Source organism: Centruroides vittatus, unplaced genomic scaffold (genome assembly GCF_030686945.1).
Source record: "Centruroides vittatus isolate TY-2023 unplaced genomic scaffold, ASM3068694v2 contig_1758, whole genome shotgun sequence".
In the NCBI taxonomy this organism is placed as follows: Eukaryota; Metazoa; Arthropoda; class Arachnida; order Scorpiones; family Buthidae; genus Centruroides; species Centruroides vittatus.
Window position 1 is genome coordinate 448,145 of NW_027121073.1, and position 102,596 is coordinate 550,740.

Genomic DNA, 102,596 nt, shown 5'->3' on the forward strand with positions numbered 1-102,596 from the left:
ATTTCAGAATAGCTTTCTCGTGTATTTAAGAAGGACAAATTTAACGATAGTTTCACTTTGATTACAAACATTTATTCTTATCTATCATATATCAGTAACAATGTCAACTACATCACACAAGCTAGGACTGCAATAGTTTTTTATACAGTAATCGATTGCTTCTTGTTCTCTCTATTTAGATCTTGGGATGTAAGCCTAGATGTTCTATGAAGAACTTATCATACAGGAACGATTAGTTATGTAAATTTTTATGTAATGAAGCCTACATAACCAATCAGCTGTGTTCCTGTTTGGTAAGTTCTCCACAGCAGTTTCTTTTTTTTTTATAATTATGTTAAATGTTCCTGAGCTATCTAAAGTAGTTATGCGTCATGGAAGTTTCTATTATTTATAGCCTACATACAGTAATAGATTTGTGTCTTAGCAATCAAAGAATCTAACGCGCACTTAAACAAATATGTTTAATTTTTGCAGTTAATTTCAGCATTCTGTCAATCAATAAGTGAACGAGACCAAAACAGTTCTGTTTCCATAATAAAAATCATCACGAATTCACTTTTATCATCAATAAAATGCAAGCCAAAATGCCCATCATCAACAATTCTTCATTGAGGAGAAACTGATGTTAAAGGAGATTAAGAAAATGTTTCTAAAAAAAAAAAAACATTCAAAACAAATTGCATCCTCCTCTCAACCTGAGGCTGTTAGCGGGGTCGTCCGGAGGGGGGAGATAGGGATTTTTCCCAGATTACAGAGAAAACTTAGAGGCCCTACATCCTATTCCTGCAATTAAGTTAATTTTACTAGCAGAAAATAAAATCTTAAGACTGTTTTTTTTTATTAATACGAAAAAATTCAGATTTAATAAATAATGGCAGAAATCTGAAACGACACTGATTCAATTTAAAAGTATTAAGCTAATTCGTGCATCGGAATTTCAGAAATGAAACCTAGAAAATGTTAATATAAAGGAACTTATATATATAACTTCAAATATAAGCTTATACCTGCGTAAACCGGAATCGCCCCGGAACCGAATATGTTTTCCGGTTTTGCAGGTTTCCGCTTCGAACAGGTTGTTTTTAACATAGAAAATTGTTCTGTTCTGTTCCGAAGAATTTTTTCCGTTTTAAATAGGTTTTACTATATACACAGTATTTTTATATTATATTATACAGCACGACTATACTAAACTACAGGTTTAGTGGTTACTAACAACAGCGCATTATTTTAGTCTCGAATATAGGCCATTTCGTCAGAATTGTATTAATTCTTACGAACTTGTGTTAATTCCACGTTAAATTACACAATAATCTTGACGTTATAGGTGGTAAATCCAGAATTTATAAACTCATTTAACCTATTAAAAACACTTCCGGCAAAACAAAATCCTAATTACGTGCTGTTACAACAGAGCGCTTTCGAGAAAAATTATAATTTAATGACAATTTAGCTTCAATTACCTGCATCCTAATTTTAATAAATGTCTATATAAATCGACGAAAAAGCAGGAAAATAAGAATAAAATGCAGAAAGTTAAGGTCAAGGATTGGTTGTTCGAACTGGTTCACATTTCCTTTTACAAGTTGAAATTTCGAAGAACTTATTTACATGAAAAAAATGACGTCAATTATCTGCTAATCGAAAAGTTTATAGGAACCCGAAGATAAGGAATTTCACAAAGAATGACCCTCGGGGTCAAAACAAATGCTTTCGTTTCGCAGTTGGAAACGATGGGCGAAGTCAAAAGTAAAGCTATTTTCCTATCCATTGCGCTCTTTATTTTATTTGTGTCAACAACTTTCCTCCTCCTACTAACGACGCATAAGTCGAATGTCGACAGGTAAGGTGTAATTTTGACAAGAACTTACATAATAATTTCTATTTAAATTAATGAACAGGTATTTAAATATTGTTTTAAAAATTCTTCGCGTTGTATATACTGTACATAAGAATTTGAAAACAGAAGTTTTAATTCGAGTGTTGAACACAAGATCGTGTTATTACACACTTGGCTTTTTTCCCATCTTTATTCAGTTGAACTTCAGTCAACTGAATAAAGATGGGAAAAAAGCCAAGTGTTTAATTAATAACACAATCTTGTGTTCAGCACTCAATAAAACAGTAAAACACGGTTTCAAAAACAAACAAAGAAGTTTTAATTATTAAATATTCGTAAACAGTATTAAAAAAATGTATACAATATTCACACTGGCAAGTATATACAGTATGCCAGTGTTACTATTTATAATCAGAAATTATACTGATTTTTGCTAATGATAAGTATTAAATTCATAAACACGTTTCTTATTTAGAGAAAAATGCAATAAGTTTCAATAAGAAATTGAAGAAACCTGGAGGGGAAATTTACCTTTCAGAATAAATATTAACAGAGATTTGTGTAGTGGAACAGAATAATAAGACTGGGCAATTAAAATTTCTTAAAAATATCTTATTAATGCCACAAATATTGTATTGACTGTATTTTTCTTAGAATAAGAAAATTGTTTATATGAATTTAGATATTTATCATTTGTAAAATCATTAATTGGATAATAACTATAAACATTTTCTGAAACACAGTATAGCCTAGATTTATGAAAATATATGAATAGCTATTAATTTTTGAGTTTTTATATATATACAGTATATATAATTTTTTCATATTACATAAACAAAATGGCTTAATAAATAAAATATTTACTTTTTTTTTTAATAAGGAAACAAGATAAGGTAAATCAATCACCTACAATTCCTATCAATAGGAAAGAGAGATTCAAAAGACAAACAGGTATGATGTCATTTTAAGGTACTATTTAGTATTAAAAGTCACTTATATTTTTACTTAATCTAATCCTAATTATAAAAATCTGTTTTTATTTCTATTGAGATCAAGGCCAGAACAAGAGATTAAGTGTTATTTATTAAAAGCAACATTCTTAAAAATCTAAACTTATTAAACATCAAGGAGTCAGGAATTATAAATCAATTGATAATTTCAACTTCATTTTTTCTAATATTAATTTTTAATTATAAGAAAAAATTAAATAACATAATTATTTGTGGATTTAAATATTTTATCATCTTTACATGCCTAATAAAACTAAAACTTGAACTTCAATAAGTAGCCTATATTCTGACTTAAAACTGTATTCAGTGAAACTTTTTGCTTTTTGCAACATTTTATTATTTGTTTATGAAGTATCTAAGTTCCTCTAATTTCTACCTATGAGTTGAGAAAAGCTGTCATTCTTCCAACAGATGTAGCAGCTGTTATTTTCTGAAATAGTCTGTAAAATTATCTAAAATTGGATCTTAATAAGATGGGAATCATTTTACCACATTAATTTAGTAGTGCAATAGAGATAAAATTATTTATATAACTTCAGTATAATCTGAGTTCATTCAATCATTTTTTAATTGACACTCAAAAATATGACAGCGTACATAAGATGAGAGATTTTTTTATTTATTTAAATAATAGTACACTAGTGACTTTAGAGCACTCTGGGAAAGCCCATATATACAATGGGATTTCTACATTTGGGAACAAATACAGAAAAAAAAGGAATATGCTTCATTTGTGTCAACTTAATGGAATGCACAAGAACCTGCTGGTATTACAAAGAATTTTTATTAGAACAATAACAAACAAAAGAATGAAGAATTATTATAACATAACATTTGCTATAAAATAATTTATTATATCATAAACATTTGTTAAAGCAATACTTGTTGGTTCTCAGAGATATAAGGTGTGTGTGACATATAACATAATACTATGTACCGTACATACATAAGATGTTAAAAAAATTACATGCAATAGGATGATGAGTTTAACACATTGTGGTGCAGCACAGTCGGCATTGGCTATTTGTGTTCTGTTGATGTTCAAAACAAAAAATTTCTCATTTATAACTTTTGTTTATGACTCACAAGCCAATGTCTTGTCTTCCTTCCCATTTCCAATTACTCCAAACTTCTGAGTTTCCACAGGTTTCTCTCATCACTCTCTATGGGTCACTTTGAGCTCTTTCCACTTTCTCTTTTGATAAGATTCTCTGGTCCCTTCAACTGTAAGTCTCCTAAAACTCTTTCTAAGCATTCCCAAAAAGTCATTTTTTTTTTCTCACAGGCAACTGGGCCAGGATGCATTACTGACAAATAATAATTTGTTATTCAAATCACAGTGGTTTCCCAAACTATAGAAGCAACAAAGGAAATGGAATTGGATATGGGCACAACAAGAAAATATTAAAATAGTCAATAGACTGCAACACTCCAAAAAAAGAATCCCATTGTAATTGTCATATTTTAAACATCCCTACTCAAAGAAAAATTTACATCTGCAAGCTGGCAAACTGGAAACAATACCTTATTAAATGCTACAGCAAATTCTAAAGAATCAAATGAAATAACTCTGGTACTTATTTTTACACATTGTCTCTCTGTAAACATGTTAAAAGAAAGTTGATGCCAATTAGGAAAATAATATACGAAAAGTGTTAATTATTAAGAGCAAAGATAATATTCAAAATGATTTGATAATTTCGTGTATAATAATTAAAATGATAATTATTTTATTAAATTTAAGAAGATTACAATTCAGAATAGTTATTAATTATATCTTAATTTTGAATTATTAAGAATATGCTACAAAAATCATAATTTTGTATTGTATTTTATCACAAGTTAATAAAAATTCAACAAGTTAATTAGAAATTATTAGCATATTTAAAATTTATTAAAATGTAAACAATGTAGAAATAATTTCTCTAATTAATTAATACAGTAGACCCCCCATAACACGGTAGATACGTTCCGTGTTATATGAATCCGTGTTGTATGAGTCACTTAAATACATGAGCCAATCACAGTCCGGCACGTGTGCAGTTTAGGGGCTACGACTGTTTGAAAGGTTTTCTTCCATAAAATTGATCGATTCTAGACTAAGTTGACTTGACTAATTTCCAAAACACGTATAATTTTTTGGGAATAATCCATATAAACTATGCTATAAACAAAAATTGTAGGATTACTTACCGACTGTGCACCGTTTGAAGACGCCATTGCCTAAGCTTGTTTTTGTCACGAAGCGGCTCATTGAACAGCGGGCGCATGTTTCCTGATAAGTTATTCTTTCTGCGAAGAATTCACTGAACTTTGGAGACATCATTATTAGATTATTAGAAATATAATTTTTATGGCCGTTGAATAATATTGTAAATGTTTTTTTCACAAGAACTGTATAAAAATTTATCAATACTTTCCCGCCTAAACTCTCCATATATATATGCCTGGCGCTGGATGGCGGCAAGTAGTTTGGCTGCTCGTCCACTGTTAGTCCAGAATCGACCAATCCTGTCTCGACATGAGTTGGCCATGACGTTTTACCATGTTATACGAGTCTCTTTTAGCGTGTTATATGAACACGATCGCAATTTTTTTGCCGTGTTATACGAATCTGTGTTATATGAACCCGTGTTATAGGGGGGGTCTACTGTAGTCGTATCTGTATTATTCAAAATCATTTTCCAATAATATACAATATGGAATGATACAAATTGACGCCAGTTAGAGGAAATGATATTAAGGAATAAAGTCATCTGTAATCATTTATTTCAAATAAGTAAAATATATTAAGTGGTGTAAATGATATGAATTGTTGTCAAATAGTATTAAAATGTTTTCACATTCTTCTTTTACAATTCTGAATACATAATCCCAACTGGCATCAAATGATCTCATTTCATATCATTGGTCATTTTGAAACTGTCTAAAAAGAATTCCAGAAAAATTATCTGTTAATATCATTACAAACTGATAATATATTTTTACTTGAAAATTTGTTTTGTAAATTAATAAAGTAAAATAATTAATGAATATATAATAAATTAAATCTTCTCAATAAAAGCTCTTGTTAAAGCATCTTTGGGTATATTTCCCATTAGTACAGTAAGACTCCGCTTAATGTGAAGGATGCATTCCTAGACGACAGAGTGCTACACGAAACAGCGTTAAACAAGGTCACTTTAACATACAGTAAATAGGGACAGGGGAACATGCGACCAAAAATAAACAAATTTTATCTTAAGTGGTTTTAAGTTATTTTTATATTAATTCGTATAACAATATATGTTAAATAACACACAAACATATGCACTCAGAAATGTAAAGTTCATTTTTTGTGTTGAAAGTCCTGACTTTCCTGAAATTCTTGTTTTTTTTTGCAATAAAGTCGTGAAGATTAATTTGTCACTTTTTTAAAGCAAATGTTGGTAGCAGAAGATTGCATCCAAAATGCCTTGTTTTACTTTTGCACTCCTTTTGAAATCTGGATCATTCGCTACAATTTGATCAACGATTTCGGTTATCATTACCAAACTTTTACTAAGGGTATCTGTAGAGAAATGTTTTGGATTCTTTGTTTCCAGAATCTCTATTTTCCAGTTCTACACAAATTCCTTGTTCTGCCAGTTCTTGAAGGTTGTTGTTGGCAAGGCTCTCACCAGAAACCTGCAGTAAATCCTCAATATCCTGCTCGTCTACATCTCTTAGTCCTGTTGTATCGATTAAATTAATTAAATTTGGTCAACCTAATGATACAGTGATAGGCTCTTGTTGAGAATTCTTGGATACCTTCAGTCATAACTTCTTCCACACTTTGTGCATTTATCAGTTAATTCTTGCTGAGCAAAGTCGGCAAGAATTAACTGATCGACCTTTAAACTCCAGTAATACAAATTTTAGTGAAAGTGAACGTTTTCATTAAAATTTCGTTTTACTGGAGTTTAAAGATTCTTCATTGTGTGTGATTCATGCCAATAAAAATTTGCACACTTCATTTCAAAACATAATGATTTCCAAAATACACAATGATTTTTATTGAATTTGATATCAAATTTGAATATTTAATGTGATTTATTTTGTACTGAAGTAAATATAGTACACTCTTTTTGCTAATCTGGCATACTCCCCAGTGTGATCATCTATGTGCTTTTATTTCCATGAAAATGTTAGTCATATCACATACGCTAGTAAATTTCTGAATTTGTGGTCTGTCAGAAAGAACACCTTATGACTCCTTGAACTCAGATCCATTGACCAACCAATCAGGAGCTGAGTCGGTAGTTCTCCTGGGGTCTGCCTCAGTTGGCATACCTGTCTCAACTTGTCCTGGGTGACTCAGGCTAACCGACTTTTTCTGGAAAATGTGTTCTGATGAGTGGAACTTGAATTATCTTGTCCCTACTCGATAGGCTTCCTTGACAATCCTGTTTTCATGTTTACATGGATTTCATTTCCTTGTGCAGTCAACATGCCATACTTGCCTCCAAAAAGAATTGGTACCAAAGGGTGACAGGTCTTGTTATTCATTGCCTTTATGCCTGTACACACTAAGTAATCTGGCACTCCCCCTCTGTGTAGTGAATGGTCAGATTAACAAGAGTCTAGTATACATGCTTTATTTTGTTAATTTGAATAATTTAATAAAATTTCTTTTTCATAAAAAAATCTAACTGGATTCAATACATTTTTCTTTTTCTAGTCTACAATACTATCCAAATATAAATATCTTTTTAGATTAAAGCCAAATGATTGCCAGATTACATCGAAATATATAATTGCTACTAACTACTAATTAAATTTCAGGTAATTTGGCCTAGAGCAAGCATTGGATACCATCTCTTAATGAATTTAATAATTATAATTAAGTTAATGTTTTAATTAGTTTAGAAGGTCTGGAAAAAAAAGATCAGCCAAAGTGGACTCAAACAGCAACTGCTGACGTAATGTAGCCCAGTGTAATCTGGCAATCATTTGGCTTTATATCACTATCCATAAAAATTTGTTAATTTTTAAAAACCTTTTCTTGTTTCATAAAAGTGCTATAAAAATTAAACATGTATTGAATAACTATCATCCTATATTATTAATTAGTGATTACATGTTTATAATCGAGACAAAAAATATGCTAAATAAGTTTTAAAAGTCATATGTTTACGAGGTAAGACATTTGGATCTTAAAAAAGAATACTTTATCATCATATCTGAACTAATGAACACAAACCAAATTGAACATTTCATCTCAACAAACATACAATTTCAATAATTTATTTAGTGTAGTTGTTTTTTCATCCTGCTATTACTCACCATATTTACAGTAGAGTTCCATACAATGCGCAAATAAAGCAAGCAACAACCCTTGAATTTTGTCGTTCAGAGGTATACGTTTTTTTCTCTTCAACTTATAGGCCAAGGTTTAAACTTTCATAAATCATGTGATAATGCAGGTTTCGATAACACGATATCCTATAATGCATAACGAATCCCCTGCATTGTACGAGACTCTACTGTATTTATTTCAAACTTATATAATTTTATGAAATTATTTGATTTTTTTTTTATGTAACAAATTTTATTATTTGATAAAGAAATGTTTTTCTTCTTAAAAACATATCAACTTTTTAGGACCAAAATAAAATATTACTCAACTACTCAAAACTGGGTATACATAAATAAGCACTAAACATAGAACCAATACCCAGCAAGATATTGGTTTTACGTGTAGTGCTTAAATATATCATCACATAAAAATAAATTTTAAGTTATTGCTTCTCATCAATCTATGAAATCTAATAATAAATAATAATTTCTAATTTAAACAATAATTAAGTAAATCAGATTCATAAATAATGGTAATTCATAATTACACCTATAATGTAATTTTGTTTTACTTTTTATATTTATTTAATTTCGTATATACTTCAAATTTATATTTTTAATGTTGTTACATTAATTTTCAAAGATCAAGAATGTTCCGAAAACATTACAGTAAGTGGCACCGGAGGAAAACTCTTAAGTCCAGGTTATCCAAAGCATTATCCAGAAAATGTGGATTGCCAATGGCAACTAATTTCCACAGATCACAAAATTGTTTTAAAACTGATTGAAGTTGCTATCGAAGAAACAGAAAACTGCGAGTACGTTTATTATACATTTATAAAAATGAAATATTTCTTAATTCATTACTAATTCAAATATTTTAAATGCTAGATATGATTACATAGATATTTTTGATGATAAGCAAAATCTATTAGAACGAATCTGTGGCAATCATAAAGTTAAAATAATTAATACAAATACAACAAAAGTTACTATTTTTTTCCATACTGATGCCAGTTATACAGATAATGGGTTCTTATTGGAATATTTTCCAGAGATTTCATCAAGTAAGAAAGTATTTTATATTTAACCTTAATGGTTAAATCGGTATTTACAGTAGAAAATTAATTTTGTTTTATTTTCAGATTGTCGAGCAATATTAAAAGAAAACGAAGGAGTTTTAACTAGTCCACTCTATCCAGACAATTACCCCGATAAAACAGATTGTTGGACTCAAATTATGGTAAAACCTGAATTTTCGGTGCATTTAGAGTTTGATGTTCTTGAATTGGAATATGATACAAATTGTAGTTACGATTTTGTTGCTGTATATGATGGAATGACTGCAGGTTGATAAATATTTAGATTAAATATTCATTGGAATATTTTGTACTTTAATATATTTTAATATATTTTCTTTTATGCAGATGATCCTCTTATTGGTCACTTTTGTTCAAATCCAGAAAATAATACAGTAATATCAACAAATAATACAATGTTGATACATTTTCATTCTGATCATCTATTGAATTATCATGGATTCAGTGCTAAATATAAATCTATTTTAAAAGATAATGAGGAAATAGGAGGTAAGTTTTCCTCTGCATATAATTTTACACATAAATAAATAACGACTAACCCGTTACAAAGCTATACATCCACCAAAGCCGAATTATCGGGCTAGAGTCGGCTATAATAAATAAATAATTAATATGACAATTTGGCACTAGAGCTTGGCGTTAGGCGCCATCTCTTACTAAACTTAATAATTATAATTTAATTAAATAAATAATTTTAATAATTTGGAACTGGAGGAAAAGAAATCAGCCTGAAGCGGGACTCGAATGTGTCTGCACGGATAGCAGAAGTTGCGGGTTCGAGTCCCGCTTCGGGCCGATTTCTTTTCCTCCAGTTCCAAATTATTAAAATTATTTATTTAATTAAATTATAATTATTAAGTTTAGTAAGAGATGGCGCCTAACGCCAAGCTCTAGTGCCAAATTGTCATATTAATTATTTATTTATTATAGTCGACTCTAGCCCGATAATTCAGCTTTGGTGGATGTATAATTTTACACATGCATACAATAGAATACTTTTATAGATAGGGCAATATATTTTGCAAAGTACCTAAAAACTTGCTATTTTTAAAATTATATTTATAGTATTACATTAAAGCATTTTTTTACTTTAGCTTTTTATTTTTAATAATGATTACTATAGAGATGTCACTGAATAATTACTGTATCAGTACATCTAATGCAAGTTAAATCATTGGCACAGCAGTGTAGAAATCTTATAAGCCAAAATAAGTTAGCATGAGCATGCATGCTCTTGTAGGATAACTTGTATATGAGGTATGCTTTTATAAATGAAAGCAAACATGTTTCGAAAATGCAAAAGACAAGCAATTTTCACATACGAGAGCATGCTCTTATTTGTGAAGAAATATAATAAATACATTTATTAAGTCAAAAGTTCTTTTGAGTTTTTCCACAAATTTTAATATATATCATACAAAATACATTCAAATTAAATATAATTGCCATTATTATATAATTTTCTGAAAATTTATCAATAACCTTTTAATATTATTGATAGAAAACTTTAATGGTGAACAAGTGTCTTCTATATACTCTTTGACTGATGCTATTATTCAATTTTTTCATCTGTGTGATTTTGCAGAGATCAAACAGGAGTTATAACCCATTGGGGCAGAATTCAATAAATAGCAAGGTTGCAGCCAAAGTTTTCAATGCGAAAACGTGAACGTCGGACATTTAGCGCCACCTTCCTGCAAGCCTAGAAGTTTAACAATGAGATTTGGAACGTTGAGCGTGATTCCACTGACATTCCAAATGCCATTCTCAAACTTGTAGGTTTACAGGAAGGCGGTGCTAAACGTCTGACGTTCACGTTTTCGCATTGAAAACTTCGGCCGCAACCTCGCTAATATATTGGATGAGACAAGAGTCTTCTAATGCAATTTTTTTTTCATAACGCCATAAGGAGTTTACAAACTTTTTAAATTTCTATCCATAATTGTAACATTCTAATACATTCTAATTCCTTTTTATTAAATTTAAATGCCATGTTGATTTCTGTCTCTGTTATGGATATATATGATCATGACAGCTGGAAATATTATATTTTGCATAAGAAATCCTAAAGTATATCCAAAATTACTTCTGTAAACACCTTTATACTTTTTATGATCTTTAATTTGAAGTATATAGAATTTATATAAAACATCTTAAATTTTATATATGAGTTAATAACTTAAAACATTTTCAGTAATTAATAATTAAGGTTTTTAACTCTGGTTTGCAAAATTCTAAGGTTTATACCCTGATGATGGGCTAAAATGCCTGAAAGTACTTGGGACTTATAATAAGCTGCAAGACCTCCAATAAAGCAGAAAGTAATAAACTTTCAGTAATGTTTAAAGTATATTTTTAATAGCTTATAAATTAACATAGTTATAAAAGTTAAACTAATGGGCATTTAAAGTTATTTAAGAACAAAATGTAAATGTAAGGTGTATTTTGTACACAGAAAAAAAAAACTAAAGATATTTAATAAAATCAATGCAACATAACTTTTAAAAATACTGCTATTTTTAACCTATGAATAAATAATTGTGTTTTTCACCAGTTTTCAGCATATGTAATATTCAAAGTTAATTTTAAACATTTATATATTTATCAAAACTGCTATTCACTTCTAAAGAATGATATTTATGACACACTACAAGGTACTACAAAGGTCTTCATATAAAACAGACACCTGAAGAGATACAATTGTTATGTATGTGTGCACGCATCATTGGATATGTAAATATGTATTTGCAATGAGTGGGAGGAATGTATTTGAGTATTCACCTTTAAATTGTAAGGTAGCCAACCTGGTGGAGATAGGGGACTTGAAAACCCACTCCTCAGCACCAGTGTGAGAATGCTGTCTTTTAGGGGGAATCAGTTAATCCCGCATTAGGATGAACCTAAGGGAAGTTCACATGTTTGCTGTGGTGGAGAGGCAAATGATGACAAGTGTTTTACAAAAGAAAAAGCCATTTATTTGAACTTCGGCCTCAGTCGTAGCCCTGGGGTGGACAAGATGGGATCGATGGATGATGCAGATGATCAGAGATGCTGTGATGTCCTAAGTTGTCGGTGACAATCAACACAATATAGAGAGCACGACTTTGAGCTTAATCCAGAGGAAGACTGTCCTTTCACCTTGAATTTCCAAATTTTATAGTTTTTCTCCCACTATTCGTATTTCCAATTGGCCCCTTGTCCCAGTCTTCTCTTCCCGATTGGTCTCTCCTTTGTTTCCAGATGAAAACTGAGACCAACTCACATGAAAGGTCTGATTTGAGGTATCTATTCAACACCTTTTTGTCGACTATGCTCAGAGATTGTTGATAAAACCATAAGACTCGTGCTCATAATTTAGTCTGTTGTTTGTGATTTCTGTCATCTTGGAACTCTAACAATCATATGTGGTGTTTTTCTATCCATCAAATCTTTCTCCGTTTTCCTAGATTGACCATTTATGAGTGCTTGAGCCAGAGTACCTGTTGGTTTGACATTGACAGATCGTTTAACACATGTTGGAGTCATCTCAGAACTCGTTTACATTTTGTGCCACATTGTTTAGATAAAGGGTTTTTTCCTTTCTCTCTCATGTAATCTGTAGTTATGATTTAAACACAAAAATTCCACAATTCATGCAATTCGGACCACAAAATGCCACCCTCATAGTAAACAGCTACTGTTTATGACTGAATAATAAATGCATATTAATAATTTTATATTCAATTTTAGTTAATGAAAAATTATGATTTTATTCTTTCAGGTTGTAAATGGAAGAAGTCAAAAATGAATGGTACAATTTCAAGTCCTTATTATCCACATAATTATCCAAGAAATGCAAAATGCAAAATCAAAATTGCGGCACCTGAAAATTTTGTAGTAACAATAATAATTGATGATCTTACAATGGAAATAGATGAAAACTGTTCTTATGATAAATTAGAAATAAAAGATGGACTAACTCAAAGTATGTTCTTATATTTAATAAAATATAACTGATAATACTTTTTTCGAGAAAGCTTTGAACAAATACAAAATTTTTTATATTTAAGTATTACTATTAATATTTTAGATTCATCATCCTTAGGATTATTTTGTGGAAGATTAAATGAAAGTAATAACTTAACTTCTACCGAAAATAATGTTTTGATTGAGTTCACAACAGACAATTTTGCAGAATTTTCAGGATTCGAACTACAGTATTGGATTCACAGAAAAGGAGAAGATTTTAGTTAGTATGGAATATTCATAAATTTCCTGTCTGAATTAAAACAGATAAAATATATTTATTATTAATAAATATATATAATTTTTAATTATTTAATTATAACAAATTGATATTAGTTTAATATTAATTTAAATATGGGAATAAAACTTCATTAGGTACAAATTTTCAACAAAAATTTGGCCTTAAAAAGATCAGAGTAAATATTTATTAACGCTTGGAGATTCAAATCTGTCTCAGCATATAACAACAACTTAATATAACTTTACACATTTATATGGAGCTCAATAAGATCAAAGGATAATAAATAATTGACCTTATTTTGTATGTTAGTTTTCTGAAATGTCAGACTAAAATTTTAATTGTAATATGTTAAATCGATCAATTATAAGAATATTTTCAGAAGTCTCTATATACAATAAGTGTTATTGCATGCAAATGTGTAATAATTTACTTTTACTTAATGCATCCAGTTTTACTCGCATTCAAGATATAAACCTGAGAACATACAAAGTGGACACAGTTCTTATTCGTCAGATTCACCTGAGTCTTCTTGTTAGAGAATATTTCACAAATTCAATGGATATAGATATGTGACAGTTTGGGATATTATAAAAGAAAATTTCTCAATTATGTCATATAACAGTTAAAGATTGTTCTAATGATTTTCAATTGTCAAATTAGCAATGCGTAAGCACTTTGTGGCTATTCTGCATGGTGAAATTATCTAATTCTTTTATTTCTGTTCTTACATTCAATAATTCTCTTTTTGATCACAAATGATCATACTTAACCTTCCAGAATTCTTATTAAATAATCAATATTATCTGCTTGAAGTAAGTAATCTCAATTATCAATACTCTAATTTAACATATGTTGTTATACTTTACAATTATTTTTCCCAAAAATCTATTAGCAAGACACTTATACATTCTATATATATATATACACACTTAACTGAGTAATACAAAAAAGTGATGGGTTTAAATTTAAAAATTTATCTTTCTATTTTATATTTACTGAAATATTGTGTAGCAACACTATCAACAAAATAATAAAAACATTTTTAAATAACATTTTTAGAAATGACTGATGAAGATTTACATTTGGAAGATCATATTCCAACAAAACCACCAAAACTGAAAAATAATTTACAAGATAAACCTTCTCCGGAAGTATTTTCTGAAATTCCACAAAACACAACAATAATAATAGGACAATCCGGCACTTTATTCTGCAAGCCAAAAGATCAGACGGCAAAAATACGGTGGTAAGAACGAGAATTATAAATTTTTTAATAATTTAAGCAACAAAATTACTAAATTGTTAATTTAATATTTAAATCAAAATTATTATTTTAAAGTAGCTTTGAAAACATCCAAATTTACTTTTTTGTACCATAATTTATTTTTTATATAATGAAAAGCATTTAGACAATTAAGATTATAGGCATACCCTGCTTTATAATGCTTCATTTTGTGGCACTTTGCTGACATATTGTTTTTCAGTGCTTACCTTGCTCTGAAGGAGATTTTTGGGATTTATTTATTTACTTTTGGATTGTTTTAGGCCTGGTGCTCTTGCACATTTAATAAATGATAGCTGTCCATAAATTACATAACACAGATGTGTATGGGTGAATATGTAGTTAATCGTTATGATATGTTACAAGGGGATGAGGGTGTTTTACTAAAAATGTTATGTAATGCTAGGTCTTTAAATTGACTGTTGTCCTTAAATATGTAGGGATTAAGCTACTGGTAGTTTTTTCCAAATGGTGGCAACTTCTCAGACTTGGCTATTACTTACATTATCTGATATATCCAAAAAAGTTTTCCACAGCAAATTGTATTGTTTGTCACACTGCTTCGTACTTTACACATGTAATTAATAATAATTAATAATGTTTAGTACCCAATGCTGTATATTATTCCTTAGTACAATTAAGGAAGTTGATTGAGGATATTCATTACATAATTTTGGGGGTGGGTATGTCAACAGCATTACAGAGGATAACAGGGGTTTGGATAGTAGTTGGAAAGTATAAAAATAGCATTATGTAATTTATGGAAAATCCCATAGTGTAAATATGATTTTACACTTTCATGTACTGTAATTAGCTGTAAGACAATATTTTCTTTGTGCAATTTGGAACTCAACCTGTGTTAGTGAGGTAAAATCATATACTTTTTTAAAGATTTCTGTATATAGATTTTAGACAAAACATGGTTTTTACAAATATTGGTTACTTTTAAATTGCATTGCATCATGCAATTTAAATTTGTAAGCCATAATATACTAAAATAATGTTAACAAGTGAAACCATACTTTTTATAGCAAGGGATTTATTTATTTATTTATGAACTTTTAGTTGATAACTTAAGCTGAAGATAGCTAAATATTTATATGAGAAATATATGAAGTAAATATTTAAGTATTGTGATATTCTTATTTTAACAAAAAAATTATACCACTTCATTACAAAAATGCTTACAATTATGGTCTTCACTTTATGATTTATTAACAAAGAAATCTGTAAAAAAAGTTGTGATAATACATGAGTCAGTCAACAAATTTTCAACTTATTGTCACATGATTTGGTTATATGTTGAATCAATCATAAAGTGAGACGGACCCTCAATTGATATATATATATATACTGACTTTTACAGCTATATCAAAAATCTTTAAAATATAAGTCAAGATTATATTAAACTAGTATAAATACTAAATGTTAAATAATTTAGTCTTAATATTTAGACTAAAAAATATTATAAAATAATAATTTTTTATAATATTCATATAGGATGAAAGATGGTCAATTCTTAGGAGGAAGTACACCAATACCAAACGTTAGTATATTAAACAATGGAACAATACTCTGGATTCATTCAATGTCTACAAATTTAAAAGGCCTTTATACATGTGCAGCTGTTACTCCTGATGGTGTGATGTATTATGTAAATACATCAGTCGAAATGCAATTGCAAACCAACGACTGCAACATAAGTAATCCTGAATTATATTAAATTATTTATTTACAATTAATTAATTACAATATATATATTCTATTCAGAATAAATAATAATAGTTAATATTTGAACTAATAATTTATTATTTGATATGACTCAAGTTTAAGTGAGAGAATACAGCTAACATGAATATATAAGGTTATTCCATAATTATTAATAAAAAAATATAATTTTGTTTTCAGATTTTAAACATAAACCTAAAAATATAACAATACGAGAAGGCGATTTTGATTTTGTTCAATGTTCTCCGTCAAGACCAACAATGAAGGTTACTTGGAAAAGAAATGGAGAATTAATTATTCACTCTGAACATTATCAGCCAGTAAAAAATGGATTTCTTTTAATAAATAATGCAACTTCAAAACTAAGTGGTGTATATACATGTATTATTGAAGATAAAAATACTGGATGTCAAAATCAAGCATCAGCTTATGTTTATATTTCAAGAAAAATTAATATTGATAGTGGTAGGTTTATTAATTTTATATTAGATACAGTATTATAATATCAAAAAATCAAGTTTGTTTTAATACTTCTATTTCTTTATACTTTATTTATTTTTTACATATTTATCAAATAGAAGTGAAAAAACTTTCAAAATAATTCAAAATTTATTTTAAAATGTTCATTCTTTCAGCTTATAGGAGATATGAAAGTCAATTTTACAAGAAATACTAAATTTAAGATTCTCTACATTCTGTCTAAAAATATTTCAAATGCATATATATATAATTAAATACTGTATATATTATATATAATATATAATAATATATATATATATATATATATATGTGTGTGTGTGTATACATATGTGTAAATTTCTATTTCAGTTTGTGGAAGACCTAAAATTGGACAACCAGATAAAAGGAAACCTCAGGTTGATCTTGATAAAGTTGTAGGTGGTCATGAAGCAAAAAAAGGAGCTCATCCCTGGCAGGTATGAATTTACCATCATTTTAATATCATTATATAATAATAAATAATATATTTAGTTTAGTTTTATGTGAAATGCCACTTTTTACTGGCTTTAAAACATATTTCAAACAATAATTCAAATTAAAATCCAACAAATATCCATGACCAAAGTGGAATTCAAACTCACAATATGGCAGAGTAGAAACAGTGTCTTAATGCAGTAATGCCAAAACTTTCTGATTGGCAGGCCAAATTATGCATAAACCATAAGTAGGTAGGTCATAAATATTTTGTATATTCTAAATATATAAAAAAGTATATCTATTCCTATCATGTATAAGTGATATATCAAATATGTTTGTGGACTAGATTTGGTCCAGGAGCCATAGTTTGCACTCCATTGCCTTAACATATTTGCCAGTTCAGATTCTTCATGAAAGTTTACATTAATTATCAGTTAGAAATCTTTTATAATTGAAATATAGCTATATTCTGTTATCCAAACCTAATGTACTCCTTAAAATGATTCAAATATTGGAAAATTTTTCTTCTTTTCAATTATTTCTCACAGAGAGTATTATAACTTGTTCATAGTCCTTGCTAATAATACAAAAAGACATTTATCAACTTGTAATTTTAAGAAGATATTAAATACTAAAAACTGCATTACTTTACTAACAAATAGTTAATAAGATATATCTATAAGCAATAATGTGATGAATAAGTTTATATAGTACTTCCTATTGAGAATTGCATAGGTGCCTATTGTTTAATATGCAGTAGATAACAGTGATATTGTACAAAAACAGGACAATGAAAATAAAGAAAATAACAAACCTGTAATGAACTGTTAAGATAGAGCTTGTAAGATTAAACTGAAATTTTATGCAATATGAAAAATAAATTATGTTAAAAGTACTTCAGTAACATTTAAAAATATTTAAAGCCCAAGCATTTTCAAGTCCTTCTTGCTCATTTTGAAGAGCTTAATTACTTTTAAAAGAACAACATAAATAATTTAATGTAAGTTAGTATATTTATAATTTTGTTTTTTATCATCTACCAAAAAGTAATTGGACATCCCTACTGTACACTACAAAATTAATTCCTTTTATCAGAATATATTGTTGCTACTATTCCAGACACAACTCTCCTAGATAACTTTTGACAGTTCATGCAATATAAGAAATAGTATATTCTTCTACTCTCCCTAGAACATGTTCAACAGTTCAGGGAGTGACATAAGATATGTTTTGCCTGTCCTCACTTGCTGCTTCTGTTTATCTAACAAATGTTCAATAGAACTGAAAGAATTCTGGGCCGGTATTCATTGAATCTTTCTCTCCTACCAAGCCAGGATGGTGGCTGTGATGTATCATCATGCATTGTTATCCTGGACTTAATAATCCTTGTCCCTACAGAACAGCAATGTTATAGTGATCATTTCATTTTAGACAGGTATCCATGTTAAGGTTATCATGGATGATAACCAATAAAATTGCACCTATTGGTCATCATCCATGCAGCTATGTCTACTAATATTCAACCAATAGTTGCTACATAACCACATAAATAGAAGAGAGTAAATCTGGATTTTTCACTCTGCAGCAGCTGTTCTCAACCTTTTTAGAACTGTGTCATACGTTATTAATATTACAGGACCAGCAAAATAAACTAACAAGGGGAGGGCACGACCTGGGAAATTCACTTTGGGATGAGACTTGGTATATAGGTAGTACTCCTTTAGGATGTTCAAACCTCAAAACAAGAAAGCGCAATGGCCAGCCAATTTTAAGAAAAAGGCCTTTAAAAATTCGAGCTCAGCTTATGTACTAATAAGTTTCGCTAGGTCAGCAGCTGCTGAGTAGTTCAGTTGACATCGTTCTTGGCTACCGCCAAGTTGTTCAGGGTTCAAATCTCGGTTTCGATTAGTATTTTTTTTTTTTCTAAAAATTTTTTAAAATAAGTATTTTGAATATATATAAATATTAAAATTTTATTATAATAAATAATTTCATTTAAAAAAATGTTTAACATATATTACATGTCATTTTAATTATAATAATACAAAATAATTAATAAGTATATTAATAATCATCATCATCAACTGTTGGTAAACTGATAGTATCTTCATTCACAGACATTTTACTGTAAAATATTGAAACTATTTGTGTTATGGTGTGATATATTACGAAACACTATGATCTCTTCGAAATCCAAAAGTAAACTGACACTCCAAATATCAGGTCAGTCCATAAGTCCATGCACATTTTTATGACCTTGAGAAAAATCTTGTTTTGCTGTTGAAAATGTGATACTTTTCACACTGAAGTGTTAAATTGGATCTCATTTATATAATACTGTTGGAAATGGAAACATTTTAGTTGTTTATTTTTGTTAAAATGGAAGTAAAGGATTAATATAAAAGACATGTTTTATACTTTTTACTTTTAAGTGGTGAGAATTAATAAGAGTAGTAACCTTCGAAAAATTTGATACAATAGAATAATAAATGAAAATTGTTGTTCCATAACTAATTATTTATAACTATTATTATTAATTATTTTGTATTATTATTTTGTATTGTATTTAAAATGACGTAATATGTGTTAAACATTTTTTTAAATGAAATTATTTATTATAATAAAATTTTAATATTTATATATATTCAAAATACTTATTTTAAAAAATTTTTAGAAAAAAAAAAAAATACTAATTGAGACCGAGATTTGAACCCTGAACGACTTGGCAGTAGCCAAGAACGATGTCGACTGAACTACTCAGCAGCTGCTGACTGACCTAGCGAAACTTATTAGTACATAAGCTGAGCTTGAATTTTTAAAGGCCTTTTTCTTAAAATTGGCTGGCCATTGCACTTTCTTGTTTTGAGGATTGAACATCCTAAAGGAGTACTATCTATATACCAAGTCTCATCCCAAAGTGAATTTCCCAGGTCGTGCCCTCCCCTTGTAAGAGTAGTTGGTTCAGAAATGTGAGGGAAGGGCAGTCTTCGTCTAGAGTTGGCAGAATCTGAGTGAATCTCCTTTGCTCCTTTCCCGGAACAAGTTTATGACCCTCCCAACATTTGCTGAATTGCAGTCTTGACATATTACAAATTCAAATTGCCAAAGAAAGTAAACTAATGGTTGTAATGAACTATCAAAGCATGTGCATTCTAGTAATGGCCCCCTTTCCCTGTATCCCTTATGGATTGGCTTTTGCTCTCTTGCATTGTGCATCTGAGTGAACTTTTCAGCACACTCTCATATATAAGTATATAGTATGAAACAAAGAAGTCAATATGCTATAATAAAAACCTGATAAATAAGATATAATCATTTACACAATTTATAATTTTTAAAAACTACATACATGCACAAATCACTTTCAATCATAGACAGAGGTGGCAGTATCCTTAAATTAGCAATAATGGATTAAAATGAGACCATTTCCTCTGTCATCTTCATCTTTAATAGATGGAAATTGAAGGAATTAAACAAAATAAGACATCACACTTATTATTCACAAAAGCCCACAACTCCCACATGCAATCTTTCAAATCATTAAATGGCAATTATTAAATTGATTTTTATTTACTGAGAAATATTTGGCAGAGTTCATTATCATCACTTAATATACAGAAGGCAACAGACGGCAAAACTCAAAAACTTATTAAAGTCTTAAAATACTTGGTTACATTCACTCTCAAATTTTAAATATTAAGTTTATTAATTTATTAAGGATTAAATAATTCCGATTATTAAAAAAAAATACTTGATGTATACTTTTTAATATTTTATAGGTAATTTTATGGGATCCAGTTCGTAAGACATTTTGTGGTGGAAGTTTACTGAATGAAAGATGGGTAGTAACAGCTGCTCACTGTTTTTATATAAAAGGTATAAAACAGCCAATTGATAAAGACAAAATTCTCATAAAGTTGGGTAAACATGATCAGTATAATTCAGAAGAAGAAGAATTTATAACTGGAATTCAGAGTTATGTTATTCATCCAGGATATGATAGAAGAATTCATAATAATGATATTGCTCTTATTCAGCTGATACATACTATTCAGTTTACTGATTATATAAGTCCTATATGCTTAGGAGATCAACAATTTGTAAATGATGTGTTTTTTGAAAAATCTTTATACATGGGCACTGTAACAGGATGGGGCCAATTAAAAGAAGGTGGAGCTCAGCCAAGATTTCTGCAAGAACTTCGAATGCCAATTGTAAATTGGAATGTTTGTCGTCAATCCACAAAATATCGTGTAAGTTTTTTATAGTATTTTTTTAAACTAAATTCCATTGATTGACCTAATCATTGTAACTTCACTTAAATAACAATTAATAATATTTAGTTGCTATTGGCAAAGTGATAATTTAACAAAATTATGCAATACAGTTTATTACAATCATTTCTCTAAAGTAAAAATTAAAATTTAGAGATAGTATTAACAATTTAATATAACTTAGATACATAAGACTTGGAAAAGAGTTAAGATTTATTTAAAAATAAACTATTCATCTGATTACTTAAGTTATATTATTGAAATTTTTTAACAAACATAAATGTATTATTACTTTAAATATAAAAGGTTTTTAAAGAAACAGTAAAAAAATGAGTATAAGATAATCTATTGATACAGTTCTACCAAATGAGCTGAGCTCAGGATTTTAATTATCAGCTCTGGTCCATATTCAGAGTTCTTTTTAATTCAAGGTAGTCTCAGTCAAATCTTCCCATCTATTTCAAATTATCAGGACTCCACTATGTATGTTTTGCTAGAAATGATTCTCATTATTTGTATAATTTTAAAATATTATCCTTTATTACTTTTAATAATTATCTTATTAAAAATTGTTTATAGTTCAGTTGCTTAATGCTCGAGTAGTTTTTATTCGAATGCTCTCATTTTAATAGAATAAATATGTATCCATTATCATTAAAGATGTAATTTAATTTCAAAAATGAGTTTTGATGCAACACATCCCAAATCAGCTCAGCTTTGCCAAATTCTACCCATTAAAAATACATATTGTGTAATTTGTGTTAAGAATAAGCTGAATAATCAATGCTACTGGTAGCAGCATTTTATAAATTGTACAGTCTTTAACTCAATGTTGTATCAATCTGTATATTGTCTTTCTAGAATATCCTGCAAATATTCTATTGAATATTCCATTGAGTGTTTTCATTTTGAAGCTAATCTTCCATGTATTTTGATCAGTTCCTATATGCAGACAAAATAGACAAAGTCAAGGCTAAGCCAGGAAAAAGTCTTTTATCATTATCCTGTTATCCTAAACTTAATTTGGATTATATCTTCCGAACAATGAAGTAGTGTTTTTACAGATATTCACCATATCCACAAAGAAACCTACTCTATTGTTGAATGTTGATTTCTGACTTCAATAATCAGTCCAAATGTAATTGAGAATTTTATGTCTATCTTTGGAGAACTTGCTACTAAAATACAGTTCTTGGAACACACATTCACAACCAAGGATCAAGAGTTAGAAGTTAACCAATAAGCATTCACATACTAAAAGTAAAATGAATGGTAATTGGTTAACTTCTAACACTAACTCTTGGTCTTTGGTGGTTGTGAATATGGACATTACCACCTAACGTTTGAAACATTACTTAAAATTTGAAGTCTGAAGCCGACAACTTAAAAAAATTTTTTTCCTAGCATACCCTAATGAAACAAATTTACACAAAATTACTCTTAAAACTGTTTAATTGTGTCAAAAACACATACATATTTGTATAAATAAAATTTATAATTTAATGTTCTTTTATTTTTGCTTATGATATCAAAATTATATAAATCCAAAACTGTATTTCCTTTTTCTTTATCTACATTGCCTTAACACAAAGGTACAAAGACAAGCTCCTGAATCCTTGTTATGAATGTACAAGAAATATGATATTGTTATCTTTCCTGTATATTTCATATTCCTCACATCTCTAATCTCGTCCAGCTTTGCTTCAGTTCATTGTAACTTCTGTAATTATCTAAGAACCACAGACTAATCATTTTGTTTTTATTTTTACTTAACAGATTATATAAAATATTCAGCTTAAAATCATGACATTTTTTGTTGCCAAAAAATGAACTGTAGGACTGGGAATTGATGAACAAGTGAGCAAACCCATGTGGCAAGCAGGTGGCAAAGTCTCCTAGTAACATAAGAAATCTTTGTATAAAAGTTGTTAGAAATTCAATTCCATTCATAGACACTAACAGGAGAATTCATAAAGTTGGCTTCTTCAGACTATCAGTGTTTTTTAAATGTTATATTATATTCAATAATTTTGTGTTCTAAAAGCTGTTCTTTAGTAATACATTTCCTTAAACATGGCCTAAATGGGTTGAAAACACTTGAGAATAAATATGTTAACTCCAATAAAGTAGTTTTTCGAACTCTTCATATGGAGATTGATTAAAAATTGACAATGTTTGTTGGTTCTTTGTCTACAATGTGGATCTTCCTTATCTAAAACATTAGATACTGATGATCAAATTATTGATTAGTCTTTCAATTTCAGGTATTAATATCTGCAATTGCCAATTTAAAAAGTGTTGAGTCTTACTATTAATAAGGAATAATTTTGGGAACAAGAACTCAGGAGCTTGCCTTGAGTAATCACAGGAGTGAATACTGCTTATATATAGTACACTAGCAGAAACTTTTTCTGGAGATTATATGAATACTGATAACCTTAACTTTTTTTCCAAAGATGATCAGAAATGTAATGTTTTCTGCATATTCCACAATGATAGACAAAGCAATATATGTAAATAGAAACTACAAGGTGCCTGCTTTGAATGCAGAAAGATCTAAAATTTCTTTCTAAATCTTTGAAGTTTATATAGTCAAATTCATTGAAGCTGTAGTCCACTTAAATGTTATAAGATAAAATGTTATTTTAGATGTAGTTCATTTTATTTTCCTTGTTCCATTTATGGTTAATGATTTGAACACTTACTTCAAACTATTCTTTCCATTGCCCTAAAAATGATCTATATAAATGAGATGATAAAAAAATATTAAACTTAAACTATCAATATTCTTGATGTTTTTTTACTAAATACTATATGCAAAAATAGGATATTAATTTTGTTATTTTAAATTAATTAAATTTCTAATTTTTCTTTATTATTATTTAGACAACCAGGAATATGTTTTGTGCTGGATATGCTGAAGAAATAATTGGAGATGCTTGTAAAGGAGACAGTGGTGGACCATTTATTACAGAACATCAAGGAATGTGGTACCTAATTGGTATAGTCAGTTGGGGTGAAGGATGTGGAAGAAAGGGAAAATATGGTTTTTACACAAAAGTGGATAATTATCATCCTTGGATTAAAGGAATTATTAATTTATAATATGCAGTTCTTAATTAATTCTGTATTCATTCCACTGTAAAAACAAAATTTTATATCATTAGTGAACTTCAATTATTTCAAGTATTAATAGAATAATTTACTTGAAGGAACAAAAATTTACTAAAGTTTCATACATACTGTATATGTTCTTCACCTTAACTAATTGTGAGGAAAAACAATAATTCATAATTCTAATTTGTATGTATTAAATTTATATAAACTTACTTATAGATTTTCTTAGCCTGAAATGATTTGAATGCTAAACAGAAACAAAACTAAAATTCAAAATAATGCATAAACTGATTGTTTATATGAAAAAACGTTTTAAATAATTATCATCTCAAATAATTTATTTCATTTGACACTTTTACCATTTTTTTAAATACAAAAAGAATGTTATTTAAAATTGTAGATATTATAAATAAAACACTAAACAAAGTTATAGAAAAATCTATAATTTAATAATTCTATATAAAAGATATATAATACAATTTTATTACATTGTAATGTAATGTAATATTGATAAAAACATGTGTCAGTTCTTCATATTGTTGAAGATTCTTTTTTTATCAAATATGATAAATTGTTTTAAGCAGCTAATTAAAATAATTATATTTATTTATTCTGAAAAAAATTAGAATCTAGACATATTAATAGATGTAATCAATTATTTGTGTTAATAAAAAGTATTTATACTAAAATGTTGAAAATGTAAGTAGCAAAAGCCACCCAATGACTTGCAAAGTTCAAATTGGCCCACTTATACAATGTATGCTTCATATTATAACCCTGAAAATAATAGTTTATAATATAATAAAATATTGTTGGATTAATTTTAATTAAAAGAACCTGTTTAAGATTTTAAATTAACATATTAAAAATTTAAAATATTGATTCATTCATTAACAAGGAAAAATAAAACTAGTACAAATTTACATTAATATATTTATGTATTAACAGACAATTACTTATATATTAATTTAATAAAATTAAATTTCTTACATAAAGTACTTTGATATTTTATTGTCTTTTTAATTCTAATAATGTCACAGTTTATAGGATAAGATAACGTTTTTGTCAATGACTGTATAAAAAATCTCTGTATAAAGGAGGGATTAGAAATGAATGAAACTTTATTAGTGCAAACATACTGATAATGGTAATAAACAATTACAATATCATAGCAAAGGGAACTTGTGTTTTCCCATGAAATATTTTGTGACAGATTTACCCACAGATGTTGCAACTTGCAACTATGCTCCATATCCTTCAGTCTTGTATATGGTCAAAGCTGATGTCCCACCGGCCCTAAAAATCAAGAGTCCAGGCAAACCATGCTTGGTCTGCCTGGTCTCTTGATGTCTCCATCAAGTTGCCACACTTTGTGCTTGTCTCATGATCAGACAATCATCTCTCTTGGTCTGCCTGATTGTGAAGTGTTAGGGTCACACCCTAACACTTCACAATCAGGCAAGGTCAGAACAGCATTCTGCTTACTTTAGTCCAAAATGTCATCTTTACACACAGTTGGTGGCATTTGAGAATGTCTTTGCACCATACAGGCATGCCTGGCATTTGAATGCCTCCAAATTTTGAACCTTTAGAATACTGGAATAGCAATTGTAAGGTGCTCTAGTGACATGATCTGACATTTAATCAGTATACAGCTGTATGTCAGGTTCTGAACTAATCAGGTAATTCTATCTCAGTGCATAACTTTTTTGTCAATAAGTGTATTATCAAAAACAAAAATTCTTGTTGTTTTGAGTTTTTCAATGAATGGATTTGTTATTCTCATACTGAATATTTGCTTTATTGAAATATTCAGTAGGCAATGTCACCATCAACAACATATTAAATAGCTACATCAATTCCTTAAATAAATATCACTAATAAAAATAACAGCAAAGCCATATTTTATATGAAAAATGCTATTGTAGTTTTAGCAATTTTATACTTGCTTTCATAAAAAAAATACTTGACAGAATAATAGTTAATCCATAACCATTCAAATGATATATTATAAAATTAATTTACCTTCTGATTATTTTTTGTTATTGAATAAATGGTCAGATAATTTAATCTTTTCTGTTTTTTGGTCATATTGCAACAAACTCATGCATTCTTGACCTTACATTATTTTATGTATAACTAAATAATTAACCATGATAGTCATAAAAAATTATTATTATTTTGCTAAACTTACAATCAAAATTATTATTCCATTTGTTATATAACAAATTTTAACATATAGTAGTAATTGTTTTTTAGAAAATTCAAATGGAGTAAAGACTAATTCATAAATATATACACTTCTCACAAACATTAATAGTTCAAAACTATGAGAAAGAGATGTACATGCACTCAAGCGCATCATTATTTTCAATACAAGATTATTCAAGAACAACTTAATGGTTTAAAAAAATTACTGTTTATTGCAAACTAATACTAACGTACAATGAAAGGTCATTTCTAGAAAAATTCTGAAAGTTTTTTCGAGACAAATGCCGTAAGTTACTTCCTCATAAACTTAAACTAAATCTCTAAAACCATTTTCTTCCTTTTTTAAGGGCTCTCTACCCTTCAAACAATGAGATAAATTAATTACTTTGCTTCATATTTACTTCCAAGGAAGAATAAGCTACAGTATCAATGATCAAAAACAAAGTTCTGGTGAATTACAATTGCAATCACAAACCCATTCATATAATAGTTTCTTTTTCTAATAAGCTTCAATGAATCAAAAATTAGGTATCCAATTTTTTTGTTAAAAAATGTAGTAATCATTGCAAATCTATTTTCATGCATATTTAAAAGAAATTTATATAAAATATTTTGTATCATGTAAACATAGGAGAAAGAGATTAATTTACTTTATTTTTCTCAATGGAAAGATGAAATTTAAAGTAAAATTTAAAAAGTAAAAGAAAAGTAAAATTAAAAATTTTATACTTAGTTAACATTTGTAAGATATTCTTGGAAGTAAAAACTAATTTGAAAATGGATAATAATTGTAATCCAAACAACCTCTGTCATAATAAAACAACATGCTTGTCAAAATTTTAAAATATTTTTACAGATTATTACACACTTTCTTATTTATCAATTTCAAGAACCAATGTTTTAAAATAAAGTAATTTTAAAATATATCACTCATATGGGTACTTACTTCTTCTTGTACTGAAGAGGATGTATCAAACATTACTCCTAAGTATGCAAGATGAAACATAGCAAGAAGACCAAAACATATATTAATTATGGCCACATAAGGATGGGACTGAAATAATTAATAAAAATAATAATATATTTTATGTAAATATTTAAATATTATAAAACTGTTTTTAAGTATTTTTTAAAATTGATATATTAATAACTAATTGGATTGCTAACATTTATAGAAAAAACTTGTCATTAGCTTTAATTTCTAATATACATCAATGCTAAATATAAATATCTTTTATTTTGTAATAAAAAAATTATATTTATCTATTGACAGACATATTTCACTTTCAAGGTAAGTTACATTACAAGACCAATAAATTTTACTTATGACAAAATTTAAGGAAACTTGACTGAAACATAATAATAAAAAAAAAAGAATTTATGTCAATAATAAGCATTTGTTTTTTTTTTATAGAATGTACTGTACATATTGGTCATAAATTAGAAAAACATTTATGTTAACATATTATTGTGGAAAATAAATACTATTTAAAATATATTAAATATAGATTTTTGTTGATTATTTTGGTATGAAATTTTAATAATTTTACAAAATTAATACAAAAATGAAACCATATGCATTGCAAACAAATTTTTAATTTCATTTACAAGGTCTGTTACAAAATTAACCAAACCTTAAAAATACAGAAAACTAGCAGTGCCATTTTTAAAGAAAATTTTGATGCCAATAAGTAGATGCGTTAATGTTCTGTGATATTTGGATAATTAGAAGCTTAAGTTGTGCCTAAAGTGACAGTATTTTTTTGAACATTGGTCAAAAAATGAGCTTCAAAGAGCCAATATTAAGTTTAGTTTTAAATTCAGTAAAGCATTTACCATAACACATTGATGAAAATAGAGTATGGTGATAATTGTTCTATCTTGTACACATATTTACAACTGGTTTAAACAGTTTGTGATGAAGACATTTGTGAAAATGATTGGCCAGATCATCTGGAATCATTGAAGGAAACACTGGCTGACTGCTTTTTCAAATTCTTTGGTTATGTTAGAAAATGAGTTGAGATTATGTAAAGTCACAATTTATCACATTTTAACTGAGCATTTGAAACTTTGTAAGGTTTGCTCACAATTTGTTTCTCATGCATTGACTGATGACTAAAACTTATCTTTGCAATGATAAACTAAATCCATCATTAAAAACTTCTCATAAGAGTGCAAACTCATCAAATTGATTGTTACAAGTGATTACATAGGATGTTTCCAAAATTATCCCAAAACAAAGTATTAACACATAGAATTACAAAAATAAACTGAAAAAATAACTTTTGACTTCTGCAAATGGTAAGATAATGTTCATTCTTTCTATGATTCGATCAGAATTATTAACAAGAAATTTGTTCCAGTGAGTCATATAATCAATGGTAATTTCTATTTGGACATTATGAAGTGTTTTTAGAATGAATCTGTCCTGTTCGGCCTTAACATTGTGAACAAGGCAGTTGGGCTTTGTTGCACAACAATGTGCCATGTCACCATGCACCTATTGCAATTGCTTTTTTGGCAAAAATTTGCTGCATTTAGCACAGTCCAATTACTTTTTGTTTTTATGAAAGTATTATGACAATAATACAAAAAATCCAAAAAGTTATGAAGAGCATACTGAAGGTCATTGCACAAAAGCACTTAGAGAAGTCATTGAATGTATTAATTGGACATACAAGTCAATATCACCACAGAAAAAATATATTTTAAAATAAAACAAAACATTTGTCTCAAATAATTGCCTGTGGATATTTTTTAAAATATCAGTTATTTTTGTAACACACTTGTATTGTCATCTTTCACAGTAACTAAAATCCATTTACTATAAATGTATTAATTATTGTTAATTATAACATTTACAATAATGTCTATTATACTTGTAAACAAGTAAATTATAGAAAAATATTTTTCTAGTTACATAAATTCAACTAATTAGGCAATTTTTTAAAGAAATCAGAATAGTTTATTTATTAATTTTTTCAAGAAGACATAAAAGACATAAATGGTTTTAATTTTATATTTATTTTTAAGGCTGTTTAACTTTTTTTTTATTTTACAAAATATATTATTTGTAAAATCCATGTTCAAAGTTAATTTAGTGATTAAGTTTAATCATTTGAAATTAAATGATTAAGTTTAAAATTCAAAATCAAAAATATGCCTTCTACATATTTATATAATTAATGCTACTAATATATGATTACTTTTTATTCATATTATTTTTAGATTTTAATGAGATATAATTTGTTGTTTTTTTTTACAAACTTATTACAGAGGAACTTTTTATTATGTATATTACCAGGCATTTGTAAATGAGAACTGATGAGGGATCTAACACCTGAAAATGCATATTCTGTAATTAATAAAGCCTATATTTTTTACCAATTGCCTGAAAAATTCCTGTGATAAGTTTGTAAAAAAGCAAATTTATGCTTAATCAAAATTATCATTCTATACTTTTATAATCTGAAAATAATTATAAAAACCAAAACCATTTGATGTATAAAGTTTTTGATTTGCAATAATTGTTTATCTTGTATTCAAAATAACTGTGTCAGTTGACAAAAAATCAATTCAAAATATAGTAGTAAACAAGGTTTAATTCAGCTCCTACACTTAAATCTTTTGAATACTTGAAAAAAATTTTGTACATATAAAAATTGTTTTTAATATCTAATTATTAACTATTAGATTTTTATATAATTGATTTACTCACACTTTTATATGTATGATCACAATCCTTTTTACATTTTCGAGCTAAAATACAAGCATCAAAAATTGTGCCCAGTTTTTGTCGTAAACCTATAGAAAAATTACTTTACATTACTTTGAAAAGGTAATACCATAGCTCAAATATATATATATGTATATTTGAAAAGATAATATTTTTACATAATATTAATAAAAATTCATATTATATAAAAATTTTATCCTGAAATAATATCACGTATTCATTTTTTCAAGCAGTAGATGTTTTCTGCTCAGAAATATTTATGGTAGAAAAATGCATTTAGTCACTTTTCAGTTTCCTTTTCCTAGACAGTGACACATTAGGAAAGTGAACAAAACAAAACAGACAATACTATCTAGAAATATCATGTCCTCTCTTCCTCTCTTCTGCCATAATGTTTAAGTAATATGATGTTCCTGATAAATTTTAATGATGATTGCAAATGATCACTCTGAGTGGCTTGTGTTGTGTAAAGAAACAGAAAACAACTGAAAATGAATAGAATATAATATAGAATGGAATGCATGAAATTTGAATTAACTTAAATATAGAACAACATAATGAGAATTAAAAATAAAATAAAAGGAATAAAAAATAAAAATAAAATATATGTTGTGTGTAACTACAAGCCATACTGCTAAGTGAAGAGAGTACCCTATCTGACTTAATATCTCTACAGTATTTATTGCATATAATATTGCTTTGACTTTTGTTTCCTCATGCACCATAAGCCAAGCAGATACACATAATACATATGTACACAGTGTATTTTCGGACCAAGAAAAGGCACCATGCATCTTTGCAGGTTATACAGAGATTGTACTTGGTATGTTTGAATGTAGTTAACTTCTCAATGATTTTCTCTAACAGTCTTAAGGTTGTATTCTGAAGATGACTGCTTAAACAGCTAAAAATTTTTCATTAATAAATAAATTTTTTGGTAACGGTTTAAAACTGGTTTAACAAAGTTGAAGTGGTGTTAAACACTGTTTTCAGCTCTCTTTTGGTCTTAAATAATTTGCTTTTTCTGTAGTAAAATGCATTTTTCTGCTCAGAAAATTTCTAGTCCTACCTTCGTGTTTTTAAATTTAATAAACATTAGTTTTGATTAATTTATAATAAAACAAGCACTCAAAATACATCATCACATATATTACCATAATTTGGGGTGACATGGATGATGGATTGATGTTATTTAAATTCTCAAAGAGAAGAAAATACCAGGTATGATTTTCATACTCCATCATTCAAAAAGACTTGCAATTAAAGATGTTTTTATTTCATTCACTTTATTATATAGTTAATAAAATTTAAAAAATGTATGCGGTATTTTTCCTTCAAGAATTTAAAGAAACACCTCTTTATCTAAATGATTATGTAACTCCAATAACATTATTGATGTGATCTTGTAAGTTGTCTTAAAAAATACATCTTATACTTCTTAACAACTTCAGCAGGTGATATATGAAGTAATCAAATTCCTTTCTTTTTATTTAACGTTTCTTTTCATCCCTATACATATGGTAAAAAGAAACAGTAACTTAAAAACCATACTTGTTTCTATTTTACAACTAGATTGTGAAAGGAAATGCAATTTTGTTTGCAAAAAATGTCTATTAAGTACTTAGACCTTATGTTATGCTCAAAACAAAGACAGCAGTGGCGTGTGATGACAATTGATGATAGGGAAGCTGTGCTGGTCCTGGATAGAATCATTGGAAGCATTATATGATATTTTGGTGTGTAGCATCCACAAGCTAAACTGTGTGAGGTTGGTGCTCTGTAAAGCACATGCACAAATGCATATAATCTGGCTGCTTTACACAATTCAAGTATTTTTGCTGTGGAAGCCATCCCGTATTTGACAATACGGTGCTTCCATTGGGAATATATACATACAGTAAACTCTCGAGTATCCATGTGCAGATTATCTGGTTTGCGGATTATCCGTGCATGAATTTAATTTTTTTAAAAATAATTATATGTGTATGTATTTTTTAAATAGTCACTTGCTTTCATGTTTACGCATCCTATAAGTGTGCATGTGTTTGTACTTAGATGTTTGAAGCAAGTGGTGGGGGTATCTGAAGTCAGCTAAACTGGTTTTAGTTAGGCCACTTCTTTTGTGCCGTACGTTTCTTTTCAGAGGAGAAAACGATAGTGAATACATTTATACAAAGTTTCGTTTAGTTGCATGTTATAATACGTATTACAATTTATGATTTGATTATATGTACGTATGTATAATACATATTATACATAATATTCTGCTGACACTTTGTTGGAGTACATCGACCAATGGGAATTCGAGTATGACGACATAATAGCACTTAAAAAAAATTCGAACTGATATTAAAAAATCATTAAAAGATTCCTGCAAACAAACCAAAATCACAGATTTTCTTAATAATAATGAGCATTAAACATGTTAAAATAATTGTCTGCCTCAGAAATGTATATTACGTTGTATTTTAGAAATAAATAATTACAGTTCAGATTATCCGTGTTTTTTGATTATCTGTGCCACCTCTCCCCACCATTAGCGCAGATAATCGGGAGTTTACCATATATGAATTTATATTCGAATATACAATATCTTATCATTTTTTTCACATGTAGTATAGAAATTTGTAATAACATACATAATGCAGTTATAATAAAATATTAATTTTAATTAATTCAAAGTATGTTAAAATACGAAAATAACTGTGCAATACGTATTTATATTTTAGAAAATATTTTTACAAGGAAAGCAGCGTTCCACAGCTTCCATGGACGGCATGCCACTGAAAAACAGCTTTTACAAAAAGCTCCTCAAATCATCTGGATAATCTGAAAAACTGATTAAATAAATAAAAATGAAAGAGCTTTTAAAAAATACTCAAGTCACTGAAGTTATCAGGAAACTTCACCATACTTCAAAAATATGGTAAGAGCTGATAATGGTTCAGATAGTTTCTTAATAACATCCCCATATATAAAAACATATGAATAGATCTATTTAGGTTCTTCAGAGCTAGGTCTTAGACTTCTTCATATTTTAGACCATTGGTATTAAAAAAAGTTGCATGGAATGAATAAAAACAGCCATTTTTGACGTTTCTCATCCCACAAACTCAAAATCATTGGATCATAAAAAAAGATCAATGATTTTAAAAAAAGCATTCAAAATATAAGTGATTTCAATGAAAATTTAATAAAATGATACAAAGACAACACCTTAACATGATTTTTTTTATAAAGTGAGTATTGTAAAGTGACACTTGCTAACAAACATCAAAAAAGTGTATCCAACTACCATAACATGCAAACCAGACTAGCATCTAGAACAGCATTACCAACCTAACAAAACATAATGCTCGTATTTTAAAAAATAATGTCCAAAGACACAGCATTAAAAAATTTCTGATTTGTTGGGTTAGTTTTATTTTTGTATCAGATACAGAAAATTTTCTTCAAGTTTTGTTTCTATTCACCCCAAATTACAGTATCAAAAATCTTCAGTATTAAAACACTACATTTTTGATTTTTAAAAACTTAATTTTAAAATTAATTTAAAAAAATTAATTTTCAATTCTGCATGACAAAATCATAACATGAACATTTGCAAACATTACAACCACTGCAATAAAAAAATATAAAGAGCAAACAGTCGAAGTCAAAGCTAAAAATTTGTCTTTGACTTCAACTGTTTGCTCTTTGTATTTTTTTTTATTTGTTTAAAAATCCAATAATAATGAAATAAAAGAATTTTAACTTACTATATTCAATATAGGTATAAAAGCCCAGTGACAAAAGAACTGCTGCCAACTGAAAATTTAATCCCTATGATATAAAAATGTATATTTTATTGAGAAAGTTGAAAGTTATTGATTTAAAATTAAATATACAAGATTTATTTATTTATTATTTAATTGGAATGATTTATTATTATTATTTCTTAAAATAATACGATCCAACAGTATTTTGTTCAAATAAATTATTTATTTTATTAAAAAAACATCTGAAAAACACTACTTTCAACTGAAAATTATAAAATTACTCTAATACTTACATGAAGAAGTGAACTTGCTATATATGTCAACAATACAGCAAAAAAATTTCCAAATGGTCTCGCAGTTTTAAAAATATCTAAAAAATTTTTTTAATAAATACAGTCAAACCTCTGGTTTCAAACGACTTGCTTTTTTAACAATTTGGTTTACAAACAGAATTTTGAATGCCATCTTTGTTTCGGTTGCCATACGATAGCTTGGTTGCCGAACAAGCTACTTGGCAAGATACGGTCACAGATGGTCAACTCCCTATACTTCTTATGTTCAAGAAAGTCGACAACCTAACTAATCAACGATGGGACTATCAATTCAGAAGTTACTGGTGCTGATATCGCCTAGCGTCATTAGACGTCACGACAAGAACCATCGATGATGATGTTATTCAAATTAGATTTCAATGCATATGTGGGCAAGATACTACTACTGTTATCAAACGTGTCACAACTGAATTTAAATCAAATTAATTAATAAAAACCATGTTATATAAATGGCATCCACAAATCCATGTTTAAAGGTGCTTAACTCAAGTTTATTAATATAATATTATATATTTTAATATTTAATTTAATATTAATACTAGGTAGCTAGTTAATAAAAAATAATAATAATTAAAACTGTGGTTTTTACACCAAAACTGAGACTAAAATTAAAATTAATTAATTAATTTAAATTAAAATTAAAATCAAAGCAATTGAAAGATAATATTTTGGAACGTGTGGATAAAGTACTTGTTGGACTTGTTTGATTTGGTTATATTTCATGCAGGCAGTCAGAGTTGACTATTTATAGCACTTCTTTGTAAAATGTAAGTTTCAGTTTCAGTTGGCAGTGATGGAAACACTTTGTTTTTGATATATATTACATTTATAGGCATTTTTATGCATGAAATACAGCTAAGAAGGTAAAAATAGAAGACCGTTTTGGGGGTCGGAAATAAATTAATCCATTTTACAATGTTTCTTATGGGAAAATTTGTTTTGGTTTGAAAACAAATTGGTTTTCAAACAACTTTTAGGAACAAATTAAGTTTGTAAACCAAGGTTTGTCTGTAAATATAACTTTTTCAAATATTTAATTAAAAATTCACCTTTTTTAAAAATAATTTATTTTATAAATAGATGTACAATACTTAGCTAAGTGCATAAAATTACACTATCTCATAATTATTTAACTTTAAAATTAAAATAATTAATAATTTCAATTATTTAATACTCAACAATATTTTCAAATTAAACTGCATTATTTCATAAAAAAAGATTCATTTTTCAAAGATTAAACATTTTATTTAAAGAAATAATAAACAAATAAGAAAATGTTTTTTTAATATTTTAACATACAAAAAATAAATTTTAATTTTCTGTGATTACTTTTCACTGTATTTTCCAACAAGTTTATTAAAATGAGAGCTGCTAAGACCATGCTTTTTGCTATTTCCTTAGGAGATACAATTCTTCCAGATAGTGGTATCTTGTACTTCAAACAATTCTAACCTTGAATGCTTCAGAATTTAAATGCAAAATTTGATAAAAATTTGACTCATAGTTTGAACTGCATGCACAGTGAAAAAATGTGCTTGAAACATAAAGCAATCTGTTGTGTGTCCAAGTTGTCTCTCGCTCTTGCATTATGCTTGTAAGTTGTTTCTCTTCAGTGCTTTTTTTTGCTTTATTTTTAGTATGTTTGATTATATACATTGTATTGTGTGTTATTTGTCAATTTTTAACAATTTCTTCCTGTAAATTTTCTTTGTCGAGAGCTCTTGTGTGCCCTGCAGGTTTTGTATCCTTTAGCTTAAAATTTTCCAAATGGAACTTTTTAAATTGCATTCAAAGTTTAGGAGCATCTTTCCCATACAAATTATTGTTACACCACATTACAATTGTTTTTATTGTTTATGTGGTGTTATATTTTATTCAAAAGTCATAAAGCACAAAACCTATGCCCTCCATGTTATTATATCATCATCAACATACCCTAGTATAAAATTTAAAACTAGTACTTGTTATTTTTCTTCAATTTTTTTGACTACTAATTCTGTTAGTACCTGCAGTGATTGGTAACTCTATAAGAACTCCTATATTTGGCTTGAAGAATTTTTCATTAAAGTGAAAATATGAAGTATGTATTATGGTTTCATCTTGGGAAGAGCATTCCCCAGAAGTCATTGTTTTAACGAGTTCACTTTCCATCAACTAGTTTTTCAGGATAAAGACAGGGTCCTGTTGTTAGGGTATAGGAATTCCAAAATTTTTCTTATGTATTAGGTCATCTTCATTTCCTTTTAAAACTTCTACTTTGATCTTTAAACACATTCTTAACAGTCCAATCATAGTCTTTTATTTTTAATCTGATCTATTTTGCTAGAACTTTTTCTAATAGGTTGGTGAGTCTCTTGTTAACAATTAGTCTAATTCCATGAGGTCTTTATGAGTTTTGACATATGCAAACATTCTGAGAAACTTTACATACTGCAATTGCATTTGTTTAGCAGGTTTGAGCATCTCTCACTTCTGAATATCTTCCTTATTCATGAATCAATCTGTCTTGTGAAATCCTCCTTTAACTCCATGCATTCAGTTTTCTATATGTGCTTTTGAAACTTCGTTCTATACTCTTCCTGCCTCACAATTACAAATTACTTACATTTGTCAGTATCTTTGTTACATTTGTACAGACCTTGTTAAATGAGTTCTGCCTGTTCTAGCTAGAGTTTAATCCTCTTTATCATATTCCTTTCCTTCCCATTTCAACATTTTCATTAAGGAAAGTGTATACAAACACATAATTAATATCAAGAATACAGAATTCTACCCAAATGAGTGAAAATGGTATACAGCACAGGAATACAAACACATACAAGTACAGAAAACACAGCAGATATGCAGAAATCTTTCACTAAACTTACAATGGGACCCCCTCTTTTTGGTTATTATTATCAAATTGTGTTCTTTCTAACTTGTGAGTAACATTTATCATGGAATTTTGTAACATCATAGAATTTAAACATGTGTATAATAATTCAAAAACCATTGATGGTTTTTGAACTATTGGAATTTTGTGGATTTGTTCAAATTTAATTTTTGTGTGCTGCCTCTGAAGACAAGCTGTTTAGCTCAAAAGTAAGGCATTTTTTGAATTTTTCTGTACTCCTGAAGCCATGGGAACATTGTGTGAAAACAATCACTCTTGTTCTTGCTTTTTGTAATAATTCCAAAAGATGTATACAGATATCCCTCATAAACATGGTTTGAAATTGGAGACATCTCCTGTACAACACAGTTTCTGGTTTCCCACTAACACAGTTTGGAAAATACTCTGTATAAAATTTCACAATTTTTAAATGTAAATTCCATTATTTGGTATTTTTTTTCATTCAAGTATGCATGTGTGTTGTCTCAAATTTGCTCACAGATTTTAGAATACTGAAATTTTCAATTTGTCTTGTGCCTTTTGTCAGATTTATTTTAATGAAAACCGATAGAATTTTTTTTCTTCCTTGTCCCAGCTTTCCTATCAACCAGGTATCATTGTCGTTGCTTTCAGACTTTAGCTCTTAAGACTGTCACTGTTTTCTTTTTATAGATTAATCTTCGTATTTAGTAACATTTATTTAAACATTTTTAAGCAAGTTTTGTTAAACTTTTTTAACCATAGGTAAATAATTGTTCATAAAAATGACAAACAATTATTTAAAATACAGCAATATCTTTGTATTCAAACTGTTCCCAACTCAAACAATTCAGTATTCCAACACAAAATGTGGAAAAAAATTGCTTTGTACTTGACTGAACAACATGACTCTCTAGAACAAATTTTCAATTAATAACATATTTTTATTTTCTCGTACATAAAAAATTATGATAAAAGTTAAAAAAAATGAAGACATTGCTGATATTTCTGATCAAGATCAATTAAAAAAAAAAGCTCAGAAGATGACAATACTCTGTAAAAAGAAAATGCCTTTGTTTAACTAAAATTAATATCATTGTGTCATATAATACTTTTAATTGTGATTGTTAGTTAATTATTGATTGCTTTAAAAAACACATTTCTTTTAGTAATGAAAAAGAATAATATACTTTTTGTTAACTTTTGGAACCTAACTCCACATTTTGCCTCAGTCCCTTGTTTCATATAGCACGAATTCTCATAACACAGCACTTTTTCGAAATGTAACTACTGTGTTATATGTGGGATACCTGTATATACTATATTTATTCACATATAAGACAAGGTTTTTCTTCATTTTTCACTGCTTCAAAAACCCAGGTCATCCTTTATGTGCAAGCGAAGGATTCTTTAGGTTTTTGCAATAAGTTTGTGAACCATGTATTTGCATTTTTTACTACGTGCTTATCCTATGGTGTTTAAAAACAAAAATATTTTATCTGGGTCATTTGAATCGTTCTTGTGTATTGCAGGAATAAAGATGAATAGCAATAGGAAAAGCAAAGCTTTTGAATTGAATTCCAAATTGAAATTGCAAAATCACATGGGAGCCTGATATAAGTTTTAATCCATTCCCACGTGAAAACAGTTAATTATTAATCAGAATTTGAAGAAACTTGTGTGGATTCGACTATTAAGAATTGGCAAAAAAGGTTCCGAATTACATGAACAAATTATGTTGTCGATTTTACAAGATTTTTCTTTAAAGATTAAAATGCCAGTAATTTTTGCGGGACAATGTGTGCATTTATGTGCATTTGATATTTTATTTGTGATTAGACAAAATAAAATTAGAATTGTATCAATAAATCCGATTTTCTTTATTTTAATCTTTAAAGTCACACCTCGTCCTATATGCAAGATTGTCTTACACGCAAATAAATATGGTATATATATCAAATTATTACAAAAAGCAAGGGTAATATAATATATAAATACACACACACACTTATTACATTTGAATTTCACATATAATTTTCATTCTCTTCATAAACTACAGATATTTCTATACTCTGTTTATTGCAATGTAATTTTAAACCAGCTTTTGAAAGCATATGCTAGAAGAGTCACAAACTAAAGAAATTTCCAGAATTAGTAATATCATTATTCATACCTAACTGAAAATGATTTTGATTATCATATCTCATGGTGCACATGAGACATGTACTAAGATGCAAAACAGAATGTTACATTTGACAATATGCTATACAATGCAATGTATTGCAGAATTTGTAGGCTACATCTTAATGTAATCATTGATTGATAAGGTAAAAAATATTCATAAAAATAAAAAATATTCAAATTCTAATAAATTTTTAGATGATAATCACAATTGTTAACACACACTAATATCATATACAGTAAAACCTATCTATGGTGACCATGCACGGTTCCTTTCAAAAAGTAGTCTTTTAGACAGGTGGTCATCCAGTACAGATGGTGCTGTAATACTGTATTTCCACACACATTTTGCACATTTTTTAGCCATTTCTACTAAGCAAAACTCGATGTGAGCAAAAATAAGTGAATTTTTCAACGATAGAGCTATATTGGTACTGTATTTTATTCTTATTGAATAACTCGATTAACAGGAGTCATCGTGATTTTATAAGACAGATTTAATACCAATATTTTGAAGATTAATACAGTATTTGATTATAATGCATGCTTTTTTCCCCGACTTAATTAATTCAACTTGGTTCTTTGTTCGCTCCTAAGTTACGTGTATTACGTCATCAATATAGAAGTGCATCCTATCTCTCCAACACTTCAGTTTTGGTTTTCGTTAGTTTAATCTTATTTTAACTTTAAAAATACTGTATTTTTTTTTTTTTTAATATTCAATATTTTCTTAAGTACAATAAGAAAAATTATTAATTAATAATAAAATGATTTTATTATTTCTTCTCATAATACAATTTCACTACATCAATGACAATCGTGGAAATGAAAAAGGAAGATTGCCTGTAAAACTGATTTTTGCATTAATGCATTTATTGTTTTTTGAATATTTTGCATGTGAAAATTATTACTTGGAGATTATTTTTCTAAAAGTATCGTGAAAATAACGTAGGTTGATACAGAAACTATTTATTTCACATGTACTGTATACAAGCTTCAAAAAAAATTAAATTTTATCAAATGATGAGATTAGCCGATTAATTGCATCGTGTAAAATATTTTATACCCCTAAGGATAATACTGTAGGTCTACAGTACAGTAAATTGCATTTCCCAACAGTTAAACTTTACCACTAATTGCCGTTGTGATAAACTATTTTCACTTTCTATGATAACTTTAACATGATCTTCTAACAATAGCACTTCACATTTCTTTTGTTTTTCAGACATTTTCAAATAAATTGAAATGAATTTCCTTTGTAGCTGGAATACCTGCACCTAATTTCAAGAGTGGGAGAAGTGCCCAAGGTGGGTTCAATCAAGAGTTTAGGCCAGGAATGGCAAACCATTTTGAGTCCGCATGCCATATTGTAAGCAAACTTAGCTTTAAAGATGTTAATGCATGCCAATGTCTCAGACTTCGAATAATGATATTTAAAGAAATTAAACGAATATGCTTTAATTCGAATAAATGTAAAAAATCTGATTGAAAAAAAGATGATCAGGTGATAAACAGAAAGGATGATTGAAAAAGACAGAAATCATATGCAATGTTCCTTCTAATTTTTTTTGTAGATGAGCGGAACATATACTTCTCTGAGCAAAAAAATTTTTCTGAGCATATGTATATAAAATCATACTTTTTCCTATAAAAACTAAAATAATTACCGTATTTTACGGACTATAAGACGCACCTGAATTTTGGAGGCAATTTTTCGAAGAAAAAAGTGCGTCTTATAGTCCGTAAAATACGGTAATTATAAAGTAGAGATTAAAATTCATTTTAAAACATACTTCCATACAAAATATTATCTTTTGTCAATGATTTAATGTATTTAATCAAAATATATGCAATGATAATCATGTTGCAGACAAAGTGAGAAATAAGTAAACAACATTTCAAATCAGTGTGCATGCTCGCCTGCGTGGCACATAAATTCTCGTGCACGGCAACAATTTGAGCAGTGCCCACCGCGCAGCTTAGAGGAAACATTGATCATATGATACATTACGTGCCAGATGATTTCTCTTACGTGCCACTTTGGGCACACGTACCATAGGTTCGCCACCCTGGTTTAGGCTAATTCATTATATTAGGAAGGAGAAATGTTGTTGAGATAGGGTTCAAACAATAGTTTAGACCAGATATATTTGCACAAGTGGTCGCTTATTACAGTTGTTGTATGTTGTTTCTGACCAAAAATTGGTGCCTGCGGTTGCATTACACAGGTGATCGTTTGATACAGGTAACTTATACAAAGACTCTGTGTATAAACTATTCCATGCCAAAAATTTTTGCCCATTTTGACAGGTGCCTGTTGAATGCAGCTGGTCATCTTAAGCAGTTTTATTGTATATATGTATATATGTGAATATATATATATATATATGATGATGATATGCTCAGTTAATACAGATACCAAATGTTATACCAAACCAGAATCAAGTATAATTAATAAAAACAATTATTTAATTATGTTTGTGTGTAATATATATATATATATATTTCACATTAGTCACAAAAATGATGTTAATACAGAAAATAAATTATGACTAATTCTTAATTAAGTCTGTTTAACTCGAAAAACAATTTATTAATAAATAAATAAATTAGCTTACATAAAATAAATTAAGATAAATTTAATTAGCTTACATACAGGTTTTCAGCCAATAATGCATAGGGATATTCCAATAAATAACTACTTCTACAAGAGATCTTGGTATTTCAATAAAAAAAGGTGATACAACTGGCATTTCCCTAAAAATTTATTATATAATAGGTTAAATATTGTTTTCCTTATATCCATTAAATGAATTTATTACAGCTACATTATTGATAAAAGTTTATACAGTATAACCTGTGAATAGCAGATACCACCAGGACTAAGAAGTTTGTCTGCTATTTGAAGGTACAGTACATGCCAGACGCCATATTGTATTTTTATCAGGTCATTATAAAATGAAGAATATGATGGATTACGAAAACATCAAATTTGCATTAAGAATGTGAAAATACCGAAAAGTATACATAGCATATACAGTATATTATTTATCTTTTCAGCTGTATAAATCACATTTTAATTGAATTCTAAAGGATTATATAGAATACTTTAATTAAATAAAACATAAACATTGACAAATTATTAATTCAACAAAAATGACCTGAGTGGAAGTAACAAAAAAGAAAAATGAAACTGTTGTTATGAAGAGAAGGGTGTACGAAGGTTGGTTTAGGTAGGTGATGACAGTTTGAATGTCACATTATGAAGGCAATTTGCTAGCCACTTCAAGGAGTAAGAAATATATTCGGTATTCTTTCATTTACAATGTCATTTTTGATCTAAGTGACTAATAAAAATTGATAGTGATTTGTCTACTTTGTAGTTATTGAGTAGGTGTAATTTTTCGAACATTTTTGCTTTTTCCAAGAAATGATTAATTAAAAATTACTTTAGCCACCACAAAGCTGTTAAGATAATAAATTATATCATAAATGCAAAAAAATTGAATTTCTTCCTACACTTTAAAGTGATTGGCAAATCACCTTCACAACACAATCTTAGAACTTTCACCAAATAAATGCTGTTGTCTTAACCTTAAAACTGTTTCTTTTTCATTACTACTGTACTACAGTTCTTGTCAAATGGATGAATAACTTTGGAAAAATTTATGGCGGACATGGGCAAATGCGGCTCCGAGAGCCGCATGCAGCTCTTTTTGAGTTACATGTAGCTCTTGCTGAAAGTGTTAATTTCTGTTTTTTATTATTATTTTTACAATTTTATTTTTATAATTTTGTGAAAATATGTTTATTAAAAAAATTCAATATTTGTTTTATATTAATATAATAAAATCGCACGCCTTACCATACTATCCGCCACGACAATACAGAACTGCGGCTCCCGTGCATTTTGCAAAACCTACATTGCAGCTCCCACTGAACTCTTGCTTGCCCACCCCTGGTTTATGGTTTCTTGGTACCATAAGCTTAATTCCAACAATAAGACAGAGTTTAATGACATTAATATGTATGACAAGTTAACCAGATTAGTCTTCTCTAACAGATAAAGAATACTGTTTGGCTTTTTACAACTTGCCTTCCTCCCATTCCTATTTTAAGCTAGTCTTTATTTGATGCCTATGGTCATAATTTGTCCTCTGAAAAACTATTTGAACCAAATCTTTGTTTTAGTTTTAAAATATTTTGTATATAATTAATTCTTTCAGAGTATTGAAAGTGGAAGTTTGTGTTTATTAGGTAGGTAATGGATGACGGTGTCCATTATTTAGAGATAAATATTATAGATGTCCTATTTGAAAGGTCTGGGATTGTAAAAATGTCCATTAAGTAGAGGTTCTGCTATTCAGGAGTGTCCATTAAAGAAGATTTCACTGTACAATAAACAAATGATACTACCAGCCTTGGTTTATATGATTATATGTTTGAAATTTTGTTGGAGAATGAAATTGATAGCAAATTAACAGAAACACAAAACCATTTGACATAATCACATCATAGTAAATAAACTATTTAAATAATAAATACTATTAAAACAAATTATATATTGTCCAAAAGAAAAATTAATAGAAAACTTAATCTAATGAATATTTGAAATGGGAATGAATACACTAAGAAAAGAACAGAAATAATTTAACTGAAGATAACAAAATAAATGAGATTTGTTTTTAAACAGTCTTTTTTTTTAATGAAAAATTCAATGCTTATGTATATAACAATTCATATTTTACATGTATTATTTATCATTACAATTTTTTAAATGACAATTAATACAAAACTAAAAGTAACATTTGTGTATAATAAACTTTATTACAATATACACTACAAAAAATCTTATCACAGGTCTGAGAAAAAAACAGATCTAACCACTAATTTAATTTGATTGTTTTTATTAAAACATAATTACTGTCAAAAATTCTTTAAACTTAAAGTTCAAACTTCACATAAGTTTCAATATATCATTAAAAATTATCTATTAAACTAAAAATATAATTATAACAACATTAAATAAAATAAATAAAAATTAAATAAAAAATGCTATGTTTAAAAAAACTAAGTTTACTAATTAATATTAATGTGTGTTTATGGAATCTATAAAAAAAACAACTTACCAAGTATTTAAAGATGTTGAAATTCCACATAGAAGAGATGTAACTTCAGATAAATAACTGATAAAATAATGGCTCGATCTGAAGGAGAGAGCATCACAATATGCAGACATCCATCTATGTATTTAAATAAAATTTTAATTTTAATTTTTTTGTTATGTGTATATTTATCGTTTATTAAAATCTATTAATAAACTTTATTGGTATTGCATAAATATAATATTTTAATGTCTTTTTTGAATAGTAAGCTTGCCGATTTTTATCTTGCTATTTGATTTATTTGAAAGTCAAATCTTAAAATGATATTTAACTTCATTTCTAGCTAAATAAATAAAATGAGAATTATTTAAATTTATTAGCATATTTTGGAGTTAATCCAGCTATCAGGGGGTACATGAAATTAAATCTTCACAAACAAAAGTTGAACGGAAATAAAATACAGTTTTTTATGATATTGGAAACTGTTTTCTGTGACACCTGTACACAGTATTAAATTAATAAGTGTAGATTTGAGCCTAGTTTTTTATTTTGCTGCTATCATCCTCTAATAGTTTAATATATCTGTTGAAAAAGTTATATACTCTTGTTATCATGGTTGGACTCATTTGAAATAACTTATGGTACAGTTCTTCCATAGATTTACACAGTCAAAGTAGAAGTACCAAATTGTCCTCTGAGATTTACACATTATTTACATATACAAATTAAATGGTAAATAGAAAATTGATTGTGACACATTCTGCATTGACTATTCTTGATATTCAGATAATTTGCATCGACCACTACATAAAAACTGTTCAATCTAAGCTTCATATAAAATCTTTTCATCTTAAATGGAATTTGAAAATTAATATAACCATTAGGAGGAGGAAAGCTGAGGTTGTTGATATACCATGAATGAAATTTTGGATTCTATAATTTTTTCATTTCTTGATCGACCGAGTTATAATTTTCCATTAAGGTAGGAAATCCGAAGTCCCAATCTGCTTCTGTATTGTTAAATAATGTATGTGATATCCCATGTCTGGCCAATGATAATTCATAATGGTTTATTGATATCATTGGTCATTTTTATAAATTCTTTTTTTATATCATAAATTTACTTTGATAATGCATACACAACATGTCTCAGAAAGGATGTGTCAGACTTCTATCTCTTGTCCTAATAAATAAAAAATTTGAAACTTTGGCTTTATTAAGAGCCACCGCAAACTGGCGCTTTGCAAGAGCAAAATGCTAGCAAACATGCCCTAGGACAACCGATGACATGCCCTAGGAGCAACATTATATAACATGCCCTAGGACAACCGATGACATCAAAGGCTCTGCCTTTGATGTCATCAGTTCTCCTAGGGCATGTTATATAATAATGTTATATAATGTTGTCCTAGAGCATGTTATATCGGTTGTCCTAGGGCATGTTATTGCTATAAGCCATGGATACAGCAAAGCTCTCATTGATAAGTTCTCTAGAAGACATGAGAAGTCCCAAAAGGCAAATAATTCGACAGGACAACCATTGAATATCAGACAGGAAGAAAATGAAAGGATATCTATCACATATAATCCAGTGCTGAAATCCATTTACAACACCGTGGCCAACCAACAAGGAATTAACATCGTGTACAGAAGATGTCAGACTCTCTTCAGAATATTAAGCAACAGCAAAGACCCACCAAACCCCGAAAGGCTTCCGGGAGTATATATGATACCACTAGAAGACCACAGGTGCGATAGACAATTAACATACATTGGTTCCACGAAACGTGCTTTAAAGTGAGGTTAAAGGAGCACGAGTCAGACATACAGCACGGTAGATACACTACGGCCCTGGCGACGTACGTGTCGGAAGAGGAGATAACGGCAAACCTGCATGCGGCAAAAATCATTATACCCAGCTATAACCCACAGCAATTGAAATGGCTAGAAGCCATGGAGATATTTAAGGCGGGATTACGTAGTACCTGCGTTAATTATAAAGAGGAAATGATCCTATCAAGCGCATGGCAGGTTTTGCTAGAAAACAGTGTTTAAAGGGAAGAGCATGGAGCATGCGCAGTACAAATATCCAGCTGCTGCACGTGGTAATATTCCGAAAAGAAATTCAAATTGAATATTTATTCTAATGTTAACGGCCTATTCGACGAAGCCTGAAGAAGAACCCAGGAGGGGCTGTGAAAACGTTTGCAATTCTGAAAATAGAACGACGCAATTCTAAAAATAGAACAACACCGGGTAAAAGGTTAGAAGGGTTATTTTAAAGGCTCTGCCCCTCTCTTCTTGCTCACGTGGTTTTTCCTTTGCTAGAGCAGCGATACGAGAGTACTCTCACTGTTCACAGAATTCAACAAGAGCAGTCATGCTAGCAAGAGAGAGCAGGGGAAAATGGATGACTACATAAACATGCCACATGTCAAAAAAGAAATTATAGAATTTTACCGATGTAAGTAAATTACATGATTAATATATTCGGTATTGAATAGAAAATAGTATAAACTTTGTATATAAATAGTTTTCAGCTAGTTAAGCCTAGTTAGACTTAACTAGTAGGCATGTTTTTCTCATGCTGTTTCAAAGTTTGGAATGAAAACTGACTGATTACAAGTATAGGTTATAATAAAATCTTTGTTCTATAGCCAATCTACATCTGTGGAATCCACGTCATGAGGTCTATTACAAAAAAAAACAAGAAGGATTCCACACTGACACAGTTAAGAGAGCTTTTAGCTTCTGAACACGGAATGAACATCACTTGTAAGTAGACTGTTTTATTTGTTATGGGCTAGTATATTTAGTAAAACAATTTGGTCTAATTTGCTCAATTAGTAATACAATACAGTCTGTTACAAAAGTATAGGAACGCCACAAATTTTGTTTTTTTTCTTTTTAAATCTATTTAAATTTTTTTACTAGAAAACTGTTTTATATGTTTTAAAACAATTACAAAAGTATCATTTTCAAAGCTTTTTATTTTCTAACAATAATATAATAGAAGTTATTACAGTTTTTCACTTTTTACTTGTTACATAAGTATAGGTACACTTTCTAAAATTACAAAAAATTAATTTTTAAATATATTTTTAACACTTTGAATATTTGGTTCCACCCCCTTTGGCTACAATTACTTGAAAAATTCTGTTAGGCATGGAGTTTATTAATTTTTTTTAATTATTCATCCTTATTTTCATCCCATACATCTATCATTGCAATCTTTAATTGATTTACACATTCACATTGTTTTCCTTTTTGATAAACAATGTCTGCTAAAATCACCCATAAATTTTCAATGGGATTTAAATCTGGACTACTCAAAGGCCAGTCAATTACATCAATATTTTCTTTTTTAAACGAATATTTTGTTTACATTAAGGCATGAATGGAAGCATTAGCTTGTTGAAACTTCCATTTATGACCTGTAATTAATGCACCAAATGTAATCATATTATTATACAATACCGTATTTTACGGACTGTAAGATGCACTTTTTTCTTTGAAAAATTGCCTCCAAAATTCAGGTGCGTTTTATAGTCCGTAAAATACAGTAATTCTTGATACTCTTCTAAGTTCATATTTTTGTCAACAAATATTAAATCAGTTTTACCTCCCCATCCAAAACCACTCAAAATCATTACAGACTCACCCCCTTATTGCCGGCTTATTTTAATTCTGCTTTCTCTTCTTAAATCATGAAAACAATATGAAAACCCATCAGAGCCATCTAAATTAAACTTTTTCTCATCACTAAACATTATTTCTTGCCATTCTTCAGTCCATCCCAACTTGTCTTTAGCCCAGTTTAAATGCATTGATTTGTGTTTGGCAGTGGTTTCAACTTCATTTTTAAATATTTTATATTGTCATTGTTTTTTTAAAGTTCTCCAAACAGTCGCAGGAGATACATCTACTGGTAATTCAGCAGCAGCTTGCATTGTTGACATGTTTTTATTAGTTATAAGCTTCAAAACTTGGCTCTCATCTCCAAAATGCTAAACATTTATGCCATCCTGACTTCCGTTTTTGCCCATAATTTTCACCTTGTTAGAAAACATTTCAAATAGCATTTGTAGATCTATTTACAGCTGCAGGAATTTGCCTCAGAGACTTGCCTGAACCACTCAAATAATAAATTTGATGTATTTCATGCTCCTGAAGTACAGTTCTACAAGACATTCTCGAAAATGTTTATATAACATTCAATGAAACATTCAAAAAAGTTACCATGACAATTAAAAATGATGACATCTCACCTTAGTTGTGATAATTTTAATTATTATTATGATAAATTAATTTTTTAAGATACTTTTAAGTGATGTACCTATACTTTTGTAACACATCAAAAAATGAATATTTGTGAAAAAAAATGTATGCTGCTTTATGAAATGTAAAAATCCTGATAAAATAATTAAAATAATGATAAAAAAAATAAATAATAATATTCCAGTAATAATTTCAAAATAAATTTCGAGAAAACACAAAATTTATGGTGTTCCTATACTTTTGTAACAGACTGTAATTTAAAATGACTGCAATTATGTTTAGAAGATGTCAGAAATAAATTATAGCCTATATAGTATCTTGCATACATAAGGCATGTTTGTCACAGTGATAGCAGTATTTCCAAATACATGCTTACATAAATGTATATGATACAATAGCCAATATACATGTATGATGTAATAGGCTATAATCTATTTAGTCATATCCCAATTATCAAACTGATTGTCTAGCAAAGTGAAAATAACAACTTTAACATTTCCATTATAATTTGCAGCAAACAAGATCCTTAGCCAAAAATTCAAAAATATGAAGGATGCATACAAGAGGGAAATCAAAGCTGCAAAGCTGTCAAAGCTGCAAAAATCATAGTCGTCTGGAATGGGCATCAATAATGTGCACAAAATCAGATTTCTGCACTTCAACCAGATGGATTACCTGAGGGACTCCTTGCAGGCAGACAAAAGTGAGGATACCATCAGCCTCAGCACCTCCCTTGAAAATGTAAGTGCGAACATAATGTAGGCTACATAAATGTGTGGTATGATGGTGGCAACAGTATAGTTGCTTACCTAGAACACTGATTGTCTCCTTGTACCAGTTATGGATGATTTGATGTACAAATATCACATTCTAACATGGTCATTAGACATATACACTACAACATGTAGTGCACATGTCTTAATGCAGTGCTGGTATTAATTTCAGAACAAGTGTAGTCAACCCATAGTTATACCCTATTCACACTGTACATTTTAAGCGGGATTAAGATTTAAGCAGAATTAAGTTAAGTCGCATTGTCGAAAACAAGATTAACTACTCGTTCACACTAGATAATTAAAGCGAATTATTCGCTTAGCCCTCAAGTGGGTGTACTCAATATTACATTTTAAATAAAATCAAACTTTTTGCTTATTTTTCATAAATCATCATAAATTAATTTATATTTAGTAATTTAAATTATAAATAACTTATTTAAAGAGCATAAGACGTTAGTTAGGATTTATTAACATTTATTATCAGTGATGTCGTTGTCGTTGGCAGCACGATTCTCTCAATGTTTATATCACTTTAGCGATAGAACTGTGATAATAATGGATTTTTGACAGAAATTTTTATATATTTTTTTTTTCGTAAACAAGAAATTTGTATTATCATTTAAACTTCTTGTACCGAAGCAGCGTATACATGCTAACAGAGAAGAGTATCGTTTGTTCGAACATTTGTACCTACACGTCTGCTTCCGCCATTATTTTTGAACTTGTGACGGACCTCGTGGAAAGCTTGAAGCGACTTAAGCTCCTTTGAGAAAGCGATTTAAGCCGAGCCGGTTGTTTGTAGTTAAACCGGTTTAACGTTAAGTCAGTTCCGTTCATATTTCATACCTTAAGCTGGCTTAGTCATTTAAGCTGGCTTAAAATGTACAGTGTGAATAGGGTATTACAGAAGAAAGAGAAGACTTGATGTGCACTGAAGCAAGTGAGTTCCAAGAGCTATCTTTCACCATAAATCAATGCATAGAGCCAAATACCCCAGCAAGTAGCAATGACTCAATGAACTCAGGAAGTCATTTAGTAACGTCATCGACATCAAACAGCCAGCAGTCTAGTCCCCATCCGATGGACGATGGAGTTACAGTTGGTGGACAAGAGAATAAAAGAAAGCGACAGAAGACATCACATGTGTCATCTCCCTCTCTTAATTCCGAGCTGTATAAAAGGGCTGTAGACTACCTGGCAAACAAGCCCAGCAACTCCCCAGCATGTGTAGAACAAAATTTCAGTAACCACGTCACCCTCAGCTTAATGAACATTAGTGATGACTTGCGGGAAAAAGCAAAATATGAAATACAGGGCATTTTGTTCAAATATTACAAACAATCAAGGACCAATTGTTAAAGTAATAAATGTTTGTTTTATTATATTATTTTTAATTCTCTCAATTGTACATAAACAATATCTACACAAAATGATGTTGCCAGTAAACTGCACCAACATTGGACATAAAGAATTCTTTGAAGCTGTTTCTCATAGCTTTCGCCTCTGAGCTGTAAAAGTTGAAGTAGGTGGTGGCCACTTGTGGAAGATGTATATCTGTCCCAGACTGTACAGGAATCTCACTCCTCCATGCACCAGGCATAGTGATACCAGTTTCCACATCTTCACTGTCCACATAATTGACTGGCCATGATACTGTGCTTTCATGGCTCCTTAAAAAGTTGTGAAGCGCACAACCAGCAAGTACTAATGTGTGCACTTTATCTGGCTGCAACAGTATGGGATCCAGAAACACCCGTAGTCTGTTTGCAAAAATTCCGAAAGCTGTCTCCACTACTTGGTAGCCACATGAAATTCTAAAAACAATTAAAAGATACATTTAATCCAACTATTGCTCTATCAATTTTCCAAGATCACAGGTTTTTTTTTTTATTATACCATCAACCCTTTTCCTATTGGTATAATACATGCATTAGCCACTGAATGCTTACCTGTAATTGCATATCCGTTCTTCCAGAGTCAAATCATTTCCACCATGAGGTTTGAGGATATATGGTTTCAAGCCAAAAGCATCGTCAGCTAAGAAAACATATGGAGTGCATATATCTTGACCTGGAAGCGAATGAGCTGGAGGTATGTCAAGAGCATTTACATCTATAAGCTCCTTCAAGTTGCATTTGTTCTGAACACCTCCATCGCTGATCCTATCTTGTGTGCCAACATCAACATATTTAGAAAATCAAAATGAAGAAAATTCTTTTAGCCCTTGGTATAATTAAATTAATTAAAAATCTACTAATTATTATCACTTGTTTTCTAGTTTGATATACACATTATTGTTAATAAGGTATTGGAAGTCCAGAATAGACTTGTTTCTTACCTTCTGCATATCAACTTACCGAAATGTGTAATTCGCATCCACAACTGCTAAAAGAACAATGGATTCTGTTCCTTTGTAATTATGGTAATGAGAACCACTGTTGATGGGCTTCCTCATCACAATGTGCTTTCCATCAATGGCTCCCAAATAATGGGGCACATTCCACCAATCTTGAAAGTGCTTGGAAATAGCCATCTAATGTTCCTTTGATGTTGGCACTTAAAATGTATATTTTAAGGTCTCATACAATGTTTCCATGACTCTGCACATGTTTCCATGACTATGTAGGATACTGTTCTTTCACCAATTCTGAATTCCCCTGATAAATCTCTAAACGTAATTCATGTGGCTAGAAACTGGAACATAACAGTGAGTCTCTCAGCAGGAGATATTGGCTCCCCAAACTTTGTCTTCTGCTTCTGAATTCTGGGAGAAATTTCATGTAAAAGATGCTCAAACTGGCTTTCTGTTAGTCACAGCCACCTCCTGGAAATAAACATGCAATTTGTTAATTAGATTTGTGCTTTAAAGAGTATCAAACTCCTTACGTCCTGTTAATTGCCATGTTAGCCAACATACCTGTATGAAGTAGGATCCTCGCCTCTCAACTCTAGATTTAAATTCAGGAAGGCCCTTTATCTGTTTGTCTTTTAATCCATGTTCTGGTACACCCCCCTTTCTACGCCGTTTGTTTTCATGTTGTTTTTCCAGCGACGCTACTATAATAGCACACACTGAATAATCTATTTTATCTTCTCAATCGCCCATACTTTTTGTCAAACAACTAACTACACAATATAATTAACGATCTGCCAGCACACCTAGCTCAAAGAGAAAAGCACAATAACACGTCTTCACTTAGATTGCTAAGTTGTCACCTTTTCAAAATTGCTGACCCGGACATTTTAAATTTAGGATACCAAGACATTGTAAGTGGGATTAGTTTGGGTTTTTTTTTTTTTTTAAATTCTTTCCACCCTGTCTGGATTGAGAGGGTCTTTTTTGGCAATTAGTTTGGATGGGGGTGTGAAGGTAGTCTTTAATACTCACAAATATTTTTATAAATTTATTTCATATAATTTCACAATTTCTACAAAAATGGGACAAATTAATAATTAATCCAGACCATGAATTTAAAACTGGCATGGTGGCAACACTAGTCACTAATCTCCCATGATGCAGCACTTTTACACGAGCAAATGTTGTGTAGTTTGTGGCTGCTTCATGCCTGCAAAGCTTACCTAGCAGAAATGGCCCGTAGCATTATGGGAAAAAAGGCGGGCTTGGGAGCGCAACCAAGCATATGCTAGCTCTCGCTTCCTGTAGTTTGCGGCAGTTCTAATAGATTCAAAAATTGCATTTTTGCATGCTATTTTGATAATTTAACTTTTAAAGGCATTAATTTTAACATTTAAAATGATAACATTTATCTTGTGGCACAAAATTTTAAGGGATTTTTAATCCTAGATCCAACAGTACAATCAGATTTGAAACTGAAAAAAGGGTTCTGAAGTTAAACCTGAAAAACCTTATTTACTAAATTTTGTTAAAAATGCAAAAAACAAAACCAAGGTCTTTTTACTGAAAATTTTCTATAAAATAATAATAATTTTAATTATTAATTAAATTAACTTAACACATTTACAATATATATTTATAAATGTTACCTCCAAGAACTATATGGAATCAGCCAGTTAATCCAACAAGTTGATATAGTCAAAAATAAATATGATAATGTCAAGCATTTCACTATTTTAAAAATCCACTGTATATTCTATAAATAAAATTTGTAAATTTAGTTTAATATACAGTATTATAACATTCAAAAATAATAGTCAATAGAATAATATAAAATTTGTAGTTTTCAAATATATAATTATTAAGTTTAAGTTTTAATATTTCTTTAAAATATTTCAAATTCAATATAAAGAAATTTCACATTAATTTATTTACTTATATATATATATATAATAATAATAAAATGCATGAAGCCTAAACATTGACAATTAATGTGATTATGGCTTTTGGGAGCATTTAATTTTTGCTTTTCATTAAGAAAATTTAGAAATCAGTATTTTAATCTTATAATCTTATATAGAAGTAGTAATTACATCTATATCTGTTTAAAAATTCTTAAATTAATTTTATAACAATTACATTCTAAATGAAGTTTAAAATAATTCTAGTTAATCTTCATTTTATTTACATTGTAAGTTAAATGATAATTTTAAATTACTGCTATAAAACACTTTTGTTTTATTCTTCTCTTACAACTTTATTTTATGAATTGCTTTTAAAGGACTCTGTACAAACCTTATGGGAAATGAGTCCAAATAGATTTGGATTAATCTTTAATATTTTGTAGTTCTAATAGTCATGATCAAAAGTTTTCATAAGCATAAAGCCAAAATAATTAACAGTTTTTTAAGTTATTGAGTATCCAAAATGCAAAAACAGTGTAATTTGCACATGTGAAGACCAAATCTTTTCCATCATTGCAGGTTACACTATATTCTAATTTATTTTTGGTTAGTTATTTCTTTTTTAATAGCAATAAGTAAGACTAATAAAAACATAATATATTTGATTTAATTAATTCATACTAAAATATAAAATGAATATCATGAATTTATAAAATCGTCTTTGTTTTCCTTTTCTGTTGTTACAATCACCAGTGACAGTCCAAAACAATTTTCACTTACAGAGACAACCTCTTATTTGAGGCTGTGCATCCACAAAAAAAAAAAAAAAAAAAACACAAAATGGAAAAATGTCTTCTGGCAATAATGCCAATATCATAATTCATAATACATTTGAGAAAAATAGAAACTTTGCCAATGGTATTTGTGGAGGCATAATCTCAAAAAAGATTATTTCCATAAGTGAAAATTGTTTTTGAACTGTCACTGGTGTTTGTAATGACAGAAAAGAAAAACAGAGACAATGTTATAGATTGGTGATATTACATATTTTAATGTAAATACTGTCAGCAAAGTTTGTAATTTAATTAATTGTTTAACTTTGCATTACCAGTGACAGAATTACATAGAGATTTACAATTGATAACTTTTAATTCTAATCTGATAAATGGGTCTCAGTGCATATTATATTATTTAATAATGAGCATAAAGTCTTTTATGTTCAATAAAAGTAACAGATATTCATATGAATAACAGTTATTTTTCTTGAACATAAAAAAATGGATAACATTTCATTATAAAAGAAAGTTTATCCTTTGATTAAAATATATTTTTAATTCACAGTATACTTTTACAAATAATATACTTTTATTTATTTTTATTGTTCTTTTTCATTTGTATTTTATATTATAATTAAGTAATTGTTTTAAAAAAAACTAAAAGTTTTTGTATGCAACATAGGTCTGTTAACATTAGATGATACAACCATCTACAAAAAATAAGCAGATAAATTAAATATATTTTTATTTATTCAATTGAAGTAAATTCATAAATTCAAATAATTACACTTGTTGTTAACTTTAAAAAGCAGTCTACTAAAGTGAACCTTAATAAAAAGTCTAACAAAAAATTTTCTGTTTCAAATTAATTTTCTATTTTTTTTATATATATTTAAGAATTAACAATTAGTAAAATGTTAAAATATTGTAATTATCTCGATCTTTTGTATACTAATAGAAACAAAAAACAAGGTGCAATCCCAGTAGTGACCTCCATTATTACAGTGGAAAGTGTAATATTACAGCTAAAGGTTATACCTAATGCATCAACAACAACAATGTATGTTGTTTATACATGTGTTTATGTATATAGGCACATGGGATGTATTACCATAAGAAAATCAACTGATTACTACCTAATACAATAAATCATTGGTTAAAAATCAACTGATTTCCTGCTCCAATTAGATTAGCAAACAGTAAAAAAAAAACCTGATGAACAGTTTGTTTGAAGAAAACTTGTGCTGTATGAATGCCTAAAGATAATGGAGTTGTGGAAAGGGAAATACCAAAACAACAACCCAAAAACTCGGACATCTGATACACCACTATCTGATACATAATTGAAGATAACTTGAAAGTCAAACTGCACAGGATGATAATACAGTGAATGAAATGTATGTAATAGAACATAATAATAAATTAACTTTTACCCCACTAAATTATTGAGCATAGTCACCCTCTGTTCAAATCCACGTTATATGGCACCTCTCACCAAGGTACTAGTACATCAGAAATTTTTGAGAGGTTTGAAGACTGGTAACCCAACAACTATACAAAAGTTTAGCAAAGAGGTACAGTACAAATACAACAGCATTTGTACAGATTGCCAAAAATGACAACAGAATATTGAATACAGGTACTCCTCGTTTTATGACCAAGACCGAGACTACATCATTAAGCGAATTGGTAGATAAGCGAGGAGCTTGTGCCAGGAATATAGGATCATTGTAAAATTATACAAATTATGCAACAAACTTATTCATAAGAAGACTATTATAGTACGCTATTAGCCGATTATAGTACTATAAGACTATTATAGTAAGCGCAAGCCTATTATAGTATGCTTAGTGCGCATGTTCGCCACTGACCACCATTCAAGCTGAGAAAGAAGATTCCCTGAATTGCAGGTCAAAACTCGATTGGTCGTAAGTGCGAGTGGTCGTTAAGCAGATAGGTCGTAAAGAGAGGAGTACCTGTACTCTAAGAGTGAGAACAAATAATAATACCAGAGTTGAAAATGTTATCTCTAAGAATAGCTGAAGAAATAGTGATAAATGTAAAAAGGATCAGTAATCAACAAGAAAGAAAGTGTTGATTTGAATCCATGAGTGTGAGTATTGATGACCCAAAATGTGTGGAGCCCAATAATATTTTTTCAACATAGCAATCGCAATAACCTTATTGAAAGAGTATTATGACAATTGTATACAGTACTCAATATAATCTACAAACTTTTTAATTTCTTTATTTATTTTTACTTTTGTTTTTACTATTGGTTTATATAAACAAAGGACAAGCCATTGATATCTGTTTATGGTAAATACTTATTACTGCTAACTACGTAATTTGCCCTCCTTGTATTGAAATAAAATACATGTTTTAGAACATTGAAAATTGAATGTTGCATAAATGATTAAATCTGATGATAGAATGATAAATCTTCCAAAAATGTTTATCTTCTAGCTCTTAAAAGATTTACTCTTTCTTAAAAACATTTTTTTGAGTGTGTGTTTGATACTTATTAAATCGTATTATTATATAAAACTATCTCATCCACTGAGTCATTAAGAATTATTTTATATTACTATAATTTTTAATAATTAGCCAAAATATTGCCTGAATAATCCAGCATTTGCTGATTGAATTATTATAGAATATTCAGACCTAGTTGTTTAGATATATCTATGATAAACTGCTAATGGAAGTGAAACAGAAAAAATGTTTTAATGTTTGAGATGGTACCTTCTAAACTAGTAAATCTAAATGCTTTCAATTGGCTTTTCCACAAGCTTAAGGTATATGGTGATGGAAATTATGTAAATATTTTATTTTCATTCTAGCAATTCTCTACAAAATACTTGTTGATATGGGTTAACTAAACAAAATTACAATACAGTAATTACTACTGATGTATATTTTTAAATCTTACAATTTCACATCACTGAAGATTATTATTATCTGACAAAAAAAGGTGGCAGGTAATAATAAAAATAATTATGAAATTTGTTTTCATTCACAGCTAAAGCTTTATTTAATAACTTGTATAATTTTTGTACTTTTAATGATTTAGCTCATCATTTTATTGTAGTAAACGTTTTAAACTTGTACTATCTAAAATAATAATAATGTAAATGGAATTAAAATTTTAAATGGAAAATGACAGAAATATAATAGCATTTCCTGAAGTATATTAACCAATAATAGTAAAAAGAAAGTTTATTATTATTTTAAAACATACTGATAAGTAAATTATAAAATAGTCAATGTATAAAATATTTTTATAAAAAAATTTCTTCACTTTTTGAAGAAAACAGAAAAACAAGTAATATTTTAAAATGAAAAAAATTATATCATTACACCAAAGACTTAGTTAAGACTTCAAAATAAATGTTTGCAATTTAGTAAGAAATTAGTTTTGGTTTACTTTTAAAGAAATTAAACAAAAATATAAATCAGTATTAAAAGAAACTGTTTATAAAAATTTTATTGGCAAATTTCATTAATAAAAATAAATTTAGTAAAATTCACTAAAAAAAGAAATTAGATATAATGCATAATTCTCTTCCTTTAGAAATAGTTAGTCTGTTCATGGAAAGAATTGACTTGAAAGCAACATCACACATCGAGTCGATTTAGTTAAACCAATCAGTATATTCCCTAATGATGTCAGCACTTTTTGCTTAACATAATCAGGTAATGTGTGAATTTTATTTTACTTTCTCTCACTAGATGGCAGAACTACTTTTCTATTAATTGTGTTAATTTTTTATAGCATGTATTAATTGTAAAAAATTATACATTTAACACCTACTAAACCAAACTTCCTCTTATTTCAATACCAGAATGTGAAGCTTCGATAACACTGTTTATAATGAAAGTGATATGTTTAACAAATGAAGAAGAAACCAGAAGTAACTTACTAAGCAATCAATGTCTGATGATCATTGGTTAATACCCAAGTTCATTCTTTCCAAAGACAGACTATATAATATATATATATATATAATAATTTTTATGTTAGAATAAAGAATTCTTTATCCATACTATTTTAATAGATAAAATAAAAAAATTATCAAAATAATATTTGTACAAAAACATAATTTAATTAAAACTTACCACAGATCTTTCTTGTAACAATTTCATATAATTTGAAAAACTAACCCAGGGACCAAATATTACAGAGCCAACACAAAAGTAATAACCAATACATTCAATCAATGAAGGAAATTTTAGTGAACAATCAATATCAAAACCTAGAGAAATGATTTTCATAGCTAAAATCATTTGTGACCCTAAAAACAAAGAAAGTTTACATTATAATACAATAAACTTTATTTTCTTTATTTTACAAAATGCAAATGATCGTAATTAAATGAAAAATGCTATCATTAATTTATTCATTATACTCATAAGAGAAGACTTCAATTTAAAATTGAGTTTTGTCGTGAACCTTTGTATTTAACCTATTTTAGAATTAGAAAAACACTAGACATTGTGAGAATTTATGGAAATGTATATGTCAACTGTTATGGGGGGGTTAGAAGTTAAATTTTAGAAATGACCTGTAAATGGTCGATTAAAAGTTGAATGTTTTACAAAATATATTCATATATTTCAACATAAAAGATACAAGTACATAACAATGATGTTAATACTTCACACATTCATACACTTTTAACTATTTAAAAAAAAAAATTAATTGTAACTATAACAATTTTAATATTAATTATTGGTGATAAAGTTCTAATAGTCTTACCTCTTATTCTATGCCACTGAGTTGGAATAACAATGAATAACTCACTATAATGAATATTAAAACAAATTAAAGTCATTAAAATCTTGACACTTCTTAAAAATATTAAATTTTACAATTTTAAAAACAATTTATTTATAAATTCAATTATAATTAATAAACTCACCAAATAATTAAAAAAGTGAAACATATTGCAAAACATATATAACCACAGTACCTCCTCCACGTTATATGTACAATTACCAGTGTTAAATATCCTATTATTGCTAATATAATTACATAGATAATTAATTCTTCAAAAAAATAATAAAGACAATACAGTCCAGTTCCAGCCGACGTTAAATGTATAACACTTGAAGGAAGATAATCTAATAAAAATAAACAAACGTTTTATAAATTTGTTTACCAACTATTTTTATCTTGAAACTAAAATTTTTATGAAAAACATACAAATTAATTTCTTGAATAGAAAAAATGTGACTATGATACAATCATAACTCTTTTTTTTAAAATGAATTTCATAAATATGTTTTTTTTTTCATATTTCAATAAATCAACTTCTTAATAAAAAAAATTATAAATGTAAAAACATTTTACCTTCGATACAATCTTCAAAAGACTGGATAGATATTAAAAGCTAACACTCACCAATACCAAAATCTAGCAAAACAGAAACATTTTACTGTAAACTAATATTTTGATCCATATATAATGGAAATCTTCAGGTTTAATTCTGCAGAATAGATAAGTTAAATTAAACATTTAGAATTATCAAAACATTCCTAAATAAGCAGAACATCTTTAAGAACATGAGTTTAGGAATGTGTGAATGAAAATGTTGTTTTACAGTAAAATTTTCTGGATTTTGGTGTTGGTGGGTGTTATCTTTGATTTTATCTTCTATAGTTTCAATTTAAATTTTAGCTATTTTTCTCTATTATTATGATGTAATCTTATATTCATCTTATATTTTAATAGATTTCAGATTTCATAAAGCTGTCTTATTTCATAAAACTTTTTTAAAATTTTGACTATTATTTTAACTGCCCAAATTAGAATAATAGTGTTAAAACAGAATTTTTAAATTAAATTCTCTGATAATGTTTGTATTGTAATGTTTAATTTTTAAATTGTACATTATCAAAGTATAAGAATTCTTATTACAGCTACTGTAATAAGAATTCTTATGCATCGATTATCCGACTTAATTGAGGACTGGGGTTGATTGGATAACTGAAAAGTCAGATAACCGAAAAGTATGAAAAAATACATTATTAGTATAGTGTATTAGACCTGGTTTAAATACTAGCCTCCCTTTCATGGTCGAGCCAGTGTGGCCAGCTAAAACATGCAAAAATTTAACAAAAATAATATTAAAGTAGCCAAGACAACCAAATATTGTAGCACCACATCACTAGTGGACATTTGAATTTGCCGACTAGAACGCGATCGGTTAATCGGGAGTCGGATAATCGATGCTCTACTGTACTTAAAAAATAAAAACAGAATTGAAGTCTTTCATATACATCCTTTACTTCTTTAAAACTTATTGTTTAGTATTCTGCAAAATTAATTCTAAGAAAAGACAGAATGTTTCTTGTTTGTTTGTTTTGTTTTGTTAAGTTATGGCAATGTGACACTTAAGCGACCTGCCTGGGGGGGTGCCTTCCAAGGACTTTTTAAGAGTAACTGGACCCTATTCAGATGTTGCAGATGTGGAGAAAACCTGGAAAACTCCACATGGCCAGCCCATCCGGGTGAAGCACAAACCCACAACTGAACTCCTACTGTTCAGGGAACAGAACTGCTTGGCCACTGGTGGGTCCAGAATGTTCCATGAATGTTAAAAGTTTGAAGAATACTGACTTAAATGATTGAATTTCTTTTTGTATTCATTAGAAACTGAAATCATATTTAACTGTTAATTTATAATATATCTATCTATCCTTACTACTTGTAGTTTTTATACATAATTATTTTTAAATCATTAACATTTGAAACATTAAATATATTCAATATATTTATTTAATTAAAATTTACATAATATAAATATAATTGTTTATGAAATTTATATTGTATATATTCAAAAATACTCACTTAATGATTTTATAAATTTTAATAAAAGACAACACATAAGCAGACGAAAGGAAGAATTAAATCCATCGTTCAAAGTTGGATGAAGACAATCTTCCCAAATATTCTGTATTGAATAAGTTATTTCTATATTATCTTGAAAGTAATTTGCATCCATTTCTTCCAAATACACTTGGTCATAATTATCTTCCACATCATCATATGGATAAGAATCCTCATACATTTCGTCCATCGTAAAAAAAACCCTTTAAATAAACCAATAGCATTTAATAAGGGGCTTAAATTCAATGATTTGAATTACGTTCAGATTAGAAAGGTCCACAAAAATCCAAAATGTATTATTAAATTATAATATTAAAATAATCTTTCTGTAATTTTTCACAAAATTTGCCATTTGTAATGTGATTTCCTTAAAACTGCAAACTGAATATTTTAAGTCTAATACATAGTATTATAATGATTTTTAGAAGAATCAAATAGAATAAAATGATGTTAGAATGTCATTTTTGATGTTATCAGGAATTTTCTATTTTGGCGGGAAATTTTCAATTTTATGCTTCGGAAAACTTGCTTATTCATGTAAATAGCGTCAAATAACATAAAAATAAGTGAAAATAGCACTGAAAAACCATGAAAACAACAATTTTTTAGCATTTGTTTACATTCTAGATTCTAATTGGTATAGTCGAATTTGAATCAATCTTTTCTGAAAAGATGCTTATTTGTCAACCTAATGTCATTCAAACTAGAAAATACCAATCAGAGTTCAAAAAGGAATGTACAAAAGCTATAACAACCAATTATTTACAACAAAGTCTCTCCATAGACCAACAATAAAAAATTGTTACTTATTATGTTGGACCAAGAAAATTAATAGCCAGAATAGAGTCTTACGACTAAAAGGAAGCTGACTGCACTAAAAAGTTTTGAATTTAATAATTATTTCAAACCGCGTCAAGTCATAAATTTTCCGTGATTAGCAACACTGCCTGTGGCTAAAGTAATTAGACTCCTTGTGTCAACAAAGAGAGTCGTAAAACGGTCCGGCCCTCTGGTCAGTAAACTTAATCTTAACCCAGCCCTTCATCAAAAAAGGTTGTGCATCCCTGATATAGGCATCTTTTAATTAAAAAAAATTGAAAGTTGACTAATCCTTAAAAAAGATCACAATTAGGATTTCTGCAAGACTATATTAAACATTCAAGATGATCAACTTTCAAAATGATAAACTAGAGCAGGAGACATTGCCATTTTACACCTACTGAAATATCTGCAAAAACAGCTTTTTCTTGTGTGTTGTTTCATGTTTTTACAACTTTGAAAAAAATGCACTTATTCTGAGTGAGTGAAGAAGTCATTTTGCATCATTTTATCGTTATTGCACAATAATTCATATTAGCAAGTTTTGCTTTAATGAAAATCAATAACATTACTTCAAAGTCAGCAAAATTATCTAAACCAGACACTTTCTAGGTAGTGTATTCATCCTTCTAACAATTATTTCAGAAATTCAGAAGTTTGGCATAAGAAACAATAAAAATTTTGCAGAAGAAAATAAAGAAAATACAAGTTGATTGATTTGTGATAATTCCAAACTGCAAGTAGCAGACTCTTAATAATTAACAAATGTAAAATATTTAGACTGTTACAATGGTGGACAAAAGTAATGATGCATTTCTTAATTTTTCTTGTATAAATTTAATAGTAAAAAACTTGTAGCCATGTGAAATTTTCACATAATAATTAGATGTTATTTATCACATAATAATACTAAACAAAAATATTATTTACATATTTTTGGCTTTGAAAACTTAGAAAGTATATTTATATACATGATTTGAACAAACAAAAGTATTGGCAGTAATGATATTTAAGCAAATTAGTTTTATCCATGTCATTTTTTATGGCCAGTATGGTAGATATATGAAATCCAATGTTTCTTTTAACCTTATCAGGTATAAAAATTATTATTATTTCAATCTAGTTGTTGTTATTACCAAAATGAATAGCAGAGGTACTGAAACAACATTAGAAGAAAGAAAAATTATCACAGATTTATGTAGTCTTAACAAATCATGTTCAGAAATTGAGAAAAATAGTTAAAAAGAGTAGGTTTACTGTAAGAAATGTAACTAAGCATTTTATATCAACTCACAGATTGGAAAATAAACCAAGATTTCAACAAGATGGTTCATCAGAAAACTGTCTGCCGAATCCTTCATTGTGCTGGTTATAGAATGAGATTAGCCAGAAGAAAACCATATACAGTGATACCTCAATTTTCATCGATAATCCATCCGAAAATAATCGGCAAAATCCAAAACTGACGAAACCGAGGCAATAATTTCCATATGAATCAATGTAAATCCAATTAATCTGTTCTAGACACTCCAAAATACATACCAAAACATGTGAGTATACCAAAACATATTTTATAGAGAATAAATATAGTGTTTAATACTAAAAACAATAAGAAATTAATATAAAAGCAACCGATTTCAGCAATCTTAATGCTGCTCTCGTATTTTTCAACAATTTCCTTCAACTCAATCATGTTCCTGACCTTCTTCGAAGGGCTGTTCACCCTGGAAACTTTCTTTGGTCCCATGATGGAGCTAAAAGTTCCAAAGGAAGCTTTTGGTGCTTCAACACCCCTAGATACCAAAGAAATGTTTTATTACTTTAAATAAATAAAATAATGCATATTGCACAGTTTCAGTTAGCTAAGATTGGAACTAAACTGAAAAATTAAAATAATTCTAAGGTAATTGAGTAATATTCTCCAAAAACTGACAGGATACATATACCTTGTAATACTCTTAAAATTCTGGATATGCCACTGTTACAGAATGATATCTGATTCCTATGCTAGTAATATTTCAGCATGATAGGCAAACAGAAATTCAGAATAATATGATATTAAGAAATAGATATTTCATAAATTTAACATTTGAAAAGAACTGTCAAATATAACAAAGAAGCAACTTTTAATAGTTTAGTTACAATCTCGTAAGCCATGCTCAATCGTAGTCAACTACTACCCATTTACAATTTTGAGTTTTTGTTCATAGTTATGTTTCTATGTTTCTGGTTGATAGCACATTAGCATGTACCGCACACACATTAGCACATAAGGTTGTAAATTAATACCTACAGTAGCACATTCTGTAAAAGGGCCTTTTTAAGTCTCTTTTCTACGGTACACGCTAACATAGCTATTAATTCACAACCTTAACCATGTAACAAAAGCTACCAACTAAGAACGAACAACAAGTAAAACGGCAAAGCCATTTTTGGGACGAGGCTATGTCTTGGATAGTATGAGTAACGTATGCGCAAACCTCGCACTCGCACCTGTTTGTAGAAACAGTCTTACCATTTCCTATTTTGACCCAGTTCTCGGTCCTCTGACTACCTACAAGTCTGGTTTATTTTATGTGCACACGATTTGGGCACCAAATACTCTGTGCCAAATTGTAACTCTTGACATGTACTCCTTCATATCTCTAAGGTGTGCAGCTGTCGACAGCAGTGCGATTTTAGAGACGAGACTTAGTCTCGTCAAAAACTCAAAATCGTAAACACACAACAGTCGACTACGATCCCAGATCGAGTACAACTCATGAGATCATAACTGATTATATGCCGGTTTAGCGTATAAACGCAACCCAACCATACATAAACTTTTAATAGTCTATTCAGTGATATATCATTTTAACAAAAATTCAATAATTAGTTTTGAGTTACTTTTAACCAAAAGAGATAGTTCTAACCACAAATTTCGTCTATTATATTTATAAGGTGAAATTCAGAACTTAAAATAATCAGAAAAGTAGCACAGAATAACACGTGGTTATTTACATATTTTTTCCTTTTAAAAATGAATTTTCATTGGATCCTTAAGAGAAAACGTAATTCTGACGTTTTTCTAGTACAAACAGATAGGAAATGACATCAAAATGACGTAAAAGTGTACACTACACTACCAAAACTTCATTTATAGTTTATTAAAAACTTAATTAATAGTTTTCGTTTAAAATTTGCGTATCTAATATTTCGTTAATTTTGTTTTGAATTTTACAAATATACTTACTTTAAAACTATTTAATATAGTATAACAATAAACATAAACACAAAAATACGTTCATTTCGTCGGTAAATCACTTCCAAAAATGGCGGGTTCTACTCAAGCATTAGTGTTGCCAACCTTCCACAAAAAATTTCCTTGTTACAAAATTATCATCGTAGTTAAATGAATGATAAAAATGAATTTATAAGAAAAATATATTAATAATATAAATAAATAATTCGGGAAAATCGGTTCGAGTCTTTTATAGATGATATAGAAGATATTTGTCATAGACATCCAGATGGCCGAATGGTTAAGTTTACCGGGGATCTGAGATCGAATCTGGACGGCTCAAAAAAATCCCGGAAATTTTTCGTGGAGGGAGAATGAATGGCATGAAATATATAAGTAATAAAACTGATTGCTTTGGTATCAAGCGAGTGCTGCAGCACTATAAGCACCCCATAGATACACCACTTCTTATGTCTATTCAAATACTTTTAATTTTTGAGTTAGCCTATCCCCTTTGGGGTCTTTAGGATGAGGGATGAAAAGAATGGGGAAGAGCCTTCAACCATCAATTTTTATGAACTATCAGTATCAACAATAGGTTGGCAAAATCAGCCTCCATGCTCCTCAAGATGTATAAATACGGCCTTGAATAGGGTACTTCAATTCGAACTAAGATAACAAACGCATCATGGACTTTATCATCTTCCCAATGGACACCTGGATGGCCAGGAATAGAATCCAACAATTATGATACATATCATCTATAAAATGTTAGAATTTGATTTCAATCAACTCCATGAGTCCAACTGCCAACTTGGACCATTTATCACTCAAAGGCTGGATCCATAAAAATATTAATGGATGATAAAGTTGGATTCACAATAATCCCTATTGTTCTGTATAGAGCTGTGTTACGCCAAAATTTTTATATCTATATTGGCTAGATACAGAAGTTCCTTTGATGTCATGATAACCGAAATATTTTGATAAATATCAAAAATCATCAAATATCAATATTCTAGATTACTTATTGATGCAGTACTAATTTGATAAATTGGAAAACTTTTATTTATATGTAAATTAAGATTTTATACCTAAATTCATTTGATAAAATTTGTAAAACTGTTAATCATCCAGAATCATTGATATATATCAATCATCATCATCATAGTTTTACCAGCTGTTAATTTTGGTTTAGTTTATGTCACAACAAACATGTGGGTAATCTGCTGAGAGGTACTGTAATACCTCCCAGGACTTTATGGGAAACTAGCTTGTTTAGGTTACAACTGTCAACAAAACCTGGAAAACTGTACATAGCCAGTCTGTTGGCGAGGCACAAACCCATGATCATTTAGTAGTTTTTATCCACACAACCACTGGTGGGCTCACCCAGCTGTTAATAGTTACACTTTTATTCAGTCCTCATCAAGTTCCAATTTAGCAGCATTGGATCTAATTTTAAATAGGATTGCAAAGTGAATATTTCATATGTAAATTTCAAGTCAATTTGTTTTGGTAATGATTTTTTTTAAAAATTTGAAAAATTACTATATAACAACTATAGTTGTTATATAGTAATATTAATAAAAGATTTAAATAATTTACTAAACATTTATTTTTCCTTACTCTTCACACTGTGGGCATTGTGTTCAGCCAAATTCACAATGGGGGTGGCAAGACACGTGGCATGACATATCCGTAACTGACCCCCTTCCTGAAAATTCCTGGTTGTATTACCATCCAGGATTTCCCAGAGCCAGTAGGCATATGCCTTAACAACATAGCCTATATGGTTGTATGAGGTCCATTATTGATCAACCACTTATCAAAAACAAATACTTGTTTATAATACAGTAGAAACACTAATCTGGCACCATTAAAAACAGTCAGTATTGGATTACTGGATTTGCCAGCAGCTGGAAAGGTTTATAAAACATGTAACATGTACAAGTTGCCATAACATGCATTATTAAACCATTTAATATTATAATTAGTTACAGAAAAAAAATACACACAGTATTGTAATTTTAGATTGTACTTTTGTATACTATTATGTATTTATCAAAAAAATTATTGCTTAAGAACAATTTTCAATAAGTGAGTCACTTTGCAACTATCCTAGCCTTAAATTCTTTCTCTTGTAATCTTTGCAAAAGCATTGCTGTTTCAGCGGTACAGTAGAGCATCGTTTATTCGACTTAATTGGGGACTGGGGTTGGTCGGATAACCAAAAAGTATGAAAAAATACATTATTAGTATAGTGTATTAGGCCTGGTTTAAATACTAGCCTCCCTTTCATGGTCGAGCCAGTGTTACCTGCTAAAACATGCAAAAATTTAACAAAAATAATATTAAAGTAGCCAAGTCATAACCAAATATTGTAGCGCCGCATCACTAGCAGACATTTGAATTTGCCGACTAGAACGCGGTCAGTTAATCGGGGGTCGGATAATCGATGCTCTACTGTAATCCCATTTTGTAACATGAACAACATGCCAGAGTGCAAAAGGCCAGATTATTATTATTCTACTGTACTCAATAAACTAATTAATAATGGAACTACACAATAGTAATGTTTGTTACATGTAGATTTCTCATTCTTTAACCATATTTGAATGTGATTGGTTATATATTATAGAAAAAAATATATTCTTTGAATTTTAATAAACACAAATGTTCTATGTAAGGATCTTTAGAGATTTTTTAAATTCATTAGTAGTTTTTAATAAATACAATTGATACAAGTGTTTTTCTTTTTTTAAACTGATCATAAAACAACAATTTCAATGCAAAATATTTTATTTAGCAACAAATGATTTTTACAATCTTTGTTTAAAAGCACTTTATAACCATTTCCATAATTCAGGAATGTCAAATGTTTTGTTGTTTTGTCAAATTTAACAAAGTTTTGATCCCTACAAATATTTTATGGACACAATAAACATTTTAGCAATAGGAACAGAAGAATCTTTATACACCAATCTGAAATGAAAAGTTAACATGAAGTCATTATTAAAATGACACATTCAACTATTCAGAATAAAAATTAGTCTTAACCAGAATACACAAAGAACCTAATGTTACATGGTTGATGTTCAATTTAATCAATATAAAGTCAATATATAAGAGAAAAGAGTGGATCTGAGGTTAACAACAACACTTATACGTGATACAATAAACTGACACTAACTTGTAAGAAGAACCTACTGTATTTTGTAACAATTATTTAATTTCTTGTAATTTTAACAGTTATGTAAAAGAAAATTGAAATACCAAATAAAACATTTAATCCTTTTAATGTATGTTTCAAATTATTTAAACTGTAATTTTGTGTTTTTTCATAAGGAAAATATTGATAAATATAATATATTTTTTATTAACGTTCTGTGATTCTTATGTAATATTTACATACATTGAAAAAGTTAAACATTAATGATCAAATACCAAAAGTTGTCTACCAAAGATCCAAAAAATATATTTCAGATCAAAATCTTATTTCTTTTATTTGAAGAAAAATTAATAAAGAATACAAATTTGAAGAAAAATAATACTGTAACAATAAAAACAAAATTTTTTAAATTTCAAGCAATTTAAATCTTTTAATTGTTAAAATTATCTGAATTTTTATTACCTTAAGAATGAACAACTTTAAAATGTTATATTTACTATTTAACCTTCATTCAATTTTTATTAATAATGAAACATTTAAAAATTAAGGGAAAGAAATGATATTTAAGATTATTTTAATCATCGTACTTTAATTTCAATAGAAAATTATTATATAAAAATATTTTAATAAATATACCTAGTGCAAAAAACAGATGCTGCATAAATGCAAATTTATTGGTTCAAAATTTCTTTAACGCCCTTTTTAATAGAATTGCTGCTGATGCCAAACATGTCTAAGAGCACATTAGATGGACCGCTACGAGGAAGCTCTGTAACTGCCAATCGTTTTACAATAATATTCCTCTGCATTGAAACAGCTGATGCAACGGCTTCACCCAAACCACCTGTAAATGTATAAGAAGAAATGTTGAAATTTAAATTAAATTATAGCTTATCAAACTAAATTTTTAAGAAATAATTGCAGATAGTTGTTCATAGATAATCAATTACTGTATTTCCTCACATATAAGATGAGGTTTTTATTCATTTTTCACTACTTCAAAAACGTAGGCCATCCTATACGCGCGAGCGAGGATTCTTTGCATTTTTGCAATAATTTTTGTAAACCGTGTATTTGTATTTTATACTATGCGCTCACTCTATGGTGTTTAAAAGCAAAAGTGCTTTATCTGGGTCTTTTGAATCGTTCTTGTGTATAGTCAGGAGTAAAGATGAATAGCAATAGGTAAAACAAAGCTCTTGAATTGAAATCAAAATTGAAATTCCAAAATCTCACAGTTTTAATCCATTCCCACGTGAAAACGGATGATTTGGAAATCAGAATTCAGAGAAACTCATAAGTGTAATTGACGGAGAGTGGATTCGACTGTTAAGAATTGGCAAAAAAGGTTTCAATTGTCCATCTTTAGGTGAACAAATTATGTAATTGATTTTACAAGATTTTTCCTTAAAGTTTAAAATGCCAGTGATTTTTGTGGGACTATATGTGCATTTACGTGCATTTGATATTTTATTTGTGATTAAACGAAATAAAATTAAGATCGTATTAATATATTTAATTTTCTTTATTTTGATCTTGAAAATCACACCTCGTCCTAAATGTGAGATCATCTTATACACGAGTAAATATGGTAAATAATGAAATTGTAGGCGAAAAAGTATTATATATTTAATTACATAACAAGTTTCATATGAAATTTAGAATTATATTTGTCACAATAGTAATGTATGTAATATCACCAAAATAAATGTAAGGTTTGAGAAGTTAAGAAACATTCAAGTTGAGCATTTAAAAAAAATTAATGTATAACATTTTTTGAAAGTATTTAAAGAAACGTATTTATTCTACTATTTTATAAGAATTGATTGTCCCAATTGCATAAAAGATTTCATTCTTTATGATTATTCAACATCTTAAAGTAACTGTCATTGACCATTTCAAAAATCATTTTGAGGACAAAAACAAAAAGCACTAGAATCATCATCCAAACTGAAATTCAACAGAATTTCAATAAATACAGTAATAATACCTGTCGTGAACAAATTTCTTCATGTATAACTGTAAATATCAGCAGTAACAACAGTCCTCATACTTATTCATGTATCTGTTCCATCAACATACCAAGCCATAGATCCTCACATAGAAGAAAAGCAGTGTCAAGGTCATGCAGCCAGGACATTACAGCTTGCTGAACTTGTCCATCAGTTGTATATTGCTTTTCAGCCAGATATACTTATTTATAAGTCTGAAGATATGAAAACCATTCTATGCCAGGTCAGGGCTGTGAGATGGGTGGTTTAGCATCTTCCAACCATAACAGCTCACGTGTGTGGTTGGAAGTGTGTGGCCTGGTGTTATTGTGCAGAAAAGTAACACTTTAGCAATCTGGGTCAAGCCAAATGATTGCGAGATTAAATTGGGTTATTATTACAACTATTATTAATAATGAAATACTGAGCACTACAGATAGGCATTAGGTGCCACCACTTATTAAATTTAATGATTATAATTAATAAGAGTGCCATAGTGGGAGATTTGCCAAGGGCACTGAGTTGTCCCCAGTTGGCACTGTGAGTAACCGGTATTGTTAAATCTACATTAAATGTGTCTGGAAGTGAAAGATCAGATGGAGTTTCAAGTAGTTCTAACTGGCAATACATCTGATCAAACCCTGTATATATGTTTTAATATAGGGTTTTGTTTAAAAAGATTCTATTAATATAGTGTTTAAATTTAATTGCATGGTGGAAATAGGAATACAAAAAATTAGCCCTGAAATTGTAAGAATTTTATATAATTGTCAGTATATTTAAATTGTTGTACAAAGATTTTATTATTTTTAATTTTTATGTAGAATGTGTCATATAAATACCTGCTGATGAGGGACGAACAAGTCCAAAACGCAATATTAACATGTATGTGTCCAGGTAAATTTAATAAAACAACAATTTTCTAATCTGTGAAACTGAGTTGCTGTACACTCAAAGCCAGTTTAATAAGTCCTGTTAATAGATGCATAGTAGTGGACAAAATAATATTTTAATATAAATGCAGTCTTTAAAAATTTTAAAAAGACTTTCAGTAATGTTTTTTGTTTCAGCTAATTATTAAAACAACACCATAAATTTAATAGAATATAGCTTTCGTTTTGCATCATTAGTTAATTATTTTGATTTTATTCCTACTCTATTTTGCTCTTATCATCACATTTTATGTTTAAAATTCCAATATATGTTTATTTCAAATGCTCATAGTATTTTGTAATTGTAAAAATTCCATGAAAATTGTCTTATTAGTTTTGAAAACCTGATAATTGTTTGAAAACTTTATTTACAAACATTTTTGAAATAGAAAAATTATTTTTTTTTTTATGTTTCAGATCTAAAAACAATTATATATATATAAAATTAGGCATTTTATTTTTATTTTTAAGAAGAAGCTAGTAGTAAAGATTTTGATAAATACCTTCAGGATAATGATCTTCTACTGTAATAATTCTTCCACCAACTTCAGTAGCATTTTTAATAATAGCTGCTTCATCAATTGGTTTCAATGTGAATGGATCCATTACACGAATATTAATACCTTCTTGAGAAAGTTCATCGGCAGCTTTCAATGCTTCGTGCAAAGTAACACCAGCACCGATAACTAAAACTTGATCATTGTTTGATTTTCTTACAATCTGAAATTATAAAATGAATATATAATTTGAAAATTTTCAACATGCAACAATGCAATTACATGCAACAATGCTATTGAAATAGATAAATATCTAATTGTAAAAAGAATTTTTCTGGACAATAAGTAAATAAGTATTATATACAACATGTGACAATTTAATTGCTGGAATGAACCTATAAAAAATATACATGTGGAACTGTAGACTAGTGGCTACTGTCACCTTCAAAGTACTCTCCTTGTGCATCTATACACTGACTTAAATGATGTTTCCATTTCTGGAAGCAAGCGTGGAATTCATTTTATGGAATACCATTGAGCAGCTGTCTCACATCCTGTTGGATATCAGTTATATTAGAAAATCTTTGTCCTTTCAGCACAGCTTTTAATTTTGGAAATAGCCAGAAATCACAGGGAACTAAGTCAGATGAATAGGCAGGATGATCTAATTGGGTAATTGCTTTTTTGGCCAGAATGTGTCTCACAGGTGCACTGATTTGGCATGATAAAGGATCCAATTGTCAGACCACAGGCCTTTTTCTTCAAACAGAATTGTGTAATCTCGGCAGTACTTCTAAACAGTGTCGTTGGCTGACTGTTTGTCCCCGTTCAATAAATTCTTTGTGGATTATTCCCTTGTGATCAAAGAAACACACCAGTATGATCTTAAACTGTGAGAACAACATGTGTGCCTTTTTAAGGCATGGTGAGCTTGGGGATTTCCACTGTATGCTCTGATGTTTTGTTTCTGAGTCATACAGTAAACATTTCAGCAGTGCATCTACTGATTTTCACATAAAATTTAATATTAATATGTTGCTCTAAATTTCCGTCATCCATCTTTATGCTAAAGAGTATATGCAAATAACTATTACATTCCCAATAACTAATTAACAACTAGCTCTATCAGCTTGAAATTTACACACTTATTAGTTCAAAGATGAACGTGCATATCATTTTAACATAATTATGTCACAGATGATACTATGCAGCCATTCTGGGAATTAAATTGTCACATCTTGGGTGTGTGTGTATATATATATATATATATACACACACACAAAAGAATATATATATATTTTCTTTTGTGAATAATGTAAACAATGGAAAATTCAAAAGTTGTTTTCACATGCCAATAAAACAAAATACCTTAGCTTCTCCTACTTGGAAATTTTCATCATTATTATATAATACAGCAGTAGCAGGACGAGAGGTTCGAATAAAACATATTCCACGAGTATTAGCAGCAAGCTCACAAGCTCGTTCAGTAGAAACTGCATCAGATGGATAGAACACGGTACTTGTTGGTAAGGAGCGAAACATTGCTAAATCCTCCAGTGCCATCTGCGAAGGTCCATCTTCACCTAAAATTTAACAAAGCAATATATTGAAAGATAATTCATTTTATGTCAAAATAATCTTTTTCAAAATAGTACATATAGAAATTTTATCCATTTATTTCTCATTGCATTACTTTTGTCATAATGAAAACATTTCTTATTGAAACATTCTTTTATTGAAAATTAATACTCTTCAAGATGATCATATATTATATAAGATTAGAACTTTATGGAAATAAATTTTATTTAACTGTTTCATGCAAAGTGTAAGGCAATAAATTATAACAAAATTATTTATAAAATTTGTAATATAAAAAGCTCATTTATTAGCTTTACATCACAAAATTTTTTTAATTTTTGAAACTAAATGGTTTTAGGACTAAAGAAATTTCTACAACTAAATTTTGTATGCTGACATTTGGACTGCTACATATCCCCAGACAGCATTAAACCATACACTGTTGTTTATTGGCCTATATATTTAGATATAAATACAAACATATCAACACATATTACATGCCATACCATTATAGGTCAAAAAGACCATATGACCTGAAGATCTTTTCTTCAGGTCAAAAAGATGACAACTAGATGACAAGTTCAAATAAAATTAGTAAAAGTTTTTAAATCCTCAAAATATACTATCAAATATCAATATCCTATTAAAATAAACTTAATATAAATTAACAAATACTATACCTACCAATAGATATTCCAGCGTGAGATCCAGCACATTTAATATTGGCTTGCGATATAGAACCCATTCTTAACTGATCAAAAGCACGTGTAAAAAATGCTGCAAAAGTACTAATAAATGGAATTGTTCTATTTCTTGTAGAACATCCAATACCAATTCCAACCATGTTTTGTTCTGCAATGTAACATTCAATGAATCTTTCTGGATGTGCTTTCTTAAATTTATCTGAAAATGTTGAATTCTTAGTATCGCCATCCAAAGCAATCACTTTACTGCTACTATTCCCTAATTTGGCAACAGCAGTTCCATAAGCAAGACGTGTTGCAACCTATGTTAAAATATTTATCAATATTTAAATTAAAATTTTAAAAATTCTTCTTAAATTAATTTCAAAAACAGACCTTTTCTCCAATAGTATAACTTGGAGGATTTGAAAGTGTAATTATTGAATTATCAGTAACTGAAGCATCATCAGTTGGAGGTTTAGGACAGATTTTAGGTCTTCCATTATTTGTTATTAATTTGAGAAGCCCATTAATTTGACCATCAGCTTTATCTCCAATTGGTTTTCCATGCCAATTTTCTTGATCTTCAATTCCTGTAACAAAGTGAATCAGATCAATAATAATATAAATTTATTTCTGAATAATTAATAAAGAAGAACCCTAATAATACAAGGACCACTCTGAAAAGTTTTCAGATACAATGACCCTGTTTATTGTTATTTTCTGTCTGTTCTCATCTTCTTGAAGTACTCTCCTGACGCACAATGCACCAGTGCATGCAGGAGAACCAGCTCTGAAAGCACTGACACCAGTCTTCTGAGATGTCTGCCAAGGTGTGTCTATGTACACAGCAACTGCCTCTTCTGGACTCCCAAAATGACATCCCTTGAGGACCTCCTCAGTTTTGGGAAACAAAGTTGCAGGGTGCTAAATCTGAACTATATAGTGGATGGGTGACCAACTGCACTTTGGAGTTGCTCAAGTAGTCCACTGTTCTCATGCTGTATATATCATTGCATTCATGACAATGCAATGATGAAGTGAAGCAAGAGTCCATGAAGGTCTGTTTTAGAGTTCCATTTGTGGATTTCTTGAAAGACAAGAAACAAATGGTGACATAACACTAAGCATTAACTGTCTTCCTATCCCTCAAAGGCTATGGTGGCAACATGATCCTGTCTTCCAAAGAATGTCACTACCATTTTCCAATTGACACTTCTTGGATGTGTGACTTTGACAGATGGTGCTTCTTCAGAGAAGACCCAAACTATGGACTGTCTCTTACTTTTGGGGTCACTGGTATATCCAAGTCTTGTCACCAGTGACAATGTCCCACACACATTTTGAGCTTCCCTGTTGAAATTTTTCTAGCATATAGTGGCATTTTCCACCAGAGTTTCTTTTTTTGCTCTTCAGTCAGAGAATGAGGCACCCACCAAGACATGATTGTGCAAGATACCATTCATTGCCAGTGATCCAATATACAAGGTGTGCTCAATATACTTTTGGGTTATATGGGGGGAGAGTCTTTTCTAAGCAGTTTCTGAACATGAACCACATTTTCTGAAGTCACTGCAGTTACAAGTTGACCACTTCTCTCTTCATATTTATGGCTGTTTCTTAAATGTCTGAAACCACCAGAATATGTGTTCTGGATGGACAAGAATCGGAAAATGCTGCTTGCAAACAATGGAGGCACTGTAGCAGACAAACTTCTCAATCCGAATAGAATTTGCCATTCAAATGTGATACTATATGAACATTTGTGATATGTTGATAAAAATTTTTTGAGATGATTCTTATTTGCAAGATTGCCGATTCCCAATCCTTTATCTCATCTGGACAAGAGTAGAGATATTTTCAATTTTTATGAGCTTTTCTTGAAATCCATAACTATGACATATATGATATGATATTGCACTTAATTTTAAAAAGATACTAATTTAATCTTGATTTTATATTTAAAAAACAACCTTACCTGGAAGACCATGTCCTTTATAAGTCTTTGCAATAACAGCAGTTGGTTTCCCTTTTACTTTAGCAGCAGCATCAAAAGCTGAACAAAGTGCACTGATATTATGTCCATCCACAACAATTGTATTAAAACTATTAAAAAATTTAAATACAATAAAAATTAAGTTCAATGCAAAGTAGATCAATTTAAATGAATTCCAAATTACAGTTTGTTTCCATTTAATTATTTACCAAAGTTCTCCTTATAATAAAATAATTTGTTAAAATTTCTTCAAACATTTTTTTATAAGAATCAAAAGTAAATTTAAACTTAAGAATTTCCAGTTTTAGATTGAAAGTATCTAAAAGTTAATAATTGTGATAATAATTGAAAGTGGTTCAATTTATTATATTGTGATTATCAATTTCAGCTATTATATTCATATGTTCACACACACACACAAAATAATAAATAAAATATAAATAAACATACAAAGTAAATGGTATTAATCAGACAATTATTTTTCATTTTATATAATAAAAACTTATCATTTTTGTCCAAAGAGATTATAATAGAAACAATCACACTCCTAAAACTTTTTTATACTTGTTAAACATTATTATTAGCGAGATTAGATTTCAGTTTTAGTAAAACTGATTCCAGAACAGAAATAATATATTTAAATAGTGTAGTGTTCCATATTCAACATAATTTGTTCCACAACAACAGTAATTACTTTTCAATGAATTATTACTTTAAAAAATTTATCATTTACTGGTATAATTTCTGACTTGAGCTGAATAGTTTAAGTTTAAATAAAGGTGAAAGATTTGTAAATTTCTCAGTTTTAAATGTACAGTCAACAAATCTTTTTTCCTTTCTCTATAAGTTAAATTTTAATTGATATGTTCATATAGTATAGTGTTAGCTAATAATTATTAAAAATTTACTTACTTAAATGCTTCTAAACGAGCCTTATACACATCTGTTTGATGTTGCAAAGCAGTCGGCTCACTTTGGCCAAGACGATTAATATCGAAGATAGCAACTAGATTATCAAGTTTATAATGTCCGGCAAAAGCAAGCGCTTCCCAAATGGATCCTTCGGCAGATTCACCATCTCCAATTACACAATAAACCCGATAACTGTAAATTTAGATTACATTAAAAGCACATTTTTAAAAATATTTTGTAAATTTTATTGTAGGTATATTCAAAATTTTATATATAACAATTAAATGATTTATAAAAAGCAAACTTAAAAATATTATCCAACTAAAATTGTCAAAAGAGCTATATAATATATATTTCTTTGCCTTTTTTTCAAGAAACTGATGTAGAATTCTATTGAAAGCTAGGAAAATTAATAAAAACTGCTATAAGAAGTTTTGCTGTTTTATATACAACTTCCAGAAGTGAAATTAAAATGAAAAGTAAAACTAAATTGTTAATTTCAAAATTTACAACATTCTATTTTTAATCCTTTGCAGTCCTATGTCAGCAATGTAAAATGCAATTTCCAGTCCAATATTGAGCAGTTCTCTAATGCATGCTGAACAGTGTTTGCTAACTACTAGCACTGCCATCTGTTAAATAAAAGTAGTTTATTACTAGCTTTTCATAAATTCTGATAGATGGTGATTATGTATCATATTCTATTAGTTTACTTCATAACGTACTTCATCAAATTAGGGTTATGGTGGTGCAGAAAGGTACCAGTTTGTGTGACTGGTACATGAGTGATTTTCTTGAATATTTTCAGGATTTCAGCAGTGAAAATGAATTTAATGATGAAGGCAAAGATCAAAATTCATCTATTACACACAATGTCAGTGATTCATCTAGTGATGAAGCAAGTGCTATTTCTGAAAGCAATACTAAAGATGAATACAATTTGTCTCATTCTCTGTCCAAACCGAAGTTGTACACATGAAATGATGTCATTTTCTGTATAGCTGTATTCTGCAAACCATTATTTGTCACGGTCTACAGTGACAAATAGTGGTCTGCAGTATAACAGGCCACCAGATAAGGACCTAAACAAGAAAACACAAAGAAAGAAAGGACTGCAAGGATTAAGAATATTTCATTAGATGTAATTTAATAAAACAATTTGTTTTAATATTAAATACTGAAGTATTTTTTAAAATAAATAAAAGTTAAAAATTTGTTAAAATGTATTGTATAATTTTGAAATTTTCTTGAAATATTTTATATGGAATTTTATAACATTTATGAAGATCAGTAGTGTTAATCAATACTTAAATATCAATTAATATTACTAATAAAATTTAGATAATTGAAGTATAAAAATGTTATAAATTTGATAAAGATAGCTACAACTAACATGAATTGCATCTAAGTAATATGAACCATCTTTATTTACAAGATCCACTTCTGAAAAATGGTAGTTACCATCATATGTGATGACAAAGAAGAAAAGCAGTTAAATTTTAAACCAGACAGCATTTAATCCAGGTTTCAAACTAACTGCTTTGTTGTTAGAGTCTAAAATAAACTGACTCTGACTGCCAACAATTAAAATTAAAAACTTAAGAAAAAAAATTGTTCATTGTCTGTGTATCTCAGATGAGACAGTCATTATCATCATGAAAAAATGAAATTTTTTTCACTGTGAAGACTTCACTTAGTTCTTTAATATCAATTAAAGTCTGTTAACAAAATTTCGCATTCAAATTTTCCCAAAGAATCTTCAATGTTTTCTTTTACTGACACAATACAATTATTTTTTTTTTTTTGTTGTTTAGGATATATTATAAACATTTTTAATTAAGATAAAATGATTTAGAGAGAGAAAAACAAAGATTTTACATCAGAATACAGGTATACCTTGCTAATACAGAAAATTACATTCCAGACTATCATTGTAAACCAAATAATCACCTAAAAGTGAAATAATGTTTTGTTCATTTTCTAGTACATATAAAAGCCTACCTCATTTATCAAATGTGCAATAGAATTAGGCCTAAAAAATTATGCAAAAGTAAAAATTAAAAAATCCAGTGATGATGTGCTTAACTTTTCTGGCAACATTTAAAACTGCATGTGACGCCAGCTGTTGCGATATTTTATTTAAAAACTTTTTAATTATTATAAAATGGCAAAAACCTTAATTTTGAGGTATAGATGGATTTTATAAAAAAAAAATTGTAAATGCTAATAATGAGTAAAATAGTCATTAAATCTGATCCTACTTGAGATACAACACATGATCCCCCCTTTACCTCCCAATCCCCTCAACCTTTAACCACCAAAATTTAATTGAATCCAATCCCCAAATACTCACTCCCTGCAAAATTTCAGAAATTTTTAACAAAAAGCACAGGAGTTAAGCTTCATAGAGAGTGAATAAAATCATGCTATGCACACACAAAACGCACACTAACATCCAGAACATACATACACAAAAACCCCAAATTTTTTTTGCATTTTTCAATGTTTCAAGACCCTAAGTCCAAAAATATAAAAATATTGTGGGGTCTTTTTGACCTATCCCCCTCTGTTGATGTTTTTTTTTACTTTCCTGGCTTTGAGCCAGGAAAGTAAAAAAAAAACATCAACATATGGAAGCCTTCAAAACCTTAAAAAAAGCATGATGTACAGGGGCAAGCCACTACTAATTTGAGGTGGATAGCATATATTTTAGGTTAAATAATTTTTTCCTTTAACAATAGCGTCATGCCAGTCATCTATTAACTGCTTTCAGAGAAAAGTTTTGAATTGAAATAACATGACTTCCGGTTTGCATTGGAAAGTTTGTATATAGTTAATTGGGGCCTCCTGACCCTAAGGTTTCCTTATCTGATCTCATCTTTCATCTATCTAACTTCGTTCTAGATATTAAGGAAGGACAGACAGATGGACAACAGTGGAAATTTATAGGTCTACAACTTTTTCAAATTGTAGCCCAAAAATGGCAAGGTGACACATCTAAATGTAACAAAAAATGGTCCCTTTTGTCCACCAACATAATGAAACTAATGAAGAATTATAGATTATATAAAATTCAAATTTCTACATTTATATTTGAATGAGTTTGCAGAAGAAAGCTAAAAAAAGTTGCTAGAATAGTCTATAATGACAAAACTGTGTACTAAACATTCAGGTTAATGTAATTATTACTCAATAGTGGAATTACTCAAAATAACAATTTATCCTTTATATGTTATTTAGAAGTTAAATACTGCAGCACAGTAATTGCCATCATATGTAATAAATATTTACAACACTAACAGTTACATTCCAAGTAACCACACAAGGCATTTGAAGGCAAAAACATGCTTTACTTTTACAAAAATAAAAATTACAAAATAAATACAGTAAACGAGCAGAAGGATATTCTAATAGCATCAAGGAAAAACAAAAAAAAACACTTTTGCACTGAAAGTTGAGCAGATGGCATAGAAGATAGCAATGCAGTTGTGTGTATTTTTAAAAAAATATTGTTTGTAGTCCTAAGGAAAAACTATTTTACTGAAATTCTAAAAAGGCAGATGCACATGGACAACAAAATTAAAATGACATTAAACATCAATGACTGCTGCAACCAATTTACTCTTTTGACTGACAATTACAATGAGTGATTAGTCAAACCTGTTGTCTGTATTAAATGTTGCTTTAATTTTGTTGCCCCTTGAGTTAGTTCCTCAAAACATTCCACTGATATAGTCACATAGTTTTTAATAATGTAATAAAATCGTTTTAAATATTCTACAAAAAGTTAATACATAAATGCTTACTTTGATTTATCAAAATGCTTTCCTGTATAAGCCATTCCAGCAGCACAGCTCAATCCTTGACCCAAAGAACCAGTGGCAACATCAACAAATGACAGGCGCTAATGAAAAAAAAACAATGTCATAGATTTGCACGGTTAATTGAAATATACAAGATATAATGTTAACAAATCTTTGTTGAATTGAATCATATAATAAAAATTATTAAATATATAGGTTAAAGTAAGATCATTTAATCACATTCAATCAAGTACATCATTAAAGAGCCTCAGATCATTTGATTACAAAGTAAATATAGTTTATACCATTGCTGTAGTTACGCTATTAAGATTTCCAAATATTAAATTACTTTGGACAAGCATTTTTCAATTAAAAAGTTTATTTTTTATTTTATGGAAGGGAAAAAAATCATTAAGATCACATAAAAGAGTTAACATTATGACGTATGCTTTATTAGTAATGACAATAACAAGTTTCTTGAAAGCATTGAAAATAAAAATATAAGCAAATATGCTTGGTGGTCAAATAAAGGGATATACAAATAGCAGCATGAGGAATTTGGCAATATCTCAAGTGGGATGACGAGTCAATCAGATGAATCATTGACTTCTCAAGTGTAGTGTTAGATTATTATTATTATAATTGAAAAGTGTCATGATAACAACACAAAATGTTTTCCACTAAGAAGAATTTTCATAGGTAAAAAAGTTATACACAGTAAACCAAGACTAAATGATATTAATAAATAGAACTAGATTAATATAATTAATCTATCATGACTATCATTTGATTAGAAGAAAAAATTACATAAAGATAAATAAGACATTACAAGCTTTAATTTTATCGAAAGCTTGATAATATCCTAATGGTGCATTACATAAACGACGGTTTGAAAGTGCCAGGCCTAGACTTTATGTGGGCAATAAACAAGAACGAAATTGTTAGCAAGTCAAAAAATCCAAAATAATTTCTATACATATGAAAAAAAATCTATTAGTTTAAGCCCGAATATGTACAATAATAAAATAAAGTTAGCAAAAAATTGCAAAATATAATAACTTATCAAATTCAAAAGATAAGTACATACAAAGCCTTCCCAACAATTGGGGACTTACAAATTATATCTTAGAATTATCTCCACAAAAACCGACAAGCAAAATATGAGAATATATCAAAAATTCACAAAGAAATCTTACAAATTTGCCTAGCCATCAAACAAGAACTACATCTTCAATGGAACTTTGAAAGCCTTTTGTCAATCTCATTCAATCCTTAGCATCACCTTGTTTGATTTTTCATTTCACCTTCTTATAATGCAGTTTGGGTTACACGCATACACTGACTTGACCCTATTTACATACTTAAATTGTTAACATTCTAGTAATCTTCCTTTTTAATTGTGTCATCATCCTTACAATTAATTTTAAAATTTTTTGTTGTGTATTCGATGACAATATGGGGCAGGAGTTAGTTTTTGAATTTTACCCGGGTGAGGTGCAGTAGTCTATCCTTAATGAAATAAAATGCCCCAAAATAAATAGAACAACAAACTAAAAACTAATCCCCAAACAAAATAGAACGGGTTGGAATTGACTCCTTACAAGCTTATTTTTGAACATTAAAGCTATAATTTATGAAGAAAGTATTCTGAATTATCTAGACCTACAAGTAGTTGTGCTTACAAATTTTTTAGTAAGTCCGCAGGCAAAAGCATTCTATATGTAATTTTTGTTAAAAGATTCTTTTGATATCCACTTTTATTCTATAAACTATAACTTACCTCCTTTGAATTATTTTTATTGCTAGTGTCAAAGGTTTATTTATGAAATTAAGGTTGTATTCTCTTATGCATTATTATTAATTAATAGATTATTAATCAATTTTATAACAAATAAACATTTTTTAAACATTCACCACCAGAAAAATATTGTTTATTTTAATTTTCTCCTTATATTTTAATTACTCACAGGTGTTGGATGACCTTCCAAGTCACAATCAATTTTTCTTAAATTCAGAAGATCTTCTATTGGAAACAAACCTGCTTCTGCCCAAGCAGCATACAAAATAGGTGCAGCATGTCCCTATTATTAGAGAGAAAAAAAATGTGAAAATTTTATTTAAATTTAAATTATATTAAAGAAAAAGTTTACGTGAGAATAAATAACCTTTGAAAGAACAAATCTATCACTTGAAGGATCTCTGGGTTCTTTTACTTTATAGCGCATTGTATGAAAAAATAAGACAGACATGATTTCTGCCATTGAACAACATGATGTTGGATGACTGAAAAAAAATTTTTTTTAATGTTTCATGATAAACAAAAATTATATTTAAAAATTAATTATATCTAATGTTTAATTGAGCAGAACTTTATTACATTTTATGTCTATAACACACAAAACCCTTTGTTGGCTAGATTGGGATAATTCCCAAGAAAAAATACTAAAATTTAATAATTATAATATTCTTTTTATTAATAATAATGTTAAATTTATAAATATTTAATGATAAAATAAATATTTATATATAATTTATACATAATTTGTTATATCTAATCTCTACAAACAGAACTAAAATTAATCTTTCAATCTTCAACATCATCTATTAAGTACTTTACTAAGTTCTATAATTTCTATTGTAAAAAAAATCATATATGAATAAAACTGATATTAATTTATTTTGTAAAGTGTTCTTTCTAGTATTTCTAATTTTACATGCAGAAAAATAAATTTAGAAGACATAAGGGAAAGCAAAACAACAGATCCAGATATAATAGAGATAGAAAGCATATCTATCTGCCTTTATTTCTGAAATCATTCCCATCTATTCTTCCAAAGGACAGTTATAGATCTTCGTTAGAATAAAACAAGAGTATACATTAAATAACCAGCAACAAAAATGTATGCTTATTAAACTGAACTGTTTAAAAAGGTTTTCATCAGACTGCAAGTTTCAAATCACAATGGAAAGAAATATAGATTCAAACCAAAAGTTTGAATCCAACAAAATCATGGAATGGTCTAATTGGAGCTCATAACTGTTTCAACAAAACTATACTATTAAACCATATTGAGGAAATTTAATACATGAGACAAACTAAAACAAAATAGTACTAACAGATTATACAAAGGCATGGAGCCATACAGGCTATTCAGCTTTTTCTACACCTAAGGGACTTTGTATTATGATTTCCAAGCACTGAAAATGACTCCTTGTTCCTTATAGTTAACTTAGTAGTTTTGATAAACCCTTTCTGCTAATTTATAAATTTTGAGTTCTGTAGGTTAAGAACAAATCAGTAAGAAAGGGCTTTTATTGTTTAACTAAATGACCAAGAGATACAAAAAGGTACAAGGTTCCTTACGTATGGAATTAGCTAAATGGCTTTTATGATTCCATGCACCTTGTGTGATCTGTTTTTATATCATTTCATTTTACTTTGCTTTAATTTGTCACATGTAATCAGTTACCTCAACATGATTTAATAGAGTAGTTATAACGTTAACTATACATAATAATATGAGCTCCAATCAGAGAAATCCACAGTTTGTACGATTCAAACTTTTGGTTTGAATCTATATTACTTTCTATTATAATTCAAAACTCTTAGCCTGATAAAGATCATTTAAACAGGTTGAAAACATTCATTTATTGAACTGTTGCTGATTATTTAAGGAGTATTGTTGTTTTATTATGATTTGAAACCGTTTAATACAAATTCATTTGAGAGCTAGGTTAACAATTTTGTCCAGTATTTTGTAGAAATTGTGATGAAACAAAGTACTAGCAAATATTTTTATAAATTTACTTCATTTTAACAGTGAAAGATTTCACACACACTCACTGAAAGTTAATTTGTACCATCTTACACCAACGTATGTTGCAACCCGTTGACTTGTTTTTTTTTTATTCTCAGCTCTTTAAAGTTGAGTTATTTCATTTCTTAATTTAAGTTGCTTCTATGCAAGTTTCTAACCGGTTCTGGCGTGCACATTTTTCTTCACATGGTAAGTAACATTGTGCATGCGTCAGGGACTTCTGTTTGAACAAACCTGACCTGCCATCTGGGTCAGCAATTTTGAAAAGGTGGCAACACTACTTTGGATGCCTTAATGATGTCAAATTGCAAATACTTGAAGTGCTTGGATATAGTGGTAACAACAAAGTTAATGAATTAACATTGTATTATTAGTAAGCACACTCTCTGAAAAAAAAATGCCAGAAAGTTGTGAAAAATAAAGTGATTACTCATATTTGTCATAGATAAAATCATAAATAAGCTGTTTCATATTTTATCTTTAGGTAATGCAGCTGTATGTTTTAACTTTTCTAAATTAATACTTCAAAAGCTGGTGCAGATATTTAAAGGTAGTAAAAACAGCCAGTATTCAGAGTGTAGTTTAAATTAGTTAAAGGTAGTTTGGATTACGGTAACAGTATCATGAAGAATTTTTTTTTTGTTAAAAAAAGAATAAAAATAATATCATAGAAATTAATAGAACTTGATATAACTTTGAGAAATGAACAAATCAGGATAGTTACATAGTTCAGAAAGCAAAAAACTTTAAAGCAAGAAATTTTTTTGTTACTCTTACATATTATATTGCACTCTTGTTTCAAAAGTGACAACTCAAAAAATTAAGTTTTCTGGAAAATGGAATAAACCTATTTTTCAACTAAGAAAAAAATTGTAGAAAAACCAAATATCAACAAAAAAAATTTCAATGTTAAAAACATGATCAAAAATGCCAATTTTGTCATTTTCATTTATAACCCTTTTAAAACTTATGACAATTTGATATCCTTCTAACATTTATTTTGTACACATTGAGTTATGACACATGATCAATGTTCTCTCTAAGTTGTGCAGCCACGCACTGCTAAAATTGTTGCCACACACGAGAATTTATGTGCCGCGCAGGCAAGTATGCACACGGATTTGAATTGTTGTTTACTTATTTCTCACTCTGTCTGCAACATGATTATTGCTATGTATATTTCAATTAAATACATTAAATCATTGAGAAAAGATAATATTTTGTATGGAAGTATGTTTTAAAATAAATTTTAATCTGTACTTTATAATTAATTATTTTAATTTTTATAGGAAAGAATAAGATTTTATATATATATGCTCAGCAAATTTTTTTGCTCAGAAAAGTATATGTTTTGCTCATCTACAAAAAAAATTAGGGGAAACATTGCACATGATGTATATTTGTATAAAACTATAAGAAAAAAAAACATCAAAAGTGTCTTAAAAGTGTCAAACTCATCATTTTGTGTTGTGAAAATATGTCATATTGAGTTGTTTTAAGTTCAGGAATTTTGAAGAAAAGCTAAAATTCCAGAAACAAGTTGCTTAACTTTCTCTGGCAACAGCATTTAGAAATGCGTGTGGTGCTATATGTTACAATATTTTATTTAAAAACTTAAATAATTAAGAATTATAAAATGGCAGAAAGCTTAATTTTGAGGGTAGAGATGAGTTTTATAAAAAAAACTGTAAATACTAATAACAAGTAAAATCTTCATTAAGTCCAACCCTATTCAAGATAAGCAAAACCCCCTGTATCTCCCACCTCCTTGACCATTAACCACCAAAATTTGATCGCATCAATAGCTCTAATACCCAAATCTCCCTGCAAAATTTCAGAAAATTTTGACAAAAAACACAGGAGTTATTAAGCTTCAAAACAGGTGAACAAGATTCTGTTCCCTGCACGCGCACACACAAATATTCATATATACAGGAAAAACTCCCAAATTTTTTTTTGCATTTCTTAACATTTTAAGATCCAGAACCCAAAAATGTAAGTCTTGGAGGGTCACTTTTTGACTGATTGCCATACTTTCCTCCTGTTACATATAACAGTCAGAAAAGTAAAAAAGAAACATACAACAAATAATGATTTGGCAATATTACATGGACTTTTTATTTACAAAAAGCATCAAAGTTAAGAAATAAAAGAAAATACCTTCATAAACAAAAATCATTTAATTTTTTAATCAAAAACTCACCTTAATTAAAAGTCAAAGTAATTTAACATCAATCAAGAACATCTTAAAAATTACAATTCAAAAATATAATAATAATTCATTTTTATCGACGAAATCTTGAAGAATAAAAGTAATGGCAAAAAAATAAACAAATAAAAAGCAATTTTCTACAGCCCACTGTGGAAGAAAACATTGCAAAGATGAAATGAAAACAGAAAGTTCTAACACAGACAATAAAATTTGGGAAAAGACTAATATTTTTATATTATACACAACTATGCATTTAGACAATTAAAATAAAAGCAGCAACAGCAGTTTCCCATCACTATGTTTCCTCCAAAAGACAACCTCATCAACATATAATACTCTTAGTTCCACTAAATATGATTATGTCAGCAAAGTATGCTTCTCCGGCTACTGAAATTTCAAAACTTCCGAACACTACTCATTGTGGTGAATACACTAGTTTGTATGTATTTTTTCTAAATTAGTGTACTCAATACAATATAATGAAATTTTGCTCTATGTATTAAAAACATTGGAGTAAAATGTTATTATAGTTTTAAAACAAAGTAAAATGTTGTTATACATTTAACATTTTTTTGTTAATCGTAAATTGGTACTTAATTATCTAGGAAATCATCAGGGAATATTTGGGGTGGAGCACATTTATTTTTTGCGGTACCTGCCGATAAGCAACCCACGTAAAACAAGATCATACCGAACTTTAATTACGTTCTACATATAATTTTATTTCATTGTGACAGGCGTGAACAGGTGTAAACAAGATTAGTCTAAGTTTATAAAAACAACACTATCTTTATCCGTCAAGTTAAACCTGCTGGATAAAGTGAATTATTTCTGTATCAATTTATCCTAATGAATATGTATTTGTGTGCATAAATTGACCAAAGATGTTTTGTATATTAAAATTTTTTGGTTCCTAAACTATGTAGTTATTTGTTTATTCATCTATGAGATCTTTTTAATGCATGCAGTTAAAATATTAAAGTTATTATGTAATGAAAATATAAATTTAACTTTAATACGGAAGAATAAATATTATTTTTGTTAAAATGTTACAGAATAAAATTCAAATCTTGTAAATTTATTCTTTGAAAAAGCATTTCTATAACAAACATTTACAAATTTAAAATAATCTTAGAATATTAAGAATATATTCAAAATGTTAATAAAAGCATAAAAATTTGATATCAGTATAGAATTATATCAAATATTAATAAAAGTAAATAAAATTATTCATGTAATTTGTAACAAAATGAACTGTATTTTTAAATTTTTATCTACTTTTAAGATCTACAAGGTAAAGGATCATTATTTCATACATATAAATTTGGCCAAGCCCACAACGGAGTAACTACATGGATATATCGTTTTATTTGCATCACTAAGTCAAACAACACTCAAAAATTTCTGAGGATCCATGCAGAGTTCAAACCTAGGTTTTTCAAAGGGACCTTTACTATGTCGGCAATTTAATCGTAATGCAATCTATTATCTCTTTAAAATATATAATAACGATCAAATTTATCATCTTAAATTTGAAATGTACGCACACAATTTAAATTGTACGTTCCTATTTTTTTAAGAAATTCATTGCACTTTATTATAATTAAAAATCTACATTTTTTTGGATTTATGCACTTATTTTAACCTTCGTTTTCTGCTAAAATATCAATAAGTTTCCGCACCAAGTTGGCGCGTATTCTTTCGTTATTTACCATTTAAACAAAATTCTACAAAAACATCCCAGACAATTTATTTGAATCAAATTATATATTATATAAAATACAATTTTTCATAATAATAATAATATACCGCATTTATTTCTTTATTAGTTTAAAAGTATATTTTATGCAAATTTTTCAAGGATAACTTTCTTTTTTGCAATACTATTCGAAGATTTCTTAGAGGAAGAGATAGCATAAATTATTTATATTATACAATTTGAATAGTAGTCCTTGAATCACTGAATAATTATGCAAACCAATTATTAATTTCCCTTTTTTCTTTTTAATGTTTTGTTTCTAAATTTTGTATCTAAATGTATTTAAAATTAGGTCAGTTATTACATTTAAAGATATTTAGGATATTACATAATAAAATCAGCAATTAGAACATACATTTTTCATAATAATTTAATCATTTTTAATTAAAAAATATGTTTAATTATAAAATTTGTTATAGAAGTGTAAAGTAAATGAAATAGATTATAATTTATCACGGGAAAATCTCATTATTCCCGGGAGAAACTGTAATCTATTTCATATATTTTACACGTGATTTTCACTTAAAGCTGAAGCCGAATGATCATTTTTTTTTTTAAATATAAAATTCGAATTAAAAGACCATTTTGAAATTGAGGAATTCGTTTTAAAATACTCACCCGGACTTGGAAGCATTGGTTGCTTTAATGCTGTAAATTCTAAGCTTGTTTGCAATATCTTTCAACTCTTGCAGGGTAACGTTATCGAGAGAAGCCATTTCTATTCGAAAAATTTGCTGGCAAACTTTCTCGTGCACTTACTTTATGGTAGAAATTTCGTAAAAGATACGCGCTCGCTAATTCGTTCTCGTGTCCTATTGGTGACCTTCGCTATTCGACTGACGTCACAGATAAGGTGACTTCAGGAAATAAGTGTAAAATAGAGAAACGTGTTGAATCACTATCGAGTTCTCACTGGGTCAAACGCTCTTTGCACAACTTAACCAGTTTTATTGGTGAATTACTGTAAAGAAACAATTATCAAAAGTTGCGTTAAATAACATTTAAAAATAATAATAAAAATAAAAATAATAATAATGATAGAATTGTAATTGCGTTAAACAGTACGAAATGTTTACATAAAAATAATTAACTTTATGGAATTATTACTTTCAACACAAAATATAATCGGAAATTTCACCGGAGTGATTTTTCCTGGAAAGAGTGTAGTGTTACCTCTTCCTTTTAAATAGAATTTTATTTATTTTTTCCTGCAGTTTTTCCCCAAAAAGTCTTTTCCGAGTGTAAGGCTAAACATTTACAGAATTTCCTTTCCCTTGGTATTACAACACACATTACAGAAAATATTTTAAAACTTATTATATTTAATAAACAGTATATCATGAAGACTGGATTGTATTTAAATCAAACAACAAACATAAATTCAATTCCTGTAAACTTTGTTTATCGTAAACGTTTTCGTCTTAACGAAAGGTATACAGCAATCTCTGGACCTTTTCTTATTCCCCCGAATTCTCTTGGTAATCAATGATATTGAACCTCCTTGGTTATGCAAAACTTCAAAATGACATCTTGGAGCAAGATTGGGAAGTGATGTGTGGGGCAAAACGGGGTAACTTCATATATCTCTCGACACCGAAGACCTTTACTGTGGATATTTGCATTCCGTTTCAATGGAACGTTGGATATGCTGTTTAACATGTCACCAATTACTCGTGTGTGTGGGTAAGATGAGGACAGTGAGGTTCACCATATTTGCATATTGTCTTCAACGAAAATAAATTGCAGTGGTGTAATAAATCCTAAATATTGTTTCATTGCAAATTTGATGTTTACTCTTCATAACCATGAAAGATAAATTTAATTTTAACAATTCCACATCATCTCAAAACACATCCGTTTTACCCGGTCTAGGGGACAAGATGGAGTATTTTGACGCGATTCCATAAACATTGTAAGAAAAGGAAAAAAGTTAATAATTTCAGTTTTTTGTTGATTGTATTGAAATAACCATCTTTGAGTTTTCAATGACAGAAATTTTTATCTGGGTTTAAATAATTGTTAAAAAAAAAATAAAAGTTCCTTAACTACCCCGTTTTGCACCACTTTCCTCTTTAAAATAATTCATTACTACAGTATTTTTCTTTTTTGTAATGACTATTATATGCACCGGTGCCGGTATCTTTAACACCTTCCTCGTTCCTCGGAGAAACACGGCTCTAGAAAGTTTGAATATTCCATTTATTTAGCCTAGAAAGACCCTTCAATAAGGTCGAAACTGTTTGCTCGAATTTTATAATCGTTGTACAGATTTTATATCTCTCACAAATATTTAATTTCATATCAGTGTTAATGATTTTATCAGTTAGAATTCTCACTTTATCAGACAAAGTTTCGCAATTTGAAATTTTATATATTTTGTAAAGAAATTTATTCAAATTTTCAATAAATAACCATTCGTGCTTTTTACGTAAATTATTCACAACATTATTAAGTTAATTGATTACGGTTAAGCACATAATGTAGAGTATAATCAGTTGTTAAATACTTTTCAATCAGTTGTATGGGGAACATAAGGAGGTGCATTTATCTTTCTTTGTCATCGGGTTAAAAGTTATCGGGTAAAAGTTATCCATCTGTATTGAAGCCGCTTTAACTCGTCAATTACGAAGTACTTTTTATACACAGATTGAACAAATTAACTTTTATTATTTTAAATAATGTTTTTGAAGCAATACGTTAGAAATAACAGAAAAACTACTTCGAGAAAACAAAAATTACTGTATAAGGGATTACATTTGCATTTTGGTCTAAAGATTTTTAGTATAAAAATGTGCGGATAAAATATACTAATATTCTAATCTGTAATATTCTTATCTGAACAAATATTATCGAGATTATATCCAAATTATTCTATAGAAGATGACTGCGATGATGAAAAAGTGGCGAAGGAGAAAATCAAGCGATGGCTTTAGCAAATGTTATGGAAAAATCTATACATAAATATCTTCAAGAACTTGAAGAAATGACTTTGCCCAGCCCTAAAACACTTAAAAAGGACTTTTTATCGATAGTATTAGAGAGTACAAACAGAAGAACGAAAAATTTAGATTTATTATTGTTTAATACTTAAATACTTTAAAGACGATTAAACCCAGCTCAGTAGCAAGTGAGTTTTTGGTTAACGTTACCTATGGTTCCAAAATGGCGGCTCGTCTCCGATTCCAGCAAGTAGAAGAAAGGAAACAGTGAGGACGCACGTTCTAACCTAACCTAACCTATTCTAATAAATTACCATAATTATTACCAACAAAATTATTAGAATAGGTTAAGTTAGGGCTAGAATGTGCGTCCCCACTGTTTCCTTTCTTCTATTTGCTGGAATCAGAGTCGAGCCGCCATTTTGGAACCATAGGTAACATTAACCGAGGGTTTTTTGCTATTTTTGGCAATTTTGTGTGCAAAAAAGGACACGGTTGAGCAACAGATCTATATACGTTCTTTGCTTTCTAAAATCATATTTTCTTAGGAAAAATAAGAAATGAAATACTTTAATATTTTGTAGTCATGCATTGTTATTCGTTTTTCTTTATGGTTTTATATGGAGTAAATTTTATAGTTTAATGTGATAATCTAGCAATTTCTTTTTTGTTTTGTTTTGTGTATACGTTGGTCAATTTTATTTTGTTATATTTTTGAAATTTTATAAATATTAAATAAATTAAAATGCTTTAAAAGAAGTTATAAATAAATATTCCTTATCTCCATTTTTGGGGGAAGGGTGAAAATTCGAAAACCGGTTTTTTAAAAAGTCGGTTTTTGTATAAACCCTATCTGTAAGAATTTTGTTTATTATAAACGTTGTTTTAAATGCTAATTACATACCAGGTCGTTTGTGGCACAATGTATCCAAGGTGTGCCATGATAGGAAAACAAACCTTTCAGGGGTATAATCGTGCTTGTATTTGGTTACTATGAAAAACACGACTTTCCCTCTCCCAAAAAACATCACATATCGAGTTATCTCAGCTTGCAGTGGTCATGGCTGCAATGATGCAGAGGTGGATGCGGAGTGTTTGCTTCTCACTCATCTGACAAGTGGTGAAATCCTATTAGACTTTAAAATTTTTGCAGCACAACCTTCTTGTTTTCCATTCAATTCCAAAACTTTCTTACTAAATTTAAATGTCTTATATTTGACGAAGTTTGGCCCGGTTTTCCTTTTTTGTAATGGAAGGTCAAACGGAATTACGAAATACAGATTGTACTAACGGAATAACAGTAAAGGGTTATGTTTGGCAAATGATGATCAATTCGATTCGTTGGATTCGGGTATCAAACGTGGCTTGCAAATATTACAGTATTTGCATTTGTCTGTTTGTCGGGCCCGAAGCAGCAAAGGCTTTTTGGGGCTAAGCCTCCCGAAGTACTCTACAGCTCTTCAGAGAAATTAGGGAGTGGGAAATAAGACGAGGAAATAGGTCCAACTGTAGGGCAGAAGTATACTTTTCGTACTGTACTATTTCGTATCACTTGCAGTTTACGTACTGTAACGTAGCAGCCTGACTGATTTTGCTTCTGTTTAGAGAAAATTTATTCTCATCTCCAGAATATTTGAAGTATTTTACAACTTGCAATGAAAACTTATTATTTACTGATTTTATTGTCTTTTAATATAAAAAAAACACTGTACATAAAGGGCCTTATAACAGAATTGCGCCTAGGGCCGTAAAGAAACATAATCCACTACTGAATAGGGTCCAATTTCTCATAGAAAATCCTCCCGAGAAGCTTCCCCGTTGGAAGATCGTCCACTGGTCACGTTGTCGTATACAAAATAAACAAAATAAACACAAACGCTTACTCTTAAACAAAGAAAAGAGATCGTTAATTAATGGAAAATGGCAAAGGTTAATCAAAATCGATCGATCAGATTTTGAGAACGAACACAATAAAAGATGTTTCGGCCGAGGGGACACGGATTCTTAATTGCATTTACGCTTAATTGAAAAAACGTGAAATGGCATATGAAATAATTTTCATGTCATTTCGTTTCGTAATACCAAATAGTTTTATTTTATAAATGATTTATTAATGATTGATAAAGCTGCGACCGATAATTTCTGAAAGATAAACTGTATACATAAATAATTTATATACTTTTTCAAGGTTTACATTTTTTAACACGATTAATTATTGACGTATTTTTCTTTGTTATATTAACTCCGTTGTTTTGTTCGGATTGATTACACGGATGTACTGTTGGAATCAATGACTCCATCCACTGTTTTTATTTATTTATTTATTTTTTTATACTTTTCACCCTTTAAGCAGTAAGGAGCCCATCGTGGATTCGGCCCACATACACCACCAATAACATATCTCGACAATGGGATACGCCACTTCCTCGAAAAATGTCTGGGGTTCCCCGTTCCGCTACACTCCCGGATTCCCTGGAGCTGAGGCCTTTACCGCCTCAGCTCTAGGGAACCCGGGCCTTTTCTCGCGTGGCCAATCCGTCCTGGCAAGGCGCGAACCCACGACCGAACTCCCGGTGTTCAGGGAACAGAACCGCTTGGCCTCTGGTGGGCCCCAGAGATGAATTTAAAAATATATACACGTATATATGTTCAAAACGGAACGTCAGTAAGATAAAAACCTGCCTAAATGCCAGCGCGATTATATAGAATTTATATTAACTTGGAAGTCAATTAGAACATAAATTCTTCCTCCGGATGACTAGTGAAATCTCCAAAGTTCTGAGTGGTGCTGTCTATGAATATGTGATTTGGCGATTTCGGCAAACTGCCGACAATGGAGGCCGGCTTATCGATCGTGCTGTTGCGTAGCCACACCCGTGAATTGTAAATTTTGAGGCATTTTGAGTTGATTGATTGAATAAGTTGCGTTTGGGGCAGCTACATGGTTATGTCGCCCCGACTGAATAGCAGATGGAGCAATTGATGGAGCAAAATGTACTCTCTTCACCTCAAATTAGTAGCGACTTGGACCGTCGAGAGCTTGTATGAGACCCGGTGTAGAGCAAGCCTTTTTGTTTAGGAGACTCCTTTTGCCATATTTATTTTAAAATATGGCAAAAGGAAAGTTTTTTAAAAATGGCGTACAGGGTTTCTTTATTAATAGAAAGTAGCCTTAAATAATTTTATTTCTTGCTAATAAAAATATAAGTAACTTATATTGGTAAGAAACACCCTATGGACCCCTAAGTTTTCTCAGGACCCGGGAAAAAGTCCCCAGCTTCCCTTTCTCGACGGCCCTGCCCAAAACTCGAAAAACTCCCAGATTTCATTGGCGGCTTGTTCCGGATATATCGGTCCTTGTCCCTCATTATCCGGCTGCCCCATTGTGGTTCCGACCGATCGAACGATTGATCTAATAAAAAGGTCCTTTTAGCGGAAGCTTATCGAAAAGAATCTCCCTCGGATCGAGTAAAAAATTCTACAAATTATAATCGTAAAAGTGATTGAGATGTGTAACTTTACACCCTCGACCATGGGAGGCTTCGATGCAATGCTGTAGTGTATAATTTACTTGTAAAAAATACCCCAAAAACTTAATTAGATAAAAATTTATTGATGCAATTATTTGTCTTCGAGCTCTTCTCGAGGAATTTTTGCGGATGCCCATTTATTTATTTAGTATAATTAGATCATCGAAGGAATCTCCACGGATTAATCATTATCATTGTGCTTTGAATAAAATCTTACCATGATTCATTTTTTATTTTTAAAATGACAATAACGAGTAAAAGTTTCATTAAGTCCGACCGCACTCCTGATATGGCACACGACGTTTTTTCCCACCCACCAGCATTATTTAATAGTATTAATGTTCCTTATATGCAAGTTACCACGCCAAATTTCGTTTATCTTTATCTTTATTCCAATCTGAGATACTAAACGAAATAGATGCCCACGTACAAGCGCACACACAAAACAAAAATACAAACGCTGGATGTCCTTTTTTTACGTTTTTTGGATTTAGAGAATTTCAAAACGTTGGGATTTTAAAAAATCCGGAGGGTCAAATGTGACACGATTACAATATTACACTATAAAGTAAAAATTTGAGTCGATTGCAATACTTTCCCGTGTCGTGCTGTAACAACTGGGAAAGTGAAACAAATATTGACACAAAAACTATATTGAAACTAGGAAATTACAGGCTAACAGCGGAAATACTTGCATAATTCCCATTTTTGCTACAGTTTTATTGGATTCACGTGCTGAAATTGGATTGAGTTCGTCACGAGAAATGATTGTATATTAGATTTTAATGTTATTACAATGTATCTATTATTGATATATTTAAAACCGCAATACATTTGAAAGTATTAGCTTAATATAATCAATAGTTTTCGAATCATACAGTATGTTTTAGAGGAATCCTCTAACATATCTGGTGGGATCATAAAAGTAGCTTAATCATAGAATTTTTCAAGAAGCCTAACAACCATAAGTTACAAATAAATTTAAAAAACAATACAGTGGTTTACTTGGTTCCGATATCCTACCCACTTTCCATATCACTTCCCCTTTTCAAGTGAACCTACAGTAGAACACAACCACAAATTTACTTCTGGCAAACAATAGATCGGGAGATAGTCAAATTCAGGGCCACATTAACTCATAGGCATAACCAGCTATGGGGGCCTCAGCTCACTACTCGTATTTTTGTTCTATATTTTAATTCATTAATAAAATTGCCAGGACGATACACTAAAGTACAAAAAGAAACACTAAAATGTCTTCATATCTTGACCTGTATCATACTTCCCTCGTGAACTTCACACTCGTTTCTTTTAATTTTTGTGAATCTTTTTTTAATCTGGAAGTTTTATTAACTTATCTTTTATATCGCGCCGTCGCCAGAAGGAAGTTTTTACCATGTCGAGGTGGACGAGAGCCTCGAGATAAAGGTCGACCCGCCCTAAAAATGTTAGTTACTGAGGCGCGATAAAGGAAAAACGTGATGAGATTTTAGTGTTTCTTCTAATTTTTGTGCATTTAAAAAAAGATATTCAGTTCTCAATTTCGACTAAATTTTTTGGCAACAAGTCTTTTATAATTTCTTTTAAAAGTTTATAGTTTTTACGGAACTAGAACCGTCAAACTTTCGATCATCCATCCATCATTCACCACCGTCCATTAATGGCTCTTCAACATCATTTCTGATAAACGATTCGCCATGTATCAGAAACAATGGTTAATAATCTTTCGAAAAACTATCTTGACATATAAGTTACCGAAATTTGAATTCCTTTTCCTAAATTATTCTTGTAAAAATAACTGTATATAACTCACACACTGTTATTATTTATAATTTAAAATTATAAGATTATTTTATAACCAATCTTTTATATACTCATTACAGTAGTAAGAATACAGAAATTTAAACTTGGTGCCACATCTGGAAACCCTAAATTGCTGTGGTGCAGGTGCAGCGCAGAACTTAACTCTCCAGAGGTCGAGGAAACCGGAGATTTCCCAGAAATTCTCCCGGACAAAAATGTCTGAAGTCAACCCTGTACTTGGAGTTCCCTAATACAAATCTGCCCAGGTCTCAAGAAGCTATAACGCGCCACTGATATTTTTACGGATTTTTAAATATCGAAAAGAGCAAAGGTTATTACTATTGAAAACCCGTCATTACTACTACAACGGAGCGTTCGTGCAAAACACATATCACTCATTTAATTTGCATTATTAGTTGTTTTTACGTAAAATTATTTTTCCATTACATTATTATTACTTGAATTTTACTCCTCCAAACTTATGGACCCTAGGGCGGGCCTAATGTTTGTTAAGTTACAAAACCCAACACTTAGGCATCTACTTAGGGGATGCCTTCCGGGAGGTCTTTTAAAGGAAACTGGCACCTATTTAGACGTTACAAACGTGAAGAAAACCCGAAAAACTCCACGTGGCCAAGCCCGTCCGAGCGAGGCGCGAACCCACGACCGAACTCCCAGTGTTCGGGGTACGAAGACCGCTTGGGCACTGGTGGGCCATTAGGGAGACTGGTGCTATTAAACTTAATAGATTGTCCGTCATTTGTTTTCTAACCAATTCGTTTTAGGACCAGGGTCTACGGAAATTTCCAAAATTTACAACTTTTCAGTCACTCTCATTGAACTGGAAAAATTTGTCTTTATTATCTAATATTATGAAGAAATCAGTCCCCACTGTACTCGGCTAGACATTGGTTCGGTTAAGCTTTTAAGTAAAATTCCGGCTCTTTCGGCAGGGTTTTATTTATGTCTCCAATTTCCTAATCTCTTAATTATTTAACTACTACTTAAGTAGAAATAAGTCGAAACCGGTTACTTTGTACTTGAATATCTGTAAAAGTGGAAAGACAAATTTTTATGACAACCGATACATAAATCGTAAATGTAAGGAAAATAAATTCTACAGCTGTTTTTGTACCATTGTACGTCTCATTCATTAAATTTGGTTGTAAATGATGCAGCCAAAGTAACAGTTAATTTTTTAACACTGTACTAGAATTGTACACGTTTTTCTGCATCCCCTTACAGATGGGACATACAAAATCGTAATATCACTGGTTTAACATTGAAATCCGTAAGTAATATAAGATAGGAGAGCAGAATAAAAATATAAAATATTTTAATGGATTTTTTAAAACTCCTGTCAACTATACAGAACTATCATAAAAACATAACCCAACCGATAGGAGTTTACTGGTAAGTTATAAATCTACTCGTGATTCACATAATCGGGCGAGGGCGGCTAACAGCCTAGGACCGGTCCTGGATAGAATTGGAAGCGTTATACGTGTGTAGCTTCCACCAGCTAAACCGGGTAAGGTTGGTGCTCTGTAAAGCGCATGCGCGAATGAGTATAATCTGGCTGTTTGGAAGCTGACAATAGAGCTTCTATTCTGCCACTGATATTCGAATATACAATAGCAATCTTATCGTTTTTTTCACATGTAGTATAGAAATTTGTAATAAGATACATAATGCGGTTGTAATAAGATATTAATTTTAATTATATGAAAATAATCGCACAGTATGTATTTATTTTTTAGGAAATACAAGGGAAGCGGCGCTTCCACTGACAGCACGCCACTGGTATTCAACACTGGTCGTGAGTTTGCGCCCGATCAACAGGCTGCCTGTGTAGAATTTTTGGAATTTTCTTCGCGTCTACACCTAATTAAAGGCTAATTTTCTACAGAAAAACCTTTCTTGGGACCCACATATTGCGTTGTATCCTATCAAACCTTGCCTATTTCTATTACACTACACACATTTACAGTTCATCATGATGGCTTCTTGTTAAAACGTATATAACAATTGCATGTTGAAATGGAATATTAAATACTTATATACTTACTATAGTCTTTTCACCGGGTAACACTTTCGATTCCACGCAGGCAAGTGCTATGCGCTACCAGTTGCAGTATCATTGTCGCAATAATTAAATGAATATAATATAAAAAAGATATCATTTAAAAATATATATAAGAATTATATTTATTTTACTTCTTTGCTAAATTTTTGCCAATAGATGGCGTTATGTGTAAATTAATTTCTATTTAAAATCGATTTACAGAAATTCAATAGATATTTTGAGGTGGGATGTACGACATTATCTAAGTCCGAAATATGTGAACGTAATTGCCGAGTTTCGTTCACATAAAAAAAAAATACAATTATTGCAGAATTAAAACAGAATCAAGTGGCATTATTATTCTGGGGGAGGCTCCTGCATATTGTACGCTTAGGGGCGCCATATTTGTAACTGCATCATTGTTAAAAAGTAATCATGATAAATAAAATTTGAGGTTATCCTTAAACAATAAAAAAATATTTTTATAACAGAAAAATATTTTCAAAATACTGTTTATGTTATTTTAATTATCCACATTTAAAAGGATGATAATACTAATATATTATTATTATCAGTTTTAACTTATTTAATTCTAAGATAAATTGCCATGTCATATCGATAAACTATACTAATATAAGATCATAAATTCCTAGTTGGAATTTACAGCTATTTCGCTCTATCGGTCGTTTCCAATGCAATAATGATCTCATTAAAACATCCGCACTTATCATATCTTACGCTCGACATATTCCATAGTCTCATTATTCATTTAGAAAAGAAACTTTTCTTTTCTAATATTTTATTACCTATTTACGAGAAGTGAAATTTAAAAGAAATATTCTAATTTATAAAAGCATTGATCTAATATTGCCTAATATTGTGAAGCAATCGACAATTACTAAACAATAAATTTTATTAAATTTACGGCTACTTACTATTACAAAACCGATTTATTTATTAATAACAAACTTATACTGGAAAGAGAAAAATATATTTCGACGTATCTTATTTAAATATTAATTAAAATAAATAATCGGGACAGATGGAAGGGGGGTAAGCGAGGCCATTTTAGTATCTTAGACACAGAGGAGCTTCCGAAATTTAATCTTTCATACAAAAAAAAATCTCTTTTTATTTGGCTTTTGAAGGATGTAGGGCCACACCTCTTTATGGATAACATTAAGGGTCAAAGTTGAGGTATAATTTTTCATCTACAAAGTTATTCGTATCGTATTACATAATTAAAACTAGATCAAATTTTCGGATGATAAAAAAAAGCCATTAGATTAACAATGGATGGCCGAGGTTAATGATTTCTCTTGGAAAAATAAAAAATCGAATTTCTACCTAACTTCCGAGAGTTCACATTCTCGTAAGAATTATATTGCAAAGTCAACAATTATATAAAAATTAGACATAATAAGACATTTTTCTATTATTTTTCAATAGAATAAACTTTTTATATGGCTATTTTTAACTAAGGAAACAGTAAAGAAAAACATTTAGTATAAAATATTACCGTACAAAATTAGATACGTTAGCCAATTAAAACTTTATCTTACTACATTATACGTTTGTTAAGTACAGTATTATATAGGCATATATCATATTGTTTCATTTCATTTATTCTAAAGTTTGGCTTCTTATTTATTAAATTGAAAGTATTAGGCCTTACGTATAGGTATAGGAAATAGGTTGGAAATAGCCTCACTTAACAAGATTTTTCTACATCTACGTGGACCACCCACAGGGCACACGTGTCGGAGATTCGTGCGAAAGCCCATAATAGGACCTCTATTACGGGCCAAATTATGATCATAGAGGCGCGATTATAGAATTAAGCGTCCTTATATGCTATTTTCTATTAAATTTCTTTCTGAATAAAAAAAAAAAAATATTAGGTAAAACTCATATTTTTCTTTCATTTCCTTAACAAATTTTGAATCTTATAAGTGTTAAATATATAATATACAGGGTATTATTACCTTACAAAGTAATTCATATTCAAAATAGCTTTATCAAACGATTCATTATTTTTAATTCGATAGATTTTTATCAGTTGACAATTATATTTTTCTTTCTGTCGATACGAATGAATTAAATTTAAACTATTTGCCGAATTTTAACCTCATAAATCGAAGTACAAGTAGCGAGATAAACAATGTTTTTCTCCATCTCATTAACAATAATTCTCAGCATCAACGACTAAACAATTTTAATTCTAAATTTAACGTATAAGGATTGATATAGATATTTGTTACGTTTTATCATTAATTTGTAAACCTACGCCGAAGTAAAACGACACTTAGGCTAATTCAGTTTAACCTGTACCTTTACACACAAGAACTATCCACACTTAACCGCTTTTTAATTGCGAGGTGTTCGGGTTTAATTTGTTGCGGTTATATTAAAAATATATTTATCGATCGAAAGGAGCGAGTCTCGAATTTTATTTGTCGGTTTAATTTGCCTAACAAATTATTCTCACGAGCTATCAAAATAAATGATTTATGTGACATATCGGCGAATACAACGCTACTAACCCGTACTGTACCTACGGATGTAAACCTGTACATAGTTATAGTTTAGTTTAAATATTTACAACTGTATCAGAAAATCGTGTAGTTTTTTAGTATTCGGGTTACTTTTATATTTTACTTTTTAAACAAAACGATTTCGGCAGCCATTTTACGGTACGTAAATACAAACTTTCATTATTTAGTTTAGTTGGACCGTATTATATTGGATGAATTGTATCTAATCGACGTATAAATCAAGATCTTTTAATTGATAAATCGACACTTCATACTTTAAATAAACTTCCAAGTATATAAATTACGGCCTTAGATAAATATTTTA

General features: G+C 29.2%; 4 protein-coding genes across 4 annotated transcripts; 1 reads left to right on the top strand and 3 right to left on the bottom strand.

Annotated features, from left to right (window-relative positions):
* The first annotated feature begins 1,373 nt into the window (after window positions 1-1,373).
* On the top strand, window positions 1,374-24,937 carry LOC136969200 (mannan-binding lectin serine protease 1-like). Its single transcript, XM_067263296.1, has 14 exons — window positions 1,374-1,843; window positions 2,721-2,791; window positions 8,810-8,984; window positions 9,058-9,233; window positions 9,312-9,515; window positions 9,594-9,755; window positions 13,027-13,230; window positions 13,336-13,494; window positions 14,572-14,758; window positions 16,295-16,497; window positions 16,703-16,987; window positions 17,351-17,457; window positions 21,238-21,711; window positions 24,619-24,937. The coding sequence occupies exons 1-14, from the start codon at window positions 1,686-1,688 to the stop codon at window positions 24,835-24,837; spliced, it is 2,784 nt and encodes a 927-aa protein (XP_067119397.1). The 5' UTR covers window positions 1,374-1,685; the 3' UTR covers window positions 24,838-24,937.
* Window positions 24,938-25,446: 509 nt separating this feature from the next.
* por (Protein-serine O-palmitoleoyltransferase por) lies at window positions 25,447-66,172 on the bottom strand. The gene is made up of 13 exons (XM_067263294.1): window positions 66,060-66,172; window positions 61,970-62,211; window positions 60,039-60,240; window positions 59,876-59,919; window positions 59,236-59,411; window positions 54,086-54,192; window positions 45,051-45,164; window positions 42,578-42,678; window positions 34,851-34,927; window positions 34,558-34,621; window positions 30,782-30,867; window positions 28,007-28,114; window positions 25,447-25,626 (listed from the first exon to the last, which is right to left on the bottom strand). The coding sequence occupies exons 2-13, from the start codon at window positions 62,196-62,198 to the stop codon at window positions 25,528-25,530; spliced, it is 1,407 nt and encodes a 468-aa protein (XP_067119395.1). The 5' UTR covers window positions 62,199-62,211; window positions 66,060-66,172; the 3' UTR covers window positions 25,447-25,527.
* Window positions 51,138-52,613, bottom strand: LOC136969208 (uncharacterized). Its single transcript, XM_067263303.1, has 3 exons — window positions 52,438-52,613; window positions 52,030-52,242; window positions 51,138-51,894 (listed from the first exon to the last, which is right to left on the bottom strand). Exons 1-3 carry the CDS (start codon window positions 52,611-52,613, stop codon window positions 51,501-51,503), a joined length of 783 nt encoding a protein of 260 aa, XP_067119404.1. The 3' UTR covers window positions 51,138-51,500.
* A 2,659-nt stretch (window positions 66,173-68,831) lies between the features above and the next one.
* Window positions 68,832-90,343, bottom strand: LOC136969199 (transketolase-like protein 2). Its single transcript, XM_067263295.1, has 12 exons — window positions 90,019-90,343; window positions 83,777-83,894; window positions 83,579-83,692; window positions 81,615-81,712; window positions 77,809-78,000; window positions 76,879-77,006; window positions 75,297-75,493; window positions 74,902-75,223; window positions 74,008-74,222; window positions 72,646-72,862; window positions 69,856-70,063; window positions 68,832-69,032 (listed from the first exon to the last, which is right to left on the bottom strand). Exons 1-11 carry the CDS (start codon window positions 90,114-90,116, stop codon window positions 69,891-69,893), a joined length of 1,872 nt encoding a protein of 623 aa, XP_067119396.1. The 5' UTR covers window positions 90,117-90,343; the 3' UTR covers window positions 68,832-69,032; window positions 69,856-69,890.
* Between the last annotated feature and the right edge of the window lie 12,253 nt (window positions 90,344-102,596).

Excerpts from the sequence above, each read along its gene's own strand:
- LOC136969208 (XM_067263303.1), bottom strand. The coding sequence starts at position 52,613 with ATGGCTATTTCCAAGCACTTTCAAGATTGGTGGAATGTGCCCCATTAT. Across the intron at positions 52,243-52,437 it reads GATGCGAATTACACATTTCG|GATCAGCGATGGAGGTGTTC; the intron begins GTAAGTTGATAT and ends CACACAAGATAG. Across the intron at positions 51,895-52,029 it reads GAACGGATATGCAATTACAG|AATTTCATGTGGCTACCAAG; the intron begins GTAAGCATTCAG and ends AATTGTTTTTAG.
- LOC136969199 (XM_067263295.1), bottom strand. The coding sequence starts at position 90,116 with ATGGCTTCTCTCGATAACGTTACCCTGCAAGAGTTGAAAGATATTGCA. Across the intron at positions 78,001-81,614 it reads AAGCATTTTGATAAATCAAA|TTATCGGGTTTATTGTGTAA; the intron begins GTAAGCATTTAT and ends CTAAATTTACAG. Across the intron at positions 75,224-75,296 it reads GTTATACTATTGGAGAAAAG|GTTGCAACACGTCTTGCTTA; the intron begins GTCTGTTTTTGA and ends ATTTTAACATAG.
- por (XM_067263294.1), bottom strand. The coding sequence starts at position 62,198 with ATGGACGAAATGTATGAGGATTCTTATCCATATGATGATGTGGAAGAT. Across the intron at positions 59,412-59,875 it reads TCAGTGGCATAGAATAAGAG|GGTCACAAATGATTTTAGCT; the intron begins GTAAGACTATTA and ends CTTTGTTTTTAG. Across the intron at positions 34,622-34,850 it reads TAGCAAGTTCACTTCTTCAT|GGATTAAATTTTCAGTTGGC; the intron begins GTAAGTATTAGA and ends TTTATATCATAG.
- LOC136969200 (XM_067263296.1), top strand. The coding sequence starts at position 1,686 with ATGACCCTCGGGGTCAAAACAAATGCTTTCGTTTCGCAGTTGGAAACG. Across the intron at positions 1,844-2,720 it reads CATAAGTCGAATGTCGACAG|GAAACAAGATAAGGTAAATC; the intron begins GTAAGGTGTAAT and ends TTTTTTAATAAG. Across the intron at positions 16,988-17,350 it reads AAAAATTAATATTGATAGTG|TTTGTGGAAGACCTAAAATT; the intron begins GTAGGTTTATTA and ends TTTCTATTTCAG.